Source organism: Synchiropus splendidus, chromosome 8 (genome assembly GCF_027744825.2).
Source record: "Synchiropus splendidus isolate RoL2022-P1 chromosome 8, RoL_Sspl_1.0, whole genome shotgun sequence".
NCBI classification, from domain to species: Eukaryota; Metazoa; Chordata; class Actinopteri; order Syngnathiformes; family Callionymidae; genus Synchiropus; species Synchiropus splendidus.
This window is the reverse complement of record NC_071341.1, coordinates 8,380,332-8,524,510: the sequence shown is the minus strand read 5'-3', so window position 1 is coordinate 8,524,510 and position 144,179 is coordinate 8,380,332. Positions and strand designations below refer to the sequence as shown.

At 41.9% G+C, this 144,179-nt stretch overlaps 6 protein-coding genes across 10 annotated transcripts; 3 read left to right on the top strand and 3 right to left on the bottom strand.

Annotated features, from left to right (window-relative positions):
• Positions 1 to 22,663: 22,663 nt before the first annotated feature.
• kcne4 (potassium voltage-gated channel, Isk-related family, member 4) lies at positions 22,664 to 25,421 on the bottom strand. The gene is made up of 2 exons (XM_053873089.1): positions 25,250 to 25,421; positions 22,664 to 24,655 (listed from the first exon to the last, which is right to left on the bottom strand). The coding sequence occupies exon 2, from the start codon at positions 24,640 to 24,642 to the stop codon at positions 24,109 to 24,111; it is 534 nt and encodes a 177-aa protein (XP_053729064.1). The 5' UTR covers positions 24,643 to 24,655; positions 25,250 to 25,421; the 3' UTR covers positions 22,664 to 24,108.
• A 123-nt stretch (positions 25,422 to 25,544) lies between these two features.
• On the bottom strand, positions 25,545 to 47,672 carry acsl3a (acyl-CoA synthetase long chain family member 3a). 2 transcript variants are annotated; one of them, XM_053873087.1, is made up of 15 exons: positions 47,544 to 47,672; positions 43,706 to 44,144; positions 42,339 to 42,516; positions 38,836 to 38,945; positions 38,242 to 38,380; positions 35,040 to 35,190; positions 33,923 to 34,046; positions 33,737 to 33,808; positions 31,255 to 31,394; positions 31,004 to 31,176; positions 29,236 to 29,310; positions 28,791 to 28,982; positions 28,507 to 28,621; positions 26,622 to 26,779; positions 25,545 to 26,547 (listed from the first exon to the last, which is right to left on the bottom strand). In XM_053873087.1, the coding sequence occupies exons 2-15, from the start codon at positions 44,078 to 44,080 to the stop codon at positions 26,390 to 26,392; spliced, it is 2,160 nt and encodes a 719-aa protein (XP_053729062.1). In that variant the 5' UTR covers positions 44,081 to 44,144; positions 47,544 to 47,672; the 3' UTR covers positions 25,545 to 26,389. The 2 variants fall into 2 exon arrangements, with proteins under 2 accessions (XP_053729062.1, XP_053729063.1); XM_053873088.1 differs by lacking the exon at positions 47,544 to 47,672 and adding an exon at positions 46,440 to 46,463.
• A 1,180-nt stretch (positions 47,673 to 48,852) lies between these two features.
• farsb (phenylalanyl-tRNA synthetase subunit beta) lies at positions 48,853 to 68,353 on the top strand. The gene is made up of 18 exons (XM_053873574.1): positions 48,853 to 48,962; positions 49,710 to 49,765; positions 50,365 to 50,519; positions 50,856 to 50,928; positions 51,176 to 51,291; positions 51,631 to 51,781; positions 51,864 to 51,972; positions 52,046 to 52,116; positions 52,187 to 52,248; positions 53,283 to 53,334; positions 53,405 to 53,466; positions 53,861 to 54,068; positions 54,141 to 54,221; positions 54,298 to 54,390; positions 55,124 to 55,241; positions 55,516 to 55,668; positions 67,161 to 67,308; positions 67,469 to 68,353. The coding sequence occupies exons 1-18, from the start codon at positions 48,905 to 48,907 to the stop codon at positions 68,223 to 68,225; spliced, it is 2,523 nt and encodes an 840-aa protein (XP_053729549.1). The 5' UTR covers positions 48,853 to 48,904; the 3' UTR covers positions 68,226 to 68,353.
• A 293-nt stretch (positions 68,354 to 68,646) lies between these two features.
• On the bottom strand, positions 68,647 to 81,952 carry sgpp2 (sphingosine-1-phosphate phosphatase 2). Its single transcript, XM_053873173.1, has 5 exons — positions 81,665 to 81,952; positions 78,816 to 78,977; positions 75,433 to 75,612; positions 72,445 to 72,534; positions 68,647 to 70,064 (listed from the first exon to the last, which is right to left on the bottom strand). Exons 1-5 carry the CDS (start codon positions 81,869 to 81,871, stop codon positions 69,519 to 69,521), a joined length of 1,185 nt encoding a protein of 394 aa, XP_053729148.1. The 5' UTR covers positions 81,872 to 81,952; the 3' UTR covers positions 68,647 to 69,518.
• A 7,956-nt stretch (positions 81,953 to 89,908) lies between these two features.
• LOC128763865 (E3 ubiquitin-protein ligase rnf152-B) lies at positions 89,909 to 93,062 on the top strand. The gene has a single exon (XM_053873107.1). The coding sequence runs from the start codon at positions 90,175 to 90,177 to the stop codon at positions 91,033 to 91,035; it is 861 nt and encodes a 286-aa protein (XP_053729082.1). The 5' UTR covers positions 89,909 to 90,174; the 3' UTR covers positions 91,036 to 93,062.
• Positions 93,063 to 100,365: 7,303 nt separating this feature from the next.
• Positions 100,366 to 124,328, top strand: pax3b (paired box 3b). Of its 4 annotated transcripts, none has more exons than XM_053872441.1 (9): positions 100,366 to 100,681; positions 100,865 to 101,100; positions 101,168 to 101,225; positions 101,426 to 101,563; positions 113,938 to 114,137; positions 114,432 to 114,597; positions 115,088 to 115,299; positions 119,278 to 119,557; positions 122,445 to 124,328. In XM_053872441.1, exons 1-9 carry the CDS (start codon positions 100,597 to 100,599, stop codon positions 122,477 to 122,479), a joined length of 1,410 nt encoding a protein of 469 aa, XP_053728416.1. In that variant the 5' UTR covers positions 100,366 to 100,596; the 3' UTR covers positions 122,480 to 124,328. The 4 variants fall into 4 exon arrangements, with proteins under 4 accessions (XP_053728416.1, XP_053728417.1, XP_053728414.1 ...); XM_053872442.1 differs by having other exon boundaries at positions 119,278 to 119,562; XM_053872439.1 differs by having other exon boundaries at positions 101,168 to 101,297.
• The last annotated feature ends 19,851 nt before the right edge of the window (positions 124,329 to 144,179 follow it).

The following is a 144,179-nucleotide window of genomic DNA, read 5'->3' as shown; positions in this document are numbered from 1 at the left end:
AAAACAGCGCGTCAGCGTGATTGTCTCAACGCAGGGAAACCCACGTCTCTGTCAGCCTAATTACAGCCCAAATGACACGCCATGTGCCAGTTTTGTGCTGATAAAGCACGAGCTGTCGCGCTAATTGCCTGTGGTCGTGTCCAGGGTGGGATTGGTGGTAAACAAAAAACACTTACGGCTCATTCCCTCCCACTCGGCTTCAGTCTCCTCCGGTCACAGAAGAAGTTTCTTCTTCTTTGTTATTGAATTCAGTTCTATTTGGCAACGTCTGCAGCCACGTTTGTGCTTTCATGTAACGCAGCAAAAGGTCACGCCGCTGACTTTTCCGCCCGATTTCAACACTTCATTACGCGAGTTTTGTGTCGTGGAGCTGGAACAGTGAACGCAAAGCGACTTGGGTGTACGGCAGCTGTGGATGTTTTACACATCAAATACTGTTCTGCAAAGCTCAAGATTCCCAACAATCCAATGCATAAAACAAGACACAAGAATTCAGATGAGAAAATGAAATGTTTTCAGCTTTACTCTGAGCCAATCCCTCGTGGAGGAGCATCTGCTTCTTAAACTGAACACAAAAGCAACCAATTTGATATTGAGACTCAGTTATTGCCTTTGCTGTGGAGACCAGTTGAGGTCATCGTCTGAGCCTCTTCTCTTTCCCTCCGTGGGCAACTGAGCGGCTGCTCCTCATCCTTCACTGCCGGGTTGACAGCCAATAATTTGGCTCCTTAACTCAGGTTGTCAGAGGTTTGGCAGGCGTAATGTGCAGCAAGACAGGCGGAGGCCCAGCTTGTGAATGGACCTACAGGGTTTGACGTCAAACGCCCGTCACTGGTCGATACGTGTGTGTGTGTGTGAGAGTGTGTGTGTGTCTGGGGAGGTGCGATGCAGCATTTTGTAAATCATTAGATGAGATTAGCTTATAGCTTTCACAGATACACAACGCCCCCCAAATAATTTAATAGTCATTGTTGCCTAAAAGAAAGAGTCAGGTGAAAAGATCAAAAGAAAGTTTTTGTTTCTTTATCTTCATCTCATGCAGCTGATGCAGCTCCTCTAACTCTTGGAGGAATTGTGTCACCATGACGGTGGTAGAACAGAAAAAAACTGAAGTTATTATTAAGTGCATTTAAAAAATTATATGATGACATTATGATAAAATAAAAACATATAGATAAAAATAAATCACAGAAAGAGGAAGTGTAAGTAGACAAGAGGGTAAAGAAATAATAAAAAAAATACATTCTGATGAAGCTTAGAAAAACACTGAATTTACAGCAGTTTATGACATGGAAAATTAGTGCAGAATTTTATAAACTTCTAAAAGAAGATATTTTGCTAATCCTCAAATGAAAAAGAGGGTCATGTTTAGTGCCCCTTCTGTGTTCAAAACAGCCAAAGTTACCCTGAAAACCAGGAAATAAATGATGCCAGACCTCCACCCTGCTGATGGTAGTGTGGTGCATCCAAACAGACCGTGTGACTGGACTCACTGCAGAGCAGCACAATGACTCATTCTTAATGAACTTTGGTGGACTGCAGAGATGACCTCACTCTGCCAACCAAATCCTAGAACTTCCTCCAGTAAGGACTTGATGATCCAGACCCCTCGACGACAGGGTCAGGTGACCGTTGTTTTGGTGAAGAGCGCTTTTCGAAACCTGCCAAATGAGCGGAGAAATGTGCGAATCAGCGCTTTGCTTCAGTCTCAAATGACTTTAATGATTTTCTAGCTTTAAATCCAAATTGTTGGCAGCGACCCTCTGTGAGACCACCGTCACCGCAGAAGCATTATCATGATGACAAACCTGGATAATTGGATTCTGAAGCGATGGGCCAAAGGCGCTACTCAGAAGTTTAGTTTACTGCTTAACAGCCAAGTTTGAGCTTCAAAATCCGTTTCTGTGTTTGCATAAATATAAATGCCATTCTTCATCCAACCAAAGGTTCAGACATAGACTCTATAAACTCAATGAACAATTGAATCAATACGTTTTCAAGAACTGTCAAGGACAAGGATCTTTGAAACATGTTTCACCTTTTTTGTTTGTTGTTTTATGAGCCAACTATCAGTTCACTCAGAGGAGCAACAGGAACCTGGACCTTCAAAATAAGAGTGGAGAACATGACAGAAACAATCTCTGGGGCAAAACAACTTGGTTGGAGAGTGGCTTGAGGTTTTTTTGGGGTGTCGTCATAACAAACACTCGTCGCTGTCCTATCAGAAATGTTTGTCGGCAGAACTGAAATGTCGTATCTGCAAACTGAGAGTAGATTGCGAGGTCAATAACCTTCACAAACATGAGAATGAAGGAGTTCTGGCAACATCCGTGACCTGTAACAAAATGACCTGCCACCTTTTGATAGCTTAGTAAATATGAGCAAAGACACTTCTTATACTTCTTCTTCTCCAGCGTGTAGTGTGATGAACACTCATGATTGAGGTCCGTGATCTGCCTTCAGAACAGTTTCATTTCCAAACCTGACTTTTCCTAACTTTGATGCTATCACAACAAATCAGACATATCTTAGTGGAACAATTTCAAAGATCTCTCCTCAGTGCTCCTGCTCTGATCAGACAGGGATCTGTGGTTACATCTCGCCTCGCTGTTCCGTGTTAGATCTCTGTTGCTCAGGGTTTTAGCATCTTTTTGCATTTCATTGAAGCTGAGTATAAGTTGGAGGTTCCTCCCAGTGAGAAGAAGCGCTCTTTGATCTCTGTGCAACAGCTTTTGTTCTTTCATTTAAAAGTCAAAGCACAGATGTTGTGCGCACGTAAGGGAATATTTGTTTTTCACCTCCTCCCGACAAACAAAAATAAACCGGCCCCTCCCTCCGATGCAACCCATCGAGTCTTGTTCCACCAAACTTGACTCAAGAAAAGTGAATTTCAGATTTTAAAAAATGAATGGAAGTTATGATGTGAATTACAGGATCTAGAACCGCTTTCATGTGTTCCTGCTTCTGCCAATTCAGGGCGATAAAGTGCAGCGTTGACATTTGCTTTTTGAATGGCACGACACTCAGTTTCACAGCGTTCAAACAGGTCCGTCCTGCATATCATCATCGACATTTTTAAACTCCGAGCTGATTCGCCACCATGATAATGTGAGCTTGTCAGTACAGAGGGACTCACACTTGTGTAAATATACATAGGCTTGTACCCTGAGTTCAAGAATCTTGGGGTCTCTGGGATGGAGGGGAATACGAGCCATGTAAGTGACCAACAAGTCGATATAGTGTCTGCATGGGTTTGAAAGAAAGAGTGAGGTGAAAGGCAACGCTCTTGGTCTCCCTCCCTTTGGGTCACAAACTTAGGGTTACCCATGGAAAGAATGAGATTAAAGATACAAGATACAATTCAGTCACACAACGGGCCAACATTTTGAAGCACAAGCCATGGGGTCTACACATTTGATTGAAGAGTGAGATATCTCTCTTCTGACCTGGGAACATCTTGAAAGAGCGAGACATGGATTCTGGAGAGAGGGTATAGTTTGGACCTCATTGCTTCAGCTGCTGCCCCCACGACCCAACCTCAGGTGAGCAGGAAATATGATGGATGAAGTTCAGTGTGCATACTTTGATTCAGCTCAGTATAGTTCGCCCTAGAAGCCAGGTCTCTCATGATAGATAGAAACATCACAGTGTAGGCCACTTGCCTCAGACTGCAGATCCATCTACAACATCGGCCAGTGAGCCACCCACGGATTCTTAATTCCCCCTCACGCCTATCAAAACAATGACACAAGATATCACCATCAGCTCTGACAGTTTGGGAGGGTTTGGGTCTCTCTGAGTTTAGACTTCAGCTGCTGATGATTGTTTCCACCAGCCATTCTGAAAAAACTCTCTGGATAATTAGAAAGTGAATGTGAGGCACGGCAGACACTCCTTTAAACTTTCAATACGGAGACCGCAGCTGATCCATCCAGGAAGCCATTTTCATTCCCCACAAAGCCTTTGTGAGCAACAAATCACAGACAAATTCAACTCCGATAAACACTTGCACTGAAGATTTCACACATTATTCTTCACTCACAGACTCACCGATTGTTTTTTTTTTTTTGTTTTTTTTTTTAATAAAGCCTGTGTGTTTGCTCTTGCAGTCATCAATGGTGACGGATCACTGCTTTAATTGCTGGTTAAACTGAGACTAGCGGTTGCTAAGTGCCTGGAGAAAGACAGGAAGCAGCATTAAGGCTGCAGTTGTCTGCTGCATCCATCTGTGACATTCAGCGGGTCGGGGAGGGGCTGAGAGAGAGGGGCACGCAGCCAGGATGACTCATAGGTCAGAGTTATGTGAGTGAATGAGAAAGCGTGTGTGTGTGTGTGTCGGACAATCCCATCCCTGCTTTTCACATTATTCAAACTTCCTCCTCGGCGCTAATGAAATTGGAAGTTGGAGTAGAAAGTTTCAGGTCAGCCTGCCCTCCTTAACATCAGCCTCTCACGGAGTGATGATTTAAAAGACAACAGCAGGAGCAGGCTTCTTCCTTTAAACGCTGCGAGTCCCTTCCAGTTTAGCTCGTCGGCGGTGAGTTACTCTCCCGGCTCACTGACGTCTGACAGGACTCCGTGGAGCCTGTCTGAATATGAGCGCGTCTCGGATGTGCTTGACCTTCTGCTTAATTCTCTTTGGACAATAATATCATTTGTTGCACGAGATAAGGTCCTGCTGCAGCAACCGGGGATCTGTCTTTGATGATCGATCCGTAGCATTAAACTCATAGTTTCATAAACTGCATACACATATATAGTTTGGTATTCAATCATTTCTACTTCAGAATAATTTCCACTTCTACTGTACATTTTGCATGGAACTTAGTTTGAGGTTCCTTCTTGTGTTAAGTTTGTATGTTCTTCTGACTTGTGTAGGGAGCCTGCAGGCACTCCATTTTCCTCCCACTGTCCAAAAGCAATGAATTTCTCTTAATAAATTGGGCGCAGTTGTGCGTGATTGATGTCTCTACGAGCCCTGTTATGGGCTGGTTATCTGTCTAGCATGGATGATTTGTAAACAGACAAGAATTACAAGAGGAGAAACGTGTAAAAGCTTACTGTTACATAGCACTTTCCAAAGTTGTTTACAGCCATGCCACACTGCGGTGGTGAGCGGTGTTTGTCCTGCAGAGTGATGGGAGCATGGCGACCAATGTATCCCAGCTGACCTCCGACGCCATGACACATTGACACCAGGTGAGGAGGACAAGGTCTGTAGCCCAAGGACCACCTGAGTCACTGCCCACCCAGTATTGTGCACTTTTTTTGGCCGTGGACACCGTCATTTTCAATGTAGAACGGTTTGATGAATAGAGGTTACCTTTTCTCGACAGTTGACTATATTAGCAACTGTTTTAATGGTATTTATTTATATTTTTTATGAGGAATTTTTATGCTCTATATTAATATTATTATTATTTCAGTGAATAAGCATTGTTGTAGTCGAGACCTTGCTGAGACCAGACCAAGGGTGAATTCCAATTCCTTCTTTAATCCTTATCGTCACTCCTCAGCCTCAAAAATGTGCTCTCCCACGAAGTGCAAGGTCTGTCCTGATTCGCAGGAAGCTAAGTAGAGGAGGAATATTGAGGAGAGTATCTTCCTCAATTTGACATGGCGTCCAAAGCAGCAACGAAAGCGAGCAAACTTAAGTGTTTTCTTTGTTCATGGTGATGTAAATTTGGAGAAGATCATTGTATTATCTGAGTCCATTCTACGGATATGGATATTTACCTCAATGATCCACGACATTTACTTTTAATTTACGATATTCTACCTCTTCTGACTTGACAGACTGGATGCCGCTTTTGTGTAATGCTGTGTCCTAGAGTCTCAGGTCGTATCCCATTTCTAAGTCACACACAGCCTGGGTTTTGAGGGCTAAGGTTGATGGTTAAGATTAAGGATTGATCTCCAGGGTTAAGGGGGATTAAGGGAGGAATTGCAAGACACCACAAGACCAAAAGAGAGGGCGAGACCAAGACCTGGACCATGGCCAAACCAAATACAGACTACAGTCTATTGGTCATGTAGACAGATAAATATGTTTCTTACTGCAAAAGAAACGGTATTTTTTCAGAATAACTAAAAAACTGAAAAGCTATCTTTAGAACATACAAGTGTATGTACCAAATCTATTTTCTTCTTAAATCTAGTGGGTGTGGCTCATACTGAGGTGCGCTTTATAGACCGGAAATGACAGTCCTAACCCTAAACCATGACTCTTGACTCAACACTTTGAAGTAAAACACAAAAGTGTTTTTAAAAAAAACACACAGTTCCAACCTTCAATCATGAATTTTTGCACAGCTCAGCGTCACGTCTTCAGCTGCCATCACTTGAGCTGTACTTCAGTATCACAGTCTCAGAACACCATTTTGCCTCCTCTAACAGCTACAGATTACTTTTCCTTTAAATCTCCTCTTCTGTTTCTGCCTCACCACACACAGGTCTCCAGTGAGCGTGGAGGAAATTGATAGTATTTATTTCCAAACAACCTGATTATCTGTGCAGCTACGGGTGTTGATACACGCTCGCCGGGACTCCTATTGACTCCCCTGGCTCTGAGGAATGAAACCGTGCATTTCTCGTGTCATGCTGAGGCCCATGTCATTCCAGCCACGGTCTCACTGGAACTATGAGGACAGGCGTGTGAATGTTCTTCAGATATCTCAACCGCAGTCGAAAGATAGGAGACAATACGACTCACAATCTGCTCAATCTCTGTTGCTCAGGTGCACGGCTGATATCCATGGAAACCAGAGCTTTGCTTGTGTGAATAGATCCCCCCCCTCAAGAGCAGCCAGTGTGAAATGTTACAGCTGCCACTAACACACACACATGCATTCTATTTAGATTGATGGGCGTTTATTTGGCATGGTGCCCATTGCTGTCATGTCTCGAAGGGATCAGTCACTTTGACCTCTGCTATCAATTCAGCAACGCAATGTTGACACTGAAGAACCAAAATCATAAAAAAATGTATCTTATTACCTTTCTGTTTAAATGAAATAAAGGTGCTTGATATATATATATATATATATACATATATATATATATATATATATATATATATATATATATATATATATATATATATATATATATATATATATATATATATATATATATATATATATATATATATATACACACATTTTTATTAACAATGTATATGACATTATGTAAGGAATAAAAATAATAAAACTTGTTTACATGGAAACAATTTTAATTTAATTTAATTTAATTTAATTTAATACCATAAAACATGTATGAGTCTTAAACTAGAGTTTACAAACCACAAACATAGTGGAGCAATGAATGGGATCTCAGGATGACAAAAGAAGTATGAAGAAGAAGTTGCTTTTACTAGTCTGCATCAAGGCTGCATCCAAATCTTATATAAGGGACGTAAGAAAAAAAAACAAAACAGGTAACTTCAGCTTCCTTTCCATATCCAATTGTCCATTTATTTGACAATAATATTATACTGGAAGTGTCCCAACCTTATTAAGGTTCCAACTCATCTGAAGAGTTCCCTCCCCACCTCTGCTCCTCCAGATTAATAGTTTCATTTTGTTCTCTCTACTCCTCCTTATATCATGGTGTCCGTCCGTTTACGTGTCCCCTGCGACCCCTCGGTGAGTCAAACATAGTAACTTCAGCTCCGGTATTGTTGCGTTATTGATCCTCAAGTGTCCGTACATGTGTACTGCTGGCAGGAAGGATCGATGATGTAACACTGGAGCTGAGACCTTCAGCTTCTTTATGAAAGGATCTTTTTTTTCCCCTCTCACGGCTGACATTGAGAGCGAAAGTGTTGATGTACTAAGGGAGACGGCAGGAAATCAGACAGAAATGTCAAAGTTTGCCAGGATAAAGGACTAACTGGAGAAGGTTGTAACTCATGTGGCATCTGGCAAAATATGATATAATATCATTTGTTTGAGAGCTTTCTCCGTTGAAGTTTTTAAAATAATGCAGACCCTCAATAAAAAGGCTCTGAATATGAAATCATATCTCATCCAACTTCTCTTATACAGTGAGTGCAATTCTACCCACATGCATATATTTTATTGTATAACCTCTCAGACTAAGGGAGAAATGCATTTACATCAGTCTTTCTCTGAAGATGCCTTTACTATTTTGCATATTTTCCATTGCTACGGTGAGCATCAGGCAGGGAAGCCGGTTCAAAACCAACCCCACTGGATCAACTCTCGCCTTGGTCTTTCTATGGTGGGCTCCTGATGGCTGAAGAGGACGGTGGAATGGAGGTTGAGGGGGAAAACCAAGAGTAGAATAGTCGCATCTCATTAAATGTGGGGACCATGACTGAAAAGCTAGAGCGTCAGCTGTTGAGGAGAAAAGTAGGCGCATCATGTGTGCAGGAAACTAAGGGCATATGAATTAATGGGCTTGGTGGTGGAGTGACAAGGTCTGGATCTGGAAAAACAAAGAATCGGTGGGAAGAACAGAGATGAGGAGAGCAGACTGGAGTACACTGAGTGCAGATGTGCAGACACTAAAGAGGGAGGTTGCTGAGGCTTATAATGAGACTGTATAGGAAGGAAGGACAGATGGATGTATTCAGGATAAACAGGCTGAGCGAAAGAGAGCAGGGACGGATGTGCAGCAGGTTAGACTGATCAAGGACATGGATGGAAATGTGTGGTGACGTGACCAGAGCGAGAGAAAGATGGATGGAGATGGATCGTGAATCTCCATGTGGACACGCGTTTTATACCCTCCTTCTTTTCTAGTCTTTTGCTTTCTGTTATTTTTATTTAGAGAGTTTACTCCAGATAGTTTTGAATTTTCGACACTAAATTTATAGCGAGTCTTATAATTTTAGACTTCAAACCTTAGCCTTTTAAGATCAGTTTTGCCTTTCTAAAGGAAGTGGTGTCGCGGCTACATGAAAGGTAGAGGTGAGCTGATATTGGCTCGCACTCCTGGGACCTTTACTTTGCAGAAGTGTGAGTCCAATTTCACGGAAAATTGTATTTTCAGAGCTCAGTGAGTGAAATCTCTTTCGGAGAAGAGCCCTAAAGCCATGGATAATCCCGAGATCAGCTCAGACTCCAATGTATAAAAGGAAGAAGAAAGTTGGCTATTACTTTGAAACTGCGTGTAATTCTTCTTTGGGCTGATTGTGGGTGACTCAACTGTCTTTACGTGAGGTATCAGAGTGAGTAAATTTACTGCATAGAACATGATATTCCATACACTTTCACATGGTTGGTTGACAGGTGATCGTCATGACCTCTCCTGGGTCCGCCCCAAGGCTTCCTCCCTGTTGACTGTGACTAGAAGGAGACATGCTTGGCCTCAATATGGAGAAACAGAGGCCCTACTCTGAGTCTCCTCTTACGGACATGAGTCATCACCGTATCACAGTGATACAGTGCAATAAATAATTTCTGTCTGAAATGTTTTGTGGAGTTAGAAACCGAGCAAGATCTGACCATCACAGGTTCCGCCCTCCTTCTCTTGTTCAAGAATCTCATCTCGAACTTGTGGTGTCAGCGACACAACTGATGTTCACCCTGTTATTATCAGTGAAATAAAGCACATATATCATACACAAAGCTTGTGCACTGCTGAGCTGCTAATACAACTACTGTTGATATGTCTTATTTTCTTATGCACATTCTTCTGTAACAGAACTTTTCAAACTATGAATCATATCATCAAGTTAAAAAAAACAAAAACTCAACTTCAACTTTCCCCCTTGAATCTCTTACACAACCATCCATCAAAGGAAGCCACTTACCTGCTCTGGGTTGTTGTGAGAGTGGTTCAGTTTTGACAATGACATCAGCGACTTCACTCTCTTTTGTCCCCTCGTCTATAAATACTCAGAAGGGTGAGTCATGAGTCCGAGCTCCTCTTTGAAGGCTGTGTCTCTCTGGCAACATAAACACACTTGTTTTGCGTAAAAGGCAGGAAAAATAATCCAGCTTTTAGTCCACTTAAATGAAGGCAGGCATTTGAATAATGGGCGTGAGACATGGCTGGTTGGTAACGCAGTTTAACACATTTTGGCTTTAAAAATAAATGTTCTTTATGAAGATTTTATTTTAATACTACATCTTCAGAGGATGGATACATTCGCCTTTATTCCAGGTACTTCTTTTGTGTTGGACATAACAAAGGTTCAAAACTATTTTCACCATGAATAACTAGTTTCATGAGACAAATTAGCTTTGTTTTGCTTGAATGAAACTAATACCGAACTGTAAAACCTCTCATGGATTAAAGTTGGATTACAACAGAGATCAGCCTACTATTGTTGGCTGCTCTGATGTGACAGATGAGTGGCAGCGAGAGGGAAAGGGAAGCTCTACCAGACAGTAGCAAGACCAGCCCTGATATATGGTTGAGAAACAGTAGCTCTGACTCAGAGACAGGAAAGAGAGTCAGATGTGGCAGAGATGAAGATGCTCAGGCTTTCATTGGGAGTCATTCGGAAGGAAGAGATTAGAAATGAGTGTATGAGACGGTGGAAGGAAGCTTCTCAATAACGTGCATGAGGACATGAAGAGGACTAGTTCGAGCGGAGGAGACTGAACCATGGTGGGAAATACTGAAAGAAGAAGACAAAAGTGAGAGCAACAATAATGTGTTTTCCACTTTCCAACTTTCTATCTCCAACTTCAAGTGAGACATGTTGGAAGGATTTCTTGCAGATAATTTGGAGGAAAACCAGTGTTAAAAAAAAACAGTCCTTTATGTCATTTGGTGAATTAAAATACTGGTGTTTTGTTGAATGTTTTTTGGGTTATAAAGTACCGGTTCCAGTACATTGTTTTGTGTGATATGGCATTAAGTAGCAATACCAGGTAAAACCAAGATCAGCCTGTATCACATTGTGCTGTCATAATGGTTTGTAAGACATTTTGCTGTTGGCTGGTTATAAAGTTGTCAGGCAGGGGTCACCGAGGTGGTGTCCACTGTGTAAAATAAACCCCACCAACTGGTCCTTTCTTCCTTCTTTTTACCATCTTATACTCTAAGCCATTCATTTATCTTCATTCACTCATGGCACTGAATAAACGTTCATGTTTATTTGGCGCCTGCTACGTCACTCACATCTTCTTCCCCTCCTCCCCTCCACTTGCTCAGCTGATGGTATTTTAGACCAAACCTTTGTACATCACAGTGATCGTTGTATTATGAAATAATGTCCCAACTATATTAGACAGTGAGGCACTTCAGATCAGTGACTGAAGTTCGACATACTGAGAGAAAGCAATGAAGTGCAGTCATCTGAAAACACCATCATGTTTTCAGAGGTCGATGCCAGATTAAGACACTGCTTCCTCTGTGCTCTCTGTCTGTAGAGTGAGGAAAAGAGGGAGAGTTTCTTCAGCTGGAGTAGGAAAGCACAGCCACGGAGCTCTTTCCATCATATGGCAGCATACAAGCAAAGCAATACACCTAACTTCTGTGATTCCAGTATGGAGTCAACTCATGACCAAAGGAAGTTCCCTGAGAAGGAAAATGATCTGGACTGCCAGGTGTTGCAAATTACATCGCCACAGTCACATGACACTTGATTTAAAAGGGCTTCTATAGTGGCGTTTTCCACTTTTTTTGTGGTTGAAACCATAAAGTTAACGGGGAAACCTCCAGAGCCATCCTCAATCTCACAGACCTCCACAACACCGCCCAAATCTAACAGTCTGTTCTTTGTCCTTTCATCAGTGTTTCCGAAAAAAAAAATCATACAAATATGTCCAGAATTTTTTAAGTTGTTTTACAAACCCCCCCCCCCCCCCCCCCCCCCCCCCCCAAAAAACATCCATGATGCTAACCAGACGCTAACAGGCAGCTGCCACTGCGGAGCAAGCCATAGATCAAGCAACTTAACACAACAATATTTTACATGTCGGACACTTAACGTGTAGGAAAAATGAAGCAGCGGAGAAGAGAAAACATCAAAGTATGTTGGGCCTGTCATGATGTCAAGCCATCTATTATAGTAAAGACAACAACAATTATTATAGTCTAGTAACAACTGCATGTATTATTCATCTGGATTGAATCAGAACTGCAGAATGTCACCAGAAGAGTCGGACTATCACTCAGCTACCTCACCTTCCGAAATCCTGACTTCCATTGCTTTACCTTTACTTATTCATATAGAATTTTAGAAAGAAAGTCTGTAATAAAGCACTAAAATATAACCCTAAAGATCAAAATGTATTTGAAGATTAAAATAACAAGATAAACAAGACAAGGCAGTCGTGTTTTGTGTGTCTCTCTGTGCTTTTTGGGTACTGAATTTTGTGTATTGAGTGTTTTGATACTGATTTTTTTCTAGTGTTTTTTTTTTCTTTTTTTCACAGACTTTTATTTGTATATAAAATGTATTTCTATATTGAACAAAATGGGAGACAAGATTACAATTCAAACAAACAATATATTATAAAAATCACGTGCAACATCTGATGGCACAGATTTACCTTCATAGACAGCTTATCAGGCTCCGAGTGGCAACCACAGCACATGCAGCACAAATGAGTGAGAATGAGAATCCTAAGGTTTTCGTCTATGGCCGACCCGATTTTCATGTTTCTACATTAAATGGTTTTGGGAAGGATGGCGAGTTGAAGACACTGTTTTCTTTTGGGCTCAGTGGCTGAAACTGTAAGGTCAGAGTTGTCTGAAGAAGTTTGCATTAAAGGATCACTGTCCTGCGACTCTCCGTTTGTGTTCAAAGGTCTCATATCACCCACCGCTCAGAGACCTTTCTGGTATTTGTTACTTGATATCAGCATATAAATAAAATCATCCTTGCAGCAGACGTGGATTTAGCTGCTAATTTGCCACTAAGAGATCAAACCTCTCGGCTCAGATAACGACATTAGATGCAATATTAATTTTACTCACTGCTTTGATGGAGTAATTATCGACAGACGGGGCTCAGCAGGGACCAGACTTCAAAGGCCCGCAGTGATGAAGGGATTTTACACCTGCTCCCAATAAGCTTCCTTTATATTAAAGGAAACTGGCTTCAGTGAGATATTTAAAAAGTTTCATTTAGTGAAAAATGTTCATTTAAAAGTCCCATAAATGAGTTTCTTTGTTGACTAGTTCTATATTGATATGGAGGAATATCCATTATTCCTATAGATAAAATGTCACTTGGTTATGTAACCGCTGGAGAGTTGGGCTCCAGCCAGATGTAGCAGTTTCATCTATATTCATCGCCATCACTAAACAAACATAATGACCCCAAAATGAATCAGTGATGGCTTTTGAGCATCAATCCTCCTGTCAATTAAAACCAGGTATAGAGTTTCGCACTAAGTGAATCACCGCTGATGCTAAGTTGATGAAGACATATGAGCTGTCTCGTTGTTGGGGACAGATTTTGGGCTCATAAAACAATAATAGTGGTGTTGCAAACTAAGTCGCAGAGAGAAAGCTTGTATCGGCTTCGACACAGTGGAAGGTCATGGACTGTGTGTTGTGCAGCTGTGAACTGACTGTGAGAGCGACGACGTGTCCCAACCTGTGCAGCTGGACTCCACCTTCAACAGTAGCTACGCGCAACAGTGACAAAGTTCGTCTCACTTGTTGCTAATGTTGGAGCTAGTTGCGTCAGGTCGTCATGGTAACGGCTCTGCAGGGGATTGAGCTGTGTGGCCATAATTAAGCATTCCATCTCAAGTCACCGTTCATTTAGCAGGTGTGTCTAAACAGCCCGGGGATGTTGGCATCTGAGAATTTCAGGCACCTCGCCATCTTGGCAGTGAGCTTGTTAGCGCTCCTGCAAAACTGGCGGGAAGGTGCAACACCACCCACTGAATTAATGAAGCTTTTGCGTGCTAACCAGGCTGTGATCTCCAGACCGCGGGGAGAGAGCGGGAATCACCCGCGTCCAAGTGGATCAGCATCAGTCACACTTTTATACAAGGAGCAGTCGGCACGGCGGGAGTCCTGGTGCGCCGCAGTTCAACGTCAGAGTGAGGGCTAATGCTAATGTCATCCACAGAACATCACCTCCTCTGGTCTCCTGCTGATTCCTGAGGCTGATTTTTCATGGTCCTCTCACGTGTTGCCAGAAGGTGCCAAAGTCGCTGGTCCTCTTGGTTCATCTTTAGCATATAATTATTGACATGTAGATGGTAAAGATTGAAGTAAACTAAGGAGGATCTATAAAACAGCTCATTCAGATGGAGATGTTTTACATGATGACAAGTCATCCCACAAACGTGCGTCACCCTCTTGCTGCCAGCAGGGCTTTTGTCCTTCTATATTGATGTTGTTTGACTGTATTGTGTAAATCACATTGTGTAATATTTGCAGTGGGCAGTGATTTGAGCTGGAGGCCAGTGGTGGCTGTAGGGCTCGGTATGATGCCTGTTTATGGACACTTGTGTGTTACAAAATTACTCAAGTTTAAGCTCACATTTTCCAGCGCCTGTATCGTCCATAAGAATTGACTTGCAGTGTTTTCTAACCTGTTCACAGTGGACAAAGAGGTAGTGCCAGTTAGGGCCACACCTATGCAAAAAATGAGCAGGTTTGGTTTGAACTACAAAAAATATCAATAGAATTTTGTTTCCATATACTGCCAAAGAATACACTGGGATTCTGACATAAGTGGGCGGCTATATCAGCGAATAATGATGGACTTGTCGACGGTTTTTGAAGAAGAAGAGCAAGTTCATGTAAACAAAGGAGTTATTTTTGAATCACGTTGTTCATACTATTGTGAGAGGATGAAGTTTCGGCAACACTGAACCCTCATAAGAAGGGTCAATACAATACAAAACAACGTGTTTGAGTAAACTGTGGGACTTATTTGGTGTTATACTGGTGAGTATTGATGCCTTCTTTCTGCCATTTTTGTTGGCTACAATACACTGTTTTGTTTTTGTTGTTATCGCTTGCAGTTTGTTTACGTTCGAAAACCGGAGTCGGCAGACTTTCAGAGCAAAATAGTCCTGCAAAGCAACGAGACACAGATGGTTGCCACTTGCTCCTCATTCTTTTAACTTGCCGCACTAACTGTATTTCTTATGACGCTCCTCATCTTTGGGCCAGAGGAACAGGTTGCCACGGTCCTAGAACAACTACAACATCCAGGTGTCATGCAACCCACCGCATCTCACCTCTGATCCTGAAGCTGCAGAGCATTATTACGCCAACAGTATCCACCTTCAGTGATGTCACAAAGGCTTGTTTCTGGTTCTCACTCTGTGCAACATGGCTCTGAATTTGATTCACTGAGAACTAGATCGACATTTAGTTACAGTTGTAATTCAACAGAAGCAACTTTGTAGACGTGATATGATCATTTCGTCCTGCATCTGTGCACTGTTCCAGTGGCGTGTTGGGGACAGTTTAAGCTCTCGGTTACAGCCTAACTTCTACAAAATAAAGTACACATAAAGTATGTAAAATGCATGAAATCTTCTGTTGCTAAGCAGCTGAACCATTTTGCCTTTGAAGTTACGCCACAACGTGCATTAAATCATGACAGTAGTTTAAGATGAACTGACTCTACACTCATCCACAGCTAGGAATAACAATAGATTTAGATTAAATCTGCTTTTGGGAGGATTTAATGACAGTTACTGCTGTTTGGCTTCATCACTGTTTTGGTGAAAAAGGATGCTCTGAAACCTTTAACAGAAAGCGTTGCTCGACACAAAGAAAACACATCACAAACGTTGATCTCACCTGTTTTGCCGCAGGCTCTGAATAAATGGAGGGCTTTCGTGCTTGAAACTGACGGTCTTATTTACAACGGCACTTGAAATGGAAATTCATCTGAATTAAACCATTAAAATGAATAGTCTTTCTTGCATTCATTATACTGGGCAATATAGTGAAAAACAGATACCGCCGATAAGTCGGTTGAATTCCTGGTTCACAGGAAAACAAGGCTTGTCAGCGTGGTGGAAGTCCTAACACAGAAAGATCTAGAGATCAGACTCTTGCACCATGGAAACCTAACTACAGCCATGTATCACTCCGCTGCTAACCTTGCTTGAGGTTAGTAACGTGGTTTCAGCGGCGGTTGGTGAAAAAGGCGACAGATACTGATTGGATGAATTTATGGTGTGACCACTTCATGTTTGCGATTGTTGTGACAGTGCTGTGCACTTGTCCCGGAGCCCCACAAACAGTGCGTCATGAAGGAAATGCAATTATATTGTATAGGTGACATACAGTGGAGCACTCTGATATTCTCTCAGTCAAACAGTAGTGGTTAATGATGACTCATCAAAAAAAGAAAACGTTTTAATTTTTTTAAATAAACGCACCATATGGCATATGCAGCTACCATGAAGTGTGATGCAGCCGATGGCCTCTAATGATCAGGTGCCACAGGTTGGTTTGATACGTGCTCTTCTTGTTCAAACTTCCATGATATTTAATAAATTTTTTTCCGTATCTTGGGTCACGAGTGCCTAATAAAGCATTGACAGGGAAGATACGCAGCAGAGCAAGGTCTCCATTTCAAGGGAAAACTTGGGATGCACCAATACTGATACTGGTATCAGGTATTGATATCAGGGAAAACTTCAGGATGCACCAATACCGATACTGGTATCAGGTATCGGTCCGATATCAGGCTTGAGGACTCATGGAATGGCCACTGATACCACGAAAAAAAATGAGTAGCCAGTGGTGTCCGATGGCTCTTCAGAACTGTTGAAGCTGAAATTGTGATTGGAGAAGATAAAACTTTATTTTTATAAAAAAAATAAAATGTAAAATCAAAGTAAAGATAAAGACTAATCTGTTTTTTTCTAAATATATATATGTTTTAGGTGAGGAGAATGTATTATTACAGGAAACATTTTTTTTTTTTATCTTTGAAAGGGCACAATATGTTAAAAAAGCACTCATCTCACATTAAATTACTAGATTAGTCGATTTACTAATATAATCTAAGTGCTTACTTTGATTTCCAGTCATTTTCATGAATTTGAACCCTCCTCTGCGCAGGTCCCTGTGGACCAGCAGCAAGGATGTAGATTAGCCTCTGACTCCAGTTTCTATGGCGACGCTTATTAGGTAAAAGGTTGGCTGCTGTTTGTGTTCAAGAAAGGCAGCCTGACTATCAGTGGTTTGAAAGAAACACATTTTCAGGGCGGACAGGGAAACAAATGTCACTATCAGACTGTTATGTCGACAGAAATCTGGACGAACTGAGGAGGTTTTTGTAAGAGCAAGTCGAGAGGCAGCACTTCTGAAGTCTCATCAGTGCCACTAACCTGAAGAGACTGACTTTTCCTTTCTATTTTCTCTTCAGATATAACTGGGTTTTTTTTTTCAGATAATGTTGCTTTAATCGACCTTGTGCTCTTCCAGTCGTCATGAATAGATGAAAAAGAAGACCTGTGAAAGAAAGACAAGTCAAGAGTGGCTGAAAAAGCAGAACTGAATGTTTTCAACCGCGCTCCTGAGCTGAGTCATCTGATCGTATTACCACTACTATCGTGATGTCTAGTTCTAGGGCCATTTATACAGCAGTTAGTGCATACTAAATTAATAATTTTTCAATACAAAAATACACAATGAGGAAACATGTATATCTGTGTTTGTCACACTTGCTTTTACGCCGATATCTGACCTGGTAAAGAGCGGTCAGCTGCTGCGAAAACCATGGACCATGATGCAACGCCAGCAAGAAAAGATACTGCAGTTCACGTCCCACTCGATACATGATGGAAGGGGGTTGAAAACAATGATGAAAATCATGTGGAAATAAATGTTTCTGTCATGTTTCTGCGTAAGGAGCTTTTAAAGGAATGTGATGGGCAGATGAGGCTTCATGAAACAGTGTGCTCATTTTCAGAGCACAGCAGGTGGCGCTCTCAGTTTAAAATGATGTGAGGTTTCCTTGAAATCCAAAGCTTTTAGAGTGGGGAGCGCCATCTAGTGGGCCCAAAGAATGTTTCATGAAGCCTCATCAGCCACTACAACCTCAACAAGCCACATTACGAGTTGTCATGCTTTTCATATTTTAAATTAAAGACAATAACTAAAATAATAACTTCTATTGGTGTAAAAATGGCTGGATTTCTCACCTAATTTCAATAACTTTGTCCAAATCTTCTTACTACCCCGTAGGCAATTATGATTTATCTTTTGCGAAAGCAAGAAAATTTCATCAAATATGAAAATCTTTGGCTTGTTTACAGTTTGGCGCTGGGGTCCTGCCACTGCAGGAAAGTGAGGATTCAAGGCATTGATGGAGAGCCAGGTCTGGAAACACCACCTAGGGTGCCAAGGGTGAGGCTCATGCAGAGAGAGAGAAGATGGAAGTAAGGAAGCAGATCATAGTGAGGTTTGACTACACAGTTTGGCAGCAAGTTTTGTTTGTTCTCATGATCCTACGAACTGCAAGATAGCAGTAATTCTTGCTGGATTGTTTCAAAATGTTCTTGTCGAATCTGAACGTCCTCCACCACTCGGCTTTTTACACTTCACATCTGCTGTGTCCTTCCAATTACTGATCCAAATTTCTAGATTCATTCTCTCATGACAAACTGAATCGTGGCGAGGCTTTTCACGCCTGTTCACAAGTAGCATTCTCCCAAACATATTCCTCCATCCGTCCTCCTACAGTATCTCATCGGATTCTCATGAAAAGCACCCTCGCACAGACTTCAGATGACTCTATTAATAAGTCTACGCCCTGGTTTTGTCGGCGTGACGTGCTGCCGCTGTAATTGCTTTGATTTTCACACTATAATTAGCTCATCTTATTTCCATGACCCAGAAAGCAGCCTTGTAATTTAGCCCAGCCGGTGTTTGCTCGGAGGAAACCGACAGATCAGAGGAGTCCGCATCAGACAACAAAAATAAGAGGCTCACCCTGATGACCGTCAGTCTTCATGTGGCGTGGTGAGGCACCGAAATACATCAGGGAAGGTCGAGGTTGGAGGTGAAAGTCCTGCAGGGAGTGTCAGACTCAAAACACCAGGACTTACAAGTGATACATGAATAAAGACATTCAAGATAAATAATATTATGTTTCAAAATCTGGCTGGAAAAGGTGATTTTATGCAATGGTTAAGTTAATTTTTATGTTGATGTTCTGACTTTTTCTACCTTTTTTCTGTTATTACTATATAATCTTTTTGGGTGCTTTTATTTTGTTATTGATAGTCTTTTAATGGTATTTTTAGAATATTTTTTCACATATACGTTTTCCTGTCCTCCTATTGATGCGATAGATTTATTTTTTATTTTATTTTTCCAACTGCAAAGTCGCATTATTGAGCCCTGGCAGTCATTCATCAGTCAGGAATCTTCACCCTGACATTGTTGTATTTATGCTCACCTCACTCTCGTTTTACAAAGTGTCATCCCTGCCACTAGAGATGGGTTTTTGAGGCTTCATGAAACAGTGTCCCATTTTCAGAGCACACTGGATGACACTCTCGTCTCTGAAATCTTTGGATTCGAACAACCGAGAGCTCCACCTACTGGGCTCTGAAAATGAGGACACTGTTTCATGAAGCCTCATGCACACATCACTACTGTTACATTGAATAGCCACACAGTGGTCCGTCAACAAAACCTGCTTTACAACAGGGAAGAAATCAAAGCAGACGGATAAACTTCCTAAAGTAAGTCCATGTTCATCTGTTGTTTCTTATATGGGCAGACAAATAAAATTTCAAGAACTGAAAGAACGATGAAACTGAAAAAAGTCTGGAATATCATGAGGCATAACTGCATATGAAAGCTCAATGAAATTGTACTGTATGGGACCAAAAATCGATCCTTGTGGAACCCCTGTCTTCTGCTATAGCCCTGTGAAACGTAGCATTTCTGTATTTAAATTGAGTGTTTTTTTAATGCTCATGTCAGTCCTTTTCGTCCGTTTGTCACTAGTTCCGGTTTCATATCACCATATCGCCATAAAATACAACAGAGAATGTGAAATATTCAAAACAACGGTGCACACAGTAACTTTCTAAACCTCACAAGATTCAGCGAGATGAATACAAATACCATAAAGACAGGCTGCTCTAGTACTCATCTGTCCAGGGCCATGGAGAGTGTGAGAAAGAGGTGAAGAAGGAGGTGCAGGCAGGATGGATCATTGGAGAAAAGTGTCAGGTGTGATGTGTGACAAAAGGGTGTCAGCAAGGATAAAAGGGAAAGTGTACAAAAGGGTGGTGAGACCAGCAATGTTGTATGGTTTGGAAACAGTAGCACTGGGGAAAAGACAGGAGGCAGAGCTGGAGGTAGCAGAGATGAAGATGCTGAGCTTCTTTCTGGGAGTGAGCAGGATGGATAGGATCAGGAAGCAGTAGATCAGGGGGACGGCACATGTCAGGTGTTTAGGAGTCAAAGTCAGAGAGGCTAGATGGAGATGGTTTGGACATGTACAGAGCAGAGAGAGCCAGTATATTGGTAGGAAGATGTTGAGATGTTGGAACTGCCAGGCAGAAGGTGGAGAGGAAGGTCAAAGAGGAGATTTATGGAGGTGGTGAAGGAGGACATGAGGTCTGTAGGTTTGAGAGAAGAGGAAACAGAGGACAGAACAGAATTCAGCGGAGGCTGGAGCAGCATGCCTTAAAGCGCGGTGACCGCAGCTGACCTGTGTGCAGGCTGAATGCTAAGGTAAATCGACTCATGACCATGTAAAGCAGATGGATTATATGTCATTGGACAGAAAGTTACCGTCCTTCAGGTGGACGGTGATCGATGGGAAAAGAGTGTTGCCAAAACAGGCATTAGGCATTGTTCTCCTCCCGACAAAACAAGCAGAGATGTGTGATGATGAGCAGTGTGGGAATGAAGACAAGTGGAGCAACGGTTGTTACACAGTGTCTGACTCACTTCCAGACTGATTATTGGTGTGTGTGTGTGTGTGTGTGTGTGTGAGGCCTGAGGCAGGACACAGACCTCAACATTGACTCCCACTGGGGAGACAATAATGACAAACATCCTGCTTTATTGCTGCACGCAGCTCATCCGCTTTTTTATTCTCACCCTCAGTTGGGCTCACTCCTGAGAAAATAACACACACGAACACATTTGTATTTCTATCCTTGTGGGGACATAGTGAGGTTTCTCATTGCCATAATGCTTTGCCATAAAGCCTCTCACCCTAAACCTCACCATCCAAAACAAATGGCTAACCTTAACCAGGAACCTGAACCAAACTTACACCCAATTACAATGACCTGGTTTCTTTGAGGCCTAACCTTGTGGGGTCCAGCCAAATGTCCCCACAAACTCCTACAGTCCTCCAATCCAGCTTAAAGGCAAGTCGTTCATGTGGTCACGACTATTTAACAAATTGCCTTGAGACCGTGTTGGGTCCTCACAATGATAGAGTTCTGTCAAGAATTGGTCCCCACAAAGCAGTATAAAGAAGCCCACGCACACACACGGGCATATTATCTTGCACAGATCTCTCCAGCGGCGCATCACTCCCGACTTCCTGGTTGATCAGAAGCGAAGATGCAGCTCTGTGGTCGTGTGTGTTTGGACTGCATGAATTATTCAGAGGCCTTTATGTCAAGAAGGAAATACGATTTTGAACGCTTCGCCAGAGCTGTGCCTGGATCCTCGCGCAGATACTTCATGTCCGTTTCTGCTTCCAAATCGCCTCTCATATCCTCACTGGAGATGCGTTTAAAATGATCTCTTCATAGCCGGCCAAGAAAAGCAACCAATCCACCTGATGTATATCAACTCATCCAGACTGTCCCTTGCAATTTATTTTTCACCATCAGTGTCAAAAGCATGGGCTGGGGGCCAAAGGGGCCTGCAAACTCTTTTCATGCGGCCCACAGAAATACATATCACTGAAATCCAACTAAAACCCATTTAAAAATGAATGCAGATATTGTGACCTAGAGGAAACAAAATAGGACAGTTCCAAAAACTGGTGCAGGTAAAGAGGAATATGATGAAAGATGGGTAAGCGGATGAATGTCTGTGCTTCAAGAAAAGAACCATTGTGCCTGGTGTGTTGAGTCAGTCGTGGAGGAGCACAACATATGCAAATACTCACTGATACATTATTAAATAAATCCAACCAGAGGCAGTTACACAACCCTCCTGAGGGTGTCAGTAAAGAGAGAAGCAGAGTAAACTGCTGTGACAAAAATCAACAGACTTTTATGTTAAGGGAAGGATTTTTGTTATTATACGCTCAATAGAGCTTATTGAAGCTTGTTTTCTTGGCTTATTTAGTCTCCTGGTTTTGAAACAATCATTCTGTTTTTGTGTTTCTTAAAGGTCCATGAGAGTCATATTTGGCTGTCTCAAGAAAAGTTCAACTCATTTGGGTTCATGTCAGGGACCTCTCCTTGTTTACATGGTTGATCTATCGAACGTCCTCCTCACCTGAAGAGTCAGGGCTGTCAAAGCTGCAGCTTGTGTTCCCTGGCACCAAGTGTGAGTGTAGGAAGGGGATGTCGATGGAAGTTCACGCTGGCTGTGGCACAAAGGTGTCAGTACACTGAATGTGTGAGACTGTGAAACAACAGTGCTCCAGTCGACTCTACCAATGGGAATTTATGTAATGAGAGAACTCGGGAAACACAGGCTGATCTGATCTGATTTTTCTTTTTTTTTTTTTTCCGTTTACAATAATTATTACAATTATTACAGAGCTAAACATTTGCTCTCCTCCACTCCAGCAGGTGGCGCTCTCGGTTTAAAAATGCTGAGAACAAAAAACATGCAACCTTGACAACTCTCTGTGCATTGTGTTACAGTTGCAAATGACATGTTTCACATTTCAAGATACTACAACCATCATAGTATCATTAGTTTAGTCTCAAGTGAAGGCAACAGGCTCTTCTGCTTTCCAAAAACCTTCTTGGAATGTGCATCTCACAATGAATCAACTGTATGAGAGCAGTCTAGATGTGTTTTTGGCAGCTGCAGTGCACGAAGATGCTCAGGGACCATTAGTTAGAGATTTATTTACTGATGCCATCAGGCCTGTCGATGCATCATAGAGTCAGCGTTGCATCTCCTCCCTGTGGTTTACACTGGTGCTGGTGCTGGTGCTGTGAGCGGTCCCCACAGGGAGCCTCCTGTGTCTCGTCAGCCAGAACACATCACTCCTTTCTTTAATGAAACTCACCCTTGGGTTTTGAATTAAACTCTTCATGAGTCTCATTCCGCCCCCGCTTTCATTGTCACGGCTCACATTTCGTTAACCGTTATTTCTAAAAATAACGGTCCTTTCATCTGCGTCCATGTGTAAACACTGCCCTCTGCTGGTGTCTAGTGACATTACAACACAGGCTGCTATAAACAACTTTTATTTTTCCCTCAAATGCATTTTTAAATAAAGACACGCTTTGGTGAAGACAAACTATACATACAAGTAAACTTGCAGCAGGTGTGTATGAAGAGTGTCTGAAGCTACAACACACTCATGTGCAGTCGTTCAAGTGGATCCCAGGTTCTTCTTTCCCCCCCATCAAACACCAGAAAAACACAAAATCATTGAAGTCTCCCTGCAGGGGTGAGTCATCACACCAGAGGCAGGGCGGGGTTTCACTCGGACTGGTGGTCTTAGTAGGGAGGAGGTGGAGTCAGTCAAGACTGTTTAGTTCCTGGAGCAAAAAATTTGGAGTTCAAGAAAAAGAAAAAAATCTTCTATTCTGCTTGAAATTGAGAGGATACAGATGAGAAGGACTGGTTCTGCTCCATGATCTGGGTGCAAACTCTGACTGAGGAATGTCAAGTTGGTCTGCCTCCAGGCCTCTCGGACAGTGTTGCAGCAGCGCTCCTAATGCAGAGGCCTCGCCTGTTTAGTTACGTTACATTAAAGGTATCATCTCTGCATCGTCATCTGTCTCACTGCGGTGACCTGTTCTTGAAGCAGCCATTTTGAATTATTAATAGAAAACTTGTATTAATTTCAACGCTAAAATGGTTCAACACCCCGATGACTTTAGGCCCTCTTTTGGTTCTGGCACTATGGTTTCCTCCCACAGGTCAGAAACATACATTCAGGTTAGTGACTCGCCCTGGTCTGGAACCAGCGTTCCTGGCTAGCTGGGACTCAGCGGTGGGAAAAGTCTTTGACACTTCAGTCTCTGCTCGTTGATACTGAAGATGGAGTGTGTTTCGCTCAAAGCCCCTTCAGGGGAACAGGTGCGTGGCGCTACTGAGATTTGGTCCACTTCCCTCCCCGCTGCTCTCTGGCGCCACCCTCAGGTTCTCATCAGGCCCCTCGCCTGTGCCGCTGTCCGACTCCTCTTCGATGGCGATGCGCGTGTCCGCGGAGGAGCACAGGGAGCTGACGCTGCTGTCCTCCGCGCAGAGCGCGCACGCCAGCGGTGAGGCGGTGGCGTAGACGTTTCCATGGTTACCACAGAACGGTAGCGTCACGTGGACAGCAGCGGCGGGGAAAGTGAGGCTCTGCTTCTTCGGGAGCGCGCCCCACTCCCTCTTCTCCTCTTCGTGCACGAGGCGCGTGAACACGTTGGTCCGCCTCTTCTCCCGCCTTTTGGAGCGGAAGTAGCCGAAGACGACGCCGGAGAGGAAGACGCCGTAGAAACACATGACGATCAGGATGTACAGGTACGCGCTCCCGTCGCTCGGGGCCGCGGCCGCTTCCGTGGTTCGATGGGCGCGCAGAACCAGCCGGTCGGTGGAGTTTCCCGGGGCGTCCATGTCTCAAAAGACCCTGCAATGATCAGACAAGACCATAAATATTGGCTGCAACACCAAGGAAAGTACATTAACAAACACACAATATTTGATTTTAAACAAAATTTGGGTAAATGCATCAATAAATAAACCTGTTTTAAATGAAGCTAAAATACTAAGTTAACAACTTTGAATACAATACTAAGAATACAAAATATAATTTTAAAGTACCATTGTCTAAATCCCAACAGTTCGTTTTAAATTGACTTATGAAATAAATCACAAAATTAAGTAAGTTAACAGCTAGAGACCAATATTTTTATTTATTTTATACATGTATATTGTTTTAGCGATCGCAGTGATTAATTGTGATGCTATTACAGTCAGCTACATTTTTTATAATTCTGTTTTTATAAAGTTGATATTAAATGGCAAAAGTCACTTAAAATTCAAACATATTGCAACAAATTTGCATAAAACTACTAAATAGTTTCTGAAAAGTTAAACTGTCCTTGTGAAACTAGTTTTTTAAGAGCCAAAAGTTTTTACATTTCTGGCTGTGATAACACAAATGCCAACAAGCAAGACAAGCATCTAGAGAAAAACAAATGGAAATATGTTTGAGACTCACCCAGCAGAGGAATTAAATCACATGTGATTCTGCCTTGAACTTCTGGATCCTCTGGACTGCTGGTCTACTGACAGGAGGTTTTATACGGGTTTGGGGAGTTGTGGAGTCACATGGTGGGTTTTGTGTGAAACATGAGTCTGCAGTGGATGGAAACTCTGGAGGGGAGGGAGAAGTTGGGTCCAAACGAAAGTGTGCGAGCGAGATACATAAAAAAAAAATGTTCTTGGAAATGATAAGTCACTCTCAAACAAAACCTGAGTACATTCACTCTTACCAGTCAAGATCCAAGACCTCATTAAATGGAAAAGCAAAAATAGTGCAATTTATTGACAGAGTAAATTATTAAGTTCCAACTTGACAGTTTTAGTATACAGTCAATAACTTATGTGTGAGTTCGATTTGGCCCCTGTATTATTCCACATATACAGTAGTAATATTCCCAGCAGCCAGGGCTTACAAAAGTGAACCTAAAAAGTGAAAATGAAACACATGAACAGGTGTATATGAAGCAGTTCACACCAGAGACCACCCCTTACAGAAATACCACAAGATAGTGAATGACTGTGGAGACCCGTTTAAAATCCAAACTTTCTTCCATGTAATCTTTTATTCACCTGCGTTAGTTCTTCATCACACTTTACAAATAAATAGCAGAGAGGGCGGACGCGATCCAATCGCGGAGATGGAACTTGAATACTCCTCTTTGTCAACAGACTTCACCAGGACAGAGTGCAAGTTAGATTCTTCAAATAAGGCCACATGTGGCCACATCAAACATAGGAGTGACAGGAGTGTCTAAATGATGATAAAACACTTGGCATTATTCTTCCAGACGTGACCTCACCGCGTACATGCTGGACTTGCCCTCAAATGACTTTGTGCTTTTGGTATGAGACATCCCAGCTGAGGTCTGATGGCGGGAGGGTAACCAAATAAACCTTTTACAAAACAGTGCAGTGTCCCGTGGTCAGCAACAGGGACACAGTAGAGGAGCGACAAAGGATTAGGACAGAGAGTAAAAAGCCTGAAGGACACCCGAAACATTTGATTCATTTTCTCAAAAGCCTTTATCGTGACTTACTCGTGATAAGTATGAATTCACAGTCTCTTTGTTACCTGGAGATTGAGCAGCAGAACAAATCATTTCCCGCCGTACATTCTTTCAATGTCTTCCTTGTAGCGCGTCTTCAGCTGCTTGCGTTTGAGCTTGAAAGCGTCTGTCACCAATCCGGTCTCGGGAGTCCAGGGCTCTGGACTCAGCCGGATCTTCCAAGGGATCTCGAACTTCTGGAGTTGGGCTGCGACACACATACGTGGGTTGGTTGAATTCCCCGGCACAGGCACTGTGAACAGCAATGGGACGGCATCTCACCTGTCTGAGCAGCTTCGGTGAGGACCTTCAGCACCAGCTCCTCCATGGTGTTGTTGTTGCAAAGCTCCTCCAGCGTCCCGCTGACGTCATGCTGCTCCGCCAGTGTCAGCAAATGCTTCTGATTGGGGACCACAAAACCGATCACGTAGGTCTCCTCACTAATGAAACAATGAGGGTAGGATCAGGAAAAGTACTCTGCTAACAGGAGGAAATCAATAACTTTCATGACAAAATGTCCAACATGAATACTACGGAAAATACATTACTAATTTGCCAGTCGATACTGACACACATTCCGACAGGTGAGCAAAGCTCCTGTTCACTGCTGGTTAACTGATGTAAACGTAGCACTGAAGCTAGTCTGTCCTGTTTGTGGCCAGCACTACTGTTTGTGTTTACATTCTGGGAAGCCATCTTGGATTGCATACTTGGGGTGGTGAGGACTATCCTATCTGCAAATCCAACTTCGGGTGATGCGTCTGGGAACACACCCTAGGCACCAATAATTATAGTTATGGTCATTTACCTCGCATCAGGAATGGGCGGTAACTTATCGTACACGATATACCGCTACAAACACACTCGCTGCATTGGACTTGCACACATGAATATGACGAGACCGTGACGGCGGTCTCTCCAGCTCTGCAGCGTTTGCACAACTGTCACACGCTGGTGTCGGCTGTCAGAGTGTGGTGGACTTTGGTTCACGATCGTAGTTTTTAAACTCATTTTTAATACAGGGAGCCTTTGATAATGACATTGGTCGACTGAGTCTCTGGATCCGTGTTTATTTTATTAGATGCAGTGGTCCTCATCGATTCTCTGACGCGGTCGTCTGCCTTGGTTCACATCAACACATGCAGGTTTCCCGCTGCGCTGGCACCTCGCCGAAACACTGTGTTGAAAATAGTTGGATATTGGACGGAGCTCTGCTCCAGTATTGGCGGCGGCGTCCTCTTCCATGTCCCCATTAGGGTTCACTGATTGTGGACACGCTCACAGGCAGCGCTAATGCTACAACCCGGCATCACTTAGGGACCATCAACAAACTCTAAAGCTGCCAAAGTATTAGTGAAATCTTCAATAAGGCAATGAAAAACAACCATTTTAGGAGAGAGAACCGTGAAGAAGTTTTTTTTCCCTAAATAAAGCTGGCAGACACGTGAAACACTGAATTTCTCATCTCTACACTTAGTTAACTATTATATTTAAACATAAACAAATAATCATGTTGCAGACAAACTCCACTAAGGAGTTGCATCATGAAACAGTTTCAAGAGAGATGGTAGTGTCCAACACATGAAATAGAATGAAAATGTATTTAAATATAATATATATAATGTATATTTAAATATAATTATCATTATAACATTTGTCATTTGTCCATATTGCCCAACCCTACATCGCATTCATTTGTACTTACTGAAAACCTAATTGTGTTATCGTTGTACCGTACAGTACAGTGACTATTATTTTATCTAATCGATTAATTATCTGCGATTTTGTCAACACATTTTTATGGGTGTTTTTTTATGTTCTTAAAAATGTCACACTTAAGATTAGAGAACATATATTAGCATACATAAACTACTACATATCACGTGTATTAGCGGCCCACTACCCTGGAATGAATCATTCTTAAGTACTTATTTGTGTCTTGTTGGGCCTGACTACATTTTACCCAGGAATGGTAAAACGGTAAAGCATCATAACTGCTGACAATTGACAGTTCATAAGCTAGTAAATAGTGTGTCTTCCCCAAGTCAAAGTGTTACCAAATGTTTTTATGCAATTTAAGTATCCCCTGGTGATCAAAATGGTATGGAGTGGGCATCTATATCGAGTTTGCAATCTGAATACCATGACAGCTGTAGCCGCTACACACCTGTTGGCGTACACACAGATGTTGTCGACCAGAGGACAGTTCTTCAGCGCGGCCTCCACCTTGCCCAGAGAGACATACTCTCCTGCCTGCAGCTTCACCAAGTCCTTTTTCCGATCTGCAAGACAGACAAGAGTTGATCTCACGTGCCAGAATCCACGTGTGCTTCTCTTCAAAACTGGGATGTCACCAGGGGAATATGACTCATTTTCCATCTCTGTGTGTTAGTGTGGCCAGCGACAGGGAGATAGAGAGAGGAGTCAAACACAGAGTGGGGAGTAGTTCACCGATTATCTGGATCCCGCCGTCCTCATGAATCTCTGCAATGTCGCCGGTGCAGAACCAGCGTTGCCCATTTTCATCCACAAAGAAGTCCTCTTGGTTTTCCAGATGCTGGGTGAAGTACCCCATGGTGACGTTGGCGCCACCTATCAGGACTTCCCCTCTGGGATGCGGCTTGTCAGTGCTGCAATAGCCACCTGAGAGAGAACAAATCAGTGAGCAATAAACCCAATCCATGATCTGATGACCCATTTAAAGACCAAACAGGACGAGCAGAGAGGAGAAGAGTGATGTCCTTAAAAGGTGTAGCCGATAAAACCAACTTCATTGGCGAGGACAAACTCGGAGTAATGCAGGGCGGACATTGTGTGGGTGTAAAAGCAGAGCGTGTACTTGTATGATGGAGACTTGATATTTTTCCATGTGACTTTTACTGCGCGTGTCACTCACCCTCAGTCCAGTCTTTGAGCTTGATCTCACAGCAGATCAGCGGGCCTCCCACTCTCCCCGTGCTGTAATCCCAGGCTGGAACACACGCACAAACACACACAAGGGAGTGAGGAAGCATCCTGTGCATCTCCATGGCAACACATCCTCACATGCCCTCTCGCTATGGAAACCCCATCCCATAGGAGCGTCCAGAAAAACAAAAACACAATTTGGCAGAACACTGTCGTCTCTCCCAAATATTGGATCTTCGCTGGTCTGGCATGAGAAATCTCTCGCTATTAATTCTTTGACACGTAGCAGGAAATAAACACTTGTACATTGCATAATTACTAAGAATATGAAGTATTCATCCAACTTTTTCTTCAAAATATTAGGACTGTCAAATGTAATCTCAGTTAATCACACAATATTAATGGCAAATTAATCACACATTTTGAATCTGTTCTAAACATAACTTCAAGCAAGACGTTAGCAATACAAGAGAGGCCGATACGGTTTCCAACGTGATGCTTTTGGCATGTTGTTGAGCCTCTTCAGTGGCTCTGAGGTTATTCTAAAGCATGTCCTTGACCTTTTCTGTTCCGTTTGCATGAGGAAAGCATTATTGTCCATTCTTGTGTTGAGAACACCTTCCTTCAAGTTACATTTAAAACAAAAAATGTGTGATTTTTTTTCCCCACTAATGGCTATCGCCAGCCAAATAAAATATAGTTTAAAGACGGACAGATGTATTTTTCTGGCGTGTATCGTCTTATGTATTTCATATTTTACTAGATTAAAAGCCCAATGGCATTCTCTAAAATATTTTGAGGCTACAAGCTTATATGTTGAATGTAATAATCCTGCAAATTAATTTAAACAAAGTAGACAGGGATGCTGAAAGTAAAACTCATCATATCTATGCCAAATTAGTTTCAAACTTCTGGTTTCTTTGGCAAAAGACATGGGAATAGCTTTGTCTTAAATGTTAGCAAACATCACTCCACTTTTAGCAACACTTTCATATCCTGGAATAAGATGAACATGTCAAAACTCCCATCAATAAATATCAAATGTAAATGAATGTCTACAAATCTATGGGTCACTGAGGAGCAAAAGTGGAGCTCCACCACTTATAAACGTATTTTCTGACACTACTACTGTGGTTTATGACTCATGAGAGCTGAAATATCATACAGTATATTGAATATTATTTACAGCTTAATCTCTTCCAATTTATTTTGAGTGTCAAGAAAAATGATAACTATTTCAACTGATGAAGACTGATGAAGGAAATATGCCTTAAAAGCATATAACACACTAAAATGAAAAAAAAAAAAAAAAACTATAGCTGTAAATTAACTAAAATAATAATAAAATGACACCCTAAATGAAAATATTTTAATCAAAACAGTGATGAAAAATAATTTTAAAAGAAACTAATAATAAAATAATGAAGATTTGAATATAAATATTTCTTCATGGTCATTTGTAGAATTTCCCTTGAATAAAGGCCATCTAATCTAATCAAAGCCCTCAGTGTAAACTTCAGGAGTCATAGGTCAGAACTGCAAACACAACAGATGGAATGTTGTTTAAATAATGTGAGGATGTGGTCAGGGAGGGGGGGGCTTCATGGTTTTAATCTCTAAATTAAAATTTAGACGTTTAAAGTTTATTTGCTGAAAAACTCTTGAAGACAGTTGTTTTTTGTTTTTATGGCAGCAGAAACTTTGGTCTGACTGTGACTTAGATATCTTCAATATGATGAAGTTTCAGGCCGTCTCACCCTGGCTGATGCTCCCTGCACCACAGGTCTCAGTCAGACCGTACCCCTGACCAACCGAGCAGCAGAAACACACGTTCATGAAGCGCTGCGTGGTGGAAGAGAGCGGAGCTCCACCCGACAACAGAATCCGCACTTTCCCACCGACAAGGCCCCGTATTTTTCGGAAGATTAACCTGGAAAATGAACAGCATTTCACAGTGAGAGGAGGGTAGCGGAGTGGTGTGTGATTGTTCCTGGACTGAATCACCCACTTGTCGCACAGAGGCGTGTTGTGCCCTTTCATCATCTGCTCCAGTTTGTAGTTGTAGGCCAGGATGAAGAGAGTTCTCTGGAAAACGTTCATCTCCCGAACCTTCGTCATCACATTCTTATAGATGCGGTCCATTATCTCCTGCGAGTGATGAGTCAAATCGACAAGAATTGCATGGTTACTAAAGACCGTAAGATATGACTCATCAAGGAACGATCTCATATCTGAAATGTAACACATGAGCACAAACCAATGAACCACAAATCTGCGAGTCTGATAGCAGATGCCTTAACCAAGTGCAGCCACAACTCCCCAGGAATGTAGGACACATGTGCTCCTACAGTGCTGTTGCATAAGGACAGAACTCCCTGATGGATTTCTTAAAATGTGTGACCCACAAAAGCAAAGAAAACTAGCAGAGAGGATCTCTGGACAGGGGTTGAGCAATGCATTAGGAAACAAAGCATTGTACCACATTTGACAAGAGATTCAGGAAGCACAAGTTGTACTAGTTGTACACAAGTTGAAGTCACCACGATGTGGTGTGTGTGTGTGAAGTCGGACTCTGAAATGTAGTACAATTAAATGGCAAAAACCTGAACAACCAACCTATCAGATGTGGCCTGACAAAGTAATGGTAATCTATCAGATGGAACGACTCACCTACTTGCTTAGACTTCAAACACATATTTTGGATGGAAGCTTCTTTCCAGTTTCTTGATGCCCATAGACAGAGCGATTGATTATGTGTTGTATATGTTGTATATTTTTTCTGCTTTCTTTATGTGGACATTTCTCAGAGTCAGACTCTGCTCTCTGTTTGGTGAAATGTATCATGTTTACTATATCATTGTACTGTATTATTATTATTATAAAGTTGAGGTCTGTTGGTAGCTGGAAGGGAAATTGCGAATTGTGAACTGCTGATGCAAAAAATGTAATAAAAAGAAAGTTTAAAAAAAACGGCCGCACTGACGGTCAGGGTTTTTGCTGAAAATTATGCAAGTGAATATTCTGATGCACACACTTTGCTTTATAACAAAACAAAAGACGGAATAGATGCAGACAGAAAAGATGTATTGACACATTAAAACAGGGAACTCTCTTCATACTTTGTGTGAAAAGAGCAAACCAAACAGAAAACAGCTGGTGTGTGCGTGCTGGTGTGAGGAAGACATTGCGACTGCAGCGATGCTTGGGTGTGGTTTATGGGGATGGTCGCATGGGGCTTTCTCACGTTCTGTTCACAGCAGTGAATGGGCCCAGACAGTGCTGACCCTTCACCCCAGCCGCCTGTGGTTGGACTCCTCAAGGAAGAGAATCTGGATTGACTGGATTTTGCAATATAAAGTCATCATCTGTGCGCCTGCTGAACTTGCCCAGTTCAGTTTGCACGGACCTGACCATTCACCATACAATTTCAAAAGAAAAAAAGTAGCAATACTGCAAAGATATAAAATCTAACTTTTTTAAAGGGGTCCCAACGTGCTTCATGTTTAAAGAGTTATCTTGTGTTCGCAAAAAGAAATGCCACCTTAACATATACTGAAGTTTGAAAGCAAGATGTTTGTCCATTTCCAAGGAATTTTGTTTTGAAAATAACAAATGTGGCGCCTATACAAAACGCTCCCTTCCACCTACAGGTCTCAATACATACTTAGTCAGAACTGATGTCGCAAAAGCTTGTTCATCAATCCACAGGGCATCATGGGATTGATGTTGCAGTCAATAGTGCGTCTGACTAATTGTATTAATGAAGGCTAACTATTGTCTTCATCAGTTGAAACCAACACTAACTCTAAACCAAACTTTGGAATATGTTGTTGTTTTAACATGAACCACATAATATGTAGAGCCACATTCAGGGGTTGAGACACCCCAGAAAGCCTACGTTGCCAAAAGTTCTAGCCAGCAAACCAAAGTCTAGACCTAATGAAATCCTAACCAATGTAGTCCTTCAGAGTATTTTGAATGAGGTGGCCATTTTGCAAACTTCAACAAGATGTAACACTGAAAACACAAACATTTATGTCATTATTTTGATGTGAACATGCTATAATATTATGTGAGACTTGACAAAGAGAAAGAAAGCACAATAGGGCCCCTTTACATTTGAATGGCTATGTGATGACAAATTGAACCAGTTTAGTTTTGAGCACCTTATGTGGACCTCAAGAAGTCATGCATCTGATTGTGCAGTACACTCAGTGAAGCCATTCAAACATTCATCAAACACAAAGACTTTACAAACTCTGCCACACTGCCGAGTCAAAGATGAGATGCAGAGATTTACACGTCACGCAGCTCACATGCAACCGTACAGCGTGACGATGAACAGACATGAGTGTGACCTTGTGCCAGAAACGTCACAGTCTTAGTGAAACAAAGATAAGAGAAGCTTGAGATAAGAGAATGCTTTTTGGAGAGGAGGAATGTTAGTAGTATGATGCAAATGATAGTGCAAGACTGTAAGAGGGACGTACCGGAACAGCTGCCATCAGAGTGGGCTTCAAGACTGTGGTGTCTCCTTTGCTGCCTTTCTTAATCTTTGGTGACTGCAGATGGATGAAGATAGAAAACTTAAGAACCACAGATTTATCTTTAAATTAAGCTTCTAGAGAGATATTGGCACGTTGTTGCTGTGTACAGATCAAACATCATGAAAGTACCTGATCAGTTAAAGTCAAAGGGGAAGCGTAACCAATCCTGCAGCCGTAAGCAGCAGTCAGAAGGTCTGCACTCAATCCCAGGACGTGCGCCATTGGCAGGTAACTGACGTACGTGTCGTCCTCACTGTAAACATGAAGGCATGCTTATAGTCAGCTCTGAAACCTACACACCACGTTGCTGTATAAATCTACACAAAATCAGTTTCTGAGAGAAATCACAGCACACAGTGTCTAAAGAGCATTGGAAATATAATACAGAACGGGAGGAACTTTAACTTAGAAGCTGTTGACCTCAACCTCTGTGCAAGCGATCCCATCCCTCCCTCAGATCTGCGTTTCCTCTCATTCCCAGTTTACCCCCTTGGGAATAAGACTAGTTTTGAGTTAAATGTAAACAACTGGTTTGCATGACGACTCCACGTCAGAGACATTACATGCTCAGTCCACTGATCCAGGAAGTCGGCATGATTGATACTGAAGTGAGAAGAAATGTAAGTATCACATCAGCAATGACAACTATTGACAGGAAAATAATAACTTGCATCTTAATGGAGGCACAGAGGACAGAGAGCACAAGAGGGTAACTCAATTTCTTAAAAGGCCACAGTGTAAACTGTGACTATTGTAAGGGGCCATCATGCCTAGGGAAAGTCGGCGACGACAGCAAAACAAAAACAAAAAAAAAATCCAAAATATACACATTAATTATATTATTAAATATACACTTACTACAGTGGAAACTTACTTTATGCACATAAAAGATGAAATGTGTAACATTTAATTTTAACAAGAATCAAACTTGCAAAATTAGCTCTTGTGAGACCACAGCATTAGAATAAAAACAGACCCACAGTAGCAAAACATGATATCAGATACCATAATAATAACAGTAATACTGTGTAAATGTAAACTGCCCTGAAATATCCCTTGAAAAAAGTCTTATATTGATTGTGTTTGTCAGAAGCTAGAATGTCGATAGGTATTACAAAAATCCTACATACAAAGAAGGAAGTCACATCATTGGAAGACGACCAAAAGATTGAGTTTGGGGATTGTTATTAATTTAAGTTACCAGTTGACAAGCCTTATGTGATACTTTTGGAAAAGTGTGACTTACCCAAGGTTTGGAATCCGATCAGCCATTCCAGTGATCCCAGCGACGAGGTTGCTGTGGGAGATCATGACGCCCTTTGGATTGCCTGTTGAGCCGCTGGTGTACATAATGACGGCAATGTCAGAAGGCGAAGGCTGCATTCTTTCACGTGACGCTGTGGAGAGAAGCATTAAAATTCTACAATGACCTTTCATGTTGGTGACTTTCACGTGCGTGTGTGTGTGCGTGCATACCACAGACCTGTGTAAAATGAAAGGAGCAATGATCTGATTCAGAAGTAAAGGAACCAATCAGAGCTCTTTTGACAGAAATGAGAGTCGGAAGGCCAAAGACTACTTCCTCTCATCTCCAGCTCGTGATTGATATGCTTTCCTTTTCTCATCACTTTTAAACTCTTTTGTTCTGACAGCTCATCTTGTCCTCCTTTTCTTGACAGTCGCTTTGATCAGAGAGCGGCTGCTGCAGTGAAGTCAACCACAGGTTCAATGAAGCGAGCTATTGGAATATCTCCGTTTCCACCCGAGAGAGATGAATGGTTGCTGAAGGTGGTCGTTCCCCACATTTTCTGTTACGGAATACTTTTTAAAATGTATTTCTGGGCCACAGTCCATACAATGAAAGCCAGGAGTTAAACAAATCCCTCAGACAGACAAAAATATACCCCATATTGCCTGAAATCTTCTGACATCCTTCAGGCAGGCCACAGAAGGTGGGTAATGTTAAATGATACACATAGATGTGGCGTTGACCTTTGGATGCAACATCAAAACAGAGGAGCTGCCCTTTAACATTGATAGAAATAAATAAGACAACATGTAAAGGTGTGCACAGTAGATCAAAGACATCATTCAACACAGCAAAATTTCTTTGTGCACTTCTGTCATAGCAATTGATCCTGATTGCAACCACCAACAGATTAAGAAAATAAAGCATGGTGGGGCCCCAAAGTCCAAACAAAGGTCACTGGAACGTACGACACAGAGAGCAAGTGAGTGCAGTCAGACGGAGTATGGCCTCTTCACTTCCTCTCTCTCTGATACCAGGCGTGTAGGAGTAGGCGCTCAGAGAGTTGATGTCATGTGAAGTCAACATGGCTGAATGTAAACATTACCCCCACCACTACACTCCCTTTTCCTGAACCCAACTCACAGTTTCCTGCAAGGTTGTAGTACTTCTTAAGGTCAAGGAGTTGAAGATACAAAAGAGTGAAACAGCAAAGATTGTTATCCCATCCGTACAATCCATATGCTAAATACTATAAATCCTCAATTCGACACAGATGTGAGAACATCCTCATTCACATGACCTTGAGGGCCTAAAACCACCATCTGCTACACTGAGACAAACATCAATGTCAATGTCATGCCTTTTCAGGACCACGACAAATGTGGAACTAAAATCTATTCAAGAATCTTACTGTGCCTGTTCTACTGTATATATAAGAGAACAGAATACCTGTATAACGGTGTACACATTGCTCCAAACTGCTTTCATTCTTGCCTCTTAGGTCACATTTAGTTAATCCAATGCAAACCCTCTAATTTCTGGGACCTCTGCTTTTCATCATTGACCTCATCCCCCCTCAAATTTTATATCAATTTCCACCGTTTCTTTCTGAGCTCTACATTTCGAACCAAATTCCACACTCACTCTTGACTCCCAGATTTCCAGCCTTTCAGGAGACAAAAACTGATTTGCCTGAAATATAACAGGAATAAAACTCTCACTCTTTTCAGTGACAGTTTCAACAGTCTTCCCCTCCCCGCAGGTCAAGAGTCAGGGTGTCATCCTTAACTACACATTACACTACACTGCAGCCCACATGATCATTGGCACCTCCCACCAAGACAAAGGGAACCTTAGCGCCATCCAGGGACTCCAGAGAGAGAGAGAGAAAGAGAGCCACTACGAACAAACAACAGTTTGGACTCACGCGACCGTGAACAGGCAGAAGCTACCCTTTCATCTATTGAAGAGAAGCCCATGGTACAGGCTCAGAGTCACCCAGGAAATATTTACTAGAGTCTGGTGTGACAACAGTCCATTGACCAATTGGTTATTCTCAACCTTACACAACAGTTGAGACTCATTACTGGCCAGGAAAGTCACCCTAACATTGTGCACTGTGCCGCTCAAAAAACGCGTATGGGCTCAAGACCTGGCCCAAGGTTGGGCGCTCAGTTACCCACATACAGGCAATGGTAATGTAGTCTTTGATTTCGTCATACTGTATGCCAGATCCCCATTTAACTTTGACTTAGCAGTCGTCACCTTATAATGACAATTGGGTGGAATACTGCACATGAACTCTTTTCTGCAACTAACTAAAGGTAACTAAAGGTGAGTAACGATAACGCAAGTAACTCTGTGACCATCAGTAACAAATAATCACAGCAACGAAATACCGTAAATTATTATTCCAAATGACAAAACAAGGCCAAACAAACCTAATATCACTTCATATCAAGTTTTTGAGCATTCTGTCAAAATACTGAAATGTATGTTAAGTGAATGTTAAATGCAAGTCTATAGAATGTATTAGAGGAGATTGAAAAAAAACAAAAAAACAAAACAAGCATCAGACCCACAGTGGAAAAAATATAATGTCATTAAGTTATGAGAAGTTCATGACTTGGATCGGCTGGCGAATAAGAGACAGTAGTCAGTGAATTCTTTAATGGCATTGTGGTATTGTTTATATGACTCATTTCTTAAAGCCTCTAGTTATGTTTTCACAAGACATTCCGATGCAAAGGCAGTTTTAACAACCTCAGGGAGAAGCCTTCATTGCTTCCGACAAATCACAGACACGATCACTAAATGATGCACGTGCAGCCAGAGCACATTCACTTCTCAAGACTGTCTGTAGACACGTACTTAATTCATGGCGATGCATTATTGTTCTGGAACCTCTTTTTTTACACTGTAAGTAATAAAATTTTCAATAACTACACGGTGTGCTAATTAAAATAATAGTATATGCTAAAAATAAAATAGTCCCTCTCATGTATTTTCGGTAAATTTGGGAATGAAAGTACAGACAAATGTAACTAATGGTCATGGTCAACATCTATCAGATGCTTCCTTGATACGTGAAGCGTGCATGACACATGTAAGCAATAGGGAAAACGAACTGAAACAAATCGAAAAAGCAAAGTAATGGGGGAGAAAAGCATCAATACATCAGTGACATCACTAAACTAACCGTTTTCGGGTCTGGCTCCCAGCTCCTGAACAGCAGCCATGTTGTGGATAGTGATGCCTCGAGGGTAGCCAGGCCACGAGGTTGGCGTGTCATCCACAACAATAATATGCCGCAGCCTCGGAACTTCTATCAGGATTTCCTATAAAACAGTGATGACGTCACACATGAGAATGATGGAAACCAGACGAGGATTTGTTCCAAAGCACATGGTTGCTACGAATATTTGGACTACCTGTCCAGTAGAATAATATTTATCCTTCTCTGATTAAAAAAAAAGAAGTGCCAGGAATAGATGCAAGGGACACGAGAACGGGAAAGGAGGAGCTCCTCCTCCAACAATAGTGTTCTGTTGTGCACAGAATGAATTGTACTGTATGTGCTTGTTGAGGTCCACATGGACCTCTCAGTCGATGCATGCTATTCTATTTTATAGTTTGAAAGTTGACGACCTTTCATGTCACATCTTGGGAAGGCAGTGAAAGGTGAGGTTTCTGAATTAAGTGTAACTCTTGTTGAGGATCCGTGTGCAAGTGTTGTGTAATGAAAGTTGTAGTGAATACCCTCAAATAACGGAAGAAAATACGACTCACTAACCTTGAGTTGTGTCTCCAGGAGAACTCTGCTGGTGATGATGTGGGTAACTTCAGTCTCTCTGAGCCCAAGAGAGATGGCAGTACCACCCAGTGTAGCATAGAAGGTCACCACTGCAGACACAAGGAGTATTGTCTGATATAAGAACATAAAATAACACTGTACGGATGTATATATATTAGCATCTGGGATACAGTGGATAAATCATTTTAGTTATTATGTGGCTAAAATAAACATAACTACACAAAACAAATTAACCTTCAGTGCATGTGAAAACTCAAGCGTAAACAGACAGCTTCACAGTTCTGAGCTTAAAATGATCTCCGGAGGCCTGGCCTTCCCCCCTGAGCATATGGATCACAGGAAATCACAGCTTGACAAAAACTCTTCGGGGGAATATAAACATTGCTGCTTTGTACTGTAAGCGCGTATGTGTTTTCAAGGTTATGCGAGGAGTTACTGCACACCATTCAAAACCACTTATTGCTATTTTAACTACTTCTGGTTTCACTAATCTTGACTCAAATCCAAGCGGCGCATGATCTTTAATTCTTAATCACTGCATAGGTTGTTATTACCACTTATTGTTTCTAAAAAAAAATGGCAATAACAGTGTATGCCATGGGTAGATGATGATGATGATGACTTGGATCAAGGTGTCTCAAGTTACAATGTTACACACGTAGGTGTGTTTTTGCTCATTAGTTTGCTTCCATTCTCACTAGAGTCTGTTGTTGAATTAATGGCACTTTTTTATGAAAACAAAAGAAAAAAAAAGGATGATCAAAAAGTATTCTGTTGTCACATCATATTTTCTGCACACACACACACAAAAAAAAAATCTCTTCTGAATCAATACCAAGAACAAATGTACTGACTATGAGAGAAAAAAGAAAAGCACATCAACAGCTTGACTCAGTAACGAAAATAAAAACATTTTTTTAAAGTAAATATTTAATTCATAAGGCTGCCGTTCATATATTTATAAGGGGTGCAAGAAAATATCAAAATGCTCAAATATCACGATACTTGACTGTGCAATATTGTATGGATATTTTGCTGAAATAACACAATATTTGATAGTGTGATATTGTCTTTGTATTTTATGTCCGCTATATCAATATTTAATACCTCGATGCTTGGGTATGCTGCTGCATTTGTGACGTGTTTAATGCCAACCTTTTCTGTTCTCTCTATACACTGGAGTTATTTTGTTGATTAGTGATTCATTCCTCTGTCGGACTGAAAGTCTAACTGGACTAACATCATAACAATAAACTCGTTTTCATGCACATAATATTGTACTGCTTCATCTGCTTTTCCTCCTTTAAATGATGGCTCTTATCACAGTAACAGTATTGCAATGCATTGTATCATCACTCTTAAATGTGTTGTTTGTGTTCTCAGCTCAATATATTTCTGTTAATTTGTATACATTTAAGTTTTATACAATAGAAAAATCACTGTATTAGGCGCTGAAAGAAACAATAAGTTAAATAGTGAAACTAAATCTATGGAAAAAAAAAAAAAAAAAAACTTTTATCAAGACCTACATCATTCACTTCTTGCCTTCATCCAAGACACCATGACCCAGAAGAAAAAACATGCATTATTAGAAGAGAATGATTTGCAGATTCCTGGTTAGGGATCTTTTGAAAAACAGAAGAAGAATGTGGCGAGAGAGAAAAGTGAGACAGGATCAACAGTCAACAGACAGAGGGGTGCACTGACACAGCCGCTTGGGTTTATGAGAGAAGGGCTAGTGACATCACAAGCTTGCGTCATGGAGCTTCAACATTTCCTGCTCCGTGTCCATGTGCAAGAGGGCCATGACACCTCCAAGCGTGAGATCTAAATACCAGCAGGAGCCACAAATCCGAACCTCAGCAAGCAATACAACGCAAATACATGTGAAGACTGAAGGGAGAAACAGAGAAAAACTACTTGAGATTAATATAACTATACTGATGGGAAGCCTTCTATAAAACAATGCTTTACAGTGAAAACCATTCTAAAATGACTACAACTCATTGAGCATGATGTAAAGAACTGAAATGCACCAGCACGCACGAACACACAAACACTGTTCGAGTTCATTGGGGCCTTTGGCTGACTCCTTGAGGCCTCTGTCAACATCAGATACTCACGTAGACTCTGTCACCCCACGTCGCCCTCCCCTTGGTTTTCCTCCTCCTCTCCATTCAACCTTAACACTCAGCTAGTTTTTGTTTATGTGTGATACTGATGAATATGTACAACTTACTGGCTGTCTTAGCATGGAACTTTAATGGACGATCAACCAAAGCACTTAGAAGGAAAAAAAGCGACACCCAATGATTAAATGATCTTTTAAAGCCACTTCTCATGAAGCACAAAGTCACTTCAGTTTAAATTCCCACTGGGCAAACCATGAAATCTCTGAAACCTACTGAGCCATCGTCACAAAAACTGCAGAGCAAGGATATGCAAGAGGAACGCTTATATAATCGCCTAAGAGAAGGGACAGAATGACCTTGTTCTGTTTCAGATGAACTTTACATGTTGCTGATAACAAAACTTGCATGCAGGCTGAAGCAATGGTGGTAAGTCAATTCATATGCATCTGATACAGAAGATGGTCAGCGTCGATTGATGCCTCAAGGAGGCGTGTGGAATGTAAAATGGAGCAACAGTTATTTCAGTTTTTCCAGGTCAGAGAGGAATAATAAAGTAATGCTGTATCTAGTAATGGACTAATAAGGTTTCATGAAACAGAGTTCATATTTTCAGAGCCCACTAGATGGAAATCCATCATTAAAATCTTTGTTTTGAACAACCACTTTGATGGAATGCCAAATCAGTTTTAAACTAAAAGCATCACATACATAGCTCTGAAGATAAGACAATGTTTTATGAAGCCTCATCAGCCCATCGCTTCCTCATTTTTGTCAACGGTACAAGTTGATCCAGTAAAGTTATATGTTAATTATCTTGTGGTAAAAAAGGAAAGTTGGGGGAGAAAAAAAATGTAAATATGTTTGATAATGCAATATCAATGTCCAAAACGGCACTCACACCATCCATGTTTTGACAGAAAACACAAACAGGCAGTGAACTGTGCTTGGAGTCACAGACAAATCCAACACAGAAGACGAACGTTCATGGCCACCTGTTGTTCAATCATGCAGGTAGTTCTATCTACTTAAAGATGATTTGGACATGAAAACATGGAGGAACAGAGCAAAGATTAGAGGAACTCCATATTGACAGGTTACAAATGGCACTCTGGCATTTCTCACTGGATGCAGTACATTATCTCAAAGAACAAGTGGCTGACCTGGCATCAAAATGATGGCTACCATTGGGAATGGCAGTCATGGCAAACAAGCAGTCGGTGCCTCTAGAGATAACCAAGGCAGTTCAGAAGAACAGTCCTATACTGTGTGCAATAACGTGAAACATCCTTTCAACTGCTGTTAAAAATGTCAATCAGATTGCAAGCATTCAAAAAAAGATTGATGACTTACGAGGGAAGTTGTACATGAAACAAGCTTGCGCTGATATGAACCACTCAGCACGAGTTTCACAGAAAATGGCGATTCTCTTCTTCGGTTGCAGACCCAAGGATGCCAAACCACTGCCCAGTTTGGTCACTGCTGCAAGGGTCTCCTCATAGGACAGCCAGATATATTCTCCGAGAACCAACTGCAGCAGAGAAGGTAGCAATAAGATTGTTTTGCATGTTGCTGGTAAGAAAATAAAGGCTTCACATTTGAATAAATGTCCTTATTGAGAGCAACAATTCCTGATCAGGGATGATTTATTAACTGTGCTACTAAATCACGCATCACAACAGCTATATTGTGTTTCAACCTTCAAACTGCTACTTTTGCATCACCATACAGTCGACAAAAAGAGGTTTAGAGATCCCCTCAGATGTATCACTAAGGGCTTGGCGCCTTCCTGTGGTTACCAGAAGCACTGCACAGATGCATGGAAAGGTAATCGTGACTGGACAGCTTTGAAACAATAGCTGAGAGGTGTGCTCTTGCAGCAGCAAGTGTTTCAACAGAGAGGTTTTAGGCAGATTAGAAGGATCAGTCACGGTGAGATTAGTGCACTAGCACAATAAAGAAAAAAACATTGCACTCATGATTGCATTTTAGCAACGGAAAGGAGTGCATTTTTTATCGATTAGTCTAAAGAGTTATATTTAACAGCCGCTGACCGCTTTCCAGTGACGAATACACACACACCACCCTTTGTGCTGCCTCAGACTCGGTTCCCATTTTGAAACCTACTTCTTCCTCTCGTCTGGAACTGTGCTTGCCAGTCCAGAGGAATGTAGGTCACTTGAGCGACATGATGCCTTGATACGTCACAATTAAACATCACTTAACCACCGCAAAATATATACATTTGAAGAAAAAAAAAAACAATTGAACAGCCACAGATATCGGTGGTCTGTCTTGTAAGAGAAGAAGGACTGATAATTCCACCCGGAGAGCAAATATTGGGCAACAGTGGTGAGTGATGCAAAACTTGAGACCAGGACAAGATGGGTGGACATTTTCCACAACAGGCAGTTTGAAAGCAATATACCTTTACGTGATCGAAAAGTGTGAGTGTTCCTCACCACACTAAAGTTAATAACTCCCAACATGAACATGAAATCGCTGTGGAATGTTCTTTTTTTTTTCTAGCTCATTTATTTTATCAAGTCAAAGTGCAGTGAAATGTCAAATGGAACAGTTACACAACACATTAAGGGAAAAAAAGGCTGCCCTACTTGTTTACTAGCAAACTTGAGTGGCTCTCAAGCACACACACATATACACATACAGACCTACAGGCTCATCGACCACGAAATTCACTGATCTCATACTTCTCTTACCTTTTTGAAAACCTTCCCGCTTATTTGAATCTCTTCCTCCTCACTGATCAACTCCCTTGTTCCAAGACACTCTCTGTGAGGAAACTTCTTCGCCGCATACTCAAAGACCTTGTCTAGTGTGTCCACTCCAGGGTAGAATGTTGTAGCAAGCGTCTTGGAGACGCCGACTGCTCTGTACGGTCCTTCGGGTCGTCCTAGAATCGAGATGCCCTTCATTCGCTTGGCCCTGTCCTGCAGTGATCCATAGGAGTCGCTCCTGGAACCGGTTAGCAAACCGACGACATAGGAAGGCAGGAATGAGATGAAGGTGTAGATCCACACCATGAGTTGGAAGATGAGCATCAGCATGGGGTTTAGGTCCTCGTTCATTTCCATCCTGAAGAGTTGGCAGCACGATCCTCCTTTCTTCTTTACCGCAGTGCTCCTATAAAGCTAAGGGCTGTCATTGATGATCAGAAAGACAGAAAGAACAAAACAGTTAAAGTGCATCATAGAAATACTGTAAACAGAAAATGCATACAGTAAGTTCGCCAACTAAAATTGCACTTATCTGATGGAGGTAAAACAACGATCAAGTCAAATTACCTCAAAATAAAAATGACCAAAACTCTAATGTGGAAGTTTAAGACACACTTATGTCCAACTGACTGAAGATACAGAGTGAGTTGATGTAAGCTCTGCATCCTACACATGGCCAATTAAAACGCATGCCCACATCAGCAGAAAAGGACTGTTGCAATAGTTTGTGGGATAAAACCACAATGAACTTTTCCCCTTATGGTTTAGCGGCGCAAAACTGTCAGCAGTTGTGTCAGTTGTGTTTTCCAATAAATCAATGTTCTTAGTGTAGTAGCTCAGAGCTTTGGGCAGTGAATGATGTTGGTGTGGACATAGACAAAGACTGTACTTTATTATGCGAGGTGTACAAACTATTTATGTTAACACTAACATGACCGTGACACTGATTTTTTTTTTTTCCCTGAAAGCTTACTGACTCACACCACCAAGAGGCGTCACTTCAACGGCTTGTTGAAAATATCTGGACAGCTCTGTGTTCAAATGTTTTCCATGAAAACTAGATGCAACTCCATTAAAATGACATCAACAGCCTTTCAGGTCTTGCGCTTATAAACGTTTTATTGTCTTTTAAAGGTGTCTACATTTTAGTTTAAACTCTCCCTTCTGAAAACAGTGAAACCTTCAGAGAGCAGAGCTCCAATGAATAGTACGAGAATTGGATTAGCTGGAATTTATTAGTGTAATCTACAATAGTTTACATATAACTAAATGACAGGAAATGTAAATTGATATGGATACGTGAAAAAGCTAAAACATATGCAAAGAAATACTTCTATCAATTCAAGAAAACTAGTCTTCCAAAAATAAATCCATAAATTCAATCAAAAACTATTATGTACTATGATAAAAAAAGGAATACATATTGAAAAAGGACTTTTTGAATATGAAGCAATGAAAGAAGGATAAATCAAAGGTCAATACTGTATGGATAAAAAAATCCCAATAAGCAATACTGTTACTGCTTATACATGAATATTCAGATTTTTTTTTTTTTTTTTTTAGAACTCAAGTCTGTTCAGAAACCATTTAGTATTACATATGTTGTTTGCTTTGAATCTTTTCAAAATGACTCATTAATATCACAATGAAGTGTGACATTAATGAGGAATGTTTATGCAAAGAACTCATGATTTCAGCTCTCAGAAAGCGAGGATGAACTCCTTGAACCAACTTCCTATTCCAAAGACACACAAGTTCTCCTCTGAGACTCATGAATAAATTAGAGGTTTGTTAAACAGCACATGTCCCAAAGGGATTTTTTGACAATATTTGACCAATTGTTCCAATACAGCTTCCACTGAAGCTGTATTGGAAAGCTAAGTCACATTATATATGTGTAACATGATATTTGCCAGACTGAAATGTTTCAGATAAACAAAAAAAACAAACATTAGATGACACATTTAAACACAAAATACAGGATAGTTGTGCTAAATGTATTTTAGGACACCTGTTATTTCCACCTGCATTTGTTGTTTTTGTGAGACTTACAAAATTAAATGCATATTTAATTCATCATTCTCATATTCATAATCACATTATCCACATCATATCATGTATTTACTTTCATTTCAGTCTTTATAATATAGATTTGAACACTATAATCACTATAAACAATGACACCTTAAAACACTTTTGATGTTATCCTAAATTCCATACAACCGATGTCCCCATTGCTGTTCACTACAGGCAATGTGAATTGTATCAAACGTATTGAACAATGAAATATGAATGTTGGTTAGTATCACAATATGGTCACTACATCAATGACCAAACTGATTTTCCATTTAATGCCTTACTTTTGTGCAGTGAAAGACATGACACTTTAAACTGACCTGATACCAGTCATCTTAAAATTTGTTTGAAGAAGTGGATCCAGTCAAGATAAGCTACTTAGCAATCAAAACAAATACTTTCACTTCCTAATTAAAACTGGAATCTTACAAAATATACACATCCTATGACTTAGTTCTTTCATAACATACAGTAAAGGTTTATGACAACTTTACATGGCATGAAACAGCTGGTTAGAGGCTCAGTGCAACAAGGAGTTTCTTTGCAGGCAGCTTTCTCCTTATAGGATTAATTGAGCAGTGACATGGTCCACATACTGGTCGGGTGTGTGTGTGTGTGTGTGTGTGTGCACGTTGCTTACTCTGGAGATTGAGTGAATGGATTCCATTGTGTGCCAATGTCATCATGCTCTCACCCATCCAGCTAAACAGGCAGTTGAACAGTAACTTTAACATACCCATTGTGGTGAAAAGACACAGCAAACTCAAGCACAGTGGCAAAGGGCAGTTGAAGGTGTATCTTAGAAAATATTACAAAAACCAAAGGGGTAATATCATAGGTTCAGCTTCTGGGCACAAGCTAATTTGTTAATATGTGCCTCTCAAACTTTTTTGAGAAGCTTAAGTTAATAGACTCAACTGAAAGTTTGAAGAGATCTTTTTAAAGATTACAAAAAAGATGGATCATAATGGGTATTACTCCAATGGACAATAATTCAAACAAAAATACAAAGAGAAATGGAAACAAAAAAATAGCATCAAAAGTGGTTCAATATTTGTAAAACACCTCAGGGGGCGACTGGTGTCTCACATAAGATAAGATGAAGATATGGATCATCTTGTAGAAACTGAGTGCAACTGATCTGGATCCAGATCTGGCAGGTGAGGTAAGAATGCCACCTTGTCGCATTCCTCAGCTTATCCGGGTCGGTTCAGCTGGGTGGAGACCACAGGTCAGACCCAGGAGAAGACTGTCTTTCCTCTTTGACCAAGAGACCTTAACTTGCAAGATTAAACACTCCCCCAATACCCCAGTAAAACATCTTAAATAAGGCTATTAGAAGGCTGTATACACACTTTCGAACACACCGCGACATAATTTTGCTGTGATTTGTTTCTCCTCCCGAGAATGTCAGGAATTGCTGTCAGTCTTAATGCCAAATAAACAATGGTTAATCGTGTGCAACCAGTTTGTGCCTATGAGGCATTTGCCAAAACTGCCTAACCTGTCCAACAGTTTAACAGGTGCCACTGAAGGACACGCAGTCGGACTTTCTTTTGACACAACAAACAATGATACCGAACACCCACCATATCGACTCGAATTATGTGACCTCCGTTTGTTTAAATGCGCTTTGAAAAGTTCAGAGTAGCAAGGCGATAAAGTTAGCCGTCTTAGCTGCACAGTGTTACATTACTCCGCGTCGTTCAGTCATTCTAAGTCACGGTGCAGAGGCGAAACTTACCTGTCGAAGGCTCAGCCGGTGCAGGTGAACAAGAAGGAAATCCTCCTCCTCATCACTTGAGTGCGGCGTTGAGTTGAGACCACGCGGAGGAAACCACGATGATTGACGTTGGGCACTCGGCTTGCGATTGGTTGGAGGAGGTGGTGCGTGCTGTGGGCGGGTCTGTAAAAAGGCGCGCGCTGGAGTAGAGTGTTATGGTTACGGCAACGCGCACAGAAATATTTGTGAGTTGAAGATGTATCAAAACATGGCGTGACAGCAATCGCTATTATCTGACAGCGTTCTTATATTTCCACTTCACTGATTAAATATGTTCTTCTTTACAGATGTCTACATAGTCCTCATTCCAGTCCAGTTCTCGTGTAAGACGTGTAAACGCAGTTCCAGACAACAAATGAATGTGGGAATTTATGGTTATGGATGAATTAATGGATAAAAAAATATAAAAATATAAATGAATATAAGAAACATGGACGTCATGAGCTATTTACATGTATTTTTTCATTTTTTTAGAAGCGGTATGGTGAGGCAAATTATATTTTCCTTCATAGCTTGCCTCACAAAATGGTGTTGACGTTGGGTAGGTCAGACAACATTACAAACTAAGGCTTAATCACGTGTTTGTATTTGTTATTAACCTGCTTTCAAAGGACAACACCAGTCCTACAGGCTTGTTGGACAGGTTTTTATGGAGTCATACATAGAAGCAGTTTTCTGGTCATATTATCATGGCGCCATCGTTGACAAGATTCAAATCTTTAATCAAAATACAAAACAACTTTTTCACGTGGAACCATCTGACTATTTACCTCCTGAGGTTATGTGGCTGTCTTTCTGTTGGCAAAATTACGTTTGTTTGTTACATGGGAATACATTTGAATGGAAATTAATAAATACAAGTATTTATTGCCACATTAATTTAATTTGAATTTTGACTGACGTTTAATGCTGAACAGAATTGAAATTTCAGAATAGCATTTTATAGCCAGATATTCACTAAGTCATTGCAACAACTTCGTTAAAGCGTTTTCTACACTATTACATGAATGTTTCAAATTACAGCCACAATGAAGTCCAACAAATAAAGGATATAATTCGTCCAAAACAACCATTCGATGTACGGTTTTTAACTTAAAAACATTTTTGTATTTAGTTAATTTATCCCTGTGATGGCGTGTATGAAAATATATTTGTACACCACTGCAAAAATATTATGAAAAAAAATTGCAATTGTAATATTAAATCAACCTATTCATGGTAGCTAATCGCCGCGTGTGAATTTTCGTCAGGCATATCTCTAGAAGGCTTCAGTCGGCTTGCTGGGGTCCTTTTTCACGGGGCTGAGAAGCTTAGCCGCTAACATGCCGACCGTTGGTGTTAAAAGGGACCTTCTTTTTCAAGCTTTAGGAAGAAAGTACAGTGAGTTACATTGACATTATTCCCCATGTACATAAGAAATGTTTTGTATCGCTAAAGCGGAACATTCTCCCTTAATGTCTGTCTGCACACGTAGCCTATGGAACTGTGTCTGATTTCAATGGGAACATTGAGTCTTAACTTTGTGTTTGTCAAAACTTTAAAGCTAGATCGTATAGTGATGAGAAATATATTGCTCAAATCGTCCATACATAACTTGTATGTAATAAAAACGAAATCAGTTAAGTAGATGTCATCTTGTTGCATCATCTTCCATCTGCTGTCAGAAATGCGTGGTGGGATAGGCTGTGTAATGAGCTTTTCATCATAAGAACACACATTACTTTTGTTCACTTTTAAACTGTACCTTTCACAAATCATCCTGTACTTAAATTAACCTTCGATTTGGCTGCGTTATTTTGATATTTAATTCATTGCTTAATTTTGTCCACAGATTCCATCACTCTTATTATTGACCTGTTAAAAGTTTTTGATTTTAATTTTTTGTCATGTATAGGTAGGCCCATGACATTGTTTTAAAATTTGTTGAAAACTTAAATTACATGTTGAGTTGAATTATTTCTTCTGTGTAACCTGAATTTGATTCCAGAAATAGTCATCATTATTCGACATGCATGGGAATAGTTATCCATTACTAACCACCTATCACCTATGACATGTTGTTATAGTCACCACAAACTAAATGAAGATGAACATTCGAATGACTTGCCTGTTGTCTTTTTTTTCCAGCTGATGAGGAGTTTGATGAACTGTGCTTTGAGTTTGGACTGGAGCTTGATGAAATTGTAAGTGTCCCTTCCTCATGGTAATAGAACTGAAAGTTTCATATAGTATTTTAAATATGCACTTTGATAGTGAATATTTGATCACATTTATTCATTTTAATTGATCAAATCCCCAAAAATGTTCATTGTAGTTAATGTGCATTTGTGCTATTGAAATCTGCATTTGATGCAGATTTCAATAGCACCTTAAGGGCAACAGGCGAACACTGCGACACTGCCAATGGGGCCCTGTGTTTTTCAACCAATGTGTCTTGTTATACTAGTTTGCGTGTGAGATCATCAGGTGTGCTGTTGGAAATTATCCAATTTCACCTTACTGCTCTGGGAATTTTAAGCAAATTAATTTGTTTGTACACACAGTATTTCAAGTGTCTATAGCTTTTCACAAAATAAAAGTGATTTTCGACTTTTTCGATTAAGCACAATTACGCTTTTGCCAACTGTGCCTCAGGATTTCTCAATGAAAAGTTTCATTTAATGTCTGAACTTCGGGTTGTTTAAACTATGAGTGAATTTTGCTGCATTTCAATTAATCATTGATATTATAGTTTCATGCCCTGTTGCACATTTGTGACCTTCAACAAATGCTGCTTTTTCAGACATCAGAGAAGGAGTTAATCAGCCGCGAACAGGGAGACTCGAAGGCCGCCGATGCTTCAGACGTCATCCTGTACAAGATCGATGTGCCAGCTAATCGATATGACCTACTGTGTCTGGAAGGATTGGTTCGTGGGCTGCAAGTTTTCAAGAACGAGTGAGTGTACCTTCAGGTGGCCGACTGTTGAATCAGTCTGTTTTTCACAAATGCAAACAATAATGACACTTCCTATTGTTTTTTTTTTCTTGGTTTTTGTGTTGTTGTCTCTTTCAAGTCAAAGCCTTGGCTACCTCATCATTGACCAAGCCAAGACTCTACCTTTATCATACCTCCATATTTTCACATTGCGTTTAATAGATAATACAGGACCTGAAATGTTACTCTTTGTGGATTTTCTTTCATTGCTTAAATGTTATGTAGTGATAATTAGGGTGCAAGTATAATAAGTTGAAATATGGCTTTTGATTCACTCTTTAACTACCTGTATTTCAGGATCGACGCACCACGATACAAACGAGTTAAACCACTTCATGGAGAGCGTCAGAAGCTGATTATCACTAAGGAGGTAATTTCCTTTTCTGATGTTTACATAAATTAATATGATCAACATTGAATGGCTGATTAGACTTGAAACAGCTGTCTCCCTTTTGTTCTTATGTTGGTAGGTGCGCTCTTGGTGAGGTTTCATTGAAATGACTGTTAGAGTCCAAACATTTTAGAGCAATATTTTGTGGGCTATGAAACTGAGGGCACTGTTTCATGAAGCTTCATCAGTTACATCACTGATCATGTCACTTGTCTGTTGTTCGCAGACGGCAGCCGTGAGGCCTCATGCTGTGGCTGCAGTGTTGAGGAACATCACCTTCACGCAGGACCGATATGACAGTTTCATCGAGCTGCAAGAGAAGCTTCATCAGAACATCTGCAGGTCAGAGGACACTTTTTACACCTCATATGAAACACAAGCGCAATTGTTTTTAAACATTTTTTTCTCATGTGAAAGTATCTAAGACATGTGACCACACGGTCATGAATAACCAGAGCTCCTGAATGAGACCTGCTAATTTGATACCAAACTAAGCTCTGAAACAAAAACTGTGAAACTGCAGCCGATGACACTTCTGAAACTCTGAAGATGAAGAATAGCTCATCAGAGAGTTTTAAATCATGATGCAGTCATCTTCTTGATGAATTTTTTACTAGTCCAAAAAAATGTGGTAGTCAGTTCTTAACTTTGAAAATAAACAAATTCTGATCTTTATTGTAGGAAGCGAAGTCTGGTTGCCATCGGAACCCATGACCTAGACACCATCTCTGGTCCTTTCACGTACACAGCCAAAGCTCCCGGAGACATCTGCTTCAAACCACTTAACCAGACCAAAGAATACACCGCCACTCAGCTTATGAGCCTTTATAAGGTAAACTTCCAAGTTGCCATATTTCAAGTCCAAGTGTTGTCCAAATGACTGATGTGATTCTGCACTTTCCTTATTCGTGCAGACAGACAGCCACCTGAGACATTACCTTCATATAATTGAAGACAAACCTGTTTACCCCATCATCTATGACAACAACGGTGTGGTCTTGTCTATGCCTCCAATCATCAATGGTGGGTGTGTTATTAATGCCCAGTACATCATCTGATACATTATTGGTAACGCACAACCATCTCCACAATATAGGTGACCACACAAAAATTAGTCTGAAGACGAAGAATGTGTTCATCGAGTGCACAGCTACAGACCTGACCAAGGTACCTTAGCTTGCTCTGCTCTAAGATTCATGTACATGTTCTTAAAATCTCCTCTGCTCCCTCTTTTCAGGCAAAGATCGTGCTGGACATGATGGTGACCATGTTCAGCGAGTACTGTTCACAGCCTTTCACGTGAGTCACTGACATTTTGTTTCTTAATCTTGAACGCGGGGTCACTTGTTCTGGTTCATGAAGTCAGCATTGCCAGTAAATCCTAAACTATGATTCTCATTTGGAAAGTTGTGGAAAGCACTCGGAAGCCGCTTTTTTTAATACAGCGAAATTACCGGAATAAGGTCATTTTGTGTGGCATGATTTAGGTTTGGGTAACAAGGCAAAATAACAGTGGGGTTTTTTCATACAGTTCAATGTCATTTGTTTTTAGATATTGATTTTGAAATTCCAGTTTTTCTGAAATACACAATAACAACTTGAGTTATTTCAACAGTATATTCACATTAAACATGCAACAAAGCAAATTAATGGAAAGAAATATAAAGTCGATGTAAGAACAATCCTCAACTCAACAACTGTAAAAAGTATAAGGTGCACTCTTTAACAAGGTTCATTAATAACATAAGAGCAGTCTCCACTCGGCTCATTGATATTGAATCATAGAATTAATGTCATGCCAGTGTTTCCGCTGCATGTAAATGATGGTGGCGCACGGCCACGGCTACAGTGAGATCCACCTCGCCTTCAGAAAAATGCTCTCTTTTTAAAGATGAAATATCACGTGATCAGATAAAATTAAGTGTAAAGATTGAAACAAGTGAATAACACGTAACTCATAATCTAGGTAGACATGATTATGGTGGTTTTTAGCCTTTTTTAACAGAGAAACCCTGAAAAAAACTGAATGATGGAAGTCTGTTGCTCATGGAGGTGTCTGGTGGAAACCCTGCATGCAGTGTCTCAACAATAATTTGGGTGGCCAAAGCTATAAGCAAATACTGTCATCCTCAGTGCGAGCTGGCAAAAAGGCCAGCCCATGACCAGTCAAATAGGGTACAAGAATTGGCACATTTTCCAGTCTTCACAATTATCATTGGGTCCTCTCGGTATTTGGATCCACATCACACAACCTCGGTCTCTCGGTCTCAACTGGTCATAAGCAAGTAAGCATATTTTTTTACTCTTAAGTTTGTAACTCTTGCTTCTTGCAGGGTAGAGGAGGCTGAGGTTGTGTGTCCAAATGGGGAGATCTGCATCTATCCGGTATTATACCACTTGCTTCTAAGTTCTAAGATGCTGAATACTTAATAACAGTCTGCCTTTTTATTTTCAGGAGCTGCCATACAGGAAAGAGAAACTGTCTGGCGAATTTGTCAATCGCAAAGTTGGCATCAAGTAAGCCGCAAACCAGTTTATCAAGTTATATTGTTAAGCAGTGTTTGATAATAACTGTTTACTAGGAGTTGTGCATTTATCAGAGTATCATTTAAGGTCACCTATTCTGCAGAGCTGACTGAAATAAAACCGTCCGTTTTGAGTACAGTGGCTTCTGGAAGCACCTAATGTGGTTCAACTCAATTGAAGAGTAATATTGAATTATTGGTTGCTTACTTTTTAAAATTTTCATTATAGAGCAAATTGATCCTTCTCAATGTGTTGGGTTCTCAATTGATTTTAAATGTGCAAAGTCCAAAGAAAAAAAAAACATTCCACATTCTCTAAGAGAGGGATCTTCCAACATGCTATAGTTTTTAAATTTTATTTCTGCATTCTGTTTCATCTTGGACAGTGAGTCGACAGAGAAAATTGCGCAGCTCTTGACTCGCATGTGCCTGAACTCCACGGCTGCACCGGTGGGTGATGAGATTGAGGTGGAGATCCCGCCCACTCGCCCAGACGTCATCCACGCCTGCGACATCATGGAGGACGCAGCCATGGCGTATGGTTTCAACAACATAACCCGCACCACGCCGCGGACCTATACCGTTTCCAACCAGGTATTTCAGATTCCCTTTGAAATTGCTCTATGTTGGATGTCGTGGTCACCATCTGTCACTGGTCATCCACAGTTCCCACTGAACAAGTTGACAGAGCTGTTGAGACAAGACCTCTCTGCTGCGGGATTTACAGAAGCACTCACCTTTGCTCTGGTTTGAACATATGAACACATTGAACAACTCAGATTTGGGGGAAATGCATGTATTGATAACCCTCTCCTCTTAATAGTGCTCACAAGAAGATATTGCGGACAAACTGGGCAAGAAGATCTCTGAAACTAGAGCAATTCACATCTCCAACCCCAAGACTGCAGAATTCCAGGTAACAAGAGGGTACCTGACTTACTTCTCAACATTTAAATGTTTGCTTCTTGGATTTGTCTCGAGAGAAAGTCTGTGAAAGCCAGAGACAGGGAAATGATGAATGATGAAAATGATGGACGAAGAATGTTAGACATGGAAGTGCCAGGCAAAAGAACAAGAAGAAGGCAACATAGTGGTTCATGGTTGAGCTAGAAGAGGACAGATGAGACTGGGAAGGATGATCAAGATAAGGTTATAAGTGGAGGAGGCTGACTTGTTATGGCAGCCCATGACAGGAAATGAAATCCATGCTTCACTCACTCATGTGCTCTTCAACTTAACTTCTCGCTTGTCAAATGAACACATGTATTAGTTTTTAAACATGACGAATTGGTATGGGAATGGAGACTGATGTACAAATTCTTTGATTATCAATTAAACAAGACAGTGTAGTAACCATCCGTTTTAAACAACATACAGTGAATGTTTGGAAAATACTTGAGTGATGATTCCCATTGACAAAAGTTTACCTCTCTCTTTCGTTCCTTTATGCTCATTTGATTTGATTAGATATCCCTTATTTTTTCCACAGCTGATTTATCAATATTTGTATGTACATCTTGAAAAAAAGTCGAACTATTGAGCAGCTCCCCAAAAGCTTGTTTTGTTGTTGTTTGCTGCCGACTTATACCACAAGAGGTTGCTCAGGCGCTTATCGACTCTAACGCTGGATCACCGTGTTTCACCACTAGGTGGCGCGCACCACTTTGCTGCCAGGCCTGCTGAAAACCATTGCAGCCAACAGGAAGATGCCCCTTCCCCTCAAGCTGTTCGAGATATCTGACGTGGTGCTGAAGGATGAGACTAAAGGTAGGAAGTGTAGGAGTGAAGTGATGGAGAGACGTCTGTTCATGGATTGCATAACAATCTGGGAGATTCACACCAGCTGCTCTGTATAAATGTGGATGATTATAATAACATATATGAGGAGCTTCTCAGTGGATGGGTACAGATAGGCAGTGAAGTTAAATTGCAATTTGATGTTAAAACTATTACTGATTTTAATTTTGTTGGGCTCACTTTTTGTTTAAGTAAATAATATGTCCAGCTGGACTGTCAATCATGCCTCACCCCCTCTTCCCAGATGTCGGCGCGAGAAACAGTCGGCGCTTCTGCGCCGTCTACTACAACAAGAACCCCGGCTTTGAGGTGATCCACGGCCTGCTGGACCGCACAATGCAGCTGTTGGAGGTGAAGCCGGGGCGTGGCGATGGCTACCACATCCAGGTTGCAGACGGTAAGTTCAACAGTGAGCCGCATACTAATCCATGAGTTGAGATGCTTTGAGTTGTACAAAGGCTTTGGCAGCAGAAAATGTATTAAGTCTGACATTAAAAGTAGTCTATACTATAGATTCCAGCTGCTCTGAGCCTTAAGCTGCTTTATCATTTGCCAGGGAACACACGAATCCAGGTCATGTGAGGTTACAGAGCTGATTTGTGGGAGATTATGTAAATCCAGGCTATATGACTCTTGAAGGCTGAGCATGACTGTGGCCACTAGTGCTGCAATGTATGCTTGATGGCAGATTGTAGTTTGCCTGACTCCCTGGATTGTACATCTATGTTGTTACAGTGTTTCCCACTTATTTTGAAATTATTCAACCTGTTTGAACAATTTTAAGAGTTGTGAAACATTTTTCCCCCTTCTGTCTGAAAAAAGAACTTGCCAGATGAATGTGCTATCATACAGCCTACTTGCAGCTACAGAGTTGGCTTTTTCAATCTGGGACACTTGATCATGTTCATAAACTCAAAGTATAGAGGAGAAAAATAAGTAATACCTAATGAGTAATGACTCGCTTGAGGTCTTACACGTAACAAATGCGATCTAGAGTGTTAATAGTGTTTGTGTATCACATCTTCATTTTGATCGAATGAAAATGTTTTCTGTCGCCACTTACATGTGCTATGCAACTACATTTCTGGGGATGTGCATATGTAGTGTTGAAACTTCACTGTTGGAGGTGTGTGTTGATCTGAATGAGTGGTGTATAATTTTGATGGAAAACAATGCTACCTCGATGTGCTTTACAAACATGGTCATTGTGAAGAGCTCTATAATCATACAGTGTTCATCGTATGACAGAGCTTTTATAGCAGCGTGTGTAGACAGTTGTGTACGCCAGCTCAAAGCTTGGCGTGAGGCACTGCACGTTTCCACGCTTTGCCGTGAAAAAGTGCATACGCCACATTTGATACATGAAGCCTTTGGGCCCTGCAATTCATATTCTGGATCACTCTTTGTGGACGCTTCTTGTTTATCCTTGTCATAGCGTTTAAAGTAGTTTGATTTCATCTGATGTGTGAACAAGTTGGACATTTTGCCATCAATTGAATAGCAGCATCAGTGGGACACATTTTATTGAAGTATTTTGATATGATGCAGAAAATAGAAGCATCCTCTGTCCTGTTAAACATGGAAAATACTGGCTGTTGTGTATAAAATTTGCCTAAACTAAATAGAATTTTATTAAAGATGTCTGCATTTTTAAGCCGAACAGTGGATAGTGGTTAGTAGTGATGGGCTGATTAAACTATCATAATTTTCAGAGCCCTGCAGGTGGTGTTCTTTAAAAAGGTTTCATTGGAATGGTTGTTCAATTCCGAAAGATTTTAGAGTGGTGATTGCCATTTAGTGGGCTCTGAAAATGAGGATACTGTTTCATGAAGCCTCATAGGCCCATCACTAGTGGCTAGTACTGTGGCTCTTGTAGCAAAGTTTGTGGAATTCGACTGATCTCACACTGGACACACTCCTTCTATATTCCAAAAATATATGGACGTGACTCAGTTGTCTGTACTGTGGAACTGACTGTGTGTAAGCTGTGTCTGTAAGGGAGTTAGCAGAATGAATGGATGAAGTCGACACCGGAAGTTTTTGAAAATGATCTTGCAGATTGTTGTGAAATAGTTCAACTAACGTCATTCCATTTAGTAGTTGTTGAACAGGTTTTTCAGTGCATACTGATTACTATGCTAGGAATGTTGTGAGTTGTATTCCTTGTGTGTTTTAAGTGGAAATTGCATTTAAAAAACAACTTTATATATTCCTAAAGTTTGTAATTACCCTTTAGGAAAAAAACTGTTGGAAAATACTTGTTTGTAGTCCGTGTCATTTGTGCTAGTGTGCCTCCTCCCTTATTCTGAACTGTCTCCTTTGATTTCTGTTGCAGTCCTGATGGATTCAATAGGGCCCTTTCTGTAAGAACATCATTTTTATAAATCACCTTGAAACAGTAATGCTTCTACTGAAACTCTTTCGCCCTTCCCTCTTCATGATGTAGCATTTATTTATGGAAAAAAAGGCCTCTAATGTTTTCTGGGCACTTTCTAGACAACGTGTTTGGGATGTTGGTCACACTTAAGATTAATCTATTACTATGAATAAACTACTTATTCATTGGTATTCGCAGCACGTTGTCCAGTAATGAATAATTATTAAGTATTTATTTGTGTCTTTTGAAGACTGACTAGCTTTTACTCTGTAGTAGTCAACAATAGTTCACTCAAAAAAAAAAACACAACTACACCAACAATACTAGTATAGTATTACTTGTAATTAAGAAAGTAATTATACATTAATGAATAATAATAAATTAATAGTTAATGTGTTCCCCATTCTAAAGTATTGCCAAAAGGAGGATTGAAGGAGCAATGAATCCTAAGGCTTGTCAGTCAGACATTTGTTGTCACCTGTGCTGGGTTATAGGTGATGATTTTCAATGATACTAATTTACTTTTTACTCATTTAAAATGTACTATTTAATTGTTTGGGGGGGAAAAAAGTATTGTAGTGATGAACACTTCCCAAAATATTTCGGAGATATGTTTGTTTTACAAATGAAGGCTTTCAAAAGTGCTGAGAAAGAGCAGACCTCCACACACAGTGTATATTTTATATGTTAATGCCCTACATTTATTCTGTCCATATATTGGTATGCATGTTTATCATTTGAAATATTACTGGTAGCAATGAGCTCAATGGGATAGCTGGTGGCAGTAACGCTCCAAAACGTGGTTGCACAACACACACACTAGGTGGGGAAGAAGTGGCTCTTGCACTGCAGCTGTCTTCCTATACAAAGTGTGTAGAAAGTTTGTAGTCATCTTTTCAGGTTTTACTTCATCTTTTCATTGTAAGAAATAAACGTAAGGAGTCGCTAACATGGCTGTGGAACTATACAGTAATATGCAGTATGACCTTGTATCGTACAGAGTTGGTTCAGTTGAATTGGAATGCAACTGAATTCAAATTCATCCGTGTTGCATAAGTGGGAATAGTAAACGTTCTTCAATGACATCACACGAGTCTACTACTGTTGATGCAGCCATTTGGTGCAGGTAAACAAGCTCTTCACTTCAGTGTCAAAGGTGAAATACCGATCCGTTGTGTATGGAGGCTGGATGTAATCGTGCTTCTGAGCATGAAAGCCTGTTCTCCCATAAAGATGTAGCGTGCAATAAGAAATGGGTGAAGCAACTTATAAGAACGAGGGACAGTCTTCAGTGTTGTCGGTTATCTGCAGCCATCATTTGGCTGCAGTGCAGGACGTGAAGGTTCACCTGAAATAGGTTCTGAAACCATCTGCAATACCCATGGTTTTCATGCAAGGATAAGTGGTGGTTGAAAAGTAGCATTGTCAAAACATGCGCAGTAAAGAATAAGACCCTTTGTTTACTCACACGCATTCTATATTTTGTACTGTTGATAGTGAATAGAGTATCACTGCCAGTTCATCATTATTTTTATATGACCGTTTACTGCTTTGGAGCTGACCAACTTCTCACTCTTACTCTTCAGACCCTTCATCCTCTGACAAGCACAAGTCATTGAACAACTTGGTTTGAAAAAACATAAGTCCATTGTTTACATGAACCTGCTCTTCTTCCTAAAAAATCGCTGACTCTCGCTCAAATGTGCGCGACATCCTCTGCCTCCGTGCACTCAGCCGTACTTGTTTACAGAGTTGGTACCGCCAGTTACATCACGAGAAAGCGGCGATGTTTGACACATTTATGATGAACTATGGTCACACTTGTCCTCATCATGGTGTAAGTCATGGTGTGATATGGAAATGCACAGTATTACTTCTGTCTAATTATCTCTTGGTTGACTTTATGTCGGTGATCCTTCAAGTTCTGAATTACTGTCCCATGTAGTCTAAGTTGGGAATTGGGCTTTAATGAATTTAGTGAAGTTCCCTTTCCTTTTTTCCCACACTACCAGTTGAGCTCAATGTTGGTTACATCAGCACCTCCAGTGATGCGTCACAATTGACAGAAATTAGGTTTTAATACTCAGTCTGCTTACTTTAACTCATGTTGACATGGGAAAGGAACGCTGATACTCATAGTAAAGGCGTGGTCAGATGGAAATGTGATGGCTGTCATGTCTGCTTTACTGTACAGCTCAACTGTGTTTAACTTTGGGGCAAGTATGTTTTGATCCTATGAGATCATTAATACAAACGGTTCTGCTGGAGAATTTGAAACAGAACTCTTGTCTTTTATGCTTATTCTATTTAATCAATACACTCAAGGACATTCCCACATGCCTGCTGAGATTATAAGACGTTATAGTATTCTTCAATTGTTCTGGATATCTTGAGGTTTTGTAAAATTATGTTGCCATTGATCCCGTTTCATTTGACTGTTGTGATTAAAAGGTGGACTGACCTCCAGTGACCTTTCCCAGCGAGAAAAAAACTCTCAGCTAACTCTGACCGAAGTACACAAGGTGGTATTTTTTTTGCAGCTAACATAAGGACTGGAGATGATTATATTGCGCTTGTATGGAGTGGTTCTAGTATTCAAGTAGTATTTTATTGAAGAGAGCAAATTAATTTAGCCAGAAAATGGGAAAATGAAGTTTTGTTTTGAATACATTGTGAAGAAAATACAATGAAATGTATTTTTGAAAAGTATTTTAAGAAACTATTAAGTCCAAGAACTAAGAAATTTATGTTTAATGAGATTGATATTATGTGTTTCGTTTAAACCTTTTGATAATAAAAAAGAAAAATAAATATGCTATCTGATTATTTACTATTTTTGAAGGACACTCTCAGTGCTTTTCTAATTTAGACATTTATTCGCTGTGTCACCAGTCAATTTAAATCTATTAGTTGTAGTGTTTCCTTCACACCGTTGTGTTTTTGATGTCACGCAAAACTCTTTTTTTTTTTTGCTTTTGCAGTATTTTACACTTGCAATAACAGGAGCAAAGTAGTAGGCTATTTCTGCTACGTATTTAATCTGTTCTAACTACTCCTTTTAGTTTCTTGGATGGTTTTAAATCCCAATAAAAAGGGTTTTGATTCAGTTGCTATACAGTATATTTGGTTCCTCAAAATGTAGCATTTCGCATTTGATTTGGCATTTATCCAAAGTATATCAGGATATGAATTTAAGACCATATCTTCAAGCCCTACATCCTTTTCACTGCTTCATCTTGTTGACTCTGTCTATGTCACTGTAAAATGTGGGCTTCGGTTGGTGAACACGCCATAACTTCTCACCAGAATCCAGATTTTTCCCCTTCAGCATTTGATGCTAGTGCCACTAATGTGGCTTGAATCCAATTGAAGCTGTCGCCCCCAAACACGTGGCGTCCTCCACGCACATGCTGTAGTGCGACAGTTTTCTTCTTTACATTTCTGTCTGTCTTATACTGTATCTCTCTCAGATTGGTATCGCTTTTGTGACGGACTGAGGTTGTGAAACATTTTGATTCCTCACTGTGCATTCTTTCTCCCATATTCCCTTCTATCCTACCATTCTTCCCCATGCGCCAAGGTCAGACTGCCAGAAATCTACTCTGCATCCGGTTCAGACTGCAAATCAATGTGCTCAAGTATCAGTGAAGAGAGGAAGGAGGGTCAGCGGAGTGAATGAAAGGTTGAAATTAGACTAGCGGAAGGCAAAGGAGAAAGAAAAGGATGATGCAATGGAGGTGAGATGACAGTGTGGGAGTGCAGGTTTCACGTCACCACTGCAGCATCAGGCACCAGCGGTCCACCTGACTGGCACTTAGAGGGAAGCAGGAGTCATCACTAATGCACGCTGGACACGCACCTCTATTACCTCTGGGCTGCTGTTGCACACTCCACGCACCATTAGGCTAATCCACTGCCACATATGTCTGCAAGTCCTTAACCCCATTACAAGGTCATGACCCTTCCTGAGAGCTCACCTGACACGCTCACCCCACTGTCCATCACCAGGGGGAAGCAGCACTAACACCCACTGAGGCAGGAAGGTCATCTGGGTTTTTCCTCCCGCAGCAGGGACGACATAATGAGTCTGGGGAGCAAAAGTGGAGAAAAGTCATTTAAGAAACAGATGCACACGTTTCACTTAACAAGGGTGTCGAATCGAAGCTACCCAGGCTACTCACTCCTGTGTTTTTCCAATAATTGACCTTCACTGTTGGGCCTTCATAGATTTTTATTCAAGTGGCGTTTAGTGATGTCAGCACGACTTTTCTGCGGTAGGTTCGGCCAAAACAATACTGTCAGTGCAGGAGGCGGCAGCAGAAAAGGTGTATTATTGCAATGGGACTCTACTTTGTCCATCATTGCAGCGCAGTTTTAATTAGATTTCTAATGGCTGGTGCATCTCTGAACAGTATTTAATCTGAGGGCTCTGCCAAACTTGACACTGTGGCCAACGGGATAGTGAAGTTGCAGAAGGTTAATTACTTCTACAGGAATGTGGGAACACAAGTCTGACCTTAAAGTTTGCTCCTCAGCTTTTTCCTATCTCAGCTATAGGAAAGTAATTGAGTCCATGAGTTCAGGCTCCCACTCTGTGAACTGAATTATTACCCTCAGTATTGTTTTTCAGTTCAAGCATTGATGTTGTTTCAATGAACATGAGGTTCCAAAGAATGAGGAAAGACTTGGCAGTGTGAAAACTACTGACTCATTTAGTTAAAAAAAATGTTTGTCAAAGTTAGTATTAAAATTAGTGATAGTGTTCTGGAGCTTCATGAAACTCTGTCCTCATTTTCAGAACCCACTAGGTGGCACTCTGTGCTCTAACATTCAACAGCTCTTTCAATGAAACTGCACATCATTTCTAACACGAGAGCGCCACCTACTGACCGCTGAAAATGAGGACACTGTTTCATGAAGCCTCATTGATCCGTCTCTTCCAACTTACTCCATTTTAGCCTTTGTGCCACTTTAAGATACGTAATGTGATAGCACACAGACTCAAAACCCAAGCACTGCTATGTTGATGTCAAAAGTAGTGAAACAACAGAGCAATTGATTCCTTTCAATAAAAAGCACATGAGAGGAAAGGTTCAGTTTCCGGTGCTCTTCGTCAGCTGTTGTATACTCTTGAGAGAGTATTTTTGTCTTGGATTGGAATGTTCCTCGCCTAGTTGTTTTCTGGTAGTGGTTGTTCAGGCCCCGTGTGCTCAGGGTTTTTCTTTAACAAATTCAAGGTTTCTCTGAAGGCTAATGTCTGTGCAACAACTTGATCTGATTGTTTTTATGGGTCTTTGACTCCAGCAGTTTCCTGCTCAGTTTGTTGTTCTCCAGATCCCTTTAATTAGCCTCTGCGTCTAATAAGACATCAAACACAGGCTGATGAGAATGTCAAGCAGTTGCTTCACTTCTCAAAACTGATGCTGGAGTGCTGCTTGGATGCAATGAGGACAAACTTAAATCTGTTGTTTACCACAGCACAATCGTGATATCAGGTAACCGCTTGGCTATAACTGGTGTTTTGTAGTTTCCTTTGTGGATTACAATGACCTCCGTATTTATAGGCTCATGAAACACATACAACACTGTTACAGTAGCTGTATTGCTAAATGATGGCAGCACGCAATCTACTGTTGCTAATATAAGTTGCGAAAAAGATTTTAAAATGAGCAGAAACATGACAATTCTGCAACTTGTGATAAACTCGTGGCTCACTCGCTGCATTTGGACTTGCATACATGAACATGACGAGACTGCGATGGTGCACCTTGCTCTCCAGCTCTGCGGTATTTGACAGCCGACCCGGGCGCGTGACTGTTGTTCAGTGTGGTGGACTTTGGTTTGCGATCGTAGTTTTAAAGGTTTAAAACTACGTAGGTTTTATAGGTTCTTGACGCGGTCGTCTGCCTTGGTTCACATCAACACATGCAGGTTTCCCGCTGCGCTGGCGCCTCCGCGAAACACCGTGGTGAAAATAGTTGGATATTGGACGGAGCTCCGCTCCTGTATTGGCGGCAGGGTCCTCTTCTGCGTCCCCATTAGGGTTCACTGATCACGGACACACTCTCACAGGCAGCGCTAATGCTACAACGCGGCATCAGTTAGGGACCATCAACAAACGCTAAAGCTGCCAATGTATTTGTGAAATCTTCAATAAGGCAATGAAAAACAACCATTTTAAGAGAGACAATTGTGACAAGCTTTTTCATCACACAAGACAAAGGACTGAAGTTTGCATCATGATTTCTAGAATGGAATATGATCTAGGAAATGTGTCCAGACTGGTCCATAGTTCAAGTCAACTGTTCAGAGACATGAGACACAGCAGACAGACGGCTCAATTTAACCCCTAAATAAATCTGGCAGAGCCGTCTGTCAGACACGAGTGGGTTCTACCAGAGACGTGAAACATTGAATTTCTCATCTCTACACTTAGTTAACTATTATATTTAAACATAAACAAATAACGATGTTGGAGACAAACTCCACTAATAAGTGTCATCATAAAACAGTTTCAAGAGAGACTGTAGTGTGTCCAACACATGGAATAGAATGAAAATGTATTTGTCGTGAGAATGATTGTTATCACCGGCAACAATGTTGGCAAGATAAGGATTCTGGCTTTTTGTTTCTTTTTGTTTTGTTTGTCTGAAGGCTGCTGTTTGTTTCAGCTGACACCTGACCTGGTTAACCAATGTGTGCCTGCACCCACCGCAGCTCATTTATGGATAAGTTTGAGACTTGTTTTATGTACTTGGTCTTGATCTCAAAATGGCTTGGTCTTGTCTTGGTCTCAATACTCCCGATAATGTCTTGGTCTCCATTGGTGTGGTCTTGACTGCAACACCAGGGAAAGATAGGACACAACATGACAGCAGTTGTCTCTGTTATAATCTTTTTGAAGTCAGAGAATGGTCCATCGTCTTATGTTCCACAACAGATGGGGAACGGTAATTCCAGTTGCCTCTCATTACGCGCTCATTTCGAATGTGGCACCTGGACTGAGGTGGGTCACTGCAGCTCTCCAAGGTGTCTGAATCACACAGGAGAATTGTCCTTGCCACATTCATTTCGCCTCAAACTATCTGATAGTGATGATCAGCTGATCAACCACACCTTTTGGCATATGGTGGAACGGAAGGTTGATGTCTCTGATGTGCAGACAGATGGCTCTGTGACGGTTTCATGTTAATATAAGAAATGTTTCCTGCACACTGATGCGCTGACCTTTGTAATGAAGAAGCAACCAGTCAGTTATTCAATGCAGTGCTTGACATGCCGACTTGCTTCGTTCGAGACATCTCATACAGAGGCCGTTTTGCCAACGGTTGTTAATAACTAGTAACATGCCTCTACACCATTCAACGCAGATTGCTGTAGTCATTAAAAATATGTCCAGATATTGGAGAATTGCCATCATGGTCATGATGTTCTGCTCATTTTACCAAGTGGGATTCTGGTCCTTTATGTCCTAATCTAGCGAGAGGGAACCGGCTTTTAAATCTCTTTTCAAAACACATTTTGACTGGCTGGCCTTTATGTGACTGGATTTGCCAACGGGAGTTTTTTTTTTTTTCTTTTATTTCTTTATTTATTTTTTAAACTACCGCACTGCACGACGGGTATGTCTTCTTTACCTCTGTGCACTTGCCCTGTTCTGATCTGTGTTCCCTACCGATAGTTTGCCTTTCTCTATGCCATGCCTGATTGTTTTGTGTCATGCGTTGATGACTCTATTATGCAAAGCACCTTGTGACCCCTCATGTCTGAAAGGTTCTAAAAAAATAAGGATTTATTATTACTATTAGTGTTAGTAGTATTAATAATATAATGTGCTCCCATGTTTCACTTTGCTTGGCTAAATTCACAATTTCTAATGCTCTAGGAGGAATTTTCGTGTGAAAAACAATGGGAGGAAACAAAATAATATTCTGTTTTCGCTGTAGCCATTATAAGCAGTGGGAGAGTCTACAGCGGTGGTGTCGAAGTGTATCTCACTAAGAGTCCGAGGCGTAAAAAAATGTATATTTGTTGATCCTGACCTTTCGCTGAGGATAAGAGTCTTAACAGAAAGAAATATGAGGGATTCCCGCAGCACTATATTGTTATGGTGGCTGCCAAGCTTAGAGCTTCTGTGATGTTTCAAACACATCAATGTTCTACACCTCTGATTTTTGGAAGCCAATCTTTACATCTGGCATCTCATGTTGTTCACTGCTGTGTCCCAACACTAGAGACTCAAGTTAGTCTCCTTGAAGTTCAAGCACACATCCGCTTTCCATTTGCATAGAATCCCCCTCTGTTTCCTGATGAATTTTGAACATTTGTACTCTGTTTGCCTGAAATCTGTCGAGCAGGAGCTGTTTGTTGGTGGCAACATCGACATGCTTTACAGGAGTTTATGGTGTGCTTCGGATTAGTTGTTGAATTCAGTTTGGAAATGGCGTATTTTAAAATGCTACTGTGTCATGTCAAGTGTTTTGGCTGGCCAGATTTGGCCCCCTGTCCTTGAGTTTGACACCGGAGGTAACAGAAATATGCTCACATCCAGCCAGTTAGCGACTGTTGTTGGTTCTCCCCAACCTTTAATATTGTCCTGTCCTTTTATTGACAGTCAAAGGTGACATGTAGTCATGAATGGTACATCTGGCCTCTGAGCCGAACACACACATGTGGTGTTTGTGTGTGTGTGTGGTTGTGACGTGCTCGGGCTGCTGATTGGAAATTTAGGATGTTCCAGGAGCTATTTATATAGTTGCCATGACATCAAGCCAGTGACGTGTGGACGGACGTAAGCAGAGTCCAGTTTGATAAACTGGACAGCCACGGGCAGCGGAAATGAAAGAGCAGATAACGGATCTTTAATGTCTCTTCTTCACCAGAAACCGCAGATGCTTGATCATCGTCCATGAGACAAGCGACCATCCAAGCACTGAGATTTGGAGCTCGGTAGCGTGGGAAGAACCGAAGCACTATGGGAAATTGTTTTGCCTCTTCTTGTGCCATCGTTGTCATGGCAACCGCTTGTATCTTGTTAGATCTTGTCAAGTCTGTCAGGGGTTTTGAGCAAACGCCTCTCACATCAACACGAGGGTTTTCACCATCCCTCTGTGGAAGCCTTTGATTCCATCAGGCAGCTGTCGAACTGTGGACCAGTCTGTCTGCAGGAAGCAGATTTTGTTTAGACTGGAGCTGAGGGAAAGTGAAACTTACTGCCGCGACTGGATGAATTCAGTGTCAAAGTCTGACACTTGAAGCTCAGCAGTAGACAGAAGAAGCACTTATTGCCGTGTGATATGTAGAATCACCAGCCTAGGAGGATGTTTATTCAGTTTAATTCCTCTCCGTTGTGACTCATTGACCATAGATTCAAAGGCTGCTAATGTTTAGCTGCCAGTGGCATCTTTCTCCGTGCACTGATCTAGTCTGCAGGCCGTAAACAGGAAACGCAGAGATCCTCACGTCCTCTCTTGTCAACAGCGTGACTACACTCGTCGTGTTTCTCCTTTCAGACTCCGCCTTCTTTCCGGGCCGCTGTGCTGAGATTTTCGTCCAGGGGAAGAGCGTCGGCCGTCTGGGAGTCCTCCACCCTGATGTCATCAACCGCTTCGAGCTGACCATGCCCTGCTCTGCCCTGGAGATCGACATCGAGCCGTTCCTGTGAGTGCTTCCCTTCCTCTTCATGGTCTGTTTGGTGGTCACCAGACTTTATGAATGAGGAGGTTGTGCGTCTGCCAGCGTGTGCGTGGGCTTGTGTTAGCGCGTGCTTATTACAGTGTGTGACTCACTACCTGTGCCTCTGTTGCGTTGGCTCTTTCAGTGGGCACACAGCAGAAACCCCCCTCACTCATGACGTCCCCATGCAGGAAGTCAGCAAGAAGAACTTCCCCACGCAGTCTCCTGCCTCCAGCCCCGTTTCCACTAATACAGTGTTTGGCGACATGAGCTCAGCCGCCGGTCTGAAGGCTCTCAACGACTTCCTGGCTGACAAGAGCTACGTCGAAGGGTTTGTGGCCTCTCAGGCGGATGTGGAGTTGTTGGAATCCATCCCCTCCGTTCCTGCAAGCAGCTTCAGCCACCTGCTGCGCTGGTACAGCCACATCAAGTCTTACCAGAAAGAAAGGGCCAACCTCCCTGCAGCCAAGAAGCAGCTGGTCCTCCCGGCCATCTCAACCAACGGCAGCGACGACGAAGACGACCTGGACCTGTTCGGCTCGGATGACGAAGCCCAGTCCGAAGAAGCCGAGAGACTTAAAGAGCAGCGCCTGGCTGACTACGCCGCAAGGAAGTCCAAGAAGCCAGCCATCATCGCCAAGTCTTCCATCCTGCTGGACGTCAAACCCTGGGACGACGAGACAGACATGGCCAAGATGGAGGAGTGTGTGCGCAGTGTCAGCATGGAAGGGCTGCTGTGGGGGCAGTCCAAGCTGGTGCCCGTGGGCTACGGCATCAAGAAGCTGCAGATCGGATGTGTGGTGGAGGATGACAAAGTAGGAACGGACCAGCTGGAGGAAGCCATCATCGCCTTCGAGGATCACGTGCAGTCAGTCGACGTCGCCGCCTTTAATAAGATCTAAATCATGTCGCATTGATTTACTGATATTAGCCAGAGATGAATAAAGATGGATCAAAATCATGTCAACACTCAGGTCACGCATTTGAAATCAATGCGTCGAATAAAGTGATTCTCAACTTTGACTGTTTCACCAGTTCTAGTAGTGTGGTTTTTATACCTCCATTTGTTGAGAATGCTCCTTCAAAAGCCAACATTTTCACTTAAATGGTCCAAAGACTCTTGTTTGAATTTCCTCGGTAAAATGTTAAAATGGAGTTAGTGCCCTTTGTTTAACCTCTTAAAACTCTTATTTAAAAAAACTTAATAGAATTCCAAATTATTACTATTCAATTATTCCTCGACATTTTCAAAGTGAACACAATTGAATTGCATTAAAAAAAGGCAGCTAACACAGATGAATGTGTTTCATACAAACCTTTACTTAATAAACCATTTTCAGTTCCTTGTAACTGGTCTCTACAGTTCTGCTCCTGACCTTCAAGATACTTCAAGTAAAACAGTGCAGGTTAATTTGTGCACTTAAAAGCAGATCAAGTTTTGATTAGAAACAAACCACAATCAGTCATAACATTATGACCACCAACAAGCTGAACATTCATGGCGCTTGTCAACTAGTGACAGACTTTCAAAGCTTCATGAAACAGTGTCCTCATTTTCTCAGCTCAGTTGGTTTGGTTTAAAAAAGTTGGGTTTCATTGAAATAGTCAAATCCCAAGAATTGAGTTTCATCTAGTGGTTTCTGAAAATGAAGACACGTTTCATTTCGTTTGTATTTCTGCACATTTCCACAAAGCTTACGGATACGGACCAAACGGAGCATGAGGGCAGTGTTGCAGTGTTACTACCTGATACAGTATGTAGCTCTAACAAGACATGAAAAAGCCTCACTGACTACCGCCTCCTACAATGCTGCCTCCTTTTTCCTCTGTGTACGGTGTACATTATCAATACTTCTTCCACAGTCACAATGTTTGTTTTTGAGTTTGTGTAGTTGAGGTTGAGCTGCTCCCCCTGGTGGATATATTGGTGAGCAGCAATACCAACACACAAAACCCAAGGAAGCATGTGATCATTGACGGTAACCTAGTTTGAAACGTAAGGGTACAATTTCGTACGTAAAGGGGGCATGAATGAGCCTTTACAGTAAGATGATGATAGCTAATGAGTTAGGTGGTCATAATGTAAGGTTGATCTACAGTCAGTCACTTGTACCTTCACGAATCATTGCTACTGAAGCTCACTGCATGAAGGTGTAAACATTGGTCCACATTCTCTCACAAATACAGTCAGCTGATCACAGCAGTCCCAATAGCAGGAAGAGTCTGTGGACGAGCATCGAGTTAACAAGTCCCACCGACGTGTATGTGGCCAACTTGTACGGCACTTCGATTTCTTTTCTTCTCTTTGCATCATGGTCCTTTTTCGGAACGTTGTACCACCAGTATAACGCCCGCAGGCTCAGTGTTTTCATCACATGACGTGTCGCAAGCAGAGCTGCGATGCCCACCAGACATCGGGAAACGCCCACAGCGAACCTGTGTGGCGTCAGTGACGGGAGTGGAACTGGAAGAACCCCTTCAGGCTCGAACGTCTGCCCCACCCGCTGGTTGACCCAGTATCCAATAGAACTTCCGGTCCACGATCCCAAGATAGTGGTGGTGTCGCCCCGTGTGGGGCTGTAGTGGTCCAGATCTGGGTACGTGAAGCTGAGGAGGAGGCCCAGGGACAGAGCCACAAATGGAGACATGATGTTGGTCAGCTGGAAGTGGTCGATGGCCTCCCAGTAGGGGAAGGTGACTAGGAGCAGGAATCCAGATATCAGGAGGCCACAGATCACATCCTGGGATGGAGGCAAATGTCAGTGAAATATCATGTCGGCTTCTGAACAGGAAATGTAAAAATAATTTGTTTGAAAAAAAATGAGTCTCCGGGTCTTTGCTGTGGACGACTCTAGAACGACTACTTCCAGTTGTAAAATGACTCAACTTTCTGAGCCCCTTAAATCAATATAGCCCCTATCGCTGCGATCACTGAGGCAGGGCTAGTTTGAGCAGTAAAAATCATCTTGTCACTATTAAACAGGAAAAATATCCACAACCACAGTGCTACATTTGACTTATCACCATGGACATACTTTTACATATCAGCTCACTGTAGACGCTTCCTCTCATTTTAGAAGCAGAACTGCAGGGTAAAAACCATCTCCTCCTAAATATGTTTTTTTATTTATTTGCTCAGTTGTTTACAGTAAATTTGAACTTTGTTATAAGAGTTTTATGAAGGTACTGAACTCTCTGGGTGGATCATGAGGCTTCATGAAACAGCGTCCTCATTTTCACTAGATGGTGCAATCTGCTCTAAAATTCTGGTATGAACAACCATCTCAAAGAAACTGCACCTCATTTTTAATCTGAGTGCGCCCCCTACTGAGCACTGAAAACAAGGACACTACTTCATGAAGCCCATAAATGCTCTCCATGCTACTGGTTTATGTTGTAGCAGCCCTTATGTCTTGACTGATAGGTAGTGATGGGCGGATGAGGCTTCATGAAACATTGTCCATATTTGCGGTGCCCACTGGATGGCACTCTTGGGTTAAAATTGATGTGAGGTTTCATTGAAGTGGTTGCTCAAACCAATGTTTCCAGAGCAGAAAGTGCCCTCTAGTGGCTTCTGAAAATATTGTCTCATGAAGCCTCATCCATCACTACCATGGATGTCAGTGAAGGGCTGGACTGCTACAATTATATTAAGTTCTGACTTGCAAAATCCTGATGGATATCAAAGGTGTCGACACTGGGGTGGAGGCATGTTGTGGATGCGGTGGGACGTCACAGAAGCACCATTGCTCCCCTCTTCAAACAGCTTCAAGAGTAACACACTTCAGCAAGACACTGCTCGAGCACACGCTGCACGTTTCCACAGAGCATCTGGCAAACAACAACGTCCCTCCACTTCCACGGCCTGCATTGTCACCAGCTATGTCACGCAATGACACTCGTGAGATTACCTCAGCCAGCACCTCTCAGCTCGCCACACATCAACAACCTTGGGGAAATGCAAATTGCCTTGTAGCAAGAGTAGCGTCCTCGGGAGAGAAAACAGAGGCAACGCTGCTCAGCCAGCATTGCTGCTCATGATGGTTATACACTAGTGATGATGTAGTACTCATCTTCTTTAGTGGCTATCTTGCACTAAAGAGACACAGACAAGAGTCTGGAACGAGGCCAACATATGCCGAGTGTCTGAAATGATCCTGTAGCGTCTACAAAGTCGGTTCAGTTGAACGCTAAATAAGAGTAAAACTGAATTCAAATTCAGCTGCACTGAGCAAGAACTGGAAGCAGAGAGTCAGCTCCAGTGACGCACCCATTAGGTGCAGGGGAACAAGCTCCTCAGCTTCAGCATCAGAGGAGAGATGCCAAACCACTGCATGGCGGCTGGAGGTCCTCATCGTGTCACAGATGTAGTGCGGCATAAAAAATGGGTGAAGCAACTTATTAGAACGGCACGTGTTGCTGGCTTGAAAGTTCGCCTCAAACTAGCTCTGAAACCACCTGCACACTTAAATAAACAAGGTATCACAGCATCACACCCTTCTCTTCCTCTGACAAGCTCGAGTCATCGCTTCCAGAACAAATCGAAGTCCTTTCCTCTCCATCAAAAAACTGCAAACAAATCGCTTCAATTTTCGCCAATAATCCCCATGACTTCCTCCTCTTCCTGGCACACCGCCCTGCTTGTTTGCTGAGTTTGTACTGTACCTCGGCTTACGTCACCAAATGGCACCAGTCTTTGACCTAGTTATGCCGATGATGCAATGTGATCATAATATCATTTATGGCAGTATATGAAAACTTTATTGTTTCTGTATCCACAGAATGAGGACAGTGTTTTCTTTCCAGTTATGTCTTGGTTGACTTAGTGGTTTGGTTTTGTGCAGAAGTATAAACATGCCGTCTACATCGATTGCTCATTTTTGCTTTGGATAATACACATAATACACATTGAGAATACACATTTAATTTTAAGTAATTCAACCATCAAGGTAGCAGCCAGATGTCGATACTAGTGGGAAGATTAGTAATCAGTTGGGTGGATACAATGTTGTGAGCCAAGACAGAGTTTAAAAGGAAAGGTTGAGGTCCAGACAGTATAAATAATGCATTTCTGGAAGCAACTGTATGTGTGTGTGTGTGTGCGCGCGTCTGTCTGCTCACCAGGACGGAGTGCATGCCGGTGTAGAGGCGACTCAGGGACACCAGAGTCGACATGGCCGTCGCCGTCAGCAGGCCCAGGTGGAACGGGAACTGCAAAACAACCACACGTCAGCATTGAAGATAGCGCATGTCGGACGTGATCCGGAGAGGGAGATGGAATCTGGGCTGGAATGCCGCTCGACCATTGTTGCAGTTGAGTTCTGACATTCCTCTCCTCACCCCCGATCAACAGTCCCCTTTTTAACTTCCCCACCTCCTCTTTTTTTACATGCCGTCGTCGCATCATCTATTCGTCAATCCTGCGACGTGTTGGTACTCCATCTTTCTCCCAACAGTCACGCCACCCCTCTACTGTCCCGCCATCCTCTCTTCCCTCCCTCCTTTACCTATATCCACAGGTTTTGTTCTGGGTGCATTTCAATAACAGAGGGAAGAGAGGCCTCATGTATTCATTCACCTCCTCCCCCGTCTCTGCCTTTTTACTCCGTCTTTTCCTCTCTTTTTCAGCTGGAAGCCTTTTCACTGGTAGTTCATGAAGGGACTTTTTTTTTCAATGACCACAAAGGATGCCAGGGACAGGAGGGGGTCACTCCGTGATTGACTGTCGTGACCTCTGACCTGGCCCGGGAACTGTGCACGCTGCCCCGAGGCCTTGTGGCTTTCAGGGCATTCTCGGAGAGCTTCCAGCTCATCTCTTGCCGAGCGTGCCCCTTTTGTTTTACAGGACTGAAGGAGAGGAATGTCGGGCCAAAGTTAAGTGCTCTACTGTACCCGGCCGTGTCAAAGTCGCTCTCTCTGAACTTGAGAGGCGCAGATGTTTGACGGCGACGTGATCCCGCCACAAATCAGCCCGACAGCTGCCGAGGCTGTGAACGACTACCGCGAGCCGCTGAGGGGGCGCGGGGCAGGACGGCTCGTGATTGAGCCTCTCAGAGTTTTATTGACTTGGCGCTGGAGTGGGAGAGATAAAGGGAGGAAGAGTCCGGAGGAGGAGGAGGAGGCGGGAGGTGTGACAGTCATTGACTCGGCTGAGTCCATCAGAAGACCAAACGCCAGCCCGAAAGGTGTGGCGAATGGTGACTGATGGGGACTGCTAGCCCCGCCCCTCCTGGCCTATTGTCCAGCGGCTGGCTGACGGACAGCAGTGTCACTCCCTCCTGCCCACTCAACTACCCGAGCGTGAGGCGCAGCGCAGCATCATTTACCAGTTGCTCTTAATGAAGTTATCACGGACTGGATCCCTGCCAGACTGGCAGAGGGGACCATTCACGCTGTAGTTACATCACTAATGAGTCTCCGGGTCTGACCTGCACTTCACCTCCGAGGACTCGGGTCGAATGAGGATCTTCTCAGGACTTGATATATTCCGATTCCTTCCCTTAATACGTCTGTAATAATGGCAGGGCAAACCGAGATGTGGAAATAATCTACTCCGGTCCAAGTCAATGATCAAAATGAATCTCTGACTTGGCGTATCACGGTTAATCTTTCCAATAAGGACACTCTCTTCCGCAGGTGTTTGAGTGGAGGAGCATCTTTACGATCTTATGGAGCAAGACATGCCCTAGCCTCGCTGCTGTGGCAGTCCAGCCTGTGCTTCAGGTGCGGGGTGTCGCTCAGATCTGTGAATCTTTTCCTATCTGGCAACTCGAGCAAACACACGTATGAATCTGTGACCTCACAGTACATTCCAGAGCATCTGGGAAGGATTGCTGCTGAGTTAAAAAAATATTTTCTTCCTGCAATGTAGCGACTCGGATGCTCAGATGTGAGTCAGAATGTATGAGTTCATGATATAACTGGACGTAAACTTCTTTAGTAGCTGGTGAATTATTTGATTTAAGGTTTTGAGACATCACTTGGCTCAAACCTTGTAGACAACTGATCTGTCTCTGCTGTGCCTCTGGCAGCCGTATCCTCATCTCACCCCTCCCTGGCCACCATGATGGCTGCAGTGCTGCTTGCACAGTGAAGTTCAGGACTGAAGCCCACAGAGACGCTTCAGCATCGACCTCCATGCTGCTTCAGTTATAGCCAGCAACTGTTGGGTGGATGGTCTCGCGCCTGCTCCACTACAGTCTCCTCCTCTCTACAAAAGATAATCCAGACCACTGACAGAGTGTCAGTGTCACAAAGGAAGTCAATTGAACCTTGTTGAGGGGGCACCGATTTTCCAAGGCTTTGAAGTGGAAGCTGAGCTCGGCATTTCAGCGGATAGCATCATGGTTACACTAAAATATAGACTGTATGATCCATTTTAAGCTTGAGTTATTTCACAGACATAGGGCAAAAACAATGTAACAAATTGTCAGCAGGATATGTACAGTATTTTGGTTGGCAGCGGCAGCCATCTTTACTGCTGTTGCAGATGCTAATCTGATTGAACATGTGTTTTAAATGAATTAACCTTGACTTTCGTGCATCCCAACTACAACAAACAAGTTTTTCAACATCTTTTCTGCTTCAATTTGAGATCTAATATTCAGGTTATGGCCCAGCTGAAGACATTCTACTGAGCACCGCAACATTAGCCTAGCATCCTGTGTCTCATGCATTTAAGTGGTTAGCTCACAGTGGAAGCGCTCCTGTGTACAACTTTATTGACTTGCACACTTTGACCAAACTCTTGACTTTGTACATGCATAAACGCATATATTTTCCCAATCTTGGTTCAAAGTGAAGTGAGTGTATTATTCAAGGAGGTTTATTTGTAACAGCATGAGGAGCAAATAGCCACACAAAACTAGAATGCTAATAAATGTATGAACAGAACAGAATGAATTCAAGTGTTTTTAATTTAAAAAAGAAAAAACACTATTTGAACTACAAGTCGTAGTTTTGTTTCACTGGTACTGTGACTTATATTGTGATGCAATATAAAAATATATACTTTTCATGTTCTAAAACATTACTTCACGCTGACCCAGAAGACGCCCAAACATCTTCTGATGCAAGCGTGAAGCTCTTCAGCAAAGACGGTCTGCATACCTGGACCCTGGAGGGGGCGCTGAGCAACAGCGTGAAGGAGATGGCGGTGGCGGCCATGGCGTGTGTGGAGGGTAAGCCGTACTCCGCGTCAACACGCATCTCCAGCTTGACAACAGGAGGCGACCGGGGGCGCGGCAACTTTAGGACATCCTTCATCACCTGGCCGATGTACATGACGAACTGTCAAGCGACAGGAAAATTTTGTTACAATCGTAAACATTTTCTCTGCAGGTCTGCTGGACAAACTGACATCATCACAGCTCAACAGCTCAGGAGGAAGCAGGCGCCCAACATGTGAGTAACCGATTTGGGGAAGTAAAATCCTGATTAGGATGTTTCTCTAAAGCAAACCACTCACTGCCATAAATAAATCAGGACCACTCCAGCAATATACAAAAAAAAAAAAAAAAACTACAAAGTCCGGAAGCTGCGGACGCTGCAGTCTGAAGTAACCGAATCTATGGGAAGAGACTGGGACTTGCTGACACAGCGTCTTCACCAGACAGCCTTGCATGTGATGAGAGGGTCAAGGCAAGGTCTAAGGTGATGCACAGGTAGAAGAGTGTGTCCTGCCGAAAAGTGCAGCCTTTCACTGAGATCCCCAGCGGACTGTTGGAGGGGCAGCCTGCTCCAGAAGCAGGTTTATTTAAAGCTCTGCCTTGTATATTTAATGACTGGCTGTCATGGCCAGGCTCAGGGAAGCAGCGCACACACACACACACGCACCGAGGGAGCAGGACACTAATGTGTGTGTTTAAGCTCTGGAGCCCAGAGGTGCATATTACCACCCTCACCAACACTGTCATTAAGACCTGCCCGCTTCTCATTCTGCCACTTGTGACACGAGAGGCCGGACTCTGGTGTCTAACTGGAAATCTATTTATCTATTTCATCATGATATTACGGGTATTTATTTACTGTCTTGTGTTATTTGATAGGTTGTGTTTGTTGCGCATCCTTAATGTCTTTGGTACGTGTCAGTGTCTTTGTTGTCAATAGTGTGAATTTCCCCACTGTGGGACTAGTACAGTCCATCTAATCTAGTGAACGGACGTATCCCGCAGATCCGATTGACATTCATCCATCTTCAGTTAACCACTGCTTAGGTCTGCTAACCACCAAGACAGTGAGTTTCTCCAATATTTGACTCACTCGACAAAAGCTGCAGTAAGCGGTTTTCATCGTACTGCTTTGACATTTTGCAAAGACAAATACAAAACAACACAATTGGCATGAGCAAAAGTTGCAGAGACCTCACTATTATAATGATGGAGAAGCTTGGAGTCAAAGTTTGGGAGGCTAGACTCAGACTGTGGGCAGGAGATATAGTGAACATGTCGGGTAAATAAGGACATGAAGAGCACAGATGTGACCGAGGGGGGCGCAAGCTGTTCTCGCTTTGTGATCACTCGTAACTCTAAACAAAAGGCACAGCATTGTTATGCGTGTATATTGTGTATATTTAGGCAAATAAAACCTGCTTTCTATAGTTTTCTGGCTCAACTCTCAAGAAAAGCAATTGTCAAGGGGAACTTTTGGGACGAATTTCAGTTTATAAAACTGAAATGAATAAAGATGCCGACATCAAGGGTCAGGACAACACAATAATATTCACACATTTCTCAAATATAATCTGTCATTTTAATAAAAGGAACAGAAAACTTTGCGATGATTTGGTTTCCGTTCCACCCCAAAATAAGCTGAAAGCATCGAGAACTGACTTTCTACGCTTGTATTTTTTGCAAATGCTTGAGCTACTTTGTATCCCTTCTCACTTCAAGTGCACATTACTCCAGGATTTACATCTGCCCACACCAAAACAGAATAATTGGCGATGATGCACTTGCTGACAACGCTGAGGCTGGCCTCGTGCATTTACCATGACTTGGCTCACTCACAAGCAGACTGTGTTTCAGTGAGGTCAAAATCCTCGGCCGCCCCACCGGCGCTGTCTACAAATCAGCCTCATCAGAAGACCCTCCACAGGAAGACGGGTCACGGTGAGGGAGCAGCATCAACAGGCAGAGTGCGTGTCATGAATGAGTGTATTGATCGAGTGTGGTGAGTTAGACTTTGATCTGTCAACAAGCGGATTAGAGGGAGACAAGAGTGCTACATGTGTCACCACCTATAGGAGGCAGGACACACACACACACAGCATTTGCCTGTTTATTTTACCCCTATTCACAGACATTTAAGTGCCACATCTAAGTCAAAATAACTTCATAGTGACTGATAATCTTTTAAACTGCAGTCTTTGCAAGTACAGGATTGAAATGAAGTCAAATCGATTTTTTGACAAGCCCTTACTAATAACAAAATAAAAGACCAACTGACCAGCATCATATACATGTTACAGTAAATAAATACATGAAACAGCTCCATTCAAAATATAAATGTTAAATAAAATCCAAAATGTTGGGCAGTGTAGGAGGTCGAGTCTTGGTAAAGGCACCACAAGCGTTGGAAAGAATCCTGTATTACATTCGACTAATATTTATGGGGTTTTTTTACCTACAAGTCTGTGGTACAAGCAATGCATCATGAGTATGGTGGAGTCACCGCCATTATCTTATGATACACTCCAGGTGTGTGTTGGTCAGTGCTTGCAAGTGAACGACTAAACTGGATGTTTTTATCGTGTCAGAGACTGAGGCGGCGGCCGCTGTGAACCCTGGGTAACTTGGCCAGCACAATGGAAGGGTGCTGTTAAGAAGTGCATGATGATGTGCCCCCCCCAGGGAATGATGGTCCAAATGGTCAGCCAGAGAACGCTGGCGCTGCTGATGAGGCCAATAAAACACTCGGCTGGTAGACTGAGGGGGAGGAGAGCTGGTAATGTCTAACTAGAGGGAGGGGATGGAGTGTTTAGAAGGCTTGATGAGAGAGGAAAGAAGCAGAGAGAGAGTGTGTGTGTGTGTGTGTGTGTTTACACGTCTTGAAAGGAGTTCACGTGGCGGCCTGGTGCGGCCAGGACGCCAGAAGAATGCCGTCTCCTGCCCTCGGGGGGCGAAACAGGGAGTTCAGATATAGGGCACCACACCAAGCACCCAGAAGCAGGGACACAAAGGGCATAAAAACACACCCAGTGTATTTGCCGAACAAGTCTGACATGTTTGCAAGCTATAGGGCCATTATTCGGGCACGATAACCATCTTAAATGGGGAGATCTTTGCGACATGAGTCCTCACGCATCCCATATCTAATGTCAGAAGTCAGGTCAGCTTGGCCACTGTGGCCCCAGGCCAGACATGGCAGTGTCACAGACGGGTCACTGGGACGATGAAAAGAGGTTGAGAGGTGAAGAGCGGACCAGCGGGGAGAAGAGAGGACACATTGTGATGGTCAAATCGGGAGCGGCCATGCCACGCAAACACACTCACGGTCCACATGTTGACCAGGCGCCGGCAGAGGAAGGGGTCCACGTTCCATTCCACGCACGGCAGACAGGTGATGTAGAAGACCTCATGCCCCAGACTGGCCGACAACAAGAAGAGCAGGTGCAGGAACTTGTTTCGAACCTCATACTTTGGCTTGCTGCAGACCTGAGGAGAAAGATCGGCACTTAAGATAGGGACTCTGTCTCGTTTGTAGGGCAACATTTGACTTCAAAATGTGAGGATCTCAACTCCTCCTATGTATTCTGGCATACATAAACACACTTTAATCCCAACTGTCAACATAACCAACCATGCATCAGGCAGCAATAATAATTTGCCCAGTTTTGCCGATTGCAAGTTTCAACGCGTTAATCTGCCTTAAAGTCGTCAGTCTGCCGGCTGACCCAGATCTCTGCCGTGCGGTTGTGAGTCACTCCAGATAGCAAGCGGCACCAAGGGAAGCCAATCGAATGGATTTTATTCTTTTGCCGTATGACTTGAGTTGAAAAAGCTCTGTGCATATTTGAGAAACATGTTTCTACTAAAAATACTAAAGTACAGTGAATTAAAGAAGAATCATAGCGTGGAGGAGCAGATTCCAGTGTTGGTCTGAATTTCCATCTTGGACGGTTTTAAAGGAATCTGTTGTAACTGTTGCTGCCTTGTTCCGTTCAGGACTAGCAGCAAAAAACTTGACCTAATTAAACACAGTACACCAAAATAAATCAACTTCCATGTGACTTCAGAGACAAAGCGTGGCGTTCTTTCAACCTTGTTTTGGGCTTGCTAGATGATATCGCAATAGTTTGGATCAGGCTTTTAGCTGGGATTTTTTTTAGAGGGTGTACTTCCCCTCACCCTTTGTATAGTTGAGCTGTTTTGTTCAGGATTCTCACACTGTTTCTCCATCTTTGAGGAGCTAAATCAATGCTCATCCACATTGCACCACAGAATTTGGACCAATGAAAATCTATTTTGAGATGTGGCGAGATGTGGCGCAACATTTGAGGTGCAAAACAACAGGACCACAGCGGAAGGTGACTAAAGGCTGGAGTCACCAATCTCAAAAAAAAAAAACAACTCATTACTTGAGGGAATCACATTTTTAATCTCAAGGTGTCAAACTGCGACTATCTAGTGGACATTTGCATGCAGTATTCATAAAGTCAGTCTTCTGTGTTGCATGTTGACATCTTTCTCTTTCCCTTATTTGACCACACACTTTCACGACAGAACGATGGAGGGAGTGATCCTTGTCGGACCCGCGACGCCAAAGACTGCCTGCACTGGAGAGCTAACAGAGCCAATGGCTAATGTGACATCTCACAACAAAACTTTATTGATACCCATGGACTGTCAAAGTTTGCTTTGTGGTTTAAAAGTTTGGGGAAAACTAAATGCATTACAAAATAAAATGTAAAGCGAGAAAGAATAATTGTTTTTATGAAGCAAGTTCAGGCAAAGAAAACAAGAATTTGTCTGGAAAACTACAATAAAATAATCAAAAAGTTATTTAAAGTAAGTAAATAAACAGATAAATCATTATATATTTTGCCATATTGCCCACCCCTTTCTGGACCCATTTAAAACAAATACATTTTCTGCAAATAGCGTGTTAAAATAACAACCCAGTGTCAATAGCTACAGTTTTTCCACAAATGAATTGGGATTTTCTATAGGATCTTAAGCACAAGCCACTTCGGCTGAAGTTCCTTTGGTGGTGTGCCCCAGGATTTTTTCAATGAACCTCAGGTTCCATGGCTAGAAAAAGGTTGAAAAACAGTAGTAAATAGTCGGCATTTTTTACTCTTGGTATCGGTGAGGACTTAGCCCGAGCAAGCCTGGTTTGATTCCCCATCAAGACACTTTCTTTTCACAGCTACCAAACAGAATTGTTGACTTATGGAATTTGTTTTGTTGCTTGACGGTATGCTGTCAACGTCATGTGACATGAGCTCCTTGGTGCAGGCATTAGCAGGTGGATTCACTGTAACCGAACTTCATATTCAACTAGCTGACAAGCTCAATTTTCTTCTGGGTCTGATTCTTATAGGAACCAAATACAGAAATCCAATGCCTTTGACCAGTTTGAAAAACATTAAGAGAAGCACCAGCTTTGACAGCGAGGATCTTATGCACACGTCCAGTGCACTCTTCTAGGTTCACAGTGACAGAACACACAACCGTGCACACAGTGCTGGAAAAAACGTTGGAAAACCCTGAAAACTTGACAATCTCAAATATCGTCATACAGACACAAACACAAATCATATTTACTTCACATCAAAGCCCACAAAGTCAACAAATAACAGAGAATGTGTTCAAGACTGAACAAAAGAAATAATCACATCACCAAAAATAATTATAATAAATAATGAAATAATACTATAACTGATTCTGAATCCTAATCTTGATATTCTACGAAGTGAAAGATAAACACAACACCTGTGAACCAGGAAGTTCCCATGTATTTGTGTTGTTTGTACGCCTGAGTTCCGCAACACAGTGAGGTGAACTCATTCAATAGTGAGCGACTTCTGCGCTCCACGGGCGAACTCCGCGTCACGTGATCTGTCTCTGGCAGGCACACCCGGATGTTGGGTTCTTCACAGGGACGGTTTGCCCGCAGGGCAGCGGATCCCCGTCGCTCATCACTGACCCAGTGTTCCCACAGGAGCCCGTCAGGAATGTAAACATCCTTCAGACTGATGGAGATGTGACAGACCTCGACAAACGAGAAAAGCCAGTGTCTTGCCGTGTAAATAAACCACATTTTTCAGTGCTTCTTTTACGACAAACTCGGATGCGAGCAGTATCCAGCAGAGTAAATATTCAAACAAGACGCGCCTCACCTCTGCAGCGCATCCGTTTTGCTCATATTTATAGTTAGAATTGGGGTCTTGGCGGCCCCTCCTGCTCCGCGCACCTCCACATGGTTCCTCCTCGAGAGCCCGGGTGTCCTGGTTGTGTTGCGGCGCTTCGACCAGGAAGAGTCCGCACCGTCTCTGAAAGCCGGCCACAAGCTGCGGCTCGTTGAGGTGCGCCAGGAGCCCCAGCATGGCAGGAAGGACTCGAGGGTCTCGGGGCGGAACAGGTGTTTGTGTCAGGCAGCAGGAGAAGCACGTTGCATCAGGAGCGGAGCACAGGTGCGGCTGATGTGTGGCACAGGTGAGCGCAGCGGGGCGGTGCTTCACGAGGGACGAACCCGCCAGCTTGACCTTTAGACACAGCGGTACTTAATGTTTAGGGCGGTTTATGACGAAGTGATGAATTGGATTTCTGTGATGGAAGGTGGTGTCAATGAGGTGTGATTTACAGATTTACAGTGACTCATTACATTTAGCTCCTCCTCATTATTATTTTCCTACAGCAAACTACACTAAAATGTAAAATATGAATATGATTTGATTATTATAAATATGTTTTTTTTGGGACGTCTTGCTGTTAATCATTCGAGATATTCACATTTTATGTTGGTTAGGTTTCGTAGTGAATTTTGTGTGACACGTTCTCGCTCCCGCAGAGGTGTCTAGAGATTTGTGAATTTAAGAATGTGTTGTATCTGTCTCTCAAAGCTTAGGGTTGTAAATGATTTATTGAACTCCCTGAAGATCTTAGAGTCCAGGTTTTGCTGCCAGACTTTTTAGCTTTTCACAAAGTGAGTGACAGAACCACTGGTTAGGTTTCTAAAGTTAAGCCACTTTCTTATTCTTAATAACACATTTTTCAAAACCTCAATATGCGTCCAGGGCCGGTACCAGACGTGTTACATGTGTAGTGCTTGACCTTCTGCTTGTTGACTAAAGGTTGGTAATAATTTGGGCGACATGTTTGAGGTGAGTCACCCTCTATAAACCAATAAAATCGCAGCTCCTGTTCATTTCACAGTCCGCCGGGATTACTCCAGGGAATTTTCACACAGTGTTGACATTGTTATGGCATTATTAATGTCATTTCACCTGGATATGGATTCTAACCTGAAATGTGTCCTAGATGTGTCACATCACCTAGACACAATGAGTCACCCTTGTCTTTAGAAGGCAGTGGAGGAGAAAAGTTTCTGCTGTGTGCTAATGGCAGGACTGCTGAATGTTCATGTAACAATGTGATGGTTTATTTCTTTCTTTGATCAGTTTTGAACACATTTTCTGTTATTTGTTGACTGTAATATGACAATGTTGAGAACTGCCAAGAATATTGTTTTGTTTGCGTTTCTTCACAACAGTAAACACAAAATAAATCATCATTTTTTTCACAGTAATATTTGAGATTGGATCAAATTTTAATTGTGTCAGAAAATGATCATCTATATAGCTCCAAGTCTGCACTTTATACCCATTTAAAAAAGTATGTGTGGGAATTGCTAAATGTTGGCGGGTAGAAACCAATGTGAGTTATCTAGAGCTCACCTGATGAGCTGATGTTGAAGTCAAAAATATTCTTGTCAGAATATCAAAGATGAAGTGGAGCAAAGGAAAGAAAAAGAACAAAAGAACTTTCTTATCAAAAATGTGCTTTGTAATGGCGCCAGCAATCCCCGCAACCCTCAACAGGACTAAGCGGTTGTATGTATATATTGTGCAACTTTTTTCTTCAGTAAGCAATTTTTGCACACTATAAGGGCGGCTTTGCATCAAAATAAAATGCAAAAAGTTTTTTTAAAATTTCAAGATTATATCTAGTTAAAATGACCAAAATGACGCTAATAAGGTGGTGTAGCATTGAAGTGGCGGGTGAGTTTTTAGAAAAACAAAATGCATGTCCCTCTCCCTCACAGCCAAAACACACTAAGACAATAGTTAAATGTGGTTGAGAAGTTGCTCCATGAAGTATGTCAGTGGCACATTTTGTAGTACGGTGCATCATCAATCCCATGGTCCTTTAAGGGTCACTCAGTTCTAATTACGTGATGTGTTCTGTTGACTCAAGGAATCTACATCATGTAGTGTTTATTGTGGGCGCTAAATTATTCGGAACTCGCGAATTCACAAGGCATCTCATCTTGCTAGCAAAGTGGCTAACTCTTAAAGCATGGAAAAGCATCATTGACCATATGTTGTTTTTCAGGGTGTATATTCTATATGTATTTTTTAATGAGATAATATTAAAAATATTTAAATACTGAAAATGTTCTTCTGTTTGCAGGTCGCAAAAGTCACATCTATTTAATGGACTGTAAATGAGACTGGACAGCGTAGACGGTATTTGATGTATACATTCCTTTTCATTATTAGAGGCTAATTTTAGCATGAGGCTTCTCTGTGGTTCATAATACAAAAAATTTCCTTCTTTACCACTGACTCACAACACAATTGGAATATCCTCTTAAGGCATGGCCATTCATGCTTTTTCTCACCAGCTTTTGCTGACTTATTTTTAATGTTTATTATCGCTTATCATCGTATAATATGCTTGTTAGCTCTAGCGGGCCACCCAGTATGATACGGCGGGCTGAATTTGGCCCTTGGACCCTGAGTTTGACACATGGTTGGCTCTCATCTTAAATAAGATTTTTTTTTAATACAGTGATGCCTCGATTTTCGAACGTCCCAGAATTCGAACAAATCGGAGTTTGAACAAAAATTTCTAGATTTTTTTGCTTCGGATTTCGAACGAAAATCCAGAACTCGAACGCCCCCGGAAAAAGCGGGAAAAAAACATAACGTGCGTGGACCGATCAGCTGACCCACAACACGCTTTGTTATTGTGTATAACGCAGCCTCTGTATGCAGACGTGTCCCGTTAGCTACATTTACTGACTTTTTTTTCCTTCATACTGAGGTGTAAAACCTTTCCTGTCTCCGCACTGGACCGTGGTAGAGTGTCACAGGGGAGGTGCTCGCTCTCTACACCTCTGAGGCTGGAGCACTCCAGGGTTTGATGTCCTGTTGTGGGCTGGAGCTGGGACAGGGATGAGGCGAGTCTGGGACAGAGCGTGACTTGGTTTATGACTTTGTCACAGCCAAACTGCACAGAAGCGCACATTCAGAGCTGGACACGCACCGGGCACCTCTTCACTTCTGGAGAGACCTCACTCACTCGGCAACCCCTCCCACATGCAGCGGCCACACACATAGAGGAACAGCGCACCTGCAGCAGACACTCTACATTCACTCCTACAAAAGCCTATTTTAAGGCTTGGAACGCATGATTCCTTTTTCCATTCATTGTAATGGGAAAAATCCATTCAGATCGCTTCTTGAACGACAGTCTGGAACGGATTGTGGTCGAGAACCGAGGTACCACTGTATATGTATTTTCTATGAGAATTTGTGAAATGCTTTCCACACAAATCAGATGTTTCCTGGATGAAGGAGCTCAAGTTTTGCTTGGTGCGCCTGTGGTTTTGCTCTGTAGGTAGTGAAAGTGACAGAAAATACAAGCACCTGCAATCAGACTTCCCTGCAGGGTTGCTCCACTCAAGCCTTCTGGAGACGTGTTGCGGTGCTTAGCCATGTTGCAGAGAGTGTAGACACAGAGAATTCAGTTATGGTGGCTTAAGCCTTTGCTCAGGCACACACCAGATAAATTATGACTCATAACAGTCCACAGTACACCTGAATGTGGAGGTGTTTCCTGTTTCAGTGTTTGCATACTAGCACAGCTAGTATGTGATGTGGGCTGTAACAGACTGGATTAGCAGTGTGGTCAACAAAGTGCTTGTCTACCATTATCAGTCCAAGTTGCTCACACTGATCTTTCTCCTCCCTGCTGAACAGAAATCATCTAAGCTGGCTTTGTTTTAAAAGTCATGGTTTCAAAGCTTCCTCTCCCGCCAGCGGACGTTAACTGATAATGGGCCGTCCACATTCATCTGACCCAAATGTGTTCCTGCCACCACTGCAATAATTTATTGATCCCCGGGGGGAAATTGAATGAGCATTAATTCACCCACGGCAGACGCTAACATGAAAGGCGCCAACTCGTTCATCATGAGCAGAAAGCCATTCATTGTGGGCCTCCCGGGCATCCTGCCTCTCTGGAGGACTCAGTGATACATTCTTTTTGGATCTTTTTGGATTGGTAATTAGGATTTGATTTAATAATTCAAGCAGCTCTGGTTGGGATTCGTGTTGCTCTCAGAGTAGGAAGAGAAGATCAGCAGGGACCCACATGATGCAGCTGGTTCACAATCTGCAAGTCAATGGTAAAGGTCTGACAATATCTTGCTGGAAAAGTGGTTTACGACACCATTTCTGCCATGTAAAGGCTTTTACAGGGAAAAAAATAGATTGTCGAGTCAAACATAATAACTTTATGACACTCTCCTGTTCACTCTTGATATGTCAAATCTGATCTCACTTTGAATGTTGGAGTTATATTTGTCTTTTTTTCTTCTTTAAACTACAAATGTCATGTCCTTTTTTTATTTATGGTGTTTCACCTACCATTATTATGACATCGATGTTTCTATTCAGTAATACACTTTCCACACTGATGCTTGCAAAAAAGCTACAGTCAATGTGTCATTTTAGAAGTGGGAAGAAAAGCCTGTAACTATTTGTTTGCAACGCAAAAACAAACAACAAGTCAAGGCCATAAAGGTGTACTTTACACTTCAAACTAGTTCAGTCTTTCCTTTGTTTGTCTTAAGCTCTTACTGGAAATATTCCATATATGTGAGGCCTAGAACAAAACCATGTACAGTCTATAACAGCCGGACACGTGCACGGGGGGCTAGTGCTCAAGCTAGAATAAAAGGGCTCCCTTGCTGTTGCTGAGTCAATTCATCACATTGAATTTCAAACTCCGAAGTTTCATCGTGTCTTTGAGGTGGCGTTGTGGTCAGAGCGAGTTCCTGTGGAACATGGTTGCTGGTTCACGTCTGACCTAAATGGCATTGTACTTTCAGTGAGCCAGTTCAAACTAAATATCAAGGTTTTTGACAACAATCCAAGATGTCACCAAAAAGTAAGTAAGTAAGTAAGTTCTCTGGCTGAGAGGGATCACTCAAAAAAGACTCAAGTGAAATGGCTGGTGCTCAAGCACCACCGGAGTTTGATCTGTGCACGTCGCTGATAACACCCATGTTTAATGACATGAAGGAGTAACTTCTGCATGTTCTCCAAAGACGAAGCAAATCCTCATTGCATCTTTCGTAGCTGAAGCTGCATGAAAATGAACCATATGTTTTAACCACAAGCTTGATAGTTTGCATTTACACACTGATACTACAAACAATGGTACAAAGAAAAAACTGCAATGACTGCAAATATAAACTATTTAGGGTTGAACTGTCATGAGCAGAAAGATCATTCATGCTGATTGTTTATAGTATTGTCGTGTCGGTTTTTATGTGACAGTAGTTTCTGACAGTAGTATTGCTTGCTCAAAATATGTAATAATATATAAATCAGCCAAACAATACATGTGTGCAATGTACAGTGAGTTATGACTTTCCATAGCTGTGCTTATCAATAGCACCTTGCAGTCAGTGGCAAAATGACAGCGATTGCTGGATGTTTCCATTTCTAGATATCACTTTTACAGAGTGCAGGACTGTGTGTAGCTCACTTCAGTAGCACCTAACTTTGAAGGTGAGAGATTCAGTTAGCCAGAAAACTTCTTCAAATGAGTTTTGTTGTTTAAGGTGTATGGTGCTGTTCCATAAATTTTTGATGTTGTATCACTAAGTATTTTAGTTATTCCCGTCTTATAATTCTCAGGTATAACATGGAGGATGCATTTTATTACATTGCGTGATGTTTACACTTTATGGTTCCATTATTGCCAGTCTATATATGTGTGTGTTTTTCTTGCATATCCTTTGGTCCTATTTCTTATTTCTACTCACTTCTGCTCAACACAAACAACACCTGCAACTGCTACATCCTATAGTTTCCAGCACATCAGCCTGATATACATTTAATAGTGATGCTGATCCACAAAGGATAATGCCGATAATATCTATATTGTAGATGGATGTTCAGATGGACATGTGTTACTCTATAACATTCCCTCGGTATTTGGCAGGCTGGGGAAGAAGCTTAGATGGGTTATTATTATATAATTATTTTATATATTTTCTGGGTCAGCGATGGTCGAAGAATGTAAGGAAGTGCATTGACTTCAGGTGGCACCTTTGCTTTCATGTTTTTAAAACTGGTGAAACCTTTCCTTTGATATCTAATGTCAATATCTGTACTTGTGCTGTACTCCAGGCTACATACAATGATTAGCATATTGCACGTGGACTCTGCCTGCTGCATGAAACCAAGATGGACAATAAATGTTAGTTTACATAGCTAATCTAATGATACGCATAGAGTCAACAATTTCTGATTTAAAATATGTCATTATACTGTACATGACTTCATTGAAAACGTCATCGCTGTCAGACATTCTGGCACAAAACCAAAGATGGTTACACAAATCTTCATTCCAGCGGAGTAAAATGGAGCAGCCAACCTTCTGTTCAGCCTGGTGATACAGTATAAATCAACGCAACAGAATCACTGTTGTGAGCGTCGTAAAGCTGTTCAGCAGTGGTTATCGCTGTACTATTTCACCTGGTGGGTCTTCTTCCCAAGATATTTGGATCAGTGCCTCATATCTACAGTGGATAATCATGAAACCATAGAGGTAAGTCGAAATCCTACAAGCAAAACAAAAATGTACAACCGGACCAAAACCTATTCTAATCTTGTGTCTGCATGTATGTATGTATGTTATGAGAATCAGGACATATTTCACTCAAATGTTGTCGATGAGGGGCGTCAAATGTCCGGATGAATGCTTGCTTCTCCATGATCCCACTGTTTTGTGCAGTTGTCCCCATAGATGCGATTTCTTTGGAGTGGTTCTCCATAACACTGTAGGTCCAGTACTGTGCTCAGAATCCATGGCTGTCCATTCGACCATCAACTTAAAATAAAGAAGAAAAAAAAAAACATATCCATACGTAAAAATTAATGGTAGAAATGGACACGGCAAAAGGCAGGTAGACTGGGTAGAAACGAGCTAAAATGAAAAGGACTAGGCTAGGCTTTTCAAACTCTAAATATTGAAGATATATGTCCGGCATCAATAGCGCAAAATAAGCAACAAGCTGCTTTAAGTTTAATAATCGACACATGTTAACCAATGATGTCCCTTTCATTCTCCCATTCCATCCTTCTTCATAGACAGGTTGCTGCTATCCAGCTGTCCTTCACCAGCTACAGAGAAGCCGTCATCTCTGAAATGAAATGGAGTGTTGGCATTCAAGTTTGCTACCGTAGAATTACTCACCCATCCAAAGACTTTTAAGTAAGAAAATGAAAGATTAATTTTTTTCACAAATCCAGCTTTGATAATAAAAAAAAGAAGAAAGACAGATGCTTGATTCTGCTGGCTCAGGAAGTCGAGTGATGTATATCCCATTTAGTGGTGTTTCATAACTGCACAATACATACATGCCAGAGAATAAAACCACGACGACTAAAGGGAAGAAATTTCAGTGAACGTGCCACAGACGCACTGTGCTGCTGTGATAGTCTGTACTGAGAAGTCCAGAGTGGGTGGGTTCATTACATTATTTGAATTTTTAAATTTGTCGTGTTACAAATTCAGAGAATGTATGGACAACATTTGTGTCTCTAATTCCTCACAAACAATATCACAATCCCCTCAATACGTGTATTTAGTAATACTAAAAGAAAGAAGACAGAAAAGGGGTTAAAGACACAAAACAAGCCTAAAGTTGAGACAGAAAATCACAACAAGAGAAGGGTGAAAGTCAAAAATAAACTTTAACCCACAAGCTGGATTCCAAAAAGGAATAAGAAACAATGACAAAAAAAAACGTTTGATGTTTATTATTACTGTTACATTTTTATTGGTTAATATTATTATACTTAGCATTATATTTTTACGTCACATTGGTGTTGTCGTGTTATTTCCCTATACAATAATATATAAAATAGAAAACAGTGCTTCTATCAGTACCATTCACCTGGAATGTAGTTTATTTTGAGAATGTATTATTTTTCATTTGAGGTTCATATAGATGGAAAGGAAAGTTACGCCACTTCCTGCTAATCATTTTAGGTTTTGAAGTGCTGTGAGTCAGATTTGGAGGAAGTGATGCGATGACGCTCACAGATGACCATGTCTGCGCCAGTTGCGGTGATGGATCAGAGTATCCGCAGGTCCCTGCGGACCGAGAGGCCTGAAAAACAACAACGCTCTCTCTCTCTTTAACGGGACTCGGAGGCGACACTCCGCCCCTCTCTCTCCATGTTGTGTGGGATGCTGCTCTCCCCGGGTGGATGACTTCCACTCCGTCATTACATCATCCGCTTCCTCTCCGCTGAAAACAAGGAGCGCGTTCCTGATCAGCTGGAGCTGATCCTCCGCCGTCTACGGGGATGATGGCGCTTCCATGAGGACGGGAGGGGGAGGAGGAGGAGGAGGAGGAGAGACGTCATCAGCATCTGTCCACCAGCTCCCTTTGTGTTCACCGGAGAATGTGAATGGCGAAAGATGTGACATGGCAGAGGTAGACTTGGCCCCGCAGGGAGCGGAGCCCGGCGAGGCCGCCTCGGCGTTTCCCTACGAGGAGTTCGAGTGCAAGATCTGCTACAACTACTTCGACCTTGACCGCCGGGCTCCGAAGATCCTCGAGTGCCTGCACACCTTCTGCGAGGAGTGTCTGAACACGCTGCACCTCCGGGAGGAGCGGCCGTGGCGCATCAGCTGCCCCGTCTGCCGCCACCGCACCCCGGTGCCGGACTACCGGATACAGAACCTCCCCAACAACACCAAGGTGACGGAGGATTTCCCGCTCTACATCGACTCCGACCCGCTGCCTCAGGACGCGCTGCCACCCTACCCTCCCCCGCTGCATCCGGCTCTGGTCGCCCTCCGCCGGGAGGAAGCGTCGGGGGCGGCCGGCGTCAGCCAAGCGACCCCCTCCACCACCGTGTCCACGGCCACGACCCTCTCCCAGGACTCCGTGCGCTACGACAGCTGTCAGAGCTGCAAGCGGGTGGCCCTGACCACCGGCTGCGTCTGCGTGATCTTCTCCTTCCTGTCCATGCTGGTGCTGCTGTTCATGGGCCTCATCTTTGTGCACAGTCACAGCATTCCTCCCTCGCCGGCGGGACCCATTTGCCTGTCGGTAGCCAGCATCCTGGCCATGTTCTCGGTGGTGGTCACGTGGCTCATCTGCTGGCTCAAATACAGACCGGATCACGAGACGGGCCGCGCGTCCGCCACCAGTAACTCCCGCAGAAACGCCTGATGACTCGGAGAGCGATGGCTGATGTATATATCCTCCCGCTCCCTTTACCTTTTCTAGGAATAATCATAATCCTAAATGGCCTTCTATTAGTATAGCAAACACCCAAAGGCCTTTGTGTTGTTTGGAGCAATAGGCCGACTGATCCTTGACCTTCTTTTTCTGAAACTTATGCACTTGGACTGGAGGGGTGAACTCTGCTGTGATGGACTTGGATGTCAAAGTGCTTGATTTTGCGTTCCCATCCTAAATGATATGCATATTCCACCGGTCACTCTATTATCTCCACAAAGCACCAGTGTGTTGTACAGACGCTTGGCACTGTTTCCATGTCAGGTGGTGGGACTTTTTTTAATTTATTTTTAAAGAAGGGCGGGAAAGCGTTCGACACTTTGTAATCTCTTTGTAATCACAATCCGAGTGTACATAGTCCCGTTCCTTCCCTTATATTTATGCGCTTTTACGTGGTCCAAGCGGGCAGAAATGGCACTGTTTCTACGGTCACGGAAGGATAGCTGACCTCATCCGGGGTTAATCTGTTACAGTACTTGACCCCTGTTTAACCATGTGCATGTCAGACTACTGTGAAGTTGATGCTTCATTTTGTTTTGGATGTCACTGAGGCTATATCCACACTAGTTCAGTTTAATGCTGACTTTAAAAACAGGGAACTTCTTATTGCGTAGTTCGGTGTACTTATTAGTACACAAGTATTTTCTTTTGAAAGTTTGGCTGTCAAGTGTGAGGCAGGGAACACGCTTGATTTGAGTGTCTAAAAAACACAAAAAATAGCGGCAGCTCAAGTCAGAGCGTTGAGGGTCTGAGTACTGCTTGTGAAGTAGTGTTTTTACTTTTGTTGTCGTACACCAGTCTCATCTGTAGAATGACCTCTATAAGTAAGAGGAATAAGTTGACTCAATTTTAACACCATTTACTGTATGATGCTTTTTTATTTCTGTCAGACTGAGATGCCATCTGAGCTCATACAACAATGGTGGTATATCCAATATGATGTTAAGTGGCTACAAGACCCTGGGACAACTCCAACTGTTGCTCCTTGAAGTGTCTAGATTCAATGGGGTTCGCCTACTTGATCCTGCTGCCCGATTGTTGTTGTGTTTGATCACATGAAAATCGAGTTGTAAGCATTTAAGACTACTACTCAAATCCCTGTTGTCCTGGGAAGAAAGCATCACAGTGTGGATGTAGCCTGAGTTGCGCCTCCCTATCAGTCCAACTGGAATCCATCACAGGAATAACAAGTGACAAAGGTTGTCATGGAGATACTTATCCGAGGTTTCTTTATAGAATAGGCTCCGTAGAAGAGTCGAACAAGAAGGTTCAGACAGGGTCCGTCTCCAGACACAGAAGCTCAACATTGTCTTTGATGTGATTATATGAAGTGATATTTATCTCTCGACTTGAAGCAGAACATGCAGTTTCTGCGTCGAAGCAGAGAAATCAGCGTGCTACACGTCGAAGCCAAAAACATTGAGGCCTATTTATTCTCAACATACTTACAGAACTACAATCATGCTTTCGTATTTCTCTGCATCAGGCTTGAGACGAGGGTTGGAGGCCAGGCGTTTAGGGCAGCGATGTGAACATTTTGAGAATGTTCAGAGCACTTTCTGAGTTGTCTCATGACCTTTTTTAATCAGCATTTACTATCGAGAGGGATGAAATCAAATTAGGAAACCAAAGTCATTTCCTTTTGTAAGCGATGCATTTATCAAAGTTCCTCTTGTGTGACAATGTTTTTTCAGAATTTTTTTGTATGGGAGAATGCGAAGCTCCTTCGAATCTGATCCCACTTGCTTCAGCTTGAGGATGCACTTTTCACCCTCTTTTGTGACGACTGAGAGGTACATGGATTGAAGTGACTGTATTTATTTCAGAGGACCTAGACATTGTCTTTGCCTTTTATGAGACTCTGTGGTTGATGTTGAAGTACCAAAACGTATTTGCACAGAGAAATGCTCTTTATGTGCTGTTTTACATACATAAACACATTTCAGTAATAAAGGAAACATGGAATTACACTGTGTTGTGTCCAACCCTTTAGACGTGCTGTAAAATAAGATCGGATTAATCCTGTACTGTAGCTGATCCTATTGGACACAATTGGTCTCCTGCTGTGAATCAAATATGCCCCCTGCTGGGTGATGAATGATGCTACATTTTCATAGTCATTTAAACAGTGACGTCTTTAATTTAATATCGCAAATCTATTTTTGCATTGGCGAATAGCTTCGCTGCATGGAGGGCTTTTCCTTCTTGAAATCCTCCAAAAATAGGCGAGTAAACATCAGCTGACTGCATGTCATATCAGTGAAGAAGCACAACACTGAAGTCTATTGTGTGTCTTGGACTAGCTGTATTTCTCCATTATCCACAGTTACACCGATTACTGCCGATAGTCTGAGGCATGCAAATGATTCAAGATGACAAATGGTAGTTTTAAACAGCTCAGGCTGCTGACTGTCTGGATCTGGAGAGAGACTATACAGTTGCTCTCAGAGGAGCTAGTGGTCGGTGTTTTTCTAGAATGAAAGGTGCCACCTTTCGAATCAAAGCTCGGGTCTGTGTTGACTTAGCTGTCAGATGGTTCGACAAAATTTTACCACACACTTTCTGAAACACCACAGTTTGGATTGACTTGATAGGAACTTTGTCTGTGCCATACGATGCAGCATCTCCTGCAACATCTTCATAGAATTAAGAGACCTGCTCCCTGGTTAGAAAGAGTTCCAGTTGATGGCTCCTTCCCAAAATAGTTCTTCTCAGGAAGTCCTGTACTGGTGTTGCAGTAAAACTGCCTTCTTCCTTGAGTTTCCCACTATCAGGTAGTGTGAGGCGTTTCACTTGTTGCTCTTCACATTTTTGATCCATTGGATTCATCCATCCATAACACTTTTCTCATCTTCCCTGTCCACCCTTGGGATCTTGTTTGGAGTTGAAGGCAAGCCTCTCTCTGCGTCGCCTTGTCACCTCGGCCCAGAAAACCAAATTGCTGCGTTAGTCCGTCTAAATGCATGTCAACAGCTTAGTCTGACTACTGGAGAGAAATGTGTATTTCTCTACACGACCTGGATAATGCAGTTAATACCCTGACTAAGCTAGCATGTAGCCCAGTAGCTGGACTATGACTATATGTATGTAACTATGTAAACAAACTCCTAGACTAGACTGACCTCACATACGATCGAGTATTCCTGTCTTTACTGAACATAAGACTTTAGAACTTTTTGCAGACTGTGGTATACTTGCCCTGTAACTGTGTCATGCAAAAGACTTCTCACCTCTCTCACTACTCGGGTTAGAGCCAGTTTGTCCTGTTCTCTGAACTGAGAAGATCACCATTAGAGGCCATCTTCAGTTTCTTGGCATTTCCTGTGAGGGAATTGTAGTTGTTCCTTGAAACCAAACTAACGTTGAGGTCCACAAAGAGTTGTCTTTTTCAGGCCATTAATACAATTATCGAACACATGATGACTGACGCTCCATATATTCTATTAGGTTGGATCAGGGGAAGTCCAGCGTTATAGCTTCTCAGCTATACATATGCCGTATATATACCAGCTGACACAATGAACCAGTTCAACACTGGAGGGGTGTTTCCAGGGATTTGGCCCCTGAAGACTTGTCTTAAAGAATGCAGAGAGCACATTTCATTCATTCCAGTACTTCATAAAATGAAGACATTTATAATGGGAACGTGATTCGTTCGATAACATGAAAGACCTAGAAGATGTACAAGTTCACATATCTCATATGATTTACAGCCTCCCTAGAAAATGACCTTCTCTGTGGCAGATACCTTGATAGAACTGGACTCGTGGGACACTTAACCTATCAGCCGATATGGACGTTTTCAATCCATTGAATGGCCATTTTGCACGTCACTCATTTATATGGGCCAGTAGGCTTTATGTGTGACTCCTATATGGCACTGTAGGCGGTGATGGTGGCAGATCCTCTTTTTTCTCCCAACCTTTATTTAAATGGTGATGACATAAAGCTTGCCACGTTCCTCTGTTGCTTTCCCGCTTGTACAAGCTGCAAGAACTCCAGACTGTTCAAACATAACTTCATGTCGATTCTTCCTGCGCTGGAGGAAACTGGTTTAAAACACATAAAGCACCCCATTTTCCTTTTTTTTCTCCTGAACACTATTTAAAAAGCAAAAGCAATTGACCTGACCTGTTGCAAATGATGTCATACAAGTCTTGGAGTATAAATACACCGAAGCCAGACCCACGACCCTGGCCCTACAAGGGGCACTCAAGGATCAGGCATCTTTCATATTTGAATTACCTCCTACTTTGGAACTGAGTTCAAAGTCACCTAAGAGCAGAGAGTTTTTCTGTGGGCACATGATGCTGACATGCAATGTCTCAGTTTAAAGGTTCACTAGATTTCAGCCTTCTGCTCGGACTTAGACTTCCTTTATTGTCATTGCACAAGAAAACACAGCAGGGAGACTTAGACAAAATGTAGTTGCTTGGCTTCCGGTTCCAATAATAATACTTAGATAATAATAGTAATAATACTTGATGAGTGCACAAACTAATACTACTGTGTGCAAAGTAAGGGTAAGTAAGTAAAGTGTCAAACAGAAAACAGAATAACAGAATGACCTGTATGTAACCTGTATAAACAAAAACAGAAATATTGTAGCAGCTGGAGACACAGTAAGAGTCCACTGGCCCATATGAACGAATGATATTTGCAATGAAAATAGCCCTTCAGTGTATTGATAAATACTGGGTGAGGTCGAAGAATGTGAAATCAATCAACCAATCAGATGAATAAATGTAAGAAGTAGGAAAGTTGGACAGTAATGGAGCCTGATACTAAGTGAAGATTACATAGGGCAGGAGACAGTAAGGGGCTGTCACTCTTGAAAGTAACTGCTGGTTAAATAAGGTCTGTTTTAAAATAAAAAAAAGAGAAAATTTGACATCAGTCAGTTCTAACACATTTTGACTCTACCTGTACTGTCCAGTGGTCGTAGCAGTTGTTGGTGGAGACACATTGCCAGCCGTTAATGGTGGGGTTGGTTGCAGAACAGTGGAAGCGTAAATAGATCCACATGTCCGATCTCAAAGTCAGCTGATTTGCAAAGATACATACAAAAAAAAAAAAGATTTGATATCTGCATCTGTGTATCTGAAACTTTTTTTTTTTCAATTAGAAGATATAACATGTTACAATTGCAAATAAAATACAATTTATAGAACCAGAGCATACAATACACATGTATATAGAGCCTCAAAAACAAAATAACAAAACAAAAAAAATACTAAAAGTAAAATAAAAATAAACAAAAAATGAGGCGTTGGTGGTGGAAGTGATAAGGGGAAAGATGAAATATAAATTACCTCAAGTATGCGTCTGAAGGGAGTGAGTCAAGTGAACTGAAAAAGGAAAGGATAAGTTGCAACTAAAAAAATATCCAGTGCTATCCTTAAACTTCATAGTAAGTTCTGAGTAAGGTCTTGCCATTTTCCTGTCCTGAGACATCCAGATGTTGCTCCCGGGTCATGATTGACATAAGGATCCAAGAAGCTCTGTGAAATGTGATGAAATTCGGTGACCTCAACATAGATGAGAGACACATTCATTTGTTGTCTTGAAGGGGAGCATATGAATATTGTACGACTTGGTTGCACCCGTAGGTGGGATCCTGGTGAGGTAATGACAAGGCAAGGCCCTTGGTGCTGCATGCTGGATAACAGTATCCTGTCAATGGCTGGTAAAGTGAGATGTAATGCTGAGCAAAGGCAGGATCACATAAGCACCTGGTCTGGTCTGAACCTTAGTATATTGTGCATTAGCTCTCAATACATAGTGCTTTGCAATTCCTATAAGTGACAGGTGACCACTATCCTGCCCATCCTGAGTCTCTGAGAGTCATGTGTGGGAGTTGGTGAAGGGACTATGGAATAAGACATACGTATAGACTGGGAGCAGTGAGGAGAAAAATTTGGTCCTCGAGCAGAACCTTGCAATACACAACATTTTTTTGATGGAGGTAGAACAAAAATATTCTGTTTAAAATATTAGAAGGAAATCGCTTTAATGTGAAGCCAGTCCAAAAATCGAGTGGATCACTTAAACTGTGTCAAAAAAATAAATAAAAAAATAACAAAATAATAATAAAAAATAAATAGGAACTAGGGTTTCACTTGACTAAAAACAAATCATAATTACCGTTTACTCATGCACTTCTTCGCATAGAACCAGCAGGTCTCATGTTTATTATGTTCCTCGATTCTGTGTCTAAAACTTTTGAATTTACGACAAGTTAACTCAGCCTCCTAATAGACCTTTTATTCATAATATTATTGTCTTTATTGACTTTAGTTATTTATTTAGATATGCTGGTGAGCAACTTAACTCATCCAGAGTTCTTAAAAAAACATTTGTTTATTTGTGTTCTCACGTTTCGTTTTCGGGTCAGACCATGATGGGATAACTTTCTGTGACAAACATCACACGCTTCAACACTTGTGACCTCACCAGTAGAACTCGACTCATTTGTCAAAGCCTGCGTCTGTTCGAGTCCCCACGGCACGTGATGCAACTCATTTATTTCTCATCAAGCCACAGCTCTGACTTTGGATTTCATCCTCCGGCAACGGATTGGACACGGAGATTCGGTGTCGCTTAAAAAGAAAGGGGTCCGAGGTATGTACCAGGGCTCTCTCTGGTTCTGATTTGGCCCTTCTGTTTTCCTGGCTGTGGGATCCAGTTTCAGTTCTCTCTCTCCAGTCGCCACGTTCCTCTGTTGCTTTCCCGCTTGTACAAGCTGCAAGAACTCCGGACTGTTCAAACACAACTTCATGTCGATTCTTCCTGCGCTGGAGGAAACTGGTTGACAAGACGCGGCGGTGACGTCGCGCGTTATCGGTCCCATTACAAATGTCAAATCTGTCCAAAGCAAACTCACATTTCCCCTCGCTTTGAAGCGCTGTTATGACAACGCGCAGCGTCGGTTATCTGTGAGGTGATAATCATCTACTGACAGTAGATAATGACGGGCCCCTCAGCAGGTGGACGACCCCCGTTAGCGCTGCTTATTTTAAACCCTGCGACCATCCTTTTGTCCACGCGAGGGTTTCACTGCAAAGACAACATTTGAAGTGCGCGTCTCTCCTCCAAAGGGCGCACTGAATGAAGCGAATGATAATTGAGAGCTACTGTACTTTTAGTCAGCGGGGGTCTTCTCCAACATAAAGGTGAATGACAGCGGCCCCCAGTTGAGAGCCCTGAGAAAAAGGTGAATGAACAGGAACTTGAAAGACATAGGTGCTTCGGGCGTTTCGCGGTTGGTTTGAATACAACATGGCATATTGATTTTTGATTGTAAACCAATGTATTGGTTATAATCTTATTAAACTTTCTTATTTGTAATATTCAACTCAGACGAGTTATTTCTTTTTCAAATGACCAAATATTACTTTTGACATTTTCTCATTTAAACATTTTTTTATATCACTTTTATCATCACATTATAATGTTTTATATTTCCTCTATTATGTATCCTGAATCCTTGCTCATTTACAGGATTATTATTTACATTATATGTTGTGTTTGGTAATTAATAACTGTACAGAATCCCACTTTAACACTTATTGCAAATGTTGAATTAGTATTTTAAATGTTGCACATTATACAGTTCGTTTGCATTTTTCCAACGTTTTGGTCACGGTTATCCTCGTTAAATTAAATTCAAGATTAGCAAATGAATATTGCTGAATATTGCTTTCTTATTAAAGTTTTATGGATTTCTTTTCAAAGTTACTCATTTTGAGGTTTGGAGCGTGAAATGTCACTTTTCATTAACAAAGTGCTAGACGTATCTTTGTATGTGCAACTTACAAATGTAGTTAAATAAGAAAACACTTTATGAAAATGGTTTTCACATTAATTTATTGTCAAATTACTCTCTATTTTAAGTCATTTTGCATTCTTTTTATTTTCACTATTCCGATCTACTTCCTGAAATTGTCTTAGATGAACAGGGCATGACGTAAGAAATAAACAAAAACACCACACTTTCACACCTTTCTGCTTCACTTTACTCCTTATTACTCATTTTGATCGCTCAACATTTGGGGATGAACAGAAGCGCGGTCACAGACAGGATTTACAGCCGCCCTGGCGTCGTATCCTGCTGCGGCGCAAGTCCTCCTCTGACTGTTCCCGGTTGGCTGATGCGCGGCCTGAAAAACCGCAATAAATTCCTCTAGTTGCGCCCACTTTAGTGCCATTTGTGTCAAATATGAGGGCATGGGGTGGAGACAAATTACCAGCAGTGTGTGTTCGCATGCTCCAAGTAGCTGAGAAGTGATCATGACAAATAAATTGCAAGGGAATTAGCAGTGAAATCAAACCGTGTATAATGGACGTTAAGAAATGACATTTCCCCACTCAAATAGAGATGTTGAGTTGTGCAAATTTAGGATTGTGTCTGTAGTAGTTGGAGTAAATAAGTTAGTAAAAGGGGACTTTTTTTCCTCAGTGCGGTGCGCAGCACCCAAGTTTAACACAGTGGAGCATAAAAATTACATTGAGACACACACATCACATGAATAACAGATTTTATTGCGGAATGGCAAGGAAAACTAATGAACCCTAACCCTCATCATAATCACTGTAAAATTATTTAGATTTTAATATGTCTATTAAGTAATGAGCGCCATTATGCACAATGAAAATTATGGATCTGTGGTTTGATTTCTTTTTTTTTCGGTATAGCTATTAAAACATAATTGTGGTGCATAAATTTGCTGTCTGCAAAATGACAATAAACATGCTATTGTTTCAATGCAATTGATCGTTTATAACGAAAAGTGCGGGGTGAATACTATTATTATTATTAATATTATTACGCTGTTTACAAAGTTTACAAAGTATTTTTAAATACGTGGTTTTGGAGTTGGTTGACTTTATTTATCTTTTATTGACCGCACTAATAGGCAGTGGAACGTTTGCTGACACTCCAATAATCGAGTTCAGTAAAATGCACTGACAATAGACACCAGTTAAAATAACAGACCTATCACCTGCGATCGTAAAGTTTACATTGTCTCATGACTGAGTTCATCGCTGCGTTTGCCTTGCTGTATTGACGCTCCATCCTGTTGAACGGTCTTGTAACCTCGTGCCTGATTGGCCAAAAGTTTTCAGTCTCGGCCAATCGGCTTGCGCGACCGACGACGGCATTTGACACGCTCAACCAATGGGCGCGCGCTGCCCCGAGTGGCGGAGACAAGGACACCGCTAGTTTGACGCTCTGCCTTCACTTTGACCCGATGTCAACAAACAACAACAATTCGGTTCCGGGAGCGAAATTGCTGCAAAAGTCTAACTTCAGACACTTTCACCGCGCGTGGAGAAGTTTGTGGGAACCTCCCCTTTTAAACACGCAAAGGTCGTCTGTGTTTCGGGTGTAGTGGACCCGGGACTGAAGCTACAGCTGCTTTTTGACTGGAGGTTCGAGTCTGCCTCCCTGGGCGCAGGAGGTCCGACTAGTCGCTGGGTGGTGGTGGAGGAATGACCGCGTTGGCTGGGTCATACCCCAGGATGATGCGACCCACGCTGCCTCAGAACTACCCACGCACGGGCTTCCCCCTGGAAGGTAAACTGGAACCCTTTTTTCCTCCTCTGCGACTCCTAAAACTGCTTCTCTGTGCATAATACACTCTACTTCTTGACATATCTTTCTTTGGTGAGCGCCTAGTTATTGTTATTATTAATAGCAGTATAACAACAGTAAAGTTTTTTTCAGTATTCCCGAGCTCCGATCTTTTCTTCCAAACAGTCTCCACTCCGCTGGGTCAAGGCCGTGTGAACCAGCTCGGAGGAGTCTTCATCAATGGCAGGCCTTTACCCAACCACATCCGACACAAGATCGTGGAGATGGCCCACCACGGCATCAGGCCGTGCGTCATCTCCCGTCAGCTGCGGGTCTCCCACGGATGCGTCTCTAAAATCCTGTGCCGGTACCAGGAGACAGGCTCCATCAGACCCGGGGCGATCGGTGGCAGCAAACCAAAAGTAAGTGCCATAGTCGAGTCGATACCAAAACAGCATAAAAGGACAAACTGACTTTTGGAACTCGCAGCAGGGAACAACACCGGACCTAGAGAGGAGAATAGAGGACTACAAGCGGGAAAACCCTGGTATGTTTAGCTGGGAGATTCGGGATAAATTACTGAAGGATGGATTATGTGACCGCAACAACGTTCCTTCAGGTAAAAAGGCGTGTAAATAAAACGTGTTGCACTTATTCTTCTCATCACGAGCACTTGATATTCCTCCTCTCTGAGACGATCGTCAGCGCGTGGGCAATAACGTGGTTTTCATTGCAACCCTTTTGCAGTGAGCTCCATCAGCCGCATCATTCGGAATAAGTTCGGGGGGAAAGGAGAGGACGACGATGATGAAGATGAGATTGTGAAGAAGGAGTTGGAGGAGAGCCGAGCCAAACACAGCATCGAGGGAATCCTGGGAGACAGATGTGAGTGACTTTAAAAGCGTTTATTGCGCATGTGCTTAAGTGAGCCGCGGGGTCTCAACTACCTGTTGGCTGTAAACGCGCGTGAGGACGGTTTTGAGTTGGGCATAAGTGAAGTTATAGAGTGTTGTAAACTTGGCCAGGAGGAGGTGAGTGCGTGACCCACTACGTTCGCACTACTTTCCCGACCATGTCTCTCTGCAAATGCTTTTCCCATGAGGCTGCGCTGTAAATCAAACAGCAGGTGACGTGCGTGTGTCTGTTAAAACGTCTATCTTTTACTTTTTTAACTGTAGAATTTCGCCTCCACCTCCCACTTTGCTTTTTGCTTCAAAAACATGACGCAAAAAATTGATCTTAATGCATAAAATGGAGCACCGCTGCACAAATAAATAGTTTGAAGCTCATTAAAGAAATACTATCTTAGTTTTCATCGCAAACATCGAGTCATGTTTAAGCGATGTTAACTTTAACAAGCACTCTTGGTCCAAAGTCCAATCATTGTTGACAGTTTAATGGAAAGGAACACTCAGCCAACTCATTAAAGTTTATTAATGAACAAAGTTTCATAACTAATATAATATGGTTGTATTATTATGAATATTGCCATCGTATTTTGAACTGAAAAGTATTTCTTTCTTATTATCATCAATATATTACCATAGTTAAATGATGGCTCAACCTTTTTTGTGTAAATAATAAATAAATACTAAAATTTAACTAATAAAATAAAAAACGTAAAGTCCTTAAAAGAACTGGAAAAAAATCAACAATATAACGCAACAATATATTAAGATATTGAACATTCAATCTGCACTTGTTTGATTTCGTTTTAAAGTGAGTTGTTCCCTATTTTTCATGTTACAACCAGGGGGAAAAAAACATCGAGATTTAATTATCTCTGGCGTGCAAAGTATTTTCTGGCTCATTATTCTTAAAAAACAAACAAACAAACAAAAAAAAACTTTTCTTCATCACGGAATGGGTTTCAAATCCTGTCATGGCTTAAAAGAGTCTCATGCTTTGTGTATGTGTGTATGTGTGTGTGTGTGTGTGTGTCAGGACAAAAACAAGGGAAGTGATGGTTTTGGTTACAAATTAACACCAGTCCTCTTCTTACGTCTGCAGTGATAAGATCTTTTACGCTCCGCATTCACGTTTCAACTCTTAAACCACACGCTAAGCTAATTATTCAATAAAGCTGCGCCGTGCGTCGTGCTAGTTTTGGCACAAACCTTTGCTATCCCAAATATGTCCGTCACACTTTTCATCACGTCGTTGTCAACCAGGCAACTCTGAAACTTTCTTCGCTTGTTTGGAGCACTGTGTGACTATGTTATAACCATTAGTTTAAAAATGAATTTCCACTTAGGGACTGGTGACGTTTCTATGGCAACAATCGCCATTGCCCCTTATGCCCGATAACACCTTAATTTCCTCTACTTTTTTACTGTTATGTAATGGTAGATTAATGTTCTATACAAAAAAAAACATTTCTGTTTCTTAAATTTTATGTATATGAGCTTTTGGTGGTTGAGGTCGTAGTTTGATATTTTTTTTTGCTATGTCTTAACTATAAGTAACTGCTGCAACCGACTCTATTCACAAAAAGGGCAGAGTTGCAGTACACCGTTGCACCTGCGCGTAAAACCCTGGTGCCACTGCGTTAAACCAACCATGCGCCCTGACGCACAAGTCTTTACTTTAAAGAAGGGGAGGGGGGAGATAAAGGAGACAAAATGTCCCCCAGATGAGTTGATCAAACATTTGCTCAACGGTCTCCATCAGCTCACAAAGACACGGATGAACTTGGGAGACAAAGGCGGGAGAGTCTATTTGGGGATCACGCTCGGGCTGCGCTCGGACAAAAGAGCAGCTTGGAAACAGCCGGAGCTGCTTAGAATTCAGTCAGCCAGAGGAGAGCTGCTGCTGCTGCTCACAGCTCCAATGAACGATGAATTATTCAGGGAGAGGGAAAATGGCCGTTTTCACCTACAAAATGTTTCCTTTTTAAAAGAAGCCGACGGCAATTGAGAGCAACAATTGACGCCTATGAAAGCTGCTCGCGGACAGACGTGCGCGTCCCCGACACACAGTACGCGTCACGTACATTCTAAACTTTCCAAAACACGCAAACGGTTTCTATACTTTTGACCTCTTTCGGAAACTATTGTCACTTTTAAATCATTAATAAGCAATTAGCATTGATATATGTATGAATTAATACACAGCACTTTTTAGAACAGGTTCATCAAAGCGCTTCCACTTGTAAAATAGGAGTATCTGACCACAGGACAGTATTTGACATAAAAACTACAGAAAAACGTATGAAAAACGCTGGACTCTATTTGTAAAATATGAAATAATCTTTCGGTATTTTTATTTGCCATTCATTGCAGTGTTATTAACATTGTGTTACATTTTAACACGAAAACGTACTTTCTGTAGCACCATAGTAACTGTAAACTCCTTTGTAAGTACACTATTGAAGTCATTTGCTTTTGTACATCTTAACTGAGTTATGTTATCCAATATATATATATATATATATATATATATATATATATATATATATATATATATATATATATATATATATATATATATATATATATATATATATATATATATATATATATATATATATATAGATAATATATTTTATTTGTATTTTATTTTTTTAAATTTATTTCAGTGGTGATTTAGATGACAAAGACAAACAAGCACATTATTTGAAGTGAAGTCATAAATAAAAATAATAATGAAAAATAATAAAATAACAGTATATAGTAGTGATAACAGTTTAATTTGCACACTTACAAAGCCAAAAAAGTTCACTTTGGAAGAACTACTGAAGTATTGTTTATATGACTTATAAGCGTTGCCTTTTCATGTTCATTAAAGCAAGAATATACAACTTTCAGACAACTTCATTTCACGTGAGAAGAGCTGATTCTCCCACCTTAACTTCCTAAACGATTACAGCAGAATAATGAACCAACCGATTTGACGATGAATAGAAATTTGTCTGAAATATTTCAATCTTTCTCAAACTTAGATCAAACAAATAATGACCCTTTAATGCACGCTTTTATCACAGGAATGACGCCGCGCTTGCCTTCAGCGTCAAGTGTGAACGAAGCACCAGTTGCGGCGCATAATGAAGCCTAATAACCGCGCGTCATAATTAGAGGTTAATTACGCAGCAAAACACCAGCAGTCGGGACCTCATCATCTATTATTGATTCTTTGATCCGTGCCGCCAACATTAATAATAGCCCCTAAACGATCTGGATATTGCGCGTATGTGACATTTAATGACGGAGGGAGCGTATTAAAGCGCGCGCTCTGGTGAATGGGGACCAATGTTCTCTCCCCGGAGAGTCCGGCTCTGGCCCGGAGCGCCGCCGCACAATGGGGGCATCGGCCACCCGTCTGCAGCTCCCCAAACTCACCACCGACAGCACCACCTCCTCCGCCAACACTCACTCCCCAAATCTCTTTAAGAAGATTAAATTGACTCTTTTATTTCATGTCACTTTCATGTGGGCTGAAACACCGCCCTCTCCCAGTTTCCTCCTCCTGACTGCGCGCAGCCTGCGGCCACCGCTCCTCATGACCGGCCTCCTCCCACGGAGCGCGACGACAGCCGAGTGACTGCACTTCCACTCGCTTGTTTTTGTTTACATCCTTAACTTTTCCAGAAAACTTTAATAATCAGTTGTTCGAAAAGTTTATTCACAATGAGTTATTATGGATCCCTACTTTATCACTTGCGTAGCACTAGTAATATCATCAGCTAATCCTTATTATTACTTTTAAAATCATCATAACTGCATTTTTCCATTTTAAAATCAAACCTGCAGATGGCATGTTATCGCTCTTAAACCATGGCAAATTCCAAACATTCTTCAAACTCTTTTAAATGCAAATATAATTCACATTTCACCCCCTAACACTTGAGTTTATGTAGTACTTCTTTACATTGGCATTCTATTCCATTAATGCTGATACCTCCACTTCACTGTTTTGCGTGTGGCCAGTTTAAAGTTTGGCGTGGGAAGGAGATCCGCAGCGTGAGAAATCAAAAACAGGTGCAAATTGTTGGTGACAGTCCCATTAAAACCAAGGCTCACGTGTTCCCTGGTTGGCAGCATGACAGCTTTGGAGAGATACACTCAGAAGAATCCAGCATCATGAGCCTCCCACCCACAACAGCATTAAGTACCTTGGAGAGTGCAAAGGGGGTTCACTGACTGGTGCAATAAAAACAACAGATATTAAGAAAATAAATAAATAAAGTGAGGTTTAAACTCCTCACTGCCAGTGCAATTCTTTAAAGTATGTGAAAGCCTTCAGCAAGTCTGCCACCAAAACACTTCGGCCACACCTCACTGATGTTCATTCAACACACAATTCACCACTTGCTCACGTCATACACACGTTCTTTTATTCACATAAAGTCTGAAAATCATTTTTTGGGGGGGTTTCTAAGCAGTCTAACGTTGATATATGTCTTATAAAGGTAGTTTATCCAGCATCTCTAAATTCATAGAATTTAAAATGAGCCTCATTTTTATGGAGGGCTTAAGTAGGATTTTTTTTGGCCAGATATCTGTTTATATAAGATAGAAAGACCATTCATTTTCGTCATATCTGATCAGAGCGTATACTTGGCCAGGTGACATTAGCCAGATAGTACAGAAGAGCCTGGTTGAGGGCTGATATGCTCTCAGTCAGGCCAGTTGTGGGCACACACACACACACACACACACATTCCTCCTTGCAATGCAAACAGTCAAAAGGGATAACTTTATTTGGTGAAAGAGGATCCTGGAAAGGGCTAATTGAATAAGCCCGGGATCTTTGAAAAACCCCTTACCATGGTGAGCGCAGTCATCATGTCATAATTAGGTTTATTGAGGCACATTCCTTCGATCTGCCTTCTTTCTCCTGGGCTCATTGTATCCAGGGCCCGGGCCAATGGCCGGGGCACAAAGGCGAACCGTGTGCAGACAATACATGAAAGAGCCATAAAGATTTCCCCTGCTTTGTCAGTGAAACGGAGAAGGACTTTGTTTGTGTAAATAATGTGAGTGTGTAAATAACGGCGCTTTAAGTGGAATACATTAGTTAGTAAACTCTGTTTATGTTGGCCGTGATGGGAGTTAAAAACTCAACATGAAGCTGAATGACTTAGGACAGTTGCAAGATACATGGAAGAAGAAGAAACTTGTGATGCTGATGTTATTTGACACAAGCTTTTGGTATTGATTCTAATGGAGAGAAGCTCTGTCTCTCACTTTGTCACCTTTAAAAATGTGCAAAAAAATGAAAGCACTGTAGAGATAACAGATCCCCAGAATTGTATGATTTTAAATGAATATTACACAATGAAGGAGGCAGCTGGAGTCAAGAATAAGACCTGGCGCCACTCAACTATAATACTTGCATTGTAGAGCAACAAACTTTTATATAGATTCATGTTAGATAAGTAGCTACTTAATAGGACAGATAATGTATGCAGTATCAGCGATGTATTATTGGATTATTATTGCTGGTCATGTCTCTATCCGACTTGCTCTCAGAATAGCAGTAAGGCCTTGATGGATCTTATGATAGCTGTTGGCTATTGCTGGCCCAAGTGTCTGCTGAAGAAGCCTCTGTGTGTCTGATGAAAGAATGAATGTGTCACACAGTGAGTATCTGGGCAGCAGGGCAAAGCGGGGCACAGGGGCCAAGTGGCCAGCTCCAAATCACTCTCCTCTAGCCTCAGGCTCTGCCTTTGCCCCAGTGGTCCTCCCTCTCTCGTGAGTTTTTTTTTTTTTATAAGCCCATGCACGATGACCAGCCGAGCATGAGAACAGAGTTATCTGCAAATGAATGGCTGCTCTATACGTAATTAAAGCCTCTTTTTGCGTATTGTCGCCCTCTGATATCAATTCAAAGGGCAATTAATGAATGAACTTTGAAGTCAGGCTGATTTTTTTTTTTTTGAAAAGGAGGGGAGAGCTTTCTATATGTGCGTGTGTGAGTGGATCAGTGAGGGGGTGTTTGGGACCCCCCCCTCCTCCTTCCCCAGCCTTCAGCCGTGATGGACTGGCTACATTGAGCTGCGAGTGAGCGAGCCCCAAAGACGGTTTTGAAGAGAGTGAAAGAGTGAAAAGGCCCACGAAGGTCAAGTAGAATGGTTTGCCTTAGAATAAGGCCCCTCTTTATCTGCCCCAAGTATGCACTGGGCACAACAGCTGGGGGGAGAGGTTGTTTTTATGTATGTGTCTGTTTCTGTGCAGCAGAATTTCAGTGTGTGAGTGTGTGTGTATGTTTTCATCTACATCTATGTATCCATGTGTCTTTCATGCTCTCGTGCGTGTGTGTGTGAGTGGAGGTTGGGGCCAAGTGTCAAAGTTTACAGAGGCCAGTAAACGCAGCATCCATGCTGTTGATGGGGGACAAGCAGCTGTCAATCACCTGACTGATGAAGCCTGACTTTCATTTGTTAACTCATTAGCCCAGAGGTTATTGTCCCATATGGGGAGACAACACTCGGCTGAATAATTAAAGTTGTTGGGCTCTGTGTTTTTATGAGGCGAGTTAAAATGTTATTTGCAGTATCGTCTTTTGGGCCCACTGAGTCTTTAAGCTACATTTAAATATTGAAACTTTTGTCCTGGCTGGTTAGTACTTGGTCAGATATGCAACTTATGTACAATGTGTGAGAAAAAAAAGGTTTTTATGATGGGTTTGACTCAACATGAGAGTGAAATACTCTGCTGTTTTCCAACTTAAGTTCAAGCGGTCTGAAAGAATAGAGGTGGGGAATTCAATTTCCTCAAGCACCACATTATAAACTGTGACTATTGTCACACCATCATGCAAAAAAAAAGAGAGAAAAAGACGGCAGTGACTGCAAAATATGATGTAAAATATCCTAAATATATTCGGACAAAATGGACCCAAAAAGATTAAACGTAAGTAAGGATATTAAGGAGTGTAAATATCTTATGATATGTTAAAAAATGTAAAAAAAAAAAAAAAAAAATATATATATATATATATATATATATTTTGAATATGAATCAATATAAAACAAGACAAATAAACATTTATTTACATTTTCTTTCAATATATTTTGACGAGCAAGAAATACAAATAAACATGTCAAATGACAAGAAGAAAAAAAGAGGAAAAACACAAGATTTTTATGTTTACTGTTAAACAAGTCATGTTAAAAAAAAGAACAAAAAGAAGAAAAAATGCACATCAGTTGTAAAGTTCTAGTCTGACCTTGTGAGGGTCAGGCAAAGGGCCGCATACGGCCCCCAGGCCACACTTTGCCCAGGTCTGAACTGAACAACGCTTTCAGTTGCATGATCAGAACACATGAATTAAAACACCTACAATCTGAAATGAAACATCGTTTGATGAAAATTGTCATGAGCTTCACACTTTTAACGCATTACAATTAATTCATATAAAATCTGTTTTAATTGGGCTCAGGATTACTTGATGAGGTCATCAAATTTGTGAGAAAATAATGCTTTGTTGCAATTTTCCTGAATGAATGTCCCAGTGTTGAACATGATTACAGTTCTGTCTTTGTCCAAAACGTCCAGCGCTGCCAAACCACTAGTTCCTCGGTATATTTACTATGTGAAAGTATTTCCAGGGTGGAACTTGAAGTCTGTCATAACCCTCATAAAATAAATACTGCATTATGAAAATACTAGACTCTGGCGAACTGGCGCTCTGCAGTGAAAATCCTGTTTGTTAGCTGCTGTTGTAATGATAAATGGCCGCCGCAGCTACTGGTGGCAGCCGAGTTGAAACTCTTCATCATCACCAAGGAAAGTGAGAGTGACAGTTAACATGCACGGCTCAGCTCGCTGGATCTCAACATGTTCCCCCGCTGACCTGAGTTTGCAGAGTTAAAAGAGGTGGAAGAACCGCAGGGTCACAGGGCAGTTGAGGGGCGCTCTCCCTCAGCTCCAGACAGGAAACAGGGTTAGATACATATTTAGCTACAAATGACATGTCTGAGCCTGATCACTAATTTCTCAGACTCATGAAGTTCTTTGGTGCCATTAGGTCTTTTAAAGCCCCTTCTTTAAGGCTCTATATATCCCTGCTTTTTGTCCAAACCAACCCTGTCCACAGCTAGTCCACAGGCTTTTTCTGCACCGGCAGAAAAAAGTCACAGATGGGCCCATGAGCTGTCAGTACAGCCATTATCCGCCGCAGCATCTGCCTGCCTTGACTTCTATGTACTGTTTAATGCAGTCGGCCAGTCACTTAGTCCCCCTGTGAGTGAATAGGAGCGGCACGGTCGTCCCGCCCAAATAAATGCCGCGTTTGTCTCCTCTGCCTTTTGTTTTGTGATTTCTGTGCAGGGTTGTTGGGGTGAAGGGGGTGGGCATCGTGTCACGGCCCGCTCTACCCTCACTATTAACCAAAGCCCCAGAAGAGTTACAGGGATGTGTGAAGAGGGGTGTTAAGAGCCCACATATGGTCACTCAATTCCCCCAAGTCCCAAATTTGGACTTTGACACATCCCCTTGCCTCTCACGCACACATGCCGGCCCAGTGTGTACAGTCTCATGTCTCAGTGGACATATTTAAGCCCCCCTTCGTCTTTCCAACAGCCTGTTTCAGCTAAATCCTCTTTCTCCTCCTCCTTCTTCTCCGCCTCACAATTCTCCTGGATGTTGTCGGGCAGCGGGAGCCATTTTGGCGTGTCTTGGCTCAGGGGTTTTGGCTTGGATGGCCGGCGCACAGCTCCTCCAAGGGCTTCAGTTTGGTTAAATTAAACAGTTTTGCTCCCACCCTCCCCCTCCAACGGCCTCGCTCTTATTTCGTTGCTTAATGCACCTCAGCTCCCGGGCGTTCTTGCCCAGGCCCCACTTCCACTCCCAAGATTATTTGAACCTCTTAAAGGTTCCTATATTCCTCATATTTCGATGAGCTAACCCCGTCTGCTGTCGCCTGCTTTTTCTTTTAAGTACACAGAGAGCAGTGGAGTGTTTACAGGGCTACAATGTCACACACAGCATGTGTATACAAGCCGGCAGTGACACGAGGGTAGAGTGGATAATTCCATTGGCAAGGCCTATTTGACGGTGCCAAATTGATGTGATCAGATCTAAAGGATCGCAAGGCGATGACGGCTGAAGGGGCGTTTTAAAACCACATATTGATTGGAAAAGATTTGAGAGCGAGGGGAAAGGTTGCCCCCTTCGTTGCGTTTCTTTTTTCATTTGTCTCCTGACGGAGGAATTATATTCTTCGGTGGTACAATTAAAGCGCTCTTGTGCTTGAAATCGTACGAGCAGCCAGTTCTTTGTTAATGGATGCTGAAGAGGAGACGCCTCGGGGCTGACAAGCTCGATTAACGTAGTTTGAGATGTCGAATGAGGGAACGCTGCGTAGTTGTGTGTAGTGGGGGGGTTGTTTTCTTTGAGTTCCTCTGCCTCGCCAGGGATAGCTAGGTACGGCGGTAAAGCAGCTACTGCTTCCAGTGAACTTGTGCATAAGCTTCAAACTTTTCAAACTTTCAACCAATAAGAACCTTGTTTATTATCACGTTGACTGGTTATAAGTTCGCAAAGCTGCTTGGCTTCTTGGACTGGTCTCAGCAGTACACACCGTTTAAACATTTAGAATCCAAATCATCCTTTATGATCGCTAGTCAGTGAGCCAGGGACTTATTTATTGTTCAGACCTTCACTAGCAGTGACGCGGGGTGGCCAACAAATGTAAACAATTTAATAGTGACATTGGTTTCTCCATTCATTTTACTTAAATTACCTGTTTTTGTTTTTGCGGAAAAATATGTTGAATAAACTTCAGAGGTAAAGGGGCCAGGATTTATAGGGAGGTGACACCAACTTACAGTTAAAGAAATATTCGTCTTCAGTTGTGTTTAAAGGTGTGAATTTTTCTATTCTTCCCCATATGCGCCGTAGACGCTTTCCCAAGTTGAAACCCTGAGAAAGGTTGCTGGGTATAAAACAAGGGACAGATGGGATGGATGTATCCTTTCACCTCAGTTTGTGTTAGTGAACAGAACTCCCATGTTTGCTTCTACCAACAACAACCCCAACAACAACAAAACCCCACACAGATGCCCAGACGCACAATCCCCGCGGGTACATTTTACAACAGCCCTCACGCCCCCCCTCAGGTGCTCTTACAGTTACCCATAGATGAACGGGATTTCTTTCAGGGGGAAGGAGTTGAAATGCCCCTGGCTGTGCCCCCATCTTCCCCCCTCCGTCCCTCCGTGGAGCCTCTTTATGCCCCCCCTCTTCAAATCCAGCACCCCCGTGGGGCAGGTGACAGCCCTCTACTGTGAAGGCTGAGGGAGCCATGACGGATTCCACAGATGGAGCGTGGAAATCGCCGGCAAAGACTTCAGCCCTCTGTAGCAACAAAGAGCCTGAGAGTCAGAGAGTGAAAAATATGGGTGGAAAGGAGAGATGTGGAGACAAAGAGGGCCAGTGAGGAGTAGGTGGTGCTTGTTTAAGAGGAGCTGCAGAAGTTTGTTTGCTGTAAATTCAAACGTACCACATTAGCTTTATACACGTTCTATCTCGTCTTATCGGTATATACCGAGTAATTCCACAATGGGATAAGCTGAAGTGGAACAAATTAGAAGATGTTTATCGTGTCTCCAAGTCCAGAGAGGTGCCACTCTGTCGCTTACCCGGAGAAGTTCTCAAAACATCAGTAGCACTCATAACTGATAGGTAATTCCAAAGTGATTAAGGATTTTCCCAACCGCCTCAGCTTTCCCAGGGCCCAAATCCCTGTGAAATGCTGAGGAACGTGCACGCTGCTAAATTCTGGGGGGAGAACAAGAAGGAATTCCTCGTGGCCCTCCTCTAGGAACCGAAGGGGGAGGCCACAAAAGGCCTCATCTCTTGTTTTTCAGTCGCCCTGTCCAAAACTCCAAATCCTCCCAATCCCACACCCGAATTCCGACCACAGCAACAGGCCGTAGAATCCAGTCAGGTTGGGTAGTGATGTGTATCTGTATGTGAATGAAGATTAATAGTTGTGTTTCATACATTAGATTCCAAAAATCCAGAAATAATGTGAGTCAGAGGGAGGAGAAGAAGGAGTCTGCACTTTTGTTTTGCTCCAAAGTGTCAAACTCTCACTTCTTCTTTGAAATATTTTTTTCTCATGGCCGCCCTCATGCTCGAATGTTTCTTTAGCAATTTGCGCCTAATGCATGTTCAGTTGACTCCCACTGCTGTCGGTGTTGTGAGGAGAAAATGGCTCAAGGGGCAGGAGAGGATCAGTTTCACTCGAGGGGCCCTGAGCTATTTGGATTCTCTTGTATTTGATTGTTGCTTCTGAGGGGGAACTAATACAGTGTTGCACACAAAACTTCCCCCGTGTGCTGAGGGGGAATTAATTAAGTGTAACACAAAAAGTGGGCACTTTGGCCTTAGTGAACTCATAAGGGAGTCAATGGAGGGTTTGAAGTGCTGAGTGAAAGAGAAACAACAAGGTGCAGGATTATAGAAAACAGTTCACAATGGGCATTAAAACAGAGATTAAAAATTTGGAGAAAGCGCCGCTGTCGAGCGCGATCATATCACGGCGGCTCAGTCAGGCTGAAGTACATCAGACAAGCTCAATTCATTCATTCATAACTGTCAGTATTTAGTGCATTTGGAAAGGAAATTTATTGAAGGCTCTTTTATGGCTGCCTTTTGTGTGGGCACTTCCCGCTGAGCTGTTTAAAATTAGGAAGAATTTGTAGATGACAATGTGTAAATATTCATTCATTTTGTTGTGTGGTTGACCTAAACCTGGAAAAATGAAATGTCTTTTGTTAGGTTTATCAAGTAGTTTAGTATAACAGTGAAAATGGTGTTGGTTACAAAAAAGTTACTGAAGTTTTGGACCATAATTTACAATTTTAGATCTTGAGAATAGGTAAGCGATGCATGCCACAACTTAACAAGAAGAGATGGGGGAGACGGTATAGAAAATATTTTTCTCTGAATCTCGTCTCCTTAAACTTGACAGATTGTTCATTAAAATCCCGACATTTGGTTGCCTGAAACACACACTCATATATACACAAACCCACAACTGAGAAATGGCCCCTGGTTCTAAACTAGCCTTTTGTGAGTTTCTCACTCAGCCAGTCCCCCTGTGGATTCCTTTCTAGTGCGATTTGGCTGCTAAATGGAGTTTTGTTTGGTCACAACAGCACAAGATGGTGTTGTGAAGTCATCAGCACAAACATGGAGCAGATTAGCGCGACATCCATCTGTTAGGAGGATCATTTTGTCAGCCTGATTTGGGAGCTAGCTCCAGAGTAGTAACATCTATTAACTTAGATTTTGCGTGTCTGTCCACAGCGAGTCACTCGGACGAGGGTTCAGACGTGGAGTCGGAGCCGGACCTGCCCCTCAAAAGAAAGCAGCGGAGAAGTCGGACCACGTTTACGACGGAGCAGCTGGAGGAGCTGGAGAGAGCTTTTGAGAGAACTCACTACCCTGACATCTACACCCGGGAGGAGCTCGCGCAGAGGGCCAAACTTACAGAGGCCAGAGTGCAGGTATGAAGACCCCACAAAACATCCATCGCTTCCTGTTATTACAGACCATCAGAAGGCGAAACAGTCACTTCCTGTGAGAGCTTGTAAACGTGGCTCCTTCTCAAGTGACTCATTGCCGCTGCAGACAATAGCGCACATTTATATTTCTCCCATCCTTGGCTCTCTGGGGGCCAATATAGTTCAGTTCAAATGTCCAGCAAATTCCTCACCATCTGTTCCATATGGGAAGTCGGAATTGACACTTGAACCGCGATCATGTGGCGGGCCGCATCAAACTCTCATCGTCCTCTGTAGGTTTGGTTCAGCAACAGGCGAGCAAGGTGGAGGAAGCAAGCAGGAGCCAATCAGCTGATGGCGTTCAATCACCTGATCCCAGGGGGTTTCCCGCCATCCGCCATGTCCAGCATTCCTCCCTACCAACTCTCGGACACCACATACCCTCCATCATCCATTGCACAAGGTAGGCGATGACTAGTAGTCAGAGATTGTGTTACATTTGCATCAAATGAAAGATGGTTTCTGTTACATGTTCCTACATGTAGCATGTCACAGCTTGGCTGTTTTCATGGTAAATCCTATGTCAAATAATTGTTCATGTAAGAAACATGTCTGCTTAAACCGTCTATACAACCATATGTATTTATTTTAAAACTAATTCTGGCTGTAACAATGATTTAAATGAGTAAAAAATGGACTCTCGAGAACTCAACTTATTTTCTGTATCTTCACTGCATTCTGTCTGAAGTGCTTCAGCTTTCATTTTTTTCAGCAACAAAACAAAACAAAACAAAACAAAACAAAACAAAACAAAACAAAACAAAACAAAACAAAACAAAACAAAACAAAACAAAACAAAACAAAACAAAACAAAGTTTCATCAGTCATTTTTTTTATTATTAATTTCCAGTTTGATTCATGAAACTCACAATATGCTCCAACCTTTTCTTCAGTCTCTGAACCTCCCAGCACAGTGCATCGGCCGCAGCCGCTCCCTCCCTCCTCAGGCCACCAGGGGTCCAGCGGCGGAGGGCAGGGTGAGGGGAGCTCACCGTACTGTCTCGCATCTGGACGTCACTCCTTCTCTGGATACTCAGACAGCTTTGTGAGTCCCGGCGGGCCGACCAACCCCATGAACCCCATCGGAAATGGACTCTCTCCACAGGTGAGACGCGGAAAATGCTGTTTGGAATCTTTTGAAATGACAGTTTCAACAGCATTCTTTATTCAGTTTACTCTGCATGATCTAATTGTGCAATATTTAATGTTGTTTTCTACAGATTGTGTAAAGCTCTGCATAAAGAAAAATTCATAAATAGTGACAGATTGTATATTTTTATACAGCTCACAAAAAAGTATTTGTGATTTAAAAGAAGATTTAATATAAATTTATTTGTAAAAGAACATTCATGAATAATTTAGTAAATGTGTGGTTAGATTGAAAATGAATGTATTTTTATGTATTTTTTGTGATGTTTATATTACATTGAATAATTTATTGTTTTTATTTTGACGTTAAACTATGATATCAATTATTATTATAGCATAATGTTAATTATGCTAGAAATAGCAATAGTATTGTGTTGGATTGGTCGAATTAAAATTGAAAAAAAAAGGAAAAAGACAAGTATTGTTGAATATCTAAATAATAAATAACGTTTAACAAAATGAGATGCTTTAGTGAGCACACGCTGAGCGAAGCCTTTGACTCACTTGACTCTGTGGCTAATTCATTAGCTCCCATGACATTTGATGACTCAGTTGAATCTGCAACACGACTTTTACATAACAGATGCGTTTCGACTTTCAATCTCCCCATCCAATTGATTTCTCTCACACGTTTCTGTTACAAGCTGCACTTTGGTTTTGTGTGTTTATTTGCTCCCCAAACGTTTATTGACAGATTAGAGCGTGTTTGCAGGGAATTAAACAGGCCGACTCGGTCCAGAGGAGAAATGACACCGCGGGTTCTGATTTTGTTTCAGTCGTGTAACTTGTTTTGCTCAGATTTCTCCTTGGCTCTCACCATGTTGGACACATGTTTGGTCTCTCTCCAGATAACAGTGCGTATCAACTCAGGACAGGCAGCTTGCAAACATTTTCTTTTCTCTGTTAAATCTAAAACAGCGTGATAAAGCATCTGTAGTTTTAGCCAATAATCTTTGTGTATTTGCCTTCACTTCACATACCAGCAGCGCTGTGTCAGAATTCATCTTGCCAGCTTAGTGGGGACGCACTGGCAATTCATTTAAGCACACAATAGCATGGGTCAAACTCAAAACCCCCAGGACACACGCACACACACACACACACACACATATATATATATATAGAGAGAGAGAGAGAGAGAGAGAGGGAGGGAGCTAATGAATTATATATTATGCTATATATATATATATATATATATATATATATATATATATATATATATATATATATATATATATATATATATATATCCTGAGTTTTATTAGACTTTGAAAAATTTTCCAGGTCCTGTAGGTATCTTTAGTTGGAGCCAACCAAACCTGCAGTTCTCCCTGCTAAAAGCTGACCCAACAAATCCAGTTGGAATGGACGACTTCAGAGGCAAAACCTTATCTCAAGTTTCAAGACCAGTTGCCAAGAAACTGGGAAATTCTCTCTGCCTATATGTGTGTTAAAGATATATGGTTACAGTGTTCAAAATTTATTGTACGATTGAGCAAGTCATAGCTCTTCAATTGATCTGAAAACTCATTTAAAAATGAAAAAGTGATGCAGGCTGAAGGAAATTCAATGGTGAACGAGGATGACTTTGATATGAGCACAGGGACAGGGAGGTTTTTTCTCGAACTAGCCCTCCAATAACACATTCTGTTTCATTTTCTGCTGAAGGATAATAAATGCTCCTTTTGTGACATGGAAAAAGCATTGTGCAATGGACTGTCAGTTGCAGGAAATAGTTGACTTTACTTTTACCTGGTCACATTGACACTTGAATCTGGAAGAAAGTGAGGCATCTAATTCTTTTCTGGAAGTACGGCGGCGCACCCCTGCACATGTAGTCCACTGAGTTTGACACCCCTTTTCTTCAACATGTTTTGTGACGTCATTGTCATAACTGAGGGTCATGTCCTCTACCTGAAATTAAAAGCTTAAAAAAATACTTCAACGCTAATACTTCAACACTGGACTTTGTGGAAAAGTCAGCTGCTTGTACGGCTGTCTTCTGCATTCAGGGCTCCTGTTATATAAAGCATGAAGATGACGTGTACTGAACTGACATTTTTGTTTTTCACCAAAAACTGTGGCATTTCAACATAGCATGGGGAGAAAAAAGTGCTGACTATATGCCCAGGCATATGCTTTCCACTTCCAAGTCCAAATCTTTCACATAACATATAAACTGATTTAAATCTTTCTAAAAATGTATTTCTTTCTTCTGAGAGTGTAATTATTTCCAGTGACAAGTACAATTTTTCACATCACTTCAATGGATTTCTTTAGCAACCAAAATGTTAAGATCAATAAAAGTACATTCATTCTTGTTATTACAGCATTTTTCTGGGTGAGGTAGTACATACAGTATATGTATAACTTGGTGAGATTTTATTATTTATTTTTCAACTGTTCTCTTAACATTTTTTCCCAAAATTATTATATTTATTCGAGCCCTCGGGTGTCATGCATGTTTGCAATAACCATTTGTCGTGTATGAGTCTTACCCTGAGGTAATACTTGTGAGGAAAACTGGCATTTTTATTAGACTGTGAAAACTTTTCCAGGTCTGTCTGTATCTTTAGTTAGAGCCAACCAAACCTGCAGTTCTCCCTGCTGGAAACTGAACCAACACAACTAGTTGGACTGGCAGACTTCAGAGGCAAAAGCTTATCTCAAGTTTCAAGACCAGTTGTCGACAAAGTGGGAAATTCTCACTGCCTATATGTGTGTTAAAGGGATGAAACATGTACTGCATGTAATGTAAGGAGATCATATCTGCCTGAAAAAGAACTTGATCGCTCACAGAAATAACCCCCACACGTGCTTCACAAACCATATTGTCGCTGCAGGCGCCGCGCCTGGTCACATGTTCCATATGAATGCACTCATACATACGTTTCAGCCGGGAGAAGCTTTTCGTGATTGCATTCCTAAAATGTTTGCTTTGATATCCCCCTCTCATGAATGTCTCATTATTGCTGTGTATTTTATGGAGTACCGAAGGTTTCCTCCTCGGTCCAGACATTCCCCCACAAACTCGGTGACTCGGGCCGCTGGCATCGTCGGCGCAGAAACACTCCAGACAGCCGTGATCTCAAGTAGAGAAGGAGAGATGTGTCGAACCCAGGAGGAGTTTAACGTCAGCGTCAGGGTCTCTGGCTGGCAGCTTTCTGCTGCACTCTCAATCAAAATGAAAAGTCCGGTTCTTCAGTGTTCCAGGGCAGAGGGAGGAAACGCAACTCCACTTTCCAAATCAACATGGACTCCTTTCTTCACCTCCCCTACTTGGGAAATGATTTAAGCAGGACCATGTGTGCGTGTGGATGTCGACGAATATGTCACTGAAGGACCCAGAGAGCAGGGTACCTGCTTCTTATTAGGACAACTGGAGCAGCCTTCAGGCCTCCGCTCATGTGGAGATGGGATGTGATGCATTTAGAGGCAACAGGTCCGGTTAAAGTCACTTTCCTGAGTGTGAGCGGATCCGCGATTTCTTATTAACAAGTTACAGAACACGTTAATGATGAGCAGCTTCAGCTGCTGAGCAGGACACTTGGGTCTGTTCCCACTTGAAACACCCGCCCCGAGGCTCTGTTCCAGCCTTTGCTGGCCAACAAATACTCCACCAAATTTAATTACTTGGTCGGGAATAAAGACTGAATTCTTTTTTTTTTCTTCTTTAAATCGGTGCAACGGTGGAAGAACGCAGAGTTCTTTAACGTTATCGTTGCCTGCTCATCTTGTTCGGAGGAATTTGTTATCGCGGATGGTTTTATGAGGCTGTTTCAAAAGTATTGGAATAAGTGACGTTGAGAAGCTGAGACAAATTGCTCAACTCTCCCTGCGCTGTGATCTCCAACATGTCAGATAAAACTGAGGGAAAAAAAGCTCTTTCTAGGACAAATATTTCTGACTGGCCATTGTCTCTCTCTTCCATCAGGTGATGGGCCTCCTCAACCCCGGGGGTGTCCCACACCAGCCCCAAAGCGACTATGCCATCTCTCCTCTGACGGGTGGGCTGGAGCCCCCTGCTGGCATGGCAGCCAGCTGCAGCCAGCGCATGGACCACATCAAGGGACTGGAGGGCCTCACCAGCGTCCCCTCCATGTCAGCCTTGCCTTCTCTGCCCAGCTCCCAGTCCTACTGCCCGCCTTCCTACAGCTCGCCGGGCTACACTGTCGACCACGTGGCGTCCTACCAGTACGGCCAGTACGGACAAAGTAAGGTCAATAAACTTCTTATTTTTTATACCATCTTTCTGCTCAGAGCTGGGGTGTCAAACTCAGCCACAGAAGGGGACACAATCTCATGCACAATCTGAGGCGCCGGCCATTGAAATGTTGCCTGACCTACTTATATTTGGCACTCTTTTAAGTCTGAGTGTGACATCAGTCTGTCTTTTAATTCTTGGAGGCCAAACCGAGCGAGATCATCTGTTTGTCCTTCCACATCAAACACTGTTTTGGATTAGAAATATTGGCATCTTCATTGGTCATAGTCTACATTGACTAGAATTTTGAACTAACAATCTGGGCTGGATTTGTCCCCCTGGATTTTGAGTTTGACACTAGTGGCTTAGCATGATGTAAGTGTTGCACAGGACAACAAGACTGAACAGAAAGTTATATTATAGGACTCAATAAGTACTATACTAATACTTACCTGGGAGATTATTATTCTATAGGACAAACAAGCCCAACAAAGACTGATCTAAAGGTTCATAGTCGAGCTGCCTCACTTTGATCGTAACTCACCCATGACAAAAGGATTACAGACCTAGTGAAGTCAACTTTGGCTTAGAAAAATCTCAATAAGTCTGTGTAAGTTTGGAGGAGGAAGAAATAGTTCAAGTGCTAGTTGAGGCAGAAAAAACGACCAATTCTTTTAGTTCTTTTAGGCTTAGGGAGCTCCTCAGGTGCAATTCTGAAAAATGAGTTTGTGGTACAGATTAAAAGAAATTGTTTGTCTTCAGCTTGTCCTTCTCAACTCCTCCTCCAAGTCAGCACACAACTTGTCAGTGGCGCACTCACCTCCCCAGGAGTAAGTCACAAGTGTCAGCGCTAACTGTGCCGTCCGACCGCAGAGCGATGAAACAGAATTTCTATTGACTTGCCATGACCCCCACCCCCAGAGAGACTTGGTACCTGTTCAGGCGTGAGCGGTGCTTTTCTCTTTAAATCACTGTTAGCTGCAGCGTTTCCCTCCACTTCAAACAAATCCGCAGCTCGCCCCGGAGTCCGGCATCTCTATCCGTCACAGCGTGATTACAGCAACCGCCGTTTCCAATTTGAGTCCGCAGGGGGTTGACCAATCAGGTTCATCACACGCTGACCTTGCAGCCACCTCAGAACAAGACCTTCAAAAGCATGGCGCCAATCCAACAAGCGCAAGTGCATGTAGCCGCCGGCGGGTATCGGATGAATATCTAACTTAATATCCGAGAACGGCAAATGTCTAATGAAGTATCTCGGTCAGGGATCTGAAAAGTGGGCAGGATCAAGAATTAGAGCGACACACTGGGAGCACCTCTCCCAGGAGTGCATACACACACACACACACGTGGGCTCGGAAGCAGCCCCCAGGATAACACACAGGTCCCCGTACACCTCCACAGGTCCATCTTGATGTGATTAATCAGTGCGACTGGATAGTTGGTGTGTGGTTGGGTTCTGAGCTGCAGAGGAAAGGTCCGTTCTGGGGGTGGACGGATCCTAATGGCCTCTGGCAGGAAGGCTATTGGAAACAGGTGCTTGGGCTGAGGTCAGCTGGGGAGGCAGCGTTTAACAAGCCGTTGTAGTGAAGGGGACGCACAGTTGACCCGTACACCATTTTCAAGGCACCACACATTCAGGTGCCCATTTCTGCTGGTGGGGGCTTGACTTAGAGCCACGTTGGAAAAATACTAATGCTGATATTTAACAAGTCATTTCAAACTATAACCCATTTTATTTATTAAAACCATTGGCCATGAAGTCTTTTGAAACGTCGCCTTTAGAGAGAGGGAGAAATTTACAAAATGTATGTCACAATAAAACATATTCAGATGTTTAAATGTGTTTTTATAAAAATATTTTATTTAAAAAAACAGTTTATTTATTATTGTAGAATAAACTACTATATTTATTATTAACTATTATTAGATATTTTTATATCTTTTTTTACATTCATAAAAAAAGAATAGTTATTCACTTTATCCAAAACAAATAATATGAAAAAAATTATATATATATATATATATATACTGCATGTAAATAAAACGATGTGCAAAAAAGTTATTTGCTAACTTTTTTATAAGTTAGTAACAGTAACTTGAAAAATATATGATGAATATAAAATTCATATCAATAAAGATATTTTCTTTCTTGTGTCATGTCCTAAAACTCAATTTTCAGGAATGTTTTAAATTTGAAAAAAACTGAAGCTTAATGGAACTTAATGGAAAACAGTAATGCATAAACAACAAATTACACATTCTATGCCTTTTTGATTAAAATGTTACAAAAAATATGATGGTTTATCTTACGTGTCATATCTGATTACAAACAGTGAATTTTATGTATTATTATTTCTTTTTAATACATTTGTTTCCTTCATATATATATAGTGCAAGATAAAGGGAAAAATCACTCCGGAATAAATGAATCATGCTACACAGTTTTTGCAGTATTTCTTCATATTCTGAATCATAAGTTCACTGCCTTTCTGCTTCCGCTGGTTGTAAAACACACAAAATTCAAATAGAGTTTTAGTATTTGTCTGCGCATTAGCAGTGGACAGGCTGTGGCTATTGAGTCGACGTGAGTACCCGCGCATAAACAGATATTTTCCACCAACTTTCCTTCTTCTAAATCTTTTGAATCATAATACACTATAATTTACTGGCTGTGTGTAAAAGTCATTTAGGTCGCCCCCCCTCTCCATACTAACGTCTGTTAGCACATGCAACTCTAAGAGCATCCACATGTTAGTGCACCGGCACTCTGAAGGAATTTATTACAACCATATATCTCTTTTATTTTTCTTTCCGCTTATGTTTCCCATTTAAAATCCCTGTTCGACGCTCATAATTTAACACTTGTCTCATATATTTTTATTTGATATCCACAGGTGCCATTTCTTATCTGAGGCCTGAGATCACCTGAGCAGATGGACGGAAGTGAACAGCCGGACCAAAATGGAAAAAAAATAAAGACAATTGATTATTCTTGGTGGATAAAAGGAACAAAGAAGGGACCACAAGAAGAAACATCCGACCAAAAAAAAAAATTGAAATACTGTCGTGAATCATCTGGATCATGCTTTGATGCAACATATGTGGATGAAAAGACCAGGAAGTGGCCCGTAAAGACTCCAAAGCTTCATGTTTACATATCGTAGGGTCGCATGAGTACATTAAAAATTCCTTGTTTCACCAACTTAATCTTCAAATGACGTCTGCTGACAGGCGAGAATGAGAAAAGGGCTTCGCTGATCTTTTATTGGACGTGGCATTTATTTGAGGTTTTTCATCCCACACACGGAGCGGAATTCCACTGGCACAGGAAAACAAATAAATATGTGAAATATTATTGCATCAGGGAGCGCGACGCACACTGCAGCTGCACTCCTGGCTCTTTGGAGCTCCTTTGGAATGGAGAGACGTGGACGCCAACCTTTTGTAGTCTCGGAGATGACTCGCTGGAGGTCAGGGGTGACTCAAGAGAAAGTGACAGATGAGAGAGGGCGGCGGTGATGTGGCTTTAAAAGACCGAGGAGAAAGCGGAGAGGAAAGAGCGGGGGGAGGATAAGCAAGATCGATCACAGGCTGAAAACTCTTTAAAGACTCGGCGAGAAAAAGCCACCAGGTCACAAGTCACGACCGAGAGACACTTGAGAGTCAGAGAGTTTTCGATAAAAGAGCACCCAAGCTGACCAGAAGTGCAATATCATGTATCCGCGAGTCATTGAACAATAAAAAAAAGAAGTCTTAGCACACACTCTGGGAACAGCACACGTGCCTTTGAACACAGAGAAGTCACACAGTATTCAAGGGAATACTGGACGGAGGATGTTGAGCGGCCAAGCCTTCGGAACAATCACAAACTGTTCAGCAACTTAGCTTTACATATATTGAAACAAGACATCAGTTTCCAGATGTAGATGAAATATTCCCTTGAATGATTAAATTGACTTTAAAAAGTTTTATTTTTCTGAAATTCAAATCTTAAAGCAGAAGCAAACAAAGCTGCATGGACTTATTTGGCACTCCAGGGAATTGTTTTTGAATGAGCGCTGCAATATGTTACACTCTTGTTTAGTAATTAAATTCAAACACAATTTCTGAATTTATATACATTTCAGAATTTATGATAAGGAACATGCAATTGGGAATGATACAGCTTTGTGGTGGGACATCTTAAGTTTAAAATTAAAACATAGACGCATTTTTCCAAATTACATTTGCAGGATTTAAGTCTGAAAAATAAAGAAAACCAATGAGATATCTGTATTTTTTGTGAAAACGAATTAAGGTCTGTAAAACAAATTTACATACATTTGTTTTTGGCCCCTTTTCTCTGGCTGCCACCATTGCAAGAGAGGGCACTTCTTAGCTTAGCACTGTAAAAGTTCAATGTTCTATAGGGATAGAAACACAAATCTAGCACTGCTCCATTCAAGACATGTTTTGGAAAGCTTGATTCTTGTTTGAATATATGTGCCAAAAACAAAACATTTCCAATTGAAAAACACAGTGACTGACGCGAAAATAATCAAAGCCAGTTATCAGGAAAAACAAAGCCAAAACTAAGCTTGTAAAAATTGTGTTTTTTTTTGTATTTCAATTGCCACGCTGCATGAGTAGAAAGTGCATTCCAGACATATTTATTGTGACCAATATTCCTAATATCTGCAGAGCAATATTAATAAACCATTCCGAACTAGTGGCAGAGTTAAGAACACGTGTTCTGTTGTTAGACTGAATCATTTTAGTGCTTGATATATTTTTTTGTATTATCTGACAAAGTGATATGACAAAATGTCATGTGTATAAGCGCATTAATACTATTTATAAAGAAATAAAAATGCTGAAAATAGCCCACGCTGTGATGTCATCATTTCTGAAAGGAGCCATTGTGTTTATTTGCGCTCACATTGTTGGCTAAGTAGTGACACACTGGGAGACAAATGTATGCTTTTTACAGGGCCTCATGTGAACCCTCGCACTGAAGCGGGCCAAACGGGGATTACCAGACGTTTCATTTGACAGTGAACACAACATTCTTTCTGCATGGGTGTGTATTAATATTGCTAGTGTAACAAACTGACTTTTGTTGAGCGGCTTCTGCGACCAACAAGAACGCCCAGAAAACCTCCATCCACCCACTCTGTCACACACACACACACACACACGTACAGACCCCCTCTGTACGAGTGTTTGTGCAACATGTTCATATATTATCCTCATGTTCTGGTTCCGTGTTGTCGCCCGAGGGTGCGACCCTGATTATAACACTCTTCTGATGAATGGTGTCTGCTCGCTGGGCTCCGGAGGCCTCTGCCGTGCGCCACCGCCGCCGCTTCTATAAATGCAGTCTAAGTCAATAACAACGGCGTGGATCACTCACTCTGCTGTCACCGGTGTTTGCTGAGGCAGACAGCGACAAACACACTGGAGAAGTCCAGCGAGGCTCCAATCACCTGCGGTACACACTCCCACACACACACACACACATGTCCGCACAGTGTTTGCTTTCCTAATCAGCCTATACCGCTACAGACAAATCACACCTGCAGGAGACTTTCCTCTTATTAATGAAGCACCGTCTGAAAAGGCTGCTATGTTCTTGAACGCACCCCGGAGCGTCGAGATGGAGCGACTTTTCTCAGTGGACAGTAGCGACAAAGTCTCTCTTGTTGGCCTGCTTCATTATTTATTTTACTTTTTGAGGTTCATCAACCACTTTTCGATTGTGGAGATGTTCCTTAGATATCTCTGGCCCTCTGTGGATCTCTGCAGGATGCTGGAGGCCGCAGCACGTTCTCCAAACTTTCTCATGTCTGTCACCGGGTCAGTGTGAACCTGCACTGTGGAGAAAACAGGGTGGGGCAGCAGGCTGTATTGGATGAGCTGCAGCACCTGACCACCATCTGACCAAAGTGGTCTGTGGCCCGGGGGCGTCAGTCTTCAACCAGCGCCTCAGAATGGCAGAGCAGCACCACAACTCTAAATCCATATCCCTGTCTTATGTATGTTTGAGCACATGACGCACAACAAATGTTGATTCTATGTGTGACCAGATTCTCTTCTAAAAACAGTTTAGCTTCACTGTTTTCTTTTTAAATGTGGTATAGAAAAAAATAAAAATCATCTTTTCGAGACATCCACATTTCAGATGCAGTGATAAGCTGATGAGGCTTCGTGAAACAGTGCCCTCAGTTTCAGAGTCCACTAGATGGCGCTCTCTGCTGTAAAATGTTTTGTTTTCAATGACAACTCACATCACGTTTAAACCAAGAGCACCACCTACTATGTTAAAAAAATGAGGGCACTGTTTCATGAAGCCTCATCAGCCCATTACTACCTCTGAAATATGGAGGTTAATGCACAGACCCCTGGGTTGGGTGAGTGGACATCATGGTCACCAGGACACCAGGTCCTGAGACCTAGAGAGGTTGGAGATTACGTTATGCCTTTCAGCACCACGGTGCTTTTTTGTGTTGCCTTATTAGTTACATTTACTGACACTATCATCACCATCCTGCAGTTTTACTACAACTTTACAGCCATTTCAGTGGGGAAAAGTTTTACTCAGAGACTACAGATCCGATGTGATGCCATTTCTCCACATTTCTGTCTTCCTGCAACCGATGAAAAATTGTAGGACTCGACCTGCGAATGATCATGGACGTCACGTACATATATGGTCCATCGATATGTTAAAGCAGCTTCTGCACAGAACTGTCCCAGAAGTGTGAATGACTCAGTGCTACATCACACACAGACTCACATTTGCTAGGTCCAAGTTATGGTGACCTTCTTCTCCAACTGCAGTTTTCATGGTGACAAGCGGGAGTAAACAGTACTTAGCATGTGGCCATAATGAGGGTATTACATTCATACTGTGGACATTTTCGATTGTGACAATTGCTCACTGTGGAAAAAGTAAATGCAGCAGCAGGCAAACGAAAGTTAACACAATTATGTTGAATATATAATAAATCAATTCAGATGTTGCTATGACTTTAATGTTATTTGGTGAACACAGCTGACACGAATTAGTGGCTGCAATATGTCGGCTGCAAAAGAGCTGGGTATATCAAACTCGGCCTTGTGAGATCGGGGTAAATCTGTTGCCTATGTGTGGCTTGTACATACTGTGCAGTGGCAGGGATGTAACAGGGTTCTTCGATGGCTAACCACTTGTACTTGTGGGTATGTTTACGTTGAAATTGGATTGTTAATTTCGTGTATTTTACACACACCAATTTCTCAAATGTTGCATCCCAGATCCCCTGCAAAATGTGGACATCTGTGATCTGGGGTATGACTTTTACTTACCTTGAAACTGTTAACAAAAAAAAACTTTATGCACCGATGCAAGCATCACTTGGCCTGTACATTAATAAAAGTCAAACTTATATGAATTTAACACAGCCTGGAGGTCCTCTCTTGGCGCTCGCTCACCCTCTCACCGAGGCCCTGACCAGGACATTTTCATATGCTTGTCTCAAAAGATCAAGCCACGCAAGTCCCCACGACTGGTGAATTGAGAAACAAAACAAACAAGAACAAAACAACCCTACTTACAGTTTTATAAGTGATGTTAATGACTCAACTATTTCTATTAAAACGTGTACTGTGAAACTGTGAATGGCTCTTCTTCAGGTGCTGCAGTGATAACTTCTTCCTCACTTCCACCTCTGCTTTATTTTATTTTCAACTACACCTCTATTCATTTTTAAGTGAGAAAATGCCCATTCAAATAAACAAACAAACAAATAAAATTTACAGTCAAGTGAAATATTCAATGTTATTAAACCAAATTCAAAATGTGGGGTTTATTGAAATTTTGTTTTATGCATTTACACACAGACGGTGTGTTTGTGTTAAGGGATTGTAAATTTTATTTTGTTGAATAGTTATTTTATAATACCTTTGTCTATATATTTTTCATTGACATCATCTCAATTTTATGTGAAACCCCCCCCCCAATATCATTTGCTACAGTTAGTGCTGTGAATGCATGCCACACACATTTATCACAACAACTTAAGTGTATTTTAAGGTGACTGTCTCAAACAAACAACAGCATGAACCATTTCTCAAGCACAAACAAAATACATCTGTGTTACCATGTGATGCAGTGACACACATCTTTGACCCCCCTGGGCTCAAGAATTTGTTTTTTTTCCGCAGTGTTGTGATCTTACATGACCTCCGGATCACGCCAGCAGCTGCTTCTGTCATTCTCAATGCGTTTAATGTCTGTCTGTGACTGTGTGTGCGTGTGAGGCTTTATGTGTGGACCCTTAATGTTCTCATTGTCTGTGTATGCACTTTTTAAACATCACAACTGGACAGAATGGAGGAGTGAATTGGAACTATTGTGCCACGTCAACAGAAGGTCGAGGTTTAACAAATATGATTCGCTCTCGTATCACTATTAGGACAGTTTAAATACAATATTTACATTGTTAGCTACAACCTTGCACAAAAGCCAGAAGAGACCTGCGAGATTGCGACTTTGTTTTTCTGTTTTTCGGAGGTCTCCTGGTCCTCAGATGGTCAACATGCCTGCGTACACACACTTAACCCCTGACACTCCTCGGTGTTCACACACTCTGTCATCACAGGTCCTCGCTGCTGCTGACCTGAGCACTAACACATGCTGAGGACAACTTAACCTCAGGACCTCTGAGGATGGAAAAACACATCGACACCAGCGAGAGTGGACATCTGAGCAGAGGGACGGAGAGGATGATGTGTGTCTCCTCGACCATCTTCTTGATCTTTCATGCAAGATCCTATTTTAACATTTAGTGCACTCAGTACACTTTTGCTGTTATGAAAAGTAAAATTATAATGTGATGAAATTTAACAAAAACTTGCATGTAGTCAAAGTAAATTCATATTGATACCAAAAAGATACCTGCATTTTTCGCTATTAAATCATTGCAACTTATCAAAACATAATAACTTGTCTGTCACTCAAACCTATTGAAATAATAATTACTGTCTTCAACGCATTTCATCATACCATAGAGGGCAAATGAAAACACACACATGAGAAAGAACTAAATAGATAAACAGACAAAAACTCAGGAATGTACCTTAAGTAGTAAAATAGGACAATCAGTCAATTTGTTATTAATAAAAATGTCATGTATAATATTTATCGTGGCGTCCGATGCAGAACCACCAGATTCAGGAATAGTTTCGTTCCTGGTGCTGTCATGCAGCTAAATATTAGACAGTAGCTGCAATACTGTTTATTTGTTTATTTCTGGACTAGTATTTATCTATTATTATTATTATTATTATTATTATTTATCTATCTATTTATTTATTTCTGGATGTATAGTTTTGTTTTTGGAAACCGAAGGCCTCAGACCGAAATTTCGTTGCCATCATATAGTGATATGTTTTTGTGCAATGACAATAAAGAAGGTCTAAGTCTAAGTCTATATAATAATATAATATACATGACATACATGCTTATATGAAAAGTCACATAGAACATATATTATTTTTTTTAGAACTATTTAATACAACAAATTTTATCAAGCACCCAAATGTTGTAAATTCCACATAAAATAAACATTTTCAGTTCAAATTTAGTAAAACAACGATCACATTTTTTCTGTAGTATTTGGCCAACCTTTTGTTACCTATGAGTTTCTTCCGCAAAGTGCTCTCTCCTGACACCTTCAGGAGCATCACGTTACTGAGCGTATAAAAAAAACGTGTTTTTGAAAGGCCGAGTTTCAAGAATGAATAAATTAATTCAAAAGAAAGTAAACTGCTCCTCTCTTGTTCTACATTCTAGAACGACTGTCCAACTTCGAAGAAAATCCATGAAAATATTGTGGACAGGCATAATAGACATGCAACTATTTACTAAAATGCGTCGACATATGGAGCGCTGATATTTAAATTCCTCCCATAAAGGACATTAGAATTGAACTGCGAAGCTTCTCTGTGCAGCAGCATGTTGCTGCTCTCCAAATGAATCCACAGATCCATCACATGCAGAAAGGCATTTGTCGATGAACATTGAAGTATACTGTAAAATCCAATTTGACAGTGGTTACTGACTCAATAACACAGATCAAATGTTCCGAGGTTCTCGCTCTAGAGTTCTCCTTCCCAGTAATGCTCAGAACTCATCATGCGTTCTGACGGATCTGAACGACATGCGCAGCATCGCAGTCTTTTGTCTGTAATGAAAACTGTGACCGACGACCTTTTGCCTTCTTTACAAAAAAAAAAAAAAAAGAAATCCTACCAGTCAGGGGTTAATTGGTCGGAGTCACCGATATGAATCACATGATGAAGAGAAGTTTGGTCATGTGACTAACAACAAGTCAATTAGAGGCTATACAAAGTGTCCAGTGTTGGTGACATTTTCCGTGTGTGTGTGTGCTAGATGTTGGCCCGGATGAGCCCAGGGAGTGAAGTCAGTGTTCAAAAGTCAGTGCTCCGCCCATCAACGTTGGCGTCCTGAGTCCATGGAAGGCGGCGAGGAACAACTGAAATATAACTGCTGAGCGGCGGCACTCACCGGAACTTCCAGACATATCACATCACAAGTTCACACAGACTTTCTGGCTCAGTTGGTTTCATGATGATTCATCCTGACAGTCGTCTGGACGGACAAGGAGACATCTGTCCACAAACACATGTTCATGTGGACATTGTGGCGATAAATCCAACCCATCGCCTCGACAGCTCAAATGCTGATCAAATGATTTCCTTCTTCTGGTTAGAGCAATATTTCTCTGTTAACTGTGCCGTCTACTGTTCCTTTCCAGCCCTCCATCCGGTCTGACATGCTCCTTCTACTCAGTCACACGCTCCAATGTGCGTGATGGTGAGTTGATTTTGTTGTTTAACTGATGGAAGCATAGAAGCATTTAAGACCAGAAAACAACCGTTCATTTTGATGACAGAAAAAAAATGACAAACACATTTCACTTCTCTGAAGTTTGGTATTGGTCATTACAAACAGGATTGTTTGGTTCGAGATGCAATGATCTTAAATGGTGGGAACTTTAAACCCGTGCAAACGTCAACCAAGAAAAAAAGTTATTGCTCACATGCAACTTTGACACGATGTGGAGCTGCGTTAGCACAAGCATCTGCGTCTGTTGCAGAGGTGCCTGGTTAAAAATGTCCTGCCGTGAATTAACATTTGTGTGTTACTTATTAGTCATAACTTTTCCTGTTGGTTCATCCTTCTTTGTCCCGCCCCATACACGTGGGTGGGACTTTTACATGTGAATTATTATCATAAAATGTGTTTTAAAAATATTGAGATAAATGAATCACTTGAGTCTAGTTTTGATTTCTTTCTTTGTTTATTTTTTGAGGATGAGAAGACCTTTTTGAAAGAGGTTCCATCTCATCACGAGTTTTATGACCAGGCGTGTGACTTATCTGGAGATTTATGAATCTTTCAAAAATGGATATTGAATAATGAAATGAAAACCAAATGACAAATCAAAACAGAACATTGAAGCATTCTGGCGATTAAACAAAAATAACCCCAGACTTGAGCAGAGGGAAAGCTCTTAAAAAAAGAAGTTTTGGTTTGTCAGTTTGGGGTAAAATGTGGGTAGTGATGAGCTCATGAGGCTTCATGAAACAGTGTCTTGACTTTCAGAGCCCACTAGATGGGACTCTTTGCTCTAAAATCTTTGGATTCACACAACCATTTTGATGAAACCTCACATGATTTTTTAAACCCCCTCCTCCATCTATAGCCGAAGGAGCTCCGATAGTGGGGTCCCATTTAAGAAATAAATGGATAAAAAATAGTAAAGACTTTAGCATCACATGTTCTCCTTTGTAGCCATTAGTCTTATTTTCTGGACGAAATCTGAATTATCCAACAAAAAAGTGGTATATTTACATGCATTGAGGCGCATAAACCCCAAAATAACAACACATTTACTGGTGAGTTCTGCATTAAATGGGACCTTCCACAAAGATGCTGTCGACCAATGAGAATTCACTACAACTTTACCATTTTTCGAAATCAGTCAAAATGTGAGTTGAAGACCAAAAGTTATACTGTCATGAATTAACAACGCATGAATGAGGGAATGAACCAGGAGGGATTTAGGTCAGATTTTCAGCAGACGCATGAGGTCATTTGCACATTCACGCACTACTTCAACAACACACACTCACAATGAAGTCATCTGGATCAGTGTCTCATTTTCATTCCTCTGCGGCTCCTCTTTAGAGTTACAGTTGGATTGTTCTGAATCACCTGGGCAAATGTATGTTTCATTGGGGACTCTCTTGGCTTCAAAATGTGGCTGAATACACTATAAAGTCAAAAGACAATTAGTCATCCACCAGTAATTTCAGATCCATTCACCCGGGAAATCAAATTGTAGGACTATGAAAGTGATATCCACAAGCTGTCGTACATGGTTAATGCGTCACAGCCCGATTCAAAATAAACAAGAGTGAGAATATCGTCATTGATTGATTTAATTGATTTCAAAACTTCCATGTCTGAGCTGCTGAGATCCCACGGTGTCGGAAAAACTCTTCTCTTCTGCACAGTCAGCATGTCATTCCCCATACCACCGCAGCAGGTCGATCCCCATCTATAATGCATGTAGTCAATTGCCCTCCTCTTTGCTGCTCTTCCTCCTCTGCGACTGACAGGGGATCTCCTCTGACCTACAGCCGGAGACTTGATGAATGCCTTGTGGCTTTGGATTATGCAACGCAAGTTGGGTCGCCTAAGTTCTGAGGTTTGGCGCTGAGTCTGCGGACAAACCAGCAACTCTCTATTTGTGGTTGTGTCATGCTGGTGAGTGTGAAAGCCGAACAGACAAGAGAATGACTGTTTGTGATTAAGATGCAGGGTGAATCAGGCGGACCTGGATCGGAGGAGGATTGTGCCCTTGTTTGCACGGAGGGTCTTTGTTCAAGCTGTGACAGCTTCAGGTAAATGTGTGGGGAAGGGAGCTGGCGAACAGACAGGGTTAATTCAGTCGATGTAAGATTCCACCTTCACGGAGGGAAGCTCCATCACTCCGAGGCCGGTGTGGGAGACGCAGAGGCTGCGGCCGGGAGGTTTGTGGACGTTTTTCTTGGAGAGGTATGTGATGGAGAAGGCTGGAAGTGGGAGAGCAGCTGAGGCTGTCCACTGATCATGAATCAGACTGAGGCACCGTGAAGCTGCGGCCCTCATGGGAGCCAGATGGGCCCTGGGCTGCAGGCGGGCAGCGAGGAAAGAATGCACGCACGCACGCACGCACACCAACACCAGTCCAAAACAAGCATCCTCTCATGTGCTGCGGAAATAAAACATGGTTACTCATAAACATTTTTATACCATGCATCTTGAAGTCGACAAACGGTTTCTCTTTTGCAGATGATCGTTGTGCTTCCTTTGACACTTGCTAAAGATGCAATTGACGGGGTTCATTTTACCATAAATTTGGTCATGAAAAAAGGGCTGCCGTTACAGTTTGTACACGTTTTATGGAATGGAATTAATACAATTATATTTTCACAATTCATAGCTGTGACTCACGCAGTCATTGGTGGCAGCAGACTGAGTACGTTTTACTATTCCTGCCCAAATATTCAATATGGTGGACAAACAAAACATAAACATGATGATCATCCATTCTTACCTCATGGCACGAATACACTTTTTATTTCAATACAAAGCAATGTTGTTTTTATTTTATTTATTTATTTTATTTCATTTTTAATATTTTTTATTAAACACTAATACTAAATACTATTCTATACTAAGTCATTGAATATATTAACTTCTTTTCAAAAACATTTTTTTGCAAAAGAATATAATATATTTCTGATGTTATTTCTTCACCTTAATACATTTTGAGGTTAGTTAAGCTCAAAATAAATGTAATCGATTATGAGCTTCCCTTTTCTGTTACCTTTACCTCATAATTTTATTTTTCTGTTGAGTGGAAAGCTTTGCTTCAGTCGGCACTCAGAACTCTGACTGAAATGCCAGAGAAGCAGAAGTAAAGAATAGCCACAGTGAACCGCTCGCCTGCTGAGCAGGTTGTCTCCTCCTGAAACGTTGGAAGGGATGAACAGTTCCCTAACTCTATCATCACTGTCTGCTCCACTTAAGCAGACACACTGTGTCTGAGTTTCACCCTGAGTGAACTCCAGATTTATTTGTAGACAAGGCTTGGATAAAAACTTATTTTTATATGTTTTGGAAAAACAAAAAAAATACCCAGTAATTACATGATTTTTCCATAGTTCATAGTTGTTTACATTAGTGGTTTAATGGTAAAGGTTCCCATCTTAACATTGAGAAAACACATTTATTTGTTCCATGGTCACAGTATAAGGCTTCAACTGGGAGGTCCGTCACGTCCAAAATGTCCTCCAAATAAACACACAATGAAGCAAAACAGACCACAGAAATGATCTATGACGGTGATGTACAGAAATACTCGTGTCACTCGCTGTGGTCTACTGCGTGTCCATGTCCAGGGTGGTGTGTGCCAGCCAAAGTTCCAGTCACTTAAGGCTTGACGGTGATCCGATCATAACACATGGCACCGGTGACATACGTTTCTTTGTATTCAGCATTGCCAAGACCATATAATGATGTTTAAAGACATGGAAAATTCCTATTTAAAATAGCATTTTTAATGCAAAAACTCAATGTTAAACTATCTTCTGAAGAGTGATGAAACACTGTTCATTTTTAGTGTCCACCAGATGGCGCTCTCCAATGTATCATCGCAGAAAACACTGCTTCATGAAGCGTTATCTCCTTCGTCACTACAACTGTCAATGTATAAGCCAAGTTTGTTTTGTCAAAAGACTGTTAATTGTTGGTTGAAATATAAAACGCACATGGCAGAAAAGTTAACCGGAAATACTAGAAGAAAAGAGGTGATGTTGCGAACCCTATTTCAAATGGATTACAGCAAAAGGTGTTTCTAAACAGCGTGATGACCTTAAAGGTCATTCAAAGCGTGAGCCTTTTCACACACAAACACATTTGTTTCACTATGTAGAGGGCTGCCTCCATTGCGCCATCATCCTCCCATCTCTCAAACGTCTGCTCAGTGATGCTCAATGGACATTTCATGGGCAAACAATGAAATCCTTTCTATTACTGATAAGAAATGTCGATTTTACAGTTACGGCTCTCTCTCATTTCCTTCTCAATACTGACCTCTGCCGGCCACCGCGGATCATCGACGCTTTTTTTTCTATCATCCACAAGGTTTTAGCTGTTGAACCATGCTGTCTAGATGTGTCGTCCTGCCTCTGATGGAAACAAGCATGATGTCATGAGGCTATCACTGGGTTCTTTTGAAGATCTCCTGAGGAACATCTCTCTGCACTTGCCTTTTTCACAAACTACTTTGCATCTATTTGTTTTCCTCTTTGTAATGAGACAGTAGTCTGAAAACTGTGTTCGATGTGGTCACACAAGGTCAGTTGACTGCTGGTGCTGGTGCTGTCCCGCTAAAATGATTAGCCCTGGTCCTGCAGTCTTTGTTTTTAAAATCCTGTGCAAGAAGAGGCATTCTTTGTTGCCTGCTTTTGTTGATTTATTCGTGCAAAAATCCAACCAATGTGGGGAGTGAAGCTGGTCACAAGAGTTGATGTTAAACGAATCCAAATTATTCTTTTTTTGTGTGTAATATTTGAGAATAAAAACATAAACACAACCAACCAATTCAGGAGCAAAAAAAAAAAACAAAACCAAAAATTTTTTTTTTCTGCAGACATGCTGAGTTATACATCTTCGTGAATCAATCTAAAATAACAATTATTATGATGGACAATTTGATGTGCTTGACTAACAGAAAATTGCATTTTGCTGTCAGTTGACTTGCAACATATTTCTTAGCTCAAATGAACGATATATATTTTTTTCACATTTGATCATTGCATTTATTCTATTTATTCTTTGACGACCTTGTCATTGATCACAAGCACCAACGGAGACACCAGTGGGATTCATTTTCTCACTGAATATAAACACAACTAAATGTATTTTCAAAATTACTTGACTGTAGAATGCAGTGTTTACTAAAATACTAATGGCGTTACATTCAATTTTGAATGGTGTAAACAAGTATTTTAGCCAATGGCCACTAGATGGCAGGATGCGCACGCAGTTGCCTGGAGACGCGTGAACCCATTAACCCCCAACTCTGACTCGTCCTGAGCGGGAGAATCCTCCCCCTCCCTCCTCCGGAACACAGACATATGTGTCTGTCTTCTGCTGTTTTAACTTTGACATGAGGAGCTGCCTGACTGAGCTCTGGGATGACACAGAGTGTTGTGTGCAATGGTAAGAGAGAGTGTGAGTCTACTGGTGTCTACATGAGGAGGAAGCAGGTCTGCATGGACTCCGCCTCTCTGAGAGCTGCTTGTGTGTGTTGCCACTCTGCCCTGACTGCTAATGTCCTACCTGCTTCTCATTAAACCGTCCCGTATGAAAGAGGCCATCTGCAGCAGCTGCCTGGAAAAAACCTTCCACCAGCTGTTTGATGCCAACAAGGAGCTCAATGACAAGATCATGACGATCTCCCTGCTCCAGACATAAGAAAAGCTCCTTTGTAGTTTGTAAATCGTGTAAAAATATTATCCGTGAGTGTGGAGCCGGGAGTTTGGGCGATCAGGATCAGGAGGGCTCAGGTTTGTCTTGGCAGGGATTGAAATAGAAAGTGGAGGAGAGGAGCAGAGATGGTGGAGAGACTGCACAACATGTTCTTGGCATCTCAACATGTTGCAATACTTCAGCATCCTTCTGTAAACTGTTTTAAGTATTTGCTCATTTGGAATATAGAAAGCTTAAAAACAAGGCAATGGCAGTTGTAGGCTCAAACTTTAGGAGTATTCTGATGCAGATAAATAACAAGTTCCAAAAAAAAAAACAAAGTTCTGTCTTCATCAGAGGGTGAATATTCCGCTTCAGAATATGAAGCTGAGTTTGTTTAAATTAGAGGTCGGCCGATATATCGGGCGTTTTATTGGCCATTTTTCGCTTATCGGTCCACACGTCGGTCTCCATCGAATCGATACCTGCCAGTATTTGTCCAATTGTGCCCTCTTGTGTTAAGAATATAGCCTGCTGTTCATTTGTGCTTTTGGCAAATGCATGTAAAATCTGTTTTTGTTAACTCATATTCTACTTTTCTGACTTAATCTGTTGGCCAGGCTACTGACTGCATTGCTTGTTGTTCATATATTTTTCCGCATGGAAGGTTTGCATACAAATTCACATCCCCGCAGTGTGATTTTCTTAATACCACAGCCAAATCTGAATCGGCACAGAATATCGGCCTAATATTGGTTGTCAGCTTTCCTAAGCCACCGGATATACATATCAGTTTTGGTTGTAAAAAAAACGTATCCGTCATCCCCTAGTTTAAATGCTGGGATGCTGCCGTTGGAATTTTGCGATAATGGTGGCCAAAGGGTTCAGGTGACAACTCAAAATAACTTCACCTCATAGTCAGCCAAGGGGATGGTGATTTTGGTCTCTCACTTCCTGGTTGGGCTCAATCTGGACCCCATGTCGGCCAAACCACCACCTGTGTTTGTTCAGTCCTCTGCCCACAACCACTGATGTGTGACACCACAGCCCCACTCCGGTGTCACCTTGAGCCTGTGGGGCAGGAAGTTTGGGCCGGTGGAAATATGACAGAGTTGCCTGCGGATGCCAGTGCAATGAGTAAACATGTGTTCGCTGATACTGCATCAGGGCAAACACAGCCACAGGCGGCGTCTGACACTCGCTAATCCTCGCCTCCATCTCTTCCTCTGCCTCCCTCTCTCCTCCGGGTCTGCTGCTTAGAGGCTTCATCATGGTCATCATCATCATCATCTCCCACACTTTGAACACATAAACACAGCTGAGTGTAGCCAGGTATGCGAACCAGCGACGGGAGGAGAAGATTTAAACATGCTAATGGTGGACACTCCATCATAGGAAATCTCTGAAAAAGATCTGTGGGAGAGAGAAAATGTGTGGCGCTGAAAAGACACATTCATCATTGCCTGTTTTCCCCTCTTTGCTTGACATATTCCCATCCTCTATGTAGAGAACCTGATTAAAATACATCACCGGCCTCTTCTTAAGTCGTCTACGGAGATTTAACAAGTTTATTTGCACAATAAAACATTCATGCTGTTTGCCATGACATCATGTTCTGCCCATCATTTCATTAAAATGATTCAATTGTAGGCTCTTATAAGTAAATATACAAGATTAGAAAGGCCATCCGTGTGGGTTTGTCATTTGTCTTTGCTGTCGAGGGAGCGACTGACGCCATGGATCAATATTTCATTCTTTGTTTGACTCTCAGTTTACTTTGTTGATAGGACATTAAAAGGGTCAGTTATGGCATGATGTTGGCTGTAATGGGCATTTGGAGCTCAGAAATTCAGCACACATCTGTGCTCGGGCATGACATTACAGCATCATACGCACGACTTGAAGGCATTACAAGTGAAGTCTTTGGGATCAACTTTGAATGTTTCAGATGCTTGGGTTGTTTTCCATCTGTTGCTCTCAGTGCCAGAGTGGCCAACTCTTTCTGGTCTCCTGTCGGAGCTCAAGCTTCCTGGTTAGTATGGTCTCAAGTTGCAGCTCAAAGTGATAACTGACGGAATCAATCTATCTTTTCGACTGATAAGGCTCCATGAAACAGTGTCCTCATTTTCAGAGCTCAGTAGGTGTCGCTGTTACTCTACAAATGATGGTTTCATTCAAATGGTTGTTCAAATTCAAAGATTTTAGAGCTCAGAGTACCATCTAGTGGGCTCTGAAAATAAGGACAGTTTTTCATTAAACCATCTATCTAGCTCAATATTATGGGGCCTCTAAGGGACATGACCAAAAAAAAAAAAAAAAAAAAAAAAAAAAAAAAAAAAATTATTTCGACATTGGACTAAAATGTGAGGATATACTGTCTGTGCTTCGTCACAAGCGTGGTTTTGGTCATCCTCCATGACTCCTCCACTTCTCACAGCAGAGTCAATACATTGTAACGGCGTGAGATCTTGCAAAAGTATTATAGCGTCTGCTGGTAGTAGGCAAAAACAGCCATTCCGTGGTTTAGTTTCTTGTTTTATTTCACTCAAACACTGTGTAGTGGTCTCCAGAAAACAATTGAAGCTCCTCGCTCTCCTCAACAACTCCCAAAAAACAGAACTCTCTCTCACCCCCAGCGCAGCGTCTCGCTCCACCCTCACTCACTTGTCACCATTGAACTCTTAGAGGAACAGTAGCATAAACCCAGAACGTCACAGTATTGCGAAAAGTATGGCAAAAGTTTTGTGAGATCTCACAAAACTTCTTTTTTTGTCGTTGTTGTCATCTCCCCTTAGGGGCTCCGTACAATATAGCTGACTAGCTAGCGAGCTAGCTGCAATATTCAACCACAGCATCGATTGTAAACAGAAAAAAAGGAGCACCTTACTGTATATTTATAATTCATATTTGTGCTATTTCTGTAGCTTTCGCCTAAAGACTTCTCGCTCTCGCTCTTTATCAGCCGCTGACTCACTCGCAGCTTAAGTCCTCCTCTGACTTCCCCCCAGTATTATGTGAAAGCGGTGACCCACTTTTGCGAGGAAACAAGGAAGTAAAAATGGTAGGTTGGGATGACAACACAGCCTCTGTGTCTCGTAGTTCAGCGTTTAAGGTAAATATTTTTACAGCAACAGTCATCACAAGGACCTCTGGGACCAACTCCCCCACCTGCCATCAGCACAGGATCAAATATTCATGCCCATCATCTCTGTGTGTTTAACCCCCACATCATGTCACTTCTAAGCCTGCACTTCCCACTCCTGCTGCCTCACGTTGAGATTAATTCCCAGTCCGGAACAATCTCCTTGCTGGTGTGAGAGGACATGTCCTGTGGGGTCTTCCACTGTGGCTCGCACTACAACAGGTGATGTTTGAGGTGGAAGATGTGAAGTGGAAGTGGCGTCGGTACGGGCACTACGTAACACGTGATTTTGAAGAAGAGTTACATATGATAAGAATGTACTTGTCACATTATAGACTGCTTCTTTGACCTTAAACCAAATGTACCTTCCCATGATCGTAAGACAATGTCATGAATCTTTATTTTTTAATTCAGGAATAAGTTCCATCATATGTTTGTCTGGATTGTGCCATTTGTTGCAGAGGAAACATTTCATTCGCTTGCCCCACCAGGCAGCTCCATATAGTGTTGGGTAGTGATGGGTAGATGATGTTTCATGAAACAGTGTCCTGATTTTCAGAGGCCACCAGATGGCGCTGTAAATGTATGGACTTGAACAACTAATTCAATGACACCTCACATATTTTCTAAACCTAATGGCCTCTGAAAATTAGGACACTTTTTCATCCACCCTGGAATGCTGCTTCATGATACTTCATCTGGCCATCACAAGTGTTAGGCTTCATGAAACAGTGTCCTCATTTTTATGATGTGAGGGTCCTTTTAAATGGCATCCCCTGATGTAGAGTGTGCCATCTAGTGGTCTCGGAAAATGAAATGTTTGTTGATTTTTGTTGAAATCCCAGTGTTGCCTAAAGAATGTGCCACTTTTATTGTGTTCTACTTTTTAGGTTTTATCATTATCAAGTCTTAAATATGTTTTCCATGTGTGTCCTCTGAGATGTTAGATGGTGCTCCCAGGAATGTACAACTAGTTGTAATGAAGTCATCAAACAAAAAACAAAAAGTCTACTTTATTGGTTTGCAGTAATACAGGCCTGTTATAGTTTGTTTTTGTGAGTGTCAGTGCTCCGATGATACTCTAGTGAAGTCACCTGGGCTACTCTTGGGTCCATGTAAACATAGTGACATGTACACAAACTCAGCTTCATATTCTGAAGAAGAATATTCATCCTCAGATGAAAACTTTGCCTGAACAGCATGACAGAGTTGTGCTACTTCTGCACATAGTGACAGTGCATCTGCTCGCCATGACTCCACAGGCAGCACATACTGGAGCCGATGCTTAACTGATGCTAGTCAGTCGAGCTGGAAGCTAATGATGGTTCTGTTGGAGAAGCTGCCTGCTTCTGTAGTTGAAATCTCTTCCGTCAGTCGGGCAGACTATGACTTTACTGGAAGTAAATATTGAATACTAGTTAATGTCTCCAGCCCTCAAAGTACAACGTGGTCAAAATAATGTTTACTTGCACTGTTACAGCAACCAACACCACAGTTGTGGTCTGGGTGAATAAACAACTCAACACAATGAAACATGCAGTCACAGTCCACACACTTGTGTTTTATGATGATTGTTATGAGAGGAAAAGAAGAACTTTGTGTTCAGGACTGTGGTACACTTGGGACTTCAGTGCCCCTCGATTTATTTGTGACAGAGACAGCCATTGTTCGAAGGTTTATAGCGGTTTAGAGAAAGGACTCTCTTCGGACTGGTACATGGGCTGTTCTGCTCTTCCTCCTGAAGCTGTATATTGGAACTATAGCATGAAATATAGTTTGTGGATACTTCATGTCAGCCTTGGGTCTTCTTGTCTCCATGCTTTATGAGCGCTCGAACCTCACCGGGACATTCCTCCCTGTCTGGTCATTTTTCTTCAACCAAGAGAAGTTCAGAACTTAGCTGAAGACTATGTGAGTACAAGGTTAAATACTGTTTACTTATAAAGTATTCTGAGATAATTTGGAGAATCAATAAAGACGCATAAACTTGAAGATTTTCAACAATTTTCATCTGCCTCCACACCATAACCCCCATTCTGTTAGGTTAATTGGTGAAGTGTAAACAAAGCAACGGTCAAGTCGACGTGTGGAATCCTTCAGTTTGTCCTTGTGGGGTCGTGGGGGACGTTAGGTCAGGGGAGAATTGAAGAACAGGGTAAGTCAAGGCGATGCAGCACAGAGAGCGGCACGTGGCCGACCTGACTCTTCTGTCTCCCCCTCTATGAATATTTGATGTCAAGGACTAAAACCAGCTCTGTGAACTCTGAAGAAGTGTGACAGCTGAAAGTGTGCGGAGGAGAGCGACCCACAACAGAGGAGCACCTTGGGGAGCCAGAGGGGGAGGCGGAACACGTGAGAGTGTGGGAACATGGCATGAAGAAGCATCAATAGTTGATGTAAATATGTGTTGGATCAGGTCCATCGGTGGGCTTTGATCACTTAGAAGGTGTATATTGCCAGGTTTGTGAGGACAGTTTCTGGATACCTGTTTAAAGACATATGGTCATTAAAGGCAGCTTTCACACACAAACACACAGGTTAGCTGGCAGAGGCATTGAAATATTGATGGAAGCTCTCTCCTCGCCTTAATGAAAAATCTTCCTCCGATAAATGTTTCATCCCTCCAGATGCATCACCTCACCGTTTTTTTTTTTTTAACAGAAGAGGAAATTTGTTGGAGGAACAGTCTCGCCTGAAAGCATCAAGCTGGAGACTCATGAAACAGGAGGACAGATAAACAAGCTAATGGCAACTCAAGTACGGTGACGGCTTAAGTGCTTGACTTTCACCTTTGGTTGTCGTTCCATTATCAGATAAGTAAAAGGGAATTTTGGATTCAACTAAGCAGGACTTTAAATATTTAGCCCATGCGTTTACAGATTCTTGTCCATCTATTAGTGGTGAAGTAATAGTCAGAGGGAATTAGAATGGGAGCTTGGTAATTATTTAGCGTATTTCGTGACACTAACTCAAACTCCACAGCTCGATCGTATCCAAAAATGGGCCACACACAACGATATTCATGCTGTTTTTGTCTCGATTTCCCTCCATCCCGACCAAAGACGCTATAAGCCTGATTATCTTAACTGTCAGAAGATTATCCTTCAAGAGAATCCTTATGTCTGGAGTGCATATTTACAACCAAAAATCTTTGTCTCTTGGTGTGTGTGGGGTTGCTACCGAATTGTAGTGTGACGTAGCACAGGATCTAACCAGTCAAAAAGTGATCCGACAGAGAACAAGACAGTAACAGACAGTAAGAATGTGTTCTGGGTGTGGCTTATCGGGGCGCACCACAGACATTGCAGCCATTGGAAGATTTTTTTTTTGTGTGTGACAGATTATAAAAGGTCTTAAGATTTTGAAAATATTTTGCGTCCTACCCCCTGGAGGTTGAAAGTTTTCCACCAATGGCATTAATGTCTGACAAAAACATAAATAATGACTTCACAGCAAACTTGTTAAGAAGTTTGACTGAGGTCCTTCTCACTTTCTCAAGAATGTGTCTTTGAAATGGTCTGGGTGATCGAGGAGGATAATAGCGAAGGTTGCGTCAAGTCTAGACATGAGGGAATGTGATGGAGTCAACAGCAGCTATGTAAATTAGTCATTTAAAAGAAAAACATTTCAAGTGAATCCTTATCTTTTTACGCCACAAAAGCCTTTAGAGTGAAGAACAAATTGGCTTTAGAAGAGGTCAAGCCATTACTGGAGGAGAGAGATGACTTCAGAGGATGGAACCTTTACCACCCGTATGTCAAGACCTCTAAGATTATTGAGTGCATTAACTGGTGTTGTGTTACACTTCCTGATCATTTTATTTTGTAAAGAGATTTCCTGTCCCTGGGCTTATCGCTGCTCTCTTGAGTGCATTCACAGCTGATGCTCCTTCCATTGGATTACAAGGTCTGGTGCAAGAAAAAGACCAACCACAACCTGAATCTTCCCAGATAAGGTGATCCTGTGTTGTGAGATTCTCCCTGTCCATTCAGTAGAAGGTTGCTCCTGGACATGCTATGAGCTGAAAACCTCTGAAAACCTGAAAATCATTTAGGAATGAGATCCATTTTGAGACTAAGGCAGGGCTATAAAACTCATTCCCTTTTGAATGAGGATGCAGTTCTGTGGTCCACCACTGGGAGCCACATTCTAGCATGGTGTAGCCCTGAGGGCAATGCCTCTTAGTCCAAGGTGAGATGGCTGGAAAACACTGCACAAGAGAATTCCTGTGAATCACATCTCCATGTGTAGATACCCCATGAATATATTTGCATGTTTGGTGGATGTAAAGTGCATTTTTGCTCATGGATCCACCCTGTGGACGGCCACCTTACCTGGCCCTCTGAGCCACAAGAGAGAATTGCAGCCTCATTCTATGTGAGTTCCATCTACTCCAGAAAGCAAACACTCATTCGTGGTGGAAAACCACCAATTCACTCAAGTGTTAATATTGCCATTAAAACACTGCCATTATTACCACGTGAGTTTGCTAATATGCTAAGGATAAAGAACAAAACAAAAACAAACGGAAGGCAGTGCAACCTTTGAGTCCGGACATGCTATATTTCGAGACTGGCACCATGAATGAGAAGCAGATTTTTAGCTGACTTGTCATTTGAGACATCGATTGAATTTCTGGAGTACAAGACGAGACTCAAGATTATAATCTAATAGTTTAGTTAATACAGTAAATACACCAAACATGACACACAGAAAGGAGAACGCTGAATCAAGAGGGATACACAAACAGAACCAAGGAAGAAAGCTGAAAACAGAAAGCAAATGAGAATATAGAACAGAAACACACAGCAGTCAGAACAACATGGAAAATACAAAATACTAGATAAGTAGTCACACAGTGTAAAAAGCAGAACAGAAGATAGTGTGGTGGTCAGAACACAATAAAACACAAACTGC

What these genes read in the sequence shown, in the direction of transcription:
- LOC128763865 (XM_053873107.1), top strand. Translation starts at nt 90,175, where the DNA reads ATGAGGACGGGAGGGGGAGGAGGAGGAGGAGGAGGAGAGACGTCATCA.
- kcne4 (XM_053873089.1), bottom strand. Translation starts at nt 24,642, where the DNA reads ATGGACGCCCCGGGAAACTCCACCGACCGGCTGGTTCTGCGCGCCCAT.
- sgpp2 (XM_053873173.1), bottom strand. Translation starts at nt 81,871, where the DNA reads ATGCTGGGGCTCCTGGCGCACCTCAACGAGCCGCAGCTTGTGGCCGGC. An exon ending in GCCTGGTCAACATGTGGACC is followed by an intron (nt 75,613 to 78,815) that starts GTGAGTGTGTTT and finishes GTCGCTTGACAG; the next exon opens with TTCGTCATGTACATCGGCCA. An exon ending in CCGGCATGCACTCCGTCCTG is followed by an intron (nt 70,065 to 72,444) that starts GTGAGCAGACAG and finishes CCTCCATCCCAG; the next exon opens with GATGTGATCTGTGGCCTCCT.
- acsl3a (XM_053873087.1), bottom strand. Translation starts at nt 44,080, where the DNA reads ATGGAAATGAACGAGGACCTAAACCCCATGCTGATGCTCATCTTCCAA. An exon ending in GATCGGATTCCAAACCTTGG is followed by an intron (nt 34,047 to 35,039) that starts GTAAGTCACACT and finishes TCATGTTTACAG; the next exon opens with TGAGGACGACACGTACGTCA. An exon ending in AACACGCCTCTGTGCGACAA is followed by an intron (nt 31,177 to 31,254) that starts GTGGGTGATTCA and finishes TTCATTTTCCAG; the next exon opens with GTTAATCTTCCGAAAAATAC.
- farsb (XM_053873574.1), top strand. Translation starts at nt 48,905, where the DNA reads ATGCCGACCGTTGGTGTTAAAAGGGACCTTCTTTTTCAAGCTTTAGGA. An exon ending in AGCTTTAGGAAGAAAGTACA is followed by an intron (nt 48,963 to 49,709) that starts GTGAGTTACATT and finishes TTTTTTTTCCAG; the next exon opens with CTGATGAGGAGTTTGATGAA. An exon ending in CTTCATCAGAACATCTGCAG is followed by an intron (nt 51,292 to 51,630) that starts GTCAGAGGACAC and finishes TCTTTATTGTAG; the next exon opens with GAAGCGAAGTCTGGTTGCCA.
- pax3b (XM_053872439.1), top strand. Translation starts at nt 100,597, where the DNA reads ATGACCGCGTTGGCTGGGTCATACCCCAGGATGATGCGACCCACGCTG. An exon ending in CCGCAACAACGTTCCTTCAG is followed by an intron (nt 101,298 to 101,425) that starts GTAAAAAGGCGT and finishes ACCCTTTTGCAG; the next exon opens with TGAGCTCCATCAGCCGCATC. An exon ending in GAAATGGACTCTCTCCACAG is followed by an intron (nt 115,300 to 119,277) that starts GTGAGACGCGGA and finishes CTCTTCCATCAG; the next exon opens with GTGATGGGCCTCCTCAACCC.